Below are 134763 nucleotides of genomic sequence, written 5' to 3'. Positions count from 1 at the left end.
CACGAGGGAAAGTCCTAACTGGGATGTTAGGCAGTGGAAAAGTCCTGGTGAGTGAAGCCAGGCAGTGGGAAAGTCCTAACTGGGATGTTAGGCAGTTGGAAAGTCCTGGTGAGTGAAGCCAGGCAGTGAGAAAGTCCTAACTGGGATGTTAGGCAGTTGGAAAGTCCTGGTGAGTGAAGCCAGGCAGTGAGAAAGTCCTAACTGGGATGTTAGGCAGTGTGGAAATCCTGGTGAGTGAAGCCAGGTGAAAGTCCTAACTGGGATGTTAGGCAGTGTGGAAATCCTGGTGAGTGAAGCCAGGTGAAAGTCCTGGTGAGTGAAGCCAGGCAAGGGAAAATCCAGATGGATCAGGGATGATCGGACATCTGGTGTAGAGGAAAGTCCAAGTGGGTCAAAGGGATTGACCGGACACTTGGTGGAGAGTCTTAGCAGGTCAAGGGACTGACCGGATGCTAAGCATGATGTACCAACAGGTCAAGGTTGACCGGATGTTGGTTTAGGAGACTTGGGACTTGGTTTGGGCAAAAACCAAGCTCTGGATCGGTCTGCAGATCGATCCAGCGATACGTTTGTGTATCTGATCGATCTGGTGACCGATCAGATAACAAACAGAAGGGTTCTGTAAGACATCTGATCGGTGCGAGACCGATCAAGAGTTGAGACAGACCCACCTCTCGTAAGAGAGGTGGGATCGGTCCGAGGACCGATCAGACCTGATCGGTCCCACGACCGATCAGCAGAAGCCTGATCGGTCCACGGACCGATCAGGGACGCAGAGTTGGGCAATCGCTGCTCTTCGATGAAACCGCACTCAATAGAGCCTGATCGGTCCCCACGACCGATCAGGGTGATGCCTGATCGGTCCACACACTAGCCGTTGCGACACAACGGCTAGATTCTGTGTCTTCTGTGTCTTCTTCGCAGGTGCAGGTATAAGACCTCTACAGGAGACGAAGAAGATAACAACTCTCTTCCTCACGACACTGCGATTTGAGCGTTGCTGAGCTCCTCTTTGCTGAAGCTTCGCGTGAGCTTCGTGCTGGTTTTCTAGCTGCTGGCATCCGTGAAGCTGCTGCTTTATCAACGGACTCCAGACGAGAAGGCAAGCTTGTTTGTTTTACATTCAGATTGTTCTTGCTCTTCTTTGTATCTCCTGTATTGCTTTTACAAAAGATTGTGGCGAGGTTTCTCCACCCATAAGGAGTTCTTGTTAGCCGGTTTTCTGGGGACTCATCCACCGACGGATTGATAGGCTTCGTCCACCTTACGGACACGCCGAGGAGTAGGAGCCCTAATCTCCGAACCTCGTTACATCGCTGTGTTAAGGTTTGATATTCTTCCTTTCGTTTCTAGTTTATTTTTCCGCTGCGCTAACGAATTGTAGGAAGAAACGAGTGATTTGGGGCGGCTATTCACACCCCCCCTCTCTAGCCGAGTACGAACGATCCTAACAAGTGGTATCAGAGCAAAGGTTTGCTCTTCATCGGATTAACACCCGGGGAGCATGAGCTAGAGGATGGACCTACTCGGAGAAGATGTCACCATTCCACCCTTCTACGAATGCGGTGACTTCGCGTTTTGGAAGGTAAGGATGAAGTACTTTCTTATGACTAACATAATGAATTGGTTTTGTGTACAAGAAGGTTTTATTTCTCCGATGGATGAGGAAGGAAAATCTATCAAGAAGGAGAAGTGGACGAAAGAACAAATCCAACAATCCACAATCAACGACGAGGTAACGAAAATCCTTGAATTTTCATTACCTAGTGATATCTTGTGTAAGATAGGAGGATACAACAACGCCAAGGAGTTGTGGAACAACTTGGCCAAGTTTCATGAGGAGAGCTCCACTTCAAGTCATGAAGAGGAGTCAAGTGAGCCAAGTAGCTCACATCATGGAGGGAGCGAATTAGAAATTGAGAGTCACTCAACGTCTAAGGAAGAAGAGGAGGAGGTCTCTTCTTCAAGATCGGAGCAAGAAGAAGCATCTATCTCCGGAAGGGATGAGGAAGAAAGCTCATCTCCACCCTCAACCCTAGGTAACTCAAGCAATTTAAGTTCAATTAAATTACACATTATGTGCTTTGAGTGTAGGGAACATGGACATTACAAGAGTAAGTGTCCGAAGAGGGTAAGAAAGACTCCACCGGCACCAAAGGTCAAGGAAGCCGGAGTCCCAACACGCAAGGGCAAGGAGCACGTGGTGTGCTTCCAATGCAAGCGAAGGGGACATTATCGGAGCCAATGTCCGAGAGGGAGGCAATCTCACAAGGACAAGAGATCGAGCACATGTATAGGGGGAGCTAGGACAAACCCTAAGGTAATCTCTAAGGCACATTCTTGCAATTCTAGTAGGATGCATGCTAGTAGCCTTATTGCTATTGTCAAGAATGATAAACATGTTAATTATAGAAATCGATACACATGCTTAGGTGCCAAACATGTGAGCCTAGATAAGGATAACACTAGGAAAGCCAACCCTAGAATTAACTCATCTAAGGCTAAGGAAAATCTAGGTAGAAATCTCAAATCATCTAGACATATGCCTAGGAATACCTCAAAGAAAAATGACAAATTAACACTTGAGGTATTAGAGAGGGAAAATCAAGTCTTGAGGTCAAGACTTGATAATTTAGAAAAGGCTCTTAAAAACATGGAGAAGTCATCTCTAGGGTTTAAGAGTCAAAAACCCAAGTCCAAGGACAAGAAAGGTTTGGGTCACAAACCTAAGTCCCAAGTGGTCAAGCCCACTTATCATAGTGTTCCATTCGATTATGGAACAAAACCTAGGGCTAGGAAGACCATTACCAAGGTCACAAGGGAAGTCACCCCTATAGTTGACCTTGATGAGACCCAAATGACCAAGGCTTTAAAGCCTAAGAGGGTCATTAGGAGGGTTGCTAGGGAAGTTATCCCTAGTGAATATTTAGTGAACCCAATGAGCTCTAATAGGTATTGGGTTCCTAGGAGCATCTTCTCTACCCCATAAATGGGTTAGAGAGTGTCAACTCCAATAAGAAGGGTAGTTAACCCAACTTTGAGGAATTGACACTCAAGGAGCATTTTCAAGGTTTTGTGAACCTTTGAAAATGAAATGGAATTATCATTTACTCCTTGGAAGAGTAAAATGTGCCATTATGGAAAAGAATGATTTTAATTGGCACAATTTGGGAAAATCTAGAGAACTCTCGAGGAAAAATGAAACATGCCAAGTTTTGAGGATAAATTTGATCTTTAAGTGGCATGAATTAATCTAGAGTTCAAGAAGTGTCAAAATTAGGATTTTGGCATTTTAGGGCAATCAAGGGTTAAATTCTAGGTTAGCAAAGTGGTTAAGGATACTTAGATAGGTAATCTAGGTATATTTATTTATGCTAAATCTTGCCATAATTGTTTGCCCTCACATGTCATGACATCATGTTTAGTTTTATTATCATTTGAAATGTCATGATAATACTTAGGCTAGTTTATATGTCATGTTTATTTAAGTTTTAAACTTTATGCCATGACATCATGACATTGGCACATATTTTCATTTATGATACCATTTTATGCCATGTCATCATCTCTTGCATTAATGATCAATGAAATTGATTTAAGGATGAAAACACATTTTGATATTGAGATCAAATTTGTGTTTAGAAAATGCATGAGAACTTAGCCTAAGTTGACCTTAATCCATATCTCACATCAAATTGACTTGAATGTGGTTTGATACACCTTAGATGTGTGTGAGATATTAGGATCATGAGTTAGGATCAAGGTGCATAGTCCTTGTACCTAGATGACCCTAATTCAAGAAATTGAGGATCATAGGGAAAGCTTGTGTACAAGTCATGTACATCTAGCCCTAAGATTATGGTCCCAAATTCAAATGGTTTTAAAAGCATTTTAAAATTGATTTGAAAAACCTAGATGAAGTTTTCCTAGTGATAGCATTCATCATTGAACATTGTGATACAAAGTTGAGTTAAACTTGAACTATTTCAAAGTTTTTGAACTTTGTATCAAGATTGAAAAATGGAAGTTATTTTCATAGAAAACTATTTTTCCATGATAGTATATGTTATGAGGAATGTATCCTCAAAATTTCACAATTTTTCGAATTTTCTGGAATTTTCTAGGAGTTTCTGAATTTCGGGAAGGAAATTTCAGAAATCTGCCTATCAGAGTCTGGACCGATCCAGTGAAGCATGGATCGGTCTGCAGACCGATCCAGTGAGATCCAGAAAGCATGGATCGGTCTGGGGACCGATCAGTGCGTGCCAGTTTCTGATTTTTAGCTGTTGGTCTGAAATTTCAGCTGGAAGTTGGGTTTTGTGGATTTCTAAAGTTTTGAAACTCTCCAAGACATTGTTGGTGCAATGGTCAAGGGGGAGTTTTACCTAATTGTCAAGGGGGAGTTGACTTTTAGGGGGAGTTTTTACTCCAAAATACTTTTGAGGATTAGTGATATGGGATTATCACTAAGTTGATTGTTGAGTTTAGTATCAAGGGGGAAATTAAGAGTTTCAATGAAAGGTATGGGACTTTCATTAGGAAGAAACTCTTGACCTTGATACCCTCCTTTTTCTTTTTGATGTGTGTCAAAAAGGGGAGAGCGTTCATTGGAGAATTATTGGAGAACCCAAGTTAGGTTATTGGGTTAACCTAAGCTAGGGGAAGAATGTCAAGGAATGTTCAAGGAAGAACATTGGAATTCTTTTTGATGTGTGTCAAAAAGGGGGAGAATTATTGGAGAACCCAAGTTAGGTTATCGAGTTAACCTAAGGGGAGAATGTCCAGAGAATGTTCAAGGAAAGAACATTGGACATTGGAAGATGGTTGAAAAACCTAAGTTAGGTTATCGGGTTAACCTAACTTGATTTTGGATTTTGTCAAACATCAAAAAGGGGGAGATTGTTGGTGCAACCTTAGGTCAAGGTTGACTTGGTTGACCTGACTCGAGTTGGTCAAGGGTGACCTGACTCGAGTTGTATTTTGATGTTTGACAATGTTTGACGAGAGTAGAAAAGTTGTATTCTGATGTGTTGACAAGAATACAAACTTGGGAGATTGTTGGTGCAACCGTAGGTCAAGGTTGATCTGGTTGACCTGAAAAGTCCAAGCAGGGAGCTTGGCACCGGAAAAGTCCAAGTATGGAGACTTGGCACTGGAAAAGTCCAAGCAGGGAGCTTGGCACGCAAGTATGGAGACTTGGCACGGGAAAGTCCAAGTATGGAGACTTGGCACTGGAAAAGTCCAAGCAGGGAGCCTGGCACGAGGGAAAGTCCTAACTGGGATGTTAGGCAGTGGAAAAGTCCTGGTGAGTGAAGCCAGGCAGTGGGAAAGTCCTAACTGGGATGTTAGGCAGTGTGGAAAAGTCCTGGTGAGTGAAGCCAGGCAGTGGGAAAGTCCTAACTGGGATGTTAGGCAGTTGGAAAGTCCTGGTGAGTGAAGCCAGGCAGTGAGAAAGTCCTAACTGGGATGTTAGGCAGTGGGAAAGTCCTGGTGAGTGAAGCCAGGCAGTGAGAAAGTCCTAACTGGGATGTTAGGCAGTGTGGAAATCCTGGTGAGTGAAGCCAGGTGAAAGTCCTGGTGAGTGAAGCCAGGCAAGGGAAAATCCAGATGGATCAGGGATGATCGGACATCTGGTGTAGAGAAAAGTCCAAGTGGGTCAAAGGGATTGACCGGACACTTGGTGGAGAGTCTTAGCAGGTCAAGGGACTGACCGGATGCTAAGCATGATGTACCAACAGGTCAAGGTTGACCGGATGTTGGTTTGGGAGACTTGGGACTTGGTTTGGGCAAAAACCAAGCTCTGGATCGGTCTGCAGATCGATCCAGCGATACGTTTGTGTATCTGATCGATCTGGTGACCGATCAGATAACAAACAGAAGGGTTCTGTAAGACATCTGACCGGTCTGGAGACCGATCAGAAGAGTTGAGCAGGGACACAGCCACCTCTCGTACAGAGAGGAGGGATCGGTCCGGGGACCGATCAAACTGGGGCTTGATCGGTCCCCATGACCGATCAGCAGGAAGCCTGATCGGTCCACGGGACCGATCAGGGTACGCACAGAGAGTTGGGCAACTCTGTGCTCTATTCTGATCGGTCTGGGGACCGATCAGCATAGAGCCTGATCGGTCCCCACGACCGATCAGACCAGCCCCAGACCGATCAGGGTGATGCCTGATCGGTCCACACACTAGCCGTTGCGACACAACGGCTAGATTCTGTGTCTTCTGTGTCTTCTTCGCAGGTGCAGGTATAAGACCTCTACAGGAGACGAAGAAGATAACAACTCTCTTCCTCACGACACTGCGATTTGAGCGTTGCTGAGCTCCTCTTTGCTGAAGCTTCGCGTGAGCTTCGTGCTGGTTTTCTAGCTGCTGGCATCCGTGAAGCTGCTGCTTTATCAACGGGCTCCAGACGAGAAGGCAAGCTTGTTTGTTTTACATTCATATTGTTCTTGCTCTTCTTTGTATCTCCTGTATTGCTTTTGCAAAAGATTGTGGCGAGGTTTCTCCACCCATAAGGAGTTCTTGTTAGCCGATTTTCCGGGGACTCATCAACCGACGGATTGATAGGCTTCGTCCACCTTACGGACACGCCGAGGATTAGGAGCCCTAATCTCCGAACCTCGTTACATCGCTGTGTTAAGGTTTGATATTCTTCCTTTCGTTTCTAGTTTATTTTTCCGCTGCGCTAACGAATTGTAGGAAGAAACGAGTGATTTGGGGCGGCTATTCACACCCCCCCTCTCTAGCCGAGTACGAACGATCCTAACACTCAAAACTTTAAATTTTGAGTTTCCTAAAGTTTTAGGAACTCCAAGTCATTGTTGGCGCAATAACATAAGTTTGGAGTATGTTTTGAGGGGGAGCTACTCCTTAAAGATATGAAAATAATTTTTGAAACCACTAAAAGTTGTAAAACCTTCGTTATAGTAAATGTTCAAGGTTGAGTATTGAAAAACAATGGAATAGTAAATATCTTCATTGTTTGAGTGTTAATGCTCAAGGATGAGCATTGGAGACAGTGAAGGGTATGAGACCTTCATTGTAGTGTTGTGAACAACAAATGAGGTTATGCATAACATGAAGATAACTCTTCAGGAGGAGAGTTTTTGATATGTGCCAAAGGGGAAGAATGTAGGGTTTAAGTTACACCGTCATTACCCTAAGGGAGAGTTTGCACTCTAAGAAGGGAGAGAATGAAGGGAAACTCTCATTCATACTTTGGCATGAAGAAGAGATTGAGATTATCGGACTAGCCTAACTTAAATGTATTGTCAAACATAAAAAATGGGGATATTGTTGGTGCAATTTCCCTAGGTCAAGGTTAACCAACTTGACTAAGCTTGAATTAGCTCAAACTTGAGTCGTAATGAGTGAGTTTTGATGTTTGACAATATATGAAGATTATCTTGACAATGTATAGAGATTGTAGGAGCAATTGTCCATTTGGAGAGATTGGTCAAGGTTGACCAATTTAATGTAAAAAAGAGTTAAGTAGGTCAAGATTGACTGGATACTTGACTGGGAAGTCCACCGGGAAGGTTGGTAGAAGATGAAAATCCAAGTGGACCAGTATTTGACTGGACACTTGGTGGGAAAGTCTTGGTGAGTAAAGCTAAGCAGAAAGTGAAAGTCCTAATGAGTGAAGCAAGGCAGAAGGGAAATCCTGGTGAGTGAAGCCAAGTGAAAGACCTAGTGAGTGAAGATAGGCAGATGGAAAATCCTGGTGAGTGAAGCCAGGTGAAAGACCTAGTGAGTGAAGCTTGGCAGATGGAAAATCCTAGCGAGTGAAGCCAGGTGAAAGCCCTAGTGAGTGAAGCTAGGCAAACAGGAATCCTGATGAGTGAAGCTAGGTGAAATTCCTAGTGAATGAAGCTAGGCAGTAAGGAAGTCCTAGTGAGTGAAGCCAGGCACGTGAAAATCTAGATGGATATAGGGTGACCGGACACCTGGTGTTTGGATGTCCAAGTAGGTTATGATTTATCTCACATCTCTTCACGCCAGTTCTTGGAGGCTCTTGGGGACAAGTGTTGCTGCACTTCCAGGGTTTAAGAGGCAATATACATCAACAAGATCAAGCAAGAAGAAGGTTTTATTTGTATTCTTGTAATTTTCTTCTTGCATGTGTTGTATCTTGTTGTGAAAGTCTTGTACGAGGTTTCACCTCTGGTTGTATCCAAGAAGGAGTTTATTTTTTAGTGGAGAGTGCTCGTGTGTGTGGATATTTGGATTAGTCACTTCTTCTTGAGGCCAACTTATTAGCATTAGAGAGCTTCGCTTCGAGTTTATTCTGCTGCACATCATCATCTATATGAAGCAAGCGAACAAGCGTAACGAGCTATTCCCCCCCCCCCCCCCCCTCTAGCTCCGAAGTGTCCCAACAGATACATGATGTTGGATGCAGCAAGATGAAAGCCGAGGGACCTGAGATCAACTTTGGCCCCAAAGACTTAGAGAGAGTGGAGATTCCTCACGACGATGCCTTAATCATCCGGGCAGTAATACCTAACTATACTATTCGCCAAACTTTTGTTGATACAAATAGCTCGGTTAATATAATATTTAAGAAGACGTTCAACCATCTGCAAATCAACTAGAGTGATATGTAGCCCATTACAATGCCGCTCTATAGGTTCACAAGCAATGAGCTATTGCCAATCGCCCAAGATCGGTTGGTCATATCGCACGGAGAGGAACCTCTTAAGAGAACCAGGACAACAAATTTCATTGTGGTGGATGTGTCGTCCGCCTATAATGTCATATTAGGCCAATCGGCCCTGAATGGGTATCAAGCGGTGGTGTCTACCTTCTGCCAGAAGATGAAGTTTCTGGTAGACAACGAGGTGGGTGAAGTTAAAGGCGATCAGTTGGCCGCTCGGTAGTGCTACATCGAGATAGTCAAATCTGAAGCAAGGGTCGTGCGGAAGATCCCGTGCTTGGAAGTGAACACCATCATGAAAGAACCTTCTGCATTGATCTATGAGAAAAAGGAGGAGGTTTAGATCCATCCCAGCACGGGATAAGGTCGTTGTTCGGCTCGTGGCGTACAGACAGCGCATGAAGCATAGCTACAATTGGAGGGTAATCCCACGGTCATTCCAGGTCGACGACTTGGTATGGAAAAAAATGAAGTCAGCCGGCGACATCACCAAGCTAGAAGTCCCATGGGGATGACCCAACATAGTCATTCAGAAGCTTTGCTCGGGAGCCTACTATTTGCAAGATGAATATGGGAGAAGGCTAGAGCGACCTTGGAGCGCAATCCATTTGTTGGACCGGGTAGGCCTGCTGGAGAGGGTTGAGTTGCCTGAAATAGAAAAACTAAACACCTTCTCGATCTTTCAACTCAGGTTTGTAGCAATAGAAAATAAAATTAAACAATAAGAAACTAAAGAAAGAGGCACCAGAATTTACTTGGTTACAACCTAGGTGATTGTTAATCCAAGACAAATGAAAGCTCTTGAAAAGTCTCCTTCGGTGAAGGCAGAGAAACCTCTTACACTCGTTAATAGCTCAGACTATTGCTAGAAAATGAATACAAAAGTTGTTCTATCTTTCCTATGTCCAGGGGTCTTTTTATAGCCCCTGGAAAAACTTATCCTCAGGTTGAAGGCGCCTTCCATAGGATTGGAAGGTGCCTCCAGCGAGGTAAAGGATAAAACTTTATTCTTTTTCGCAACGGCCAAATTATCTGGTTGAAGGCACCTTCCATGGCTGGTTGAAGGCGCCTTCTGCCTGAAGGTCGTGGAGACGCCTTCAAATCCTGTTGAAGGTGACTCTAGCAGCTCCATAGCTCCACTCTATCTCTTCCGCTGCTCCGATCGCCTGGGTGATTTCGGCCTATCGAAATAAGGCTCACCCGAACCCAATTTCGACCTTTTCCTTAAGTAGGCTTCCGCTCTGGCTTCTCGTCCATTGGTGTACTCTTCAGTAGCATCTCGTTCCTCGGACGCACCGAGCCCGTTGGCTCTCTCCTGTGCCATCCTTCTCGCTAGCCGCGTCTTCCGCTCGACTTCCTGTGCTCCTAAGCTCCTGCACACTTAGACACAGGGATCAGAACATAACATGACCTAACCTAACTTGGTTGATCATACCAAAAATAACCTTGGGTTTTCAACAATCTTCCCCTTTTTTGATGTGAGCAACCCAAGTTAAGTTAGGGTAAACAAATATAAGGTTTGAAGCAATAAAATTACAAGTATGCAATAAAGTATAAAAAGATTTTTAAAATTTAAGAATTTTTTAAAATTTGAATTGAACTGTCTCCCCCTAGACTTAATCTTCCCTTCTCCTCCTTTGATCACATAAAAAAATGGGGTAAAAAAAATCTAAGGGTAATTTAAATAAGAGAGTTTTTTTAAAAAAAATACTGATTTTCCAATAATTTTAAACAAGCTTATCAAGTGTTTTGAAAATTGTAAAAAAAAAACTTTTTTTAAAAAAATGATATCACTTAGAAAAATTTGCAAAAAGAATTTCCAAAAAAAATTCTAAGGAAAAAATTTGAAAAATGCTGACAACTATGTAAAGCATTATCTAATCGTTATTCAATGCTTTATCAGTTATACAATTAAACATTTTATTTCGTTAATTGGCTTCCAGGCTATGGCGAGGTACTAGACCTTCTTGGTTATTGAATCATCAACCACTTTTAGACAAAGTCTCATAATGAAATCAAATATTTAATGTACTCTCTGAAAACCCTAAGTCTAATTAAACTTTTAATTTAGACAAGTCTTTGGAACCCAATATATTTCTGAAAAAAAAAATTCTAACTTGTCCTTTATGGTAATAAAAATACCAATTTAGACCATTAAATTTTCTACTACTTGTATTAGATGAGCATGCATGATTTTTCAAGTTCTTTATTTCTTTTTACAAAATATCATTTCCGATTTTATTTTGTCAAATTCTTCTAATGGACAAGATTTGGCTAGAATTAATTTCAACTCTGTATTTTCTTTTTTCAAGGTTACAACAGTCTTTAGTTAATAATTTAACATATTTAAACAACTTATCGGGTGGAAGAGATCATACCTAACTTACCTTGTCGATCTCGTTGTCCGTAGCTCCCCCTGAACTGCTACTTTCTTATGATGTAGCTCCCCCTTAATCGATGCTCTCAATGCTCATTTCGAACGAGCTTTCTTTGTGTTCGTCTTCTTGATGACTTACCATCAATGCAAGTCCGGAAAAGACTTCGACCTCTGATTCGAACGACGTTTTATCCCACGTCGCCTTTAGGGCCTTGTGTTTGTTCATTTGGATGGGCTTCTTGTCTTTGCCTTTGTCCTTTTTCTTCAATTTAGGGTAGTTGTCTTTTACATGTCCTTCTTCATTGCATTGGTAGTATCTGATTGTACTTTTCTTTTTACCCTACAGATGGTTAGATTTTCTAGTTTTAAATAACTTCGCAAACTATCTTACCATCATTACCGTTTCGTTGTTGTCAAGAGAGAATTCTGAGTCTTGTTCATCCATCTTTGCCTTAAGGGCAATATTGTGCTTCAGCTCCTTCGGATCTGCACATCTTGTTTTGTGGACTTCAAAGGTAGAAAATAATTCTTCTAACGTAGTTGAATCTAAATCCTTAGATATGTAATAAGTATCTACTAATGATGCATATTCAGTACTTCTAAGGAATGCGTTAAGCGCGTACCTTAGCGAATCTCGGTTACTTACCTTTTTTCTGAGATTCGTGAGTTTGATCAGTGAATGAAGGTGTGCAATTGTTTCGCCTTGTTCCAATTTGATGTTGTTGATATGGTTTCTGAGTAGATCCAGTCTTGCGAATTTCTCCTCCAAGGTTCCTTCGTGTAGTTCCAGGAACTTCTCCTAGAGCTCCTTTGTAGACTCGTACGCTCCTATCCGATTGACTTCTTGTAGCGGTAGAACGCTTAGCAGATGGAACTCTTCTTTACCGTTTGCCACAAAATCAGTTTGCTCCTTTTTGGTCCAGTGGTATTTATCTTTACCGTCGAGTGCTACTAAACCAAACTGTTGGTGCGGTTAGCACTAACGATTTAACCCAGGTTTTGATGAATGACAAATAGGTTAAGTTAGTTTTGTTGTTGTCTGACACTTTGATCGAGTGTGCAGGAGAAGTCCAGACAGGTTGACGGGCTGACCGGATGTTTGGCACGAAGTCCAGCTAGGTCGACGGGCTGACCGGATAGCTAGCGAGAAGTCCAAGCGGGTCGACGAGCTGACCGGACGCTTGGCGAGAAGTCCAGCTAGGTCGACGGGCTGACCGGATAGCTGGCGAGAAGTCCAAGCGGGTCGACGGGCTAACCGGACGCTTGGCGAGAAGTCCAGACGGGTCGATGGGCTGACCGGACGTCTGGCAGGTAAGTAAGGTAAGTCACTGGAGGGGAGTGACTGCGAGGACGCGTTCCCGGAAAGGGAACATTAGGCGTCGATCCGGTTTAGATCCATTTCGGATATCTAAGTCGAGATCGTGACTAGATTCCGGTCTCGGAAAGACGGAATCTAAGTCATACTTTGCTTATCTATAAAACTGTGCTAACAATCTTTGCTGCAGGGTACATTTGCCTCGGACTAACCTTTTCTTACAGGAGAAGGACTTTCTGGAGAAGAGGGGTCCGGGCGCCCGGGAGGCAAGTTTTATCCCGATTGCGCGTCGCCACGTGGAGCTCACTGGTTGGACCTGCCACGTCCCACCAGGGCGCCTGGAAGGGATCCGGGGCGCCCTGAGCTTCATATAAAAGAAGGGGCAAGGGTGGAGTTTCAATAAGAACTCAGAATCCAAGATTTGCTGCTCTGTGCTCTTGCGACGCCACGAAAAGCTCTCCGACTCAGTGCTGATTTTGTTTTAATTCTATTGTCGGTATTTTCTTTATCTGTCAATTCTTGTACTTAACTTTGTAATATTCGAATTGATAGTGATTGCCCAACGAAAGTACTCACGGAGTACGGGCCTTCGAGTAGGAGTCGTCACAGGCTCCGAACGAAGTAAAAACATCTGTGTCTATTTTATTTTTCCGCTGCGTTTATACTCATCTTTTTCGAATCGATATCGAATCTAACGGTCCTACAAGTGGTATCAGAGCAGGTACCGCTCTGATTTGGTGCAACCACCAATCAGGCAAAGGGGGGACTTTTTTTAAAGAAAAATTAGATATCGTTTGTCTTTCAAACGAATCTAACGCCTTTCGTTTTTTCCCTCCAAAACGGTTTTTGAAAAATACATCGCCATCTTTTCACCATTGTTTAGTATTTAAAAAATATTACATTTTCAAAATTTTGAAATAATATTTTTTTTTCAAATATTTTATTAATATTTTAATAATATTTTATTATTTTTTCCGAAAATAGTGAAATATTATTTTTTCCAGCACTGCTAATCCAAGACCAAGTCTTGGGATTTTTTTTCTGTTTCTCTGTGTGCAAGAATAATGACTCTTCAAGAAGGATGGAACCCCCACGAACCACCACCATACGATCAAGATTTCAACTATTGGAAGCGATTAATGGAATGCTTCTTAGGAAGTGTAAACTTTGATTATTGGCTGATATTGAGAAAACCTTCTCAGAACTCAGAACTAAACACAAATGTAAGTAAAATCATTTGTAATGTTTTACCTAACAATGTTTTATACAGACTAGAAAAGTACAAAGATGCACATGAGCTTTAGACCCAATTGATCAAACTTCACGAGGAGCCGATGGAGCTCGAGGATCAAGTAAAAATCGAATCCGAACTCGGGTTAGATTCAATCGAAAAGCCTACTGAATTAGGGGTTGCGCTCAAGGTTAGTGATATTTACCAAAATACCCCTGCTAATAGTAGTTTAAAAAATATGAGCATTGATCTGGTTATTTCTGAAAATATATGTGAAAATAATGTAGTTGACAATAATTATAAAAATACCCCTAGGATATTATCTAATAAAACAAATCCAATTAATTTAAAAAATTCAAACTTAAACCTAAACAAATCTGAAAACTCAAATGATAGAGATGACAAGGTCAATATTGATCTAGATAAAATTAATAAATTATTTAATAATCTAGACAATATTAATCTAGAAAATCCTATCCAAACCCAAGATAATTTAATTAATAAAAAATTAAGTTTTAACGATAAGAATAATCTAATAAATTCCACTAATTATATCAACTTAAAAAATAAAGAAAATATAAGAATAAAATCAAACACTTTGATAAAATCAAAACTAAATTTAACAAAATTAAAATTAAATGTTAAAAATAACATATTAAATAAAGATAATCCGAAAAATTCAAAATTAACAATTAATAAAAGGTTAAAAGATAAACCTTTAAGGAAACATAATTCAAACAATTTAATTAATTCAAAGTTAAAAATGAATAAAAACTTAAACTTTAAAAATAAGCTATTAAAGAAAGATAATTCAATTAACCTAATAAAAGTGAAATTGAAAGAAAATTTAAATATTAAATACATTCTCTTAAAGAAAGATAATTTGACTAATTTAATTAATTCAAAATTAAAAACTTGAATCTAAATTACAAATTAAACATTAGATTTTAACCAAAACTTAACTATAATAAACCCAGAACTAAAAACTAAATTAATGGCCAATAATTCAGGGGGAGGTTCCAGAATAGCTGGCACCTCCAAAACTAACCTACCCGACAGGGTAACCCTAACCAACCTACCCGAAAAGGGTAACCCCAACCAACCTACCCGTTAGGGTAATTAGGATTAGTTAAAAAGAGACCAAGTTTAACTTGAATCATGGTACTGGTGAAGTTTTTGGATGATAGTACGTTAGGGAAACTTGGGCATCGCATGTCTAGAAAGATATGGTTTCGATCTGGTGCATTTGGCCAAGTGGAACTGACCGAAGCTACCCTTAAATGAATCCTAACCAGTTAGACCAAGATTTATTACTAAGCTCCGTGGATAGGATTATTCGGAAAGCCTCGAAAGGTTGGTTACTACTAATGATGTCCATGTGACTCACCAAGCTTAGAAGTTTATCCGAAGAATGCCTATTTGTGGAGACCAAAGCTAAATCTGAATCTAACAAAAGTTAAACCAAACTCTGTAATAAAATCTAATTCATCTCACAAAATTATAGGATTCCCTGATTGATAATCTAGATCGAGTGAGATGAATAAGGATTAAATTAATTTTCAAGCTAAATTAAAATTAATTAAAATTCAAATTCAAATTTCAAATTAAATTAAAATTAATTAAAATTAAATTTTGAATTTTAAATTAAAATTAAATTTCAAATTTCAAATTAAATTATAATTAATTAAAATTAAATTAAATTAAAATTAAATTTTTTTTAACTTAAAATTTTATTTTAAAAATTAAACTTAATTTTTTTTAACTTAAAAATTTATTTTAACCTAAAAATTATTTTAACATAAAAATTTATAATTTTAACTAAAAAATTTATTTTAACCTAAAAATTATTTTAACCTAAAAATTCTTTAAAAAAATTATTTAAAAAAAAAAAAAACCTTTTACAAAATCATTTTAAAACAATTCTTTTAAAAATTCTTTTAAAAACTTTTTAAAAATTCTTTAAAAATTCATTAAAAACTATTTTTTAAATTCTTTAAAAACTATTTTAAAAATTATTTAAAAACAATTTTAAAAATTATTTAAAAACTATTTTAAAAATTATTTAAAAACTATTTTAAAAATTCTTTAAAAACTATTTTTTTTCTTTAAAAACTATTTTAAAAATTCTTTAAAAACTATTTTAAAAATTCTTTAAAAACTATTTTTTAAAATTTTTTAAAAACTATTTTAAACATTCTTTAAAAATTATTTTAAAAATTCTTTAAAAACTATTTTAAAAACTATTTTAAAAATTCTTTAAAAATTATTTTAAAAATAATTTAAAAACTATTTTAAAAACTATTTTAAAAAATTCTTTAAAAATTCTTTAAAAACTCTTTAAAAACTATTTTAAAATTTCTTTAAAAATTATTTTAAAAACTCTTTAAAAAAAACTATTTTAAAAATTCTTTAAAAATTATTTTAAATACTCTTTAAAAACTTTTTAAAAATTCTTTAAAAATTAATTAAAAATTATTTTAAAAATTCATTAAAAACTATTTTTTAAAATTCTTTAAAAACTATTTTAAAAATTATTTAAAAAAAAAATTTAAAAATTATTTAAAAAATATTTTAAAAATTCTTTAAAAACTATTTTTTCAAATTCTTTAAAAACAATTTTAAAAATTATTTAAAAACTATTTTAAAAACTATTTAAAAACTATTTTAAAAATTCTTTAAAAGCTATTTTTTAAAATTCTTTAAAAACAATTTTAAAAATTATTTAAAAACTATTTTAAAAATTATTTAAAAACTATTTTAAAAATTCTTTAAAAACTATTTTTTTTCTTTAAAAACTATTTTAAAAATTCTTTAAAAACTATTTTTTAAAAACTATTTTAAAAATTCTTTAAAAATTATTTTAAAAATTCTTTAAAAACTATTTTAAAAATTCTTTAAAAATTATTTTAAAAATTCTTTAAAAACTATTTTAAAATTTCTTTAAAAATTATTTTAAAAACTATTTAAAAATTATTTTAAAAACTCTTTAAAAAACTATTTTAAAAATTCTTTAAAAATTATTTTAAAAACTCTTTAAAAACTATTTTAAAAATTCTTTAAAAATAATTTTAAAAACTCTTTAAAAAACTATTTTAAAAATTCTTTAAAAATTATTTTTAAAACAATTTTAAAAATTCTTTAAAAATTATTTTAAAAATTCTTTAAAAACTATTTTAAAAATTCTTTAAAAATTATTTTAAAAATTCCTTAAAAACTATTTTAAAAACTATTTAAAAAAATTATTTAAAAAATCTTTAAAAAATCTTTAAAAACTATTTTAAAAATTCTTTAAAAATTATTTTAAAAACTCTTTAAAAAACTATTTTAAAAATTCTTTAAAAATTATTTTAAAAACTCTTTAAAAACTATTTTAAAAATTCTTTTAAAAATTCTTTAAAAACTATTTTAAAAACTATTTTAAAAATTATTTTAAAAATTCTTTAAAAACTCTTTAAAAACTATTTTAAAAATTCTTTAAAAATTATTTTAAATTCTTTAAAAACTATTTTAAAAATTCTTTAAAAAATAAAACTCTTTTAAAAATCATTTTAAAAACTTTAAAAAATTCCTTTAAAATATTTTTAAAAATCATTTTAAAAACTTTAAGAATTCTTTTAAAAATTATTTTAAAACATTTTAAAAATTATTTTAAAACATTTTAAAAATTATTTTAGAAAAACTCTTTTAAAAATCTTTTAAAAACTATTTAAAACGTCTTTTAAAAACCATTTTAAATTAAAAAAAAAACTATTCTTAAACTTTAAAAAGTATTTTAATTTGTTTTTCCTTAAACATTATTTTTCTTAAAATTATTTTTCAACTTAATTTAACCTAACTGAATATTAAAACTTAAATTAAAACTTAATATTGAAATTACAATTAAAATTTAAAAAAAAAATTAAACTTAAAACTTAAACCTAAATTAATCACTAATATTAATTTAAATCCAAAATCAAAACTGAATTGAACGTATGTTAATTAAATAATTATAGAAATCATTTTAAAATCCTTTTAAACACTAATTTATAAATCCTGTTAGAAATTCCTTAAAAATAATAATAATAATAATTCTTTTAAATCCATTTAAAACTTAGACACCTAACTTAAAAACTTAAATTCCGTTAACTTTAAACTTAATTATCTAATTAAGAAGTAGAACTTAACTGTTTAAGGTTAACTTCATTTGAGAACTAAAATTGACTTGAATTAAACCTTATTTAACTGTGTCTAATAATTTTAACTTCATGTTAACTTCAAATCCCACTTAAAAGGAAGTAAATAAAAAAAATATATAATTATAACTAACACTTTCATTGACAACTCAATCAATTAATATGAAATTTAAATTATTTTATTAAGCATTAACTTATTAAATCAAGTAAAAATTAATCAATAAATTATTGATAATGGTTAACTGTTATTGAATTAATAAAATCTTATCTTATTAAACCTTAAATTAAAGTTAAGCGCCTGAATCTAAAATTAATTAATAATTGATTAATCAAATTCAAATAAACAGTTATACCAAGGATACAGATATAAGTGTTAGTAAATTAGACAAATGTGTTAGGGCTTTGAAATTTAACACAACCAAACCTTAGTATTAACTTAAGGGGGAGATTCAATTTTTTCTTTCTATATCCCCTAGAAAAATTAATAAATTAAAGGAGAGTAATAAATTAAAGGAGTATCAAATTCAGGGGGAGGTTTTTTTTCTCCTCAAGTGTTATTTTTTTTTCTTTAAAATCTCTCTAGAAAATTCTACCTCAATTTAAAAAAAAAAATTCTACTTTGAGTATTTTTAGCAAATATTTTCAAAATTTAATGTCAGGTTCAGGGGGAGAAATAAAACTAATTCAGTTTTTCAAATTGAATTTTAAACTTAATTTTGAAAATCAAAGTTTAAAAATCAATCGTCAAAATCAACTTGTTTAAAATTGTGAAATTTTTTAAAAATCAACTCAAAAATTGTCTGTTTTAAAATCACAAACTTTTTATCCTTTTTACTTAGTCTGTGAAAACTAACTCTTATAAAACTAAGTTGTTTTTAAGAATTGAGTTTTACTTTTTATTGAAAATTGAATCTTTTACAAACTTAGTGTTGAAAATTTTCAAAATTTTCAAACTTAATTTTGGAATTTTGATTTTGAAAACTTATGTTTGAAAAGCGTTTCAAAGTTGAAACCTGTTTTGAAAATTTAAAACTTGATCTTGAAATTTAGAACTTATACACTTATGCTTGAAAATTTGACTATTTTTTTAACTTGCTGTTAAAAATTATACTTTTATCAGTATCTTTGAATTTTTGAACTAAACTTGTTATTACTCTACACTATGCTTGTTTACCCCTGCTTATTTTTTGATGAATGCCAAAGGGGGAGGGTTAGGTGGTTAAGTTAGCTAAACCAATTTGAAAATACAAACTAACGTTAAAACCACATAAATGCATGTTGTTTCTTGCATATGTTTTCACTAACTTAACCAGGTTGTCATTCTATCAAAAAGGGGGAGATTGTTGGTGCGGTTAGCACTAACGATTTAACCCAGGTTTTGATGAATGACAAATAGGTTAAGTTAGTTTTGTTGTTGTCTGACACTTTGATCGAGTGTGCAGGAGAAGTCCAGACTGGTCGACGGGCTGACCGGATGTTTGGCACGAAGTCCAGCTAGGTCGACGGGCTGACCAGATAGCTGGCGAGAAGTCCAAGCGGGTCGACGGGCTGACCGGACTCTTGGCGAGAAGTCCAGCTAGGTCGACGGGCTGACCGGATAGCTGGCGAGAAGTCCAAGCGGGTCGACGGGCTGACCGGACGCTTGGCGAGAAGTCCAGACGGGTTGACGGGCTGACCGGACGTCTGGCAGGTAAGTAAGGAAAGTCACTGGAGGGGAGTGACTGCGAGGACGCGTTCTCGGAAAGGGAACATTAGGCGTCGATCCGGCTTAGATCCATTTCGGATATCTAAGTCGAGATTGTGACTAGATTCCGGTCTCGGAAAGACGGAATCTAAGTCATACTTTGCTTATCTATAAAACTGTGCTAACAATCTTTGCTGCAGGGTACATTTGCCTCGGACTAACCTTTTCTTGCAGGAGAAGGACTTTCTGGAGAAGAGGGGTCCGGGCGCCCGGAGGTCCGAGCGCCCGGAAGGGATCCGGGCGCCCGGGAGGCAAGTTTTATCCCGATTGCGCGTCGCCACGTGGAGCTCACTGGTTGGACCTGCCACGTCCCACCAGGGCGCCTGGAAGGGATCCAGGGCGCCCTGAGCTTCATATAAAAGAAGGGGCAAGGGTGGAGCTTCAATAAGAACTCAGAATCCAAGATCTGCTGCTCTGTGCTCTTGCGACGCCACGAAAAGCTCTCCGACTCAGTGCTGATTTTGTTTTAATTCTATTGTCGGTATTTTCTTTATCTGTCAATTCTTGTACTTAACTTTGTAATATTCGAATTGATAGTGATTGCCCAGCGAAAGTACTCACGGAGTACGGGCCTTCGAGTAGGAGTCGTCACAGGCTCCGAACGAAGTAAAAACATCTGTGTCTATTTTATTTTTCCGCTGCGTTTATACTCATCTTTTTCGAATCGATATTCACCCCCCCCTCTATCGAATCTAACGGTCCTACACAAACTCCATTATTAAAAATAAATCGAAATCAGTCTTGAGAAATACCTCCATCTTCTTTTTCCAATTAGCGAAGTCCTGCTCGTAATTTGGTGGTGGATGCTTGAATCGGTGATCTCGTGTGCTTCGTTTGGCGATTAGTCCTCCTGAAGCTGTTAGGCTCTGATACCACTTATTGGACCAGGTAGGCCGGCTGGAGAGAGTTGAGTTGCCTGAAATAGAAAAAATAAACACCTTCTCGATCTTTCAACTCAGATTAGCAGCAATAGCAAATAAAATTAAACAATAAGAAACTAAAAAAAGAGGCACCATAATTTACTTGGTTACAACCTAGGTGGTTGTTAATCCAAGCCAAATGAAAGATCTTAAAAAGTCTCCTTCGGTGAAGGCGGAGAAGCCTTTTACACTCGTTAATAGCTCAGACTATTACTAGAAAATGAATACAAAAGTTGTTCTATCTTTCCTAGGTCCAGGGGTCTTTTTATAGCCCCTGGAAAAACTTATCCTCAGGCTGAAGGCGCCTTCCATAGGGCTGGAAGCCGCCTTCAGCAAGGCAAAGAATAAAACTTTATTCTTTTCCGCAACGGCCAAATTGCCTGATCGAAGGCGCCTTCTATGGCTGGTTGAAGGCGCCTTCAGCCATTGAAGGTGCCTTCTGCCTGAAGGTCGCGGAGCTGCCTTCAACTCCTGTTGAAGGCGCCTCTAGCAGCTCCATAACTCCACTCTAGCTCTTCCGCTACTCCAGTCGTCTGGGTGATTTCGGCCAACTGAAATAAGGCTCACCCGAACCCAATTTCGACCTTTTCCTCGATCAAGCTTCTGCTCCAGCTTCTCATCCCTTGAACGTCGCGCACGTCCTTCTAGTCCACTGGTATACTCTTTCGCAGCATCTCGTCCCTCGAACGCACCGAGCCCGTCGACTCTATCCTGTGCCATCCTTCTCACTAGTCGGGTCTTCTGCTTGACTGATCCTGTGCTCCCAAGCTTCTGCACACTTAGATACAGGGATCAGAACATAACAAGACCTAACCTAACTTGGTTGATTACACCAAAAATAACCTTGGGGTTCCAACACCATCTTCAGCCTTATAGGGCTGAGTGAGAGGTGCATAGTTAAATTTGGATAAGATTGTATAAGCATATATCTTGTAAATGCAGGTGAACAATGAATAAATTCACAAGTTTCCCATAATCTTGTTCTGATCGGCCACGTTAAAAGTCGAGGGACGACTATAAACTCTTGTCAACGTCAACAGTCGAGCGGAGATTATAAACCTTTGTCTACGTCAACAGTCAAGCGATGACTATAAATCCTGGTCTACGTCAATAGTCGAGTGGAAACTATAAACCTTTATCTACGCTAACAGTTGAGCAATAACTATATACCCCTATCTACACCTTCAACAGTCGGACGGTGGCTATAAACCCCTATTTACGCCTGCAACAATCGAGCAGCGACTATAAACCCCTGTCTACGCCTTCAATAGTCAAGCAACGACTATAAACCCCTGTCTACACCATCAACAGCCGAGCGATGACTATAAACCTGAGGCTATGACATCAATAGTCGATTAGCAACTATAAAACCCAAGCCTACAACAAATAAAATCGATCAACGGCTATACATGCCAAGAATAAAGCTGACTAGAAGTCAAGCTGCAGCTAGAAGCAGCAATTTTTTGCTAAAATATGGTCATTTGACCATGCTGAAGTGATCACTTGGACATCTCAGCGACCAGTTACATCGACGATCGAGATAGCGGGGAACTATACTTAGAAAATTTTCATAAACGCTATGTGGTACACAACCCCACTTGAGCCAAACGACGATGCATTCATTAACACTTACAAAATCTGACAGAAAGAAGAAGGGTCGGACGGACGTTTATTCATTAATACTTAGAAAATTTTACACATAACATCTAGAAGGAATACAAAAGGAGGCCTGCAAAGCAGAGAGGGGAGGTCACTTGAGATAATCCAGCATGTCGTCTAGTAGCGACTTGGTCAGCTTCTCCCGATTGATGATCTTGTTAGTCACTGTGGTAGGGAGATAGCCGTCGTCTTTTAACTGGTTGAGGGTCCCATCTATGCCTAAATTGAACAGACGGAGCTCCTGATTAGTGAGTCAGTCGTTGATGGGGTCCGAACAGAGATAGTCACGCTTGAAGACTTCAAACTGACTAGACTTTGCATCTTGATAAATTTGGAAGGCTAATCAAGATGCCTCTAACTCGGTCCTTAGAGAGGCCAGCTCAGCATCCTTAGTGGCGACCTGGACCCCCATCGCGGCTTGCTCAGCCGATCAGCTCTCTCGCTCGGCACTCAGGGCCGCCTCAGCTTCCTTCAGACTTTGAGCCAAGACCCGAGCTACTTTGTTCTTAATATCCGAGTCCTCAATGGTTCGGAGCTCCCTTCCGTTGGCGGAATTGATCTTCGCCTCAAAGGAGCCGACCTACTTATTGAGTCGTTCCAACTGTAATGCCTGCTCAGCACTCTTGTTCCTCTCTGTTTGCAGCCGTTCAGAACTCCTCTCTATATCGACCTTCAACTGGGCGACCTCGCTAGTCAACTGCCCCAGACGCACTCGGGAAGCCTCTGATTGGCTGCTCGGGGCTCGCAGTTGCTGGACTTTATATTCTAGGAAGGCCAGCTTCTGGCATATGGCCAGACTTTCGACCCAAAACTACAATAGAGTGGGTTAGTCATGGTCGATCGGTAGATAAACAAGTGAAAAATGAGGACAGTATACTTACCCCAGTGGCCTTTTGGGTATGGTCGTTCGCGAGCTCCCCAGGGGAGATGGTCATCGCACGGGCCCTAGCATTGACCTAGACCTATGCCAGTGATCCTTGTATCCTTATCTGGTGATCGGGGGAGAGGGGCTCGGTGGCATCCGGATGGCGCCATGTTGGTCCTCTAGCTGTCGAAAAAAGGGGGGGGGGGGGGGGGGGGGGGAATTGCCCTACAAAAATAAAAACACCTTTATCAAAACTTACAGCTTGATTAACATAATCACTTGTACAAGAAGAAATAATATGCAAATTAAATAAAAGATAGAGGCACCGAAAGTTACTTGGTTTGCAATCAGAGGATTACTAATCCAAGACGTTTGAAAGCTCACTAATGTCTCTTTCAGGCGAAGAAGCCTCTTACAGCAGTCAAACCTCACAACTACAAAGCTAAACTTAATTAGAATCAATTACAAGTGTTGTTGTTTAGCTTTTGGGATTAGGGATGTATTTATAGCCCTGATCGGGGAGCCTGGAAGGGTTCTAGGGACTTGGACATGGATAAAATTTAATTTGCGTCGCATCAGATCACGACAATGCACGTTTCAATAAACTTTCAATTCTGGGCGCCCGGACTGGGTCGACACAGCCCCCCGGGCGAGGCGTCCAAGTGATCCGAACTCTCGGACTAGGTCTGGGTGCCCGAACCCAAAAGTCAACACCCAATTGACTATTTGATCCAAGTCTTCCTCTCTGGTTCTGATCGCTTGGCTCCAATTCTTCCGGTCCGGCTCCTCTCGCTCCGATGATTTCAGTCATCCAGAATAGAGCTCACTCAAACCCATTTTCCAGCCTTTGAGTAGTCTTCTGCTCTAGGTTCTTGTCCCTCAGAAATGTCGTGCGTCTCCTTCTCATCCGCCAGCATAATCTTCCGCAACATCGCTTTCTCAGATGCACCGAACCCATCGACTCTCTCTTATGTCATCTTTCTCGAATAGAGCTCACTCGAACCCATTTTCTAGCCTTTGAGTAGTCTTCTGCTCTAGGTTCTTGTCCCTCAGAAATGTCGTGCGTCTCCTTCTCATCCGCCAGCATAATCTTCCGCAACACCGCTTTCTCAGATGCACCGAACCCATCGACTCTCTCTTATGTCATCTTTCTCACTAGCTGCGTCTTTCGCTCGACTTCTTGTGCTCCTAAGTTTTTGCACACTTAGACATAGGGAATCAAAATATAACAAGACCTAACCTGACTTAGTTGGTCACATCAAAACTACCACGAGATACTTACACGCCACTCATCCATGGGTAAGTGAAGGATGACCTTTATATGCCTTCGGCCGCTCGGACCTGAAGGATCGGAGGTTGCTGGGTCGGTGGACCCTGGTAAAGGAGAGGATCAGATGGTGGAATTTGTGTAGTCGGCGAGGAGTGAGGTGGCATATACGCAATGGGTGGTGCACAAATACTCCTCGACGGTAGCTTGGATAGCGAGGTGTCCGGTCAAATGACACAGATGTATGGAGCATGGCGACTCCTTGCTCGGGAAAGGCGAGCAATGGAGCCTCACCCCATTCGAAGGGAGGGCGAGAGCCAGCACGAGTGGAGGTCACTGAGCAGGATAAACCTTCCCTACAATGCCTCTTGCGATGGACTACAGGCTCATCCGATATAGCTATAGCGGATTCAGACGGTACAGAGTTTGGAGCCATAAATGGCCATCTGTGAGGAAGGTCGGCTGTATTAGTAGTGGCATCGCTTGTCGTCGTATGGCCTCCTTCACTGGGCAGCTGTGTTTTCTCTAATCTCGCCGAGTGGATCGTTGGAGCGGGTGATAGGCTCTAGGCTGCAACTCTCCAGCTCAGCCATGCCCGCAGCGTTAATTTTCGCGTACACAAGTCTACACTTACCGTCCAGACGTGCCCTTAGTATGATTTGGGTTGTAAAAGAGTAAGAAAAATTAGTTAGATTCAAAGATAAGGAGAAGAAAGACCATACCTAGGCTGGACGACAACTGTGTTCGGATCAGGCTCAGTCCGTACATGCATAAGACGCTCTCCAATAGCAGCCGGTGGATGTGATACTTCTGACAAGCCAAACTAGATGCTGCTTGGAGATAGTCTGATCAGTTTCGATATCGACTGAGCGACGGTGGCTTCATCACTTCTATCTTCCAGCTGGTCAAAGAGTCGAGCCGATCGGGAAATCGAGCGTAAAAGTAATGCTCCTTACAGTGCTTATTGGAGGTTGACATCTTATCAAAGAAGACGGAGTTGACTCAGGCTTGAAACAAAAAGGTCCATGGATCAGACAACTTGGGATAATAAAAATAATAGAATACCCGAGGTGTTAAGGGAATGTCGTGTAGAAGAAACAACACAACTACCCCGCATAGTAACCTAAAGGAGTTCGGCACCAGTTAGTGCAGGGAAATATGAAAGTATTTACACACAACTGAGAAAAATGATGAACAGGGAATCGGAGGCCAACATAAAATTGGTCCTTAAAAAAGGGCAAGGGGGTCATGGGGTAGGTCATAGGTGGAAGGGATGATGATTTGATAATCAGGGGGAAACGATAGGTAAGTTTTATTTGATCGATTTCGTCGCCATTAAATTTGAACCCAGTGGAAGTGTACCAGAGCCCGGGAATGGACGAAGGGGGTTGAGGGGAGATAGCCATAAGAATTTGAGAAAGAAATGAAGTGAAAAGAACGGAGAAGCTTACTGAGAAAGATCATCGACGAAGATGAGGAAGAGAAGAAGCTTCACAGAACATGCTCGGAACTGAAAATGCGAGAAGGAATGAAGAAGATGGCGAGTGAGTAACGGATTATAAAGCCTAGCTGTTGGTGCAGGTTGCACCAGAATCAAACCTAAGTTTTGATGTTGTCAAAGGTTCAAGTTAAGTCTTGTTGTAATCTAACAAGTTGACTAAGTGTGCAGGTTATTTTCTCAACCAAAAAAGACCTAACTGGAGGATAGGTAGGAGAAGTCTTAGCAGATCATGGAATCCGGGTGAAAGTCCAAGTGGGTCGAGAGGACCCGGCGCTTGGCAGTGTAATCGAGAGGTCTTGAGGACCGAAGATCGAAAGAAAAGTCTTGGCGAGCCGATCAAGGCTAAGTGAAAAGTCCAAACAAAATCTGGAGGATCAATGTTTGGTAGATAGGTTGAGGTAAATAACTGGAGGAACGACAGTGAGGTCGGGTTCCTGAAGGGAACAACCTAAGGTCGCTGATCCAACTGAAGAAACCGGGAAGGTTTCCAAGTTGAGATCAAGACACTTGAACTATTTATTATTACTAGTCATGTATTTTATATAACTGTGCTAACATCTGTTTACAGGATTATATTGTCTAACACTGTTTTGCAGGTCATGTCCTGATTGGTCGACCGAACCAGGTTGACTCGGCACAGATCAATTCAATCAGCAACGATCAGAAGCAGAAGGAAACTGCACTGATCGGTTGACCAAACTAGAGGATCGATCGACCAAATGATCTAACATTAAAGACACAGTAAATGCGAATCTCGGCAAATCTCGATGAATAGGGAAGGAGCCCGTTCGGTCGATCGAACAAAGGGATCAGTCGATCGAACCCTTAATGGTCATTAATTACCGAAAATTGAATCAGCATCGGATCTCAGCCAGGAAGGAAGGGAGCTGGTTTGGTCGACCGAACCCAGGGATCGGTCGACCGAACATCGACGATTCTTATAAAAGAGAGCTCGAGGTCCGAGGCTGTGTAACGGATTCTGATTGATTTGAAATTCATCTCTACACAAGCTACTCGTGCTACAAGTCTTTTGCACATCTTCAAGCAAGCAACTTCATCCGGCCACCGAGCTTCATCTTCTACTCTTGTCGGTATAATTATTTAAAACTTGCATTGTATTTGATTTAAAAGAAGATAGTAGTCTGTTACTATCTTCTATTTGCATTTGTACGATCTGCTTCTTTCCGAGGATTTTGGAGAGAAAGGTTTTAGTGGATTGTCCATCGGTGCAGTCAAGGATCGCTGGCCTTGGAGTAGGAGTCGACCTAGGCTTCGAACCAAGTAACCGAACTGTTCTTTATTTTTCCGTTGCACGACTTTATTTTTAACGAGTAAAAGAAAAGTTTTAAAAGCGCTATATTCACCCCCCCCCCTCTATCGTACTCATTCGATTTAACAATTGGTATCAGAGCTTCGTAGCTCTGAAATTACTTAACTATTTTTCAAAGCACTTTCAAAACTTTTACTTTTCACATATTTCTTTTCTTTTAGAATATTATTTATTTTTCTTATTTCTATTTTTTTAGCACTACTAATTCCAAGACGAAAGTCTTGGAAATTTGTATTTTCTTTTCTTTTATTTAAAGATGTCAAACTCCTACCAAGAAGGATACAGTACCGTCCGACCTCCTCTTTTCAAAGGGGAGAACTTCAGCTATTGGAAGAAAATAATGGAATGCTACCTTAAGTCCGACATCGAGCTTTGGTTCACAATACTGAAAGACTACACACCTCCTACAAAAGATGGGACGCCACTAGAACCTAAAGAGTGGACTCCTCCAATGATCAAGAAGGCACAACTAAACTACAAGGCGATCAACATCATTCAGTGCGGGCTCACAATGGAGGAGTTGAATCGAGTCGGCCCCTGCGACAACTCTAAGGAACTATGGGACTGCCTAGTAAAACTACACGAAGGGATTGATGAGTCTAAGGTAAATAAAAGGGACTTACTTTTAAACAATTTATTCAATATTAAAATGCTCCCCAGAGAGATAGCTTCGCAACTACATGCTCGACTAAAGGATATTCTCAACGACCTCCATCTGATCGGACACAACCTGGAGAACCGCAACATAATAAGGTACACACTAAATACTTTTTCACGGAATGCTTTGTGGGCATCAATTGTAAATGCTTATAAAGTTTCTAAGGATCTTTCAATTCTTGAGTGACTCGACTAACCAAGTTCAAGTCGAAACTTTAACTCAAGTTGCAAAACTTGAGGAAGAAAATTCCAACTTGAAAGGTCAAATCGAGCGACTCAAGAAAACATTGGAAAAGTTCGAACTGGTATCCAAGTGTCTAAATATGGTACTTGGATCGCAACGAACCGTGTACAACAAATCAGGACTTGGCTATAAACCAAATCAAACAAACAAACCATATTTGTCATTAATTAGTCAAAATGTTAGAAGTCAAGTCCAAGCATGGGTCCAAATAAAATATTTAACCAACCAATTAAACCAAATCTCTAATTGATAGACCATATCTAAGCTATGACGCAGGGGGAGCAAGTAGAAAAATGGTTCAACTTGATCAATCTACCTTCCATGATTAGGAGTAGGTTTAGTTTACTTAGCTTAGAATGGTTAGTTAAAAAGGTTTACCAAACCCTATAACATAGCACCGGAATGGATTGGGATGATAGTACGTCAAGGAAGCTTTGTCGAAGACATGTTTAGATTGAATCTCGTGTATTCTACCTAGTGCACTAGACTTAGTGAATCTGAGCGAAGCTACCCCAGTCAAACATGGACTAGTTAGACCAAAATTTAGTATTAAGTTTTTTGGGCAGGACTATTTTGAAAACTATTCAGCAAGTGGTCCACCGTTGATACACAAGAAGGCCATATGCCTCGACATTGAATTGAAAACTTATCCTTAGGAAGCCTACTTGCTTAACCCAAAGCTAATTTGAATTTAACATGAGTTCAATAACCTTTTCTGAAATTTAACAAAAATTAATTAAAAAACACTAAATTAAAAATTATTTTAAACTTAATTAAAAAGTATTTTAAACCTAATTAAAAACTAAAAAATTATTTTAAAATTAATTTAAAGCAAAATTAAAAATTATTTTAAACTTAATTTAAAACTTAATTAAAAATTATTTTAAACTTAATTAAAACTTATTTAAAACTTAATCATTTAAAAACTTAATTAAAAAAACTTAATCATTTTAAAACTTAATTAAAAATTATTTTGATTAAAAATTATTTCAAACTTAATAATTTCAAACTTAAATAAATTATTTTTCAAACTAAAATTATTTTAAAATTTAATTAAAATTATTTAAAACTTAATTAAAATTCTTTTAAAAAACTTAATTAAAAATTCTTTTAAAACTTAACTAATTTAATTTTAAAAACTTAATTAAAATTATTTTAAAAATTAAATGTTTAATTCTAAAACTTAATATTATTTTAAACACTAAATAATATTCAAACTTAATTAAACTAATGCAACACAAGTAGTATATTAATACAACTAAATCGACAATATATCTAAAATTCTAAAAATTTACCCGCTTAATTAAATTCATCCTTTAACCAAACTTTGGTTTAAATCCTACGTTTTGTGTAGGAATCCAAAGCTCTGGATAAATGGATCTTGGACAGCGGCTGCTCTAGACATATGACTGGATATCAACACAAATTTACCAATATCAAGTTCAAAAACCTATGATCAATTGCCTTTGGAAACAATGACAAACTAAAAGTAATTGGTACAGGTGAAATTCAATTACAATATAATATATCAATTAAAAAGGTTTTACTTGTTGAACACTTTCATTATAATTTGCTTAGTATAAATCAATTATGTGATTCAGGATTTAAAGTCAAATTTCTTTCTTCTGAATGTCTAATAAGTTACAATAATTCAACTAATATATTGCTAATAGGATTTAGAGATAAAAATATATACTCAATTAATCTACCTAAAACATTATCCAAGTGTTTGTTAACACATCATGAAGATACATGGTTGTAGCATAGGAGATTAGCTCACACCCATATTAGGAATTTACTAAAACTAAACAAAAATAGATTAGTTAAGGATCTACCAAAATTAGGAAATCCTGAAAATAAGTTTTGTAATTCTTGTCAACAAGGAAAATAAATTAAATCAACTCATAAATTAACTAATCAAAATAGAACTAATAAAATACTTGAACTCTTACATTTAGATTTATTTTACTCTCATGGTATAAAATCACTAAATGGAAGCCTTTACTGCTTAGTAATTATAGATGACTACTCGAAATACACTTAGGTTAAATTCTCATCTAATAAAATTGAAACTTTTGAGACATTTAGAAATTTCTGCAAACAAATAGAAAACGAAAAAGAAATTAAAATTAAGAAAATTAGAAGTGATAATGGAGGGGAATTCAAAAATCAATATTTTACTATGATCCGGCGGTAACGACGGGGGACCCCCTTTGAGGGAAGTCAACGCCACGTGGAGGTCAAAGGTCAAACAGCCGACCGGAGAAGGGGATGCCGACCGGACGAGCGGGATCCTAGCGGAATCAAAGACGACCCGGCGAGGACTCGGGGTTCCGACGCTCATGGGAACAGGGTCGCCTGGCCGAGCGGGCGACCCGCTCGGCCGAAGCGTAAAACATCCAGACTGTGGAAGCCGTCTTAGCTAAGCACCCGGTCGGACCTATACTTAGGCCCGGTCGGACGATTGTAGATGACCGAGCGCTTGGACGCTTGGCGTCAGGAAAAAGAAGACAAGGGCAAGGGGACATTAGGGAACATCATTTTCTGACAGCAGGTATGTTCGACGACCAGGCCATACATAGAATCGTACGACGGAAGGATTTGTTGTCCCATCAAAGAGGTGATCAGACTGTATAGTATGGTGTCAGGCATGTTCCTCTGACAAGCCCATGCTAAATTATGGTACCAGGACACGTGTACGTCTCGGTAGGTGTGCACGAGCCTCCCCATAGCTCTATATAAGAGCCTTCATACTTTGCCGGAGGTACGCATTCTTGCATCTCGGAGCCACTTCTTAGTTTCCTCTTGCCTGACTTGAGTGTCGGAGGGTCGTCGCCGGGAACCCCTTCCCGGCTCGACTTCTTTGTAGGTTCGCCAGAGATCCCTACTACCGGCCGGAGATCCACGTCATCAGTTCGGAGAGCGCCACGTGCCCAGCGTCCGTTGATTCAGCGTTCGGACAGGATCAAATTGGTGCCATCTGTGGGAACGCACCTGCATCCGAGCGGAAGCAATGGACGAAGCTAGACGACCGCATACGATGATGCTCTCCACGGAGGAGCTCGACTCTCTAATCGAGGCAAGAGCAGCTAAACTCGTGGAACAACAGAAGCAGAAATCGCAAGCCGAGCGGATGGAGCAGCAAGCGACGTCCGCGTCGGGAGGCCGAGCGGAAGTACCCCCCACCACAGTTCCATTTCATCGGGCCCTATTTTGGACGCCTCTCGAAGCCGCAGCAGTCAATCGTGACCGAGGATCTTCATCCGACGAGGCGCCTATGCGAGACAATAGAAAAGGCAAGGCCCCCCGAACGGACGCTTCCCCCGAGCGGATCAACCGACAATTTTCAGAGACCATCCTGTGGGACCCTCTGCCAAAGCATTATGTTCCCCCGATGATCGGGGAATACAATGGAACCACCGACCCGGACGATCATCTGGGTAAGTTCGACAACACAGCTACCTTACACCAATACACAGATGGAGTAAAGTGCCGGGTGTTCCTTACCACTCTCTCGGGATCGGCACAACGGTGGTTTCGAAGGCTGCCGGACGGATCCATCACAAGTTTCAAGGACTTCCGCACGGCCTTCCTCCACCATTTTGCAAGCAGTCGACGTTATCAGAAGACTAGCGTTAGCCTATTTGCCATCAAGCAAGAGCCCAGAGAGCCGCTCAGAGCTTATATCCAACGGTTCAACCGAGTGGCCATGGATATTCCAACGGCCACCTCAGAAACGATGATGAATGCGTTTACACAGGGTCTCGTGGACGGTGACTTCTTCCGTTCACTTATTCGAAAACCGCCCCGAGACTACGATCATATGTTACACCGAGCTAATGAATATATCAATGTGGAGGAAGCCCAGGCGGCCCGAAGGAAGGAAGCTCCAACCAAGCGTCCACCCCCTGCCAAGCAGAAGCCGCACACTGCACATCAGCCGCCCAGAGGACCGCGAGCTGAAGTAGCCCGCCCCCAGCAACATGCAAGATCCCACGCCATTCAAGAAGTATCTGCCGAGCGGCCCAAACCTAAAAAGAAGGTATGGACCCCGATGTTTTGCTCATTCCATCGGACAGACACGTATAATACAAGAGATTGTCGGAGCCTTCCCCTGATCGCCCACCCCATGCCCCGAGGTGGCCATCGTCGATCGCCATCGTCCGACAGGCGACAGCGACACCATGAAGCCGATTGACGCCAGTCTCCCGAGCGGTATCACCCTCAGAGGCACGAGAACAATCCCCGGGTGTCTAGGGAGCGGCCTAGGCCGTCTGCTAGGGAAGAAGAAAATAGAAGTAACACTTCCCGAGGCGAAATCAACATCATCGCTGGCGGGCCGACCGGAGGCGACTCCAACAGAGCAAGGAAGGCGAGCGTCAGGCAGCTTCAGATCCATGTGGTCGGCTGCAGCCAAGAACGGGCGAGCGGTCCCGAAATCAGTTTCGGGCCCAGGGACTTGGAAGGAGTCGAAGTGCCACATGACGATGCTCTCCTCATCAAAGCGGTAATAGCCAACTATACTATTCACCGCGTTTTCATCGATACAGGAAGCTCGGTCAATATTATATTCAAAAAGGCCTTCGACCAACTACAAATTGATCGAGCCGAGCTGCTGCCCATGACAACCCCCCTCTACGGGTTTACGGGCAATGAAGTCCTGCCGGTCGGACAGGTCCGACTGGCTATTTCGCTGGGAGAAGAGCCGCTCAGAAGGACGAGGACTGCCAACTTCGTCATGGTCGACTCTCCTTCAGCATACAATGTTATCTTGGGGCGGCCGGCGCTCAGCGAGTTCCGAGCGGCCGTCTCCACCTTCCACCAGAAAATCAAGTTCCCGATGGAGGATAAAGTAGGAGAAGTACGAGGAGACCAGCTGGCGGCTCGGCGATGCTACGTCGAGATGGTCCGAGCAGAAGCTAACTCTGCTCGGAAAATGCCATGGATCGAGGTGAACGCCATAACCGAAAAACCACCCTCTTTGGTTTATGAAGAAAAAAAGGAAGTGCAGATTCACCCGACCCGACCGGAAGCAACCACCTTCATCGCGGCCGATCTGGAGGCAAGCCAGAAAAAGGAAGTGATCAAATGTCTCCAGAAAAACTGCGATGTCTTGGTTTGGTCGACGCATGAGCTACCCAGAATTTCGCCAAGTATAGCGCAGCACGAGCTCCACGTCCGACCGGACGCTCTGCCGGTGAAGCAAAGGAAGAGGGACTTCAGCACTGAACAAATTGCCATCATCCGAGCGGAGGTTGAGAAGCTCCTGGAGGCCGGCCACATACACGAGGTCCAGTTCCCAAGCTGGCTAGCGAACGTGGTGCTAGCTCCAAGCCGGGCAACAAGTGGAGAGTTTGCATCGATTTCCGGGATCTCAATAAAGCATGCCCAAAGGATTTTTATCCTCTACCCCGGATCGATCAACTGGTGGACTCCACAGCCGGCTGCGAGTTGATATGCATGCTCGATGCCTATCAGGGCTACCATCAAGTGTCGCTCGCCCGAGAAGATCAAGAAAAGGTCAGCTTCGTTACAGCCGACGACACTTACTGCTACAATGTGATGTCTTTCGGACTGAAGAACGCTGGAGCAACTTACCAACGCTTGATGAACAAAGTGTTCAAGGAGCAGATCGGACGAAATTTGGAAGTGTACATGGATGATATTCTCATCAAATCCGTCCTAGCGGCCGATCTCTTTAAAGACATGGAGGAGACTTTTCGAACGCTGAGGAAGTATGGAGTTAAGCTGAACCCTGAGAAGTGTCTGTTCAGGGCAAAAGGCGGGCGTTTCTTGGGCTATATAGTGACCGAGCAGGGCATCGAGGCCAATCCCAGCAAAGTGAAAGCATTACAAGACATGCCGCCCCCAAGAAATCTAAGGGAAGTACAGCGCTTGACCGGTCGGATAACAGCATTGTCCAGATTCATCTCGAAGACGGCCGATCGGAGTCTCCCTTTTTTCAAAATCTTGCGCAAAGCTACTAAGTTTCAGTGGGATGAAGAATGTGATCGGGCGTTTGAAGAACTGAAGACATATTTGAACTCTTTGCCCGTGCTAGCCAAGCCAACTGTGGGTGAGCCGCTCTGTATTTACTTATCTTCAACCGAGCAGGCAATAGGCTCGGCATTAGTGAGGACGAGCGGAGAAGAGCAACCCGTGTACTTCTTGAGCCATATTTTAAAAGACGTTGAATCTCGCTACACTGGGTTCGAGAAGCTGGCTTTTGCTTTGGTCCTCGTCGCTCGGTGACTTCGTCCTTATTTCCTAGCACATACCATCATAGTCCGAACGAATAGCCCATTGGGAAGAGTGTTGCTGAACCCAGAAGCGTCCGGCCGGCTCATCAAATGGACAACAGAGTTGAGTGAATTTGACGTCCAGTTTCAACCCCGCTCGGCAATAAAGGCGCAGTCCTTGGTAGATTTTATCACCGAAGTACAGAGGCCAGAGCCTGAAGCTGTGTGGAAAATATTTGTGGATGGAACGTCCACTCGGCTCGGGAGCGGGATTGGTGTGCTATTACTCTCTCCCCAAGAAGAAAGGATGCACCTATCCGTCCGGCTGGATTACAGAGCCACAAATAACGAAGCGGAGTATGAAGCCCTTATAGCCGGCTTGCAAGCAGCCCGCCATGTAGGAGCCGGTCGGGTGACAATCCATTCGGACTCCCAGTTGGCAGCTCAGCAACTCTCGGGCACTTTTGAGATTAACAACGCTCGGCTCAAGCTTTACGCTGAAGCCTTCGAAAAGCTCAAGGCCAACTTCAGAGAGGTCATTATCCAGAAGATACCCCGAGCGGAGAATCAGGCTGCAGATGAGTTAGCCAAACTTGTAAGTTCAATATCACCGGTCGTCATACAACAGCCAATTGAGCAAGTATCCCTGGTGGCACATATCGATCGGATGGAGGGCCTCGAGTTTCCGAGCGATTGGAAGATAGCTATCATGGAGTTTCTTCGCTCGGGTGCGACACCGTCCGATCGGGAGGCAACCCAGCTATTGAGGAGGAGAGTCGGCCGGTTCACACTTGTTGGAGATCAACTCTACAAGAAGCCTTTCTCCCGTCCACTTTTGAAGTGTGTGAGCTCGGAAGACGCAGAGTACATCCTCCAGGAAGTGCACCAAGGATCGTGCGGAGGACATCTGGGCGGACGATCGCTGGCCAAGAAGATCTTGCTGGCCGGATATTTCTGGCCAACCCTGCAAGCAGATGCCGCTCGGACCGTCGCGACGTGCCTTTCCTGCCAGAAGTACCACAACGTCTCCCACCGACCGGCGGAGGAAATGAAGGCATCTACAGTTTCCTGTCCGTTCGATCAGTGGGGAATGGATATCGTGGGTCCGTTCCCTATGGCGACCGGTCAGCGGAAGTTTTTACTGGTGGCGGTCGACTACTTTTCCAAATGGGTGGAGGCCAAGCCGCTGGCGAAGATCACAGAGCAAATGGTCAAAAAGTTTATCTGGCAGCATATAATCTGTCGGTTCGGCATTCCTCGTCAGCTTGTATCTGGTAACGGGTGGCAGTTCGTCGGGAAGCAGCTCGAAGAATGGTGCAAAAGTTATGGCATTGAGCAACACTTCACTTCCGTGGCGTATCCCCAGAGTAACGGCCAAGCGGAAGTAACCAACAGAGAAATACTCAGAATTCTTCGAGCCCGATTGGACCACATAGGAGGAAGTTGGGTGGACAAGCTGCCGGGTGTCTTATGGGTTATCCGCACGACCCCAAAGGAGAGAATGGGCGTCACGCCGTTCCATTTAGTATATGAAGGCGAAGTAGTGGTCCCAATTGAAGGCGGCGTCGAGTCCGTCCGGATCCAGAACTATGATGATGATAACGCCGAGCGGAGGAACATGGAATTGGACTTGATCGATGAAGAGCGAGTCAAAGCGTCCGTCCGGCTGATGGCTTACCGGCAGAGGATGAAGCAGAATTATAACCGACGCGTGATCCCCAGAGCTTTCCAGGTTGGCGACTTAGTATGGAAGAAAGTGAAGCCGGTCGGGGACGTTGGCAAGCTGGAGGCTCCTTGGGCGGGTCCCTTCAAAGTCATCGAAAAGCTCCGCTCGGGTGCTTATTATCTGGAGGATGAAGACGGATGACAACTGGATCGACCATGGAGCGCAAATCATCTCCAGTCGTACTGAGCTGGGTGAGAGGTGCGGTGATGTAATTCATTTTGTGTCTCTTGGTTGCCTGTGTTCTTTTAATACAGGAAGCAAAATGATAAAAAACGCATTTGTCAATCTTCGCCGAACGGCCATGTTGAAATTAGCCTTAAAGGCCGTCGAGCTCCAACGTTAAAAATCGAGAGTCGCGCCGGCGACTATAAACCCTCCGAGCGGAAGACCGTCGAGCTCCGACGTTAAAAATCGAGAGTCGCGCCGGCGACTATAAACCCTCCGAGTGGAAGACCGTCGAGCTCCGACGTTAAAAATCGAGAGTCGCGCCAGCGACTATAAACCCTCCGAGTGGAAGACCGTCGAGCTCCGACGTTAAAAATCGAGAGTCGCGCCGGCGAGTATAAACCCTCCGAGCGGAAGACCATCGAGCTCTGACGTTAAAAATCGAGAGTCGCGCCGGCGACTATAAACCCTCCGAGCGGAAGACCGTCGAGCTCCGACGTTAAAAATCGAGAGTCGCGCCGGTGACTATAAACCCTCTGAGCGGAAGACCATCGAGCTCCGACGTTAAAAATCGAGAGTCGCGCCGGCGACTATCAACCCTCCGGCCGAAAGACCGTCGAGCTCCGACGTTAAAAATCCTGAGTCGCTGATAGTGGCCCAATTTTGTCGCGAATTGGGCATCAAATGATGAAGTACCAAACCCCTCCTAAGCTAATGTAGCATAGGAATGACTCGGGTCGTCCGCCAACGAAAGTAACGATATGATAGTAAACTTAGGATTGTATGTTATTTCTGTTTTTTGGGATTTTTAATATGAAATTGGGGTTTGGGTTTTTGATTCTAAATCTAAGAAATGAAAAGCATAACAAGAAAGAAACTACTCTAATGCGGAATGAAATTTAACTAGGTGTCAATAATTAATCCACAACGCATTGTCACTCTACGCTATGGGTTAATCACCAACACGATTAATCTAGGGAATGAAATAGCAAAGCATCAAATGAAACCTAATCTAGTAAATGAAAGACAATGCAAATAAAGAAACTATATCTATCCTAACTAACCATTGAAGATTTTCCTACATCGCATTGTCACACTACGATACAAGATTATCTATCAATGGACATAACATGAAGTAAAGCATTAACGAAACTAAGAATGTAATGAAACCTAAAACATGTAACAAAACCTAAAACATTAAAGAAACCCTAAGCTAATCTATCCTAATTGCATTCAATCAAAACTAGAACTTAACTAAATTGAAAGAACAAGACAAAATAAGAATTAAACAAACTAAAATGCATCAAATTAAACCTAACTCTTGGTTGAAGCAATTCATCGAACACATGGTAAGCGTGAAACTAATTAAGCATAATTAATGCAATTTAAACATGAAAGATCAAATTAACTACAAACATTCAATGAAATAACTTCAACACAAGCAAATTTAAACAATGAACAGAATTAAACTAAGTTATTAACATGAAATAATCTAAGAATTCCAACTACAATCCACACAACTTCTTCCGATACCAACGACTATCTCCACCGTCACACGGAGACCCGGCTCGGAACCCCCAAAGCCGGTGGACAACGCACAATCTGCTGGTTGCTGCTAGCTTCTACGACGATGATGGGATGAACGAATCTTCCACCAAGGAACCCCCTCGAATGGAAGTGGCTGGAAATGAAGGTGCTGTGAATAGGCTGCCGGTGCTGCCTTTTTCTTGCTGCCAACTGAACCCCAGGTGGTGAAGAACTGAAGGAAGAACGCCAGAAGGTGGAGGTCTCACCGGAGAACCCCTCCGGTGAGGTGGAATCGTCGTCGTGGCTTGCAACCGCCTGGAAGAGTGCCGCTGCCATCGCCGATTGGGATCTAGAAGATGAGGTGATGGGCTGTGGATGGCCGGCCGGCGGCAAGGGAAGACAAGAGAGCCGCCGGCCGGAGAAAGAAGAAGGGAGTGAAGAGAGTGGGGAGAGGAGAGCGCCGCTGTGCCCTAGCCCGCTGGAAGAAACGCGAACCGGATTCAGCCTTGCTACTGTCCGTGTGAAGAGAAGAAGGGAATGGGTTCTTAATGGTTTAATGGGTTTCGGGTTTGGTAAGGAAAGATTTGAGTGAATTCCGATCCGGATCCGGATCCGGATCCAATAAGAAGATGAAATTGGGCTTCTATAATTGGGCTTGAAGAATGGGTTGTGTTTGGATTTGGTTCTTCTTGATTCAACTTGGAATATCATGAGCCCTTGGATTATTTGATCCTGATGAACGGCCCAGATCGCTTTAAATCTTGATGGAGGGCTGGATGACTAGATCTGAGTGAAGGAGCAGGATCTCTCTAGATCAGGATCAACGGTCCATATTAATTCAGCTTGATCTCCTCCGTTTGACCTCCAAATCAAGTCAAATTCGATCCGCCTCAACCCTAATCAATGGCTCTTTATATTTCCTACAAAAACACATAAAAACATGAGATTGAATTCCATAATTGTAGGAAATTTACATTTAAATCCAAAATGAATTCCTACTCACAAAATATAATATAAACACCAAATTAAGCATGTGAGAAGGTAAAAATGCTAAGTCTAAGAGCCAAAATAACCAATAAAAATGCTCATTATCAGTCGCACCGGCTACAATAAACCCTCCAGCCGGAAGAAGACCCGAGTGGACCAGATATGCAAAACACTTGTAAAAATCCCTTTCGAATACAAGAAAGGTGGGAAAAGAGGCAAATAACCAGGAGAATTAAGGGAATATGAACAATAGTAATTGGCAATCCAAGCGGCCAGCACTCATATTGATTAGCAAAAGAAAAAACAAGAAAGGATAGCATTAAAGAAATTACGGCCGAGCGGCCGAATTACAAAAATGCATAAGTTTCTAGCCGAGCGGCCAAGTTACATAAAAATTTCTACTCTAGATAATCGTAAAGGTCCTTCGGGATGTTGTTGAGCAGCGCCGCTTGGTCCTGGGCTGGGATGAGGACAGAGTTGGAAAGATGACCCTTGGACTTCGGGTAATCTGTGGTAGCTGTCATAGCAAGATCAAAAGCAGTGTACATTCATTCGCAAACCTTCTCTAAAAATTCGGCCGAACGGATGTAATTCTGCCGAAGGGCGGCGACCCGACCAGGCTCAGCCTCCTGGTATTCTTTGAAGGCCGCTCGGGAGGTATCGACGGCGGCCTGGTGTTCTTGCAAGGCAGCCTCAAGTTTCTTAACTTCATCCGATCAGGCCACCTTCTCGCTGGCCAGCAGGTCCATCAGCTCTTTAACTTTTTACTCCAGGCCCCGAGCCTCTACGTTCTTCTTCTCCAGATCAGAGATAGCCGTTTTCTTCCGCTCGGTGGCCAGGCTTATCTTGCGATCCAGTGATTTGTTCAGGCGATCAAGTTCGGCCAGATTGTGAGCCTGATCGGCCGTCTTCTTCTGCTCGGCTGCCAGCAAGTCTTGGGCCTTTTTGAGCTCTTTCTGTAGCTCGTCATAAGAAGGGCCTTGGGAGCCGGGCGGGCCGCCCGGAGCTTTCAGCCTTCTCAATTCTTCATCTACCATCGCTAGACGATTGGAGACAGCAATCTCCTCTACCCATCTCTGCAATTAACAAATTCATTAATAGCCGATCGGAAAGAATGCATAAAAAACTTCGGGAGAAAATGCACTTACCCCGGTGGCCTGCTGCATGTGGCTATTGGCCAGGTTCCTCAGCGGAATCATAGCGACGCGGGCCCGAGCGTCGGCCCACATTTCGACTAGGGGCCCCTTTAAGGTGATCGTGTGCTCGGGCGCGGTTGGTCGATCGGCCTCGGGCATCAGTTCTTCGGTTGGGAGGTGAAGAGAGACTCGGACGGTGCGGCGTCGACCGGGGGTCGTCTGGGCGGAAGCCGGAGAAGGATCGGAAGCCGGCGCAGAAAACTGGGACAGGATTGTCGAACGTTGGACTCGGCGAGGAGCGGGCGGAAGAGCGCTGACCGGAATGGCCTCAAGAGGGTCTGCAGATGCACCCAGTTGGGATGGGGTCCGATCGGACGAAATCACCTCGACCTCTGGAGCTTTGCCGCGAGCAGCTGCGGTGGCCCGTTCGGACGGCTAGACCGCGGACGTGGCCGATCGAAGGGGAGTCTCCACTCGGCGCCTCTTTTGTCAGAGAGGCCGCTCTTCTTCCTGAGCGGAGCCTTCCTCCCGAACGGAAGGCTCTTGGCTAACAGTTGCTCCCACCGCTGGCTCCGGGAGAGAGGGTTGAGAAGCCGACTCCTGTTGAGTCCCGCTTTCCCCTTCATGTGAGCCGACCGACTCAATGCCAAGCGTCTCCATCTCTTTGGCAGCCGCGGCCTCGAGCGCCGCCGCCTTCCTTTTCAAAATGCCAGCCATCACCGACTCCATGACAATGTCCGCTGTAAAGGAAAAAGAAGAAAATCAGTTAGCAATCAAGGTAAATGTACAAGTAAGATTCTTACCGAAGCCGCTCGAGAGGGGGGTCCTGATCGGACTCAGGCCGAATATGTACATCACCCCTTCTGGTAAGAACTTGTTGATGTCGACCCTCAGACCGGCCAGCATGTTGGCAGCATGAAGGTAGTCCGGTCTGGTCTTGAACCTTTTGAGCTCAGGGGAGACTGGCGGTCCGGTCTGCCATTGGGTTCGGAAGGGAGCCCGTTCGGGAAGGCGAATATAAAAGTAGAATTCTTTCCAATGCTTATTGGAAGAAGGTAGTTTATTGAAGAAAACTAAACCGGGCTGAGCCTGGAACATGTAAGTGCCCGGCTCAGACTGTTTAGGGTAGTAGAAATAGAAGAAAACCTCCGGTCGGAGGGGAATGTTATGGATTTTGAATAGGACGACAACGCCACATAGAAGGCGGAAAGTGTTGGGAACTAGGCTTCCAAGCGGAATGCCGAAGAAATTGTAAACGTCAATTATAAAGGGATGAATTGGAAGTCGCAGACCGGCAGTGAATTGGTCGCCGAAAACACAAAAGGCTCCGCGGGCGGTTTGTGTGGCCGAGCGGAGGGTGTGGGTAAAATAATTTCAAGGTCGGAAGGGATGTCAAAATTATTAATCAGAGTATCGGCGTTGCGCCGATCGAAGCGCGACTCCATGGTGGTATACCATGGGCCGAGGGTTTGGTCTTGTGGCTGGGAGGAGCTAGCCATTGTCCGAACGGACGAAATCAAAAAAGGCAAAGAAAGGTAGAGGATAGGAGAAAGAAGACAGCAAACGAAACGATGCCCCGAGGATCGAAACTCGGGAAAGAAATGCAAAGAAAACACAAGAACCAAAGAGAGAAAGAAGGAGAACCTTACAACGAAAAGGAGGATCGAGGGAAGCGCACCGGAGATCGCCGAAAACAGAAGAGCAAGATCACCGGAAATTTGGAACGCGAGAAGCAGCGGTAAGCACGCGACAGCAGAAGTGAGGCGAAGGAAAGAAGAGAAGCCTTTATAGGGTGGAACCCGAGCGTCCTTCACCGTTGGATCCAGGTCGCGAGAATCAGAGCACGCATCGCACCGTCCATTTCGAACCGCCTCGGTCTCGTCACCCGCGGTGCTGCCGCCGTACGATGACGTTAGCAAGGCCACATGGCATTCCATCACGGGGGAGCATTTAAGGAGCTCCTTAACGAGGCATAGAGCACGTGCTCGACCTTAATGATGAAGATTGGCGAAAACTTCGAAAAGATACCGAGGAGGGTTGGCGTTGACTGGCGTTTTAGCTGCTCCCGTGGGGGCCGAGCGGAGGATAGTTGCTTATGTACGTCGCCCGACGAAACTGATGGTCCAGTCAGTCGGACTAATCGCCTCCTTCGACTAGACTTGAAGGGGAGACAAGTGATCCGGCGGTAACGACGGGGGACCCCCTTTGAGGGAAGTCAACCCCACGTGGAGGTCAAAGGTCAAACAGTCGACCGGAGAAGGGGATGCCGACCGGACGAGCGAGATCCTAGCGGAATCAAAGACGACCTGGCCAGGACTCGGGGTTCCGACGCTCATGGGAATAGGGTCGCCTGGCCGAGCGGGCGACCCGCTCGGCCGAAGCGTAAAACATCTAGACTGTGTAAGCCGTCTTAGCCAAGCACCCGGTCGGACCTATACTTAGGCCCGGTCGGAAGATTGTAGATGACCGAGCGCTTGGACGCTTGGCGTCAGGAAAAAGAAGACAAGGGCAAGGGGACATTAGGGAACATCATTTTCTGACAGTAGGTATGTTCGACGACCAGGCCATACATAGAATCGTACGACGGAAGGATCTGCTGTCCCATCAAAGAGGTGATCAGACTGTATAGTATGGTGTCAAGCATGTTCCTCTGACAAGCCCATGCTAAGGTATGGTACCAGGACATGTGTACGCCTCGGTAGGTGTGCACGAGCCTCCCCATAGCTCTATATAAGAGCCTTCATACTTCGCCGGAGGTACGCATTCTCGCATCTTCGAAGCCACTTCTTAGTTTCCTCTTGCCTGACTTGAGCGTCGGAGGGTCGTCGGAGGGAACCCCTTCCCGGCTCGACTTCTTTACAGGTTCGCCGGAGATCCCTACTACCGGCCGGAGATCCACGTCATCAGTTCGGAGAGCGCCACGTGCCCAGCGTCCGTTGATTCAGTGTTCGGACAAGATCATACTAATTTTTACTTATAAAATGGTTATCACCATGAATTTTCATGCCCAAAAACTCCCAACAAAATGGCCTAGTAGAATGCAAAAATAGAACTTTACAGGAAGTTACAAGAACAATGTTAAATGAATATAATTTACCTAAATTTTACAGCTTGTTATGTCCAAAATAGAATTATAATTAACAAAAGTTAAAATAAAACATCTTATGAAATTTATTTTAATAAAATTCCTAACATAAAATATTTTAAAGTATTTGGATGTAATGTGCATATTTTAAACCTTAAAGATTACTTAGGAAAATTAACTTCAAGGACTCAACAAGGAATTTTTTTTAGTTATTCATCTACAAGCAGAACCTATATGGTTTATAACAAGACCACTTTGAAAATTGAAGAAACCACCAATGTAACTTTTGATGAAAATAATATCATAACTATTACTCAACAAAGTTCAACTAATCAAGAGGAAGAGGAACAATTAACACAAATCAAATAGCCTGAAAATTCTAATCCACGTATATTAAAATCAAACCCTAATCATTCGATTGACCAAATCATAAGTAATCATGAATTAAGGGTTCAAACAAGATCCACCTTTAGGAACTTAAGTCAAATAGCACTAATATCCTAAATTGAACCTAAAACCAGTAATGATGCATTGTCAGCGCCCGATTGGGTAATTGTGATGCAAGAAGAGTTAGGTCAATTTGAAAGAAATTAAGTTTGGGATCTAGTCCCTCCACCAAAAGGAAAGACAGTCATTGACATCAAATTGGTGTTTCAAAATAAATTAGATGATCAAGGAGAAATCATAAGGAATAAAGTCTGACTAGTTGCCAAAGGATTTAGTCAAGTCGAAGGACTAGATTACGACGAGACTTATGTCTCAGTAGCTAGACTTGAATCAATTAGAATGTTGCTAGCCTACGCAGCATATAAAGGATTCAAATTATACCAAATGAATGTTAAATCCGCATTCTTAAATGGGCAAATTAAAAAAGTTTATGTAAGTCAACCGCCTGATTTTGAAGATCTCGAAAACTCAAACTATGTTTTTAAACTAAAAAAGGCATTATATGGTTTGAAACAAGCACCTAGGGCTTGGTATGAAAGATTGTCTAGCTTTCTAAATTCGAAAGGGTTTAAAGAAGGTCAAATTGACCTTACACTTTTCATTAAAACCCTTAATTATGATATTTTCATAGCTCAGGTCTATGTAGATGATATAGTATTTGGTTCAACAAATTCAAAATTCTTAAAAGACTTTATAACCTTAATGGAAAATGAATTTGAAATGAGTTTAGTTGGAGAATTAAATTATTTTTTGGGCCTTCAAATAAACAAACTAAAGATGGTAACTATGTATATCAAATTAAATACACAAAGGACCTACTTAGGAAATTTGGTATGGAAAACTCAAAAGAAATTAGAACACCTATGGCAAGTAACATTAATTTAGATAGTGATGAAAATGGTAAATCAGTTGAATTAAAATATTATCGAAGCATAATAGGTAGCCTACTCTACTTGACTGCAAGCAGACCTGACATTTTATTTGTAGTAAGTATGTGTGCTCGCTATCAAACTTGTGCAAAAGAGTCTCATTTATCTTTGGTTAAAAGAATTATTAAATATTTAAAAGGAACCATTAATGTAGGAATGTGGTATCCTAGAATGTCACAATTTGATTTAGTTGGCTATTCTGATTCGGATTATGCCAGATGTAAGTTAGACCGAAAAAGTATTAGTGGAGGATGTCAATTGCTAGGATCATCTTTAGTTAGTTGGTTTAGTCGTAAGCAACATTGTGTTACCTTATCTACCACTGAAGCCGAATACATAGCAATGGGCAAATGCGTAGCTCAATTGCTATGGATGTCCCATACCTTAAAAGACTTTAATCTTGAATATAAGAATGTGAAAACTTACATTGATAATATAAGTTCTATAAATCTAACTAAAAATCCAGTACATCACTCTAGAATTAAACATATAGAAGTTAAACATCATTTCACAAGGGATCATGTCTCCAAAGGGAATATTGTACTTAACTATATTGAATCAAAATCAAACTTAGCTGATATTTTTACTAAACCATTACCTGAAGTTGAATTTAATAACTTAAGAAGACAATTAAGGATGTGTTTTATAGAGTAGACTTCTTAACATGTTTTTGAAAATATTACTTAGTAGTTTTTCAAAATTAATTTTGTAAACTTTCCCCTTTCAAAATTTTGTTTTCCAAAATTCTTTCAAATTATTTTATCTTTCTAGAGTAGCCTAGATTCTACCATAGAACTACATGATCCTATAGTTTTAGGAGCCAACATCTCACAAGCACAATAGGATCCCTTGCTTGTACAACTTAGAATGGGTGGGATGCTTAGGAATTAGCCTAAGATTTCAGATACTTAAGTCAGTGCATCGCTATAAATCTGGGCTTTTAAACTATAAACATTGATCAGTTTGAGTTTACTAGCTAGTAACAACCTAGTTAATTCTAAATGCTCGAATTGACCAACCTGAGTTAATAGCTACTATCTTGTGATAGTTAGCATTGTACTAAGATTGGACATTTCATCATAAGGACATTTTTTTTAGTTTTTCAACCATCCTTGGACTTTTAGGAATTATCAATTTTAGGAGGAGCTTATGAATTCAGAAAAGTTTTTATTCTTCTATTTATTCCAATTTATTTCCTTAGTAATTTTTCAAATTTTATCTTTGCTAAAATTTTCTAAAAATTTTATTCTAGCTAAAGATTTATTAAAATTTTACTTTACCAAATTTTCAAAATTTTAACTTTGTTAAAATTTTAAATTTAAACTTTGCACTCAAATGTTCAAATTATTTTCTTTAGAATAACGATAACTTTGCTATATTTTAAGAAAATTTATACTCTTCAAAATCTTTCACACTTTTACTTTACGTTTTTTTTTTCAAAAATTTGGCTTCACTTTTCAAATTCAATGCCTTAAACTTTTTAAACCTTACAGAGTGTTCAAAATTCTCATTTTACTCTTAGATATTTTTTAACCTATAACTTCTCAAAATTTTATATTTCCCTCTATTTTTTTCTAAAGATAATTAGCTTATGCTTTCCTTTTTGAAGCTATTTGTAAGCTTTCCCTATTTTTGATGTGTGTCAAAGGAAGAGAGATAGTTATTTCAGGGGAAGTTGTTTAACTCAAGGGGAGAGTTAAAATTAAAAATGCTTGTTTATTTAATTTGTGCATATTTTAACTTAACTTTGAACCTTAGTTGCTAAACATTAAAAATGGAGAGATTGTTGATGCAGGTTGCACCAGAATCAACCCTGAGTTTTGATGTTGTCAAAGGTTCAAGTTAAGTCTTGTTATGATCTAACAAGTTGACTAAGTGTGCAGGTTATTTTCTCAACCGAAAAAGACCTAGCTGGAGGCTAGGCAGGAGAAGTCTTAGCAGATCATGGAACTCGGGTAAAAGTCCAAGTGGGTCGAGAGGACCTGACGCTTGGCAGTGTGATCGAGAGGTCTGGAGGATCGAAGATCGAAAGAAAAGTCCTGGTGAGCCGATCAAGGCTAAGTGAAAAGTCCAAATAAGAACTGGAGGATCAATGTTTGGTAGGTAGGTTGAGGTAAATAACTAGAGGAGCGACAGTGAGGTCGGGTTCCTCAAGGGAACAACCTAAGTTCACTGATCCAACTGAAGAAATCGGGAAGGTTTTCAAGTTGAGATCAAGACAGTAAAACTGTCTATTATTACTATTCATGTATTTTATATAACTATGCTAACATTTATTTTGCAGGATTATATTATCTAACACTATTTTGCAAGTTATGTCCTGATTGATCGACCGAATGCAGGGATCGATCGACCGAACCAGGTTGACTTAACACAGATCAATTCAATCAGCAACGATCAGAAGTAGAAGGAAACTATACTGATCGGTCGGCCGAACGATCAAACATTAAAGACACAGTAAATGCGAATCTTGGTAAATCTCGACGAACAGGGAAGGAGCCCGTTCGGTCAACCGGACAAAGGGATTGGTCGATCGAACCCTTAATGGTCATTAATTGCCGAAGATCGAATCAACATCGGATCTCAGCCAGGAAGGAAGGGAGCTGGTTTGGTCGACCGAACCCAAGGATTGGTCGACAGAACATCGACGATTCTTATAAAAGAGAGCTAGAGGTCCGAGGCTGTGTAACGAATTCTGATTGATTTGAAGTTCATCTCTGCACAAGCTACTTGTGCTACAAGTCTTCTGCACATCTTCAAGCAAGCAACTTCATCCGGCCGACCGAGCTTCATCTTCTACTCTTGTCGGTATAATTATTTAAAGCTTGCATTGTATTTGATTTAAAAGAAGATAGTAGTCTGTTACTATCTTTTATTTGCATTTGTATGATCTGCTTCTTTCTGAGGATTTCAGAAAGAAGGGTTTTAGTGGAGTGCCCATCGGTGCAGTCAAGGATCGCGGACCTTGGAGTAGGAGTCGACCTAGGCTTCGAACCAAGTAACCGAACTGTTCTTTATTTTTTCGCTGCACGACTTTGTTTTTAATGAGTAAAGGAAAAGTTTTAAAAGTGCGATATTCACCCCCCCCCCCTCTATCGCACTTATTCGATCCAACACTAGCGAGCGATCTCTTCGAGCCGTCCGATCAAGGGTTACAAAAAACAAGGACGAGATCTGGCCGTGGAATTTGAAAAGGCGTCTGCCACATCATCAGCAGATATCCACCTGTCATGTTAAACGTGTGGTGGAAGAAGGTGGCACACGTGATAGTCGGCTAGCGGAAGACATTAATGGGACTTAATTAAAAGGCAAGGTCGCATGCTCGGCATAATGATCAGAGATTTGCACAGTCTTCCAGAAAGTTAGATGACGTCAGCCACTAGAAAGGGCACTCATCCGAGAAAGCACAGAGAAATAGAAATGACACAGATATCTGACTATGTGAAAGCCGATCGACGGATCCACCCCTAGAATTATGAAGTAGGATCCGAGCGGTAGCTACACATCCAGGTTAGCAAAATGAAAAGTATTTTGTCATCTGATCTGAAGCTCGAGAATAAAGAAGGTTCGAACGGACGTGAAAGTCACCAAAGATGCTACTCGTGTAGTCTATCGGACTTGGAACCTCCTTTGACTAGACTTGAGGGGAATGCTTGTGATGTGGTGATAAAGGGGGACCCATCAAGTGAAGGTCAAAGGACGGAGATAACAGCTAACGTGGAGGTCAAAGTCAAGAAGGTCAACACTAGAGAACCAACGGGCTCACCAAAGGGGGCCTGAGCAGAGCTCTACTATAGTGGCCTATCGGGCGGGCAGCGCCAGACCGACAAATGACTGGTCAAAGCAGAATGCCCGTATATCCAAGATCATCAGGTGCTCATCACGGAGCAGAGGAACATTAGGACGACCGGAGCGTTAGTCTGATCGGGTGTAAACAATCTACCGAACTGAGTCATTGCAGGGAAACAGCAGAGGTCGACCGGACAGTGATCCCAAATAGTGGGACCCCTCTCATATCCTTTGATAGCCCTTTGGGAGATAATGCCGCTGACAACGAGGTATGATCAATAGGCAGATCGTCCAATGGAAGCTTCTACTATTTTGTCAAGGATTTGCATGTCCTGTTAAGGTATGGTGTCAGAAATATTTTCCTGACAAGTCCTTTCATAGGACAAATTGCAGAACGTGCCCATGCCTCAAGGGGCATGCATGTCACCCGCGGGGGCGCTATATAAAAAGGGGTCCATGCACCGGTGAAGGTACATGTTATTCACTATTCACGCATGTGCTTACTGTTGCTCCACTTCCTTCCATCTTTCCGGTGATTGACTTGAGCATCGGAAGGCCAATGCTGGGGACCCCTTCCCTGGCTCGGCACTGATGTTTCTTGTGTTACAGAGTGGAGCGAGGTTTATATCCAGTCAATAAAGAAGTCACATCTCCAACCAGCCATCTCCACGATTTTCGAATATATATATATATAATGACGAGAGGTTCCACCAAGGAGAGGTCAAAGTAGGAAGACCGGCTAACATGAAAGATAAAGTCAAGCAAGGTATCCAAACCCGCTGATCAGACTAGGTATGACCAAGCAGAATGGGTACTGTCGAGCAAATAGTACTAGCTTAGGAGATAAGTAAGTCGAGCTCTCCCCGATCTGATAAAATTGTCCTTCAACAACAAAGAAAGCTAAACAATAGTTGGTCCACTAACCGGGCTCTGCGTCTGATCAAAGCGGGATAATCGACGACGGTTAGGAAGCAAGGAAAGAGATGAGCCAACAGACCCTGAGAACACTGCCGACCGAGGGGGGTAGCCCAGCAGAGTGGACTCCCATCAGTTGCGCATGCCCCCACCAAATATCTTATAATATCCTTTTGGGAGTTTGTACCGCTGACAGCAGGACATGTCCAGCAGGTAAATCGTACTTTAGAAGCTTCCAGGTAGTTACATTAGAGGATTGCACGGTTGCTTAAGGAATGATATCAAGAACACTTTTTTGACTTATCTTTTCCTATGACACCTAAGAAAACGTGTATACACTTGGAGATGCGTGCAAAAACTCTACATTGATATTATAAAAGAGAGTTCCCACCTATGAGGGGAGATATGTGCAACTTCATTTTCTACATCTCTTAGCTATAGTTCTCCATTTCTTGAGATTGTCAGAGACTGACTTGAGCATCGAAGGGTCAATGCCGGGAATCCCTTCCCAACTCGGCACTGACGCTTTTGTATTGCGCAGGACTATGTGAAGTCTTTGTCGCGTCAACATATCCCCAATTTGTCATCTTTACCGTTTTGGACATATATATTAATCGAATATTTGGATCAGATATGAGTAGGATTGCACTAGTCTCACCTCCATACCTAATTATCCAAATTCACATACTTGATTATATGATTATTTAATCCTCCATCGGTTCAGAAGAGTCCCGCCTCCTATTCTCCTTCATTCTGATTGGATATCAAATCCTCTATTAAGTTTAGAAGAAATTGTCATTTCTAGTCATTATTCAATTCTTTGAATGCAATTAATAAGTAAAATAAAAAAAAAACAATGTAAACAGTTGGATATAAGAATAAAGATTCAATTCTTTGAATATAATTAATGAGCAAAATTTTTTTAAAAAAACTAATGAATATGAGTATATTAATAAAAATAAATGTTAATGTTAAGATGAGTATGGATATATATCTAATATAATGGGCATAGGTGTTCTATGCTTTTTGAAGGTGTGACGTAGAATTCAAAACAATGCAATGACCTTAGTCCTTATAATTAATTGAGCATCAATAAGACTCGTATGAAAATATTTGTTCGAATAAATTAGAAGAAATTAGTGGTCAGTGGTCTAATTTAACTTCAAATTACAATATAATGACAAAATGCTTAACAAAGACTTAGTGCTAATAAATTAGAACTAATTAAAGTTAAGCATCATTTCTGGCCATATTGCGGCCACCTCTTGCATTGCATATTGTTATACCTCAAAATCCTACATACAACGTCCTTAAACCTCAGCAAACTGTTGGTAGACCTATATAAGTGACCAAATGTAAAAATTTAGTTGATCAAATTTGCTTTGGGAGAAACGTTTTGACCAATATAGATATATATATTATTCAAATAATAATTCAACTTGGCCTATGTTATAATATGATTCTATCGACCTACATTGTAGTAAGGTTGAACATTCGGTTAAAATTAAATTAAATTATTTTATTTTTTTTGGATAAATCGAACTAGCCAAAGTTTGTCATTAATATTAAATAATCAAATTATCCACCGTCAATCGACGGTTGAATTTACTATGATCGATTTATGGGCAGTCAATCTACTGTGTCATTCGACTGCTTAATTTAGCGTTTGATTTATCAGTCCAATAATAGATAGACTTATCTTAATATATTCATCTATGATCCTAATGAGTCACGACTTTGTGATTACATGGATTTGAGATTTTTTAGAGAATTTTTTTTATTGCAAACCTAGACCAATAGCCATCCTATTGATATGTTAAACCAAAATTTTACAATCAAGACCAAATCAATGAATTGAAATAATCAATTTAAAAATAAAATAAAATTAACCGAACCTAATTTTAAAATTAAATTGATTTAGTTTTTATTTTAGTTTAATTTTATTCACCCCTACAATATCCCAAACAAGCGATATATAAATTTATTATAGCACTCTAATTTTCACCATTTAAGCAAACCCACTAATCTATCTAGTTGGGGTAGGTATCGATACTCTAACAAATTTGCATAGCAAGTTATCAACTACCATGTAAGAATGTGGCAATTCTAATGCACGAATCATAAAATTGAAATATATAAACTATAGAAATGTACCGCGATCTCTTAAAGATCAAGAACAAATTTCATGCTTGCTTTGTCAAAAAAGTGATCACAGAATCAGAAAGCCCTTCACAAATTCACGAACTAAATTCCGTAGCTTTTTGAACGTTCTTTTGTCTCTCTACCTTTTCTTTTGCTCCCTTTAATATTATGTTGACGCATATTTATAATAGGAATCTCTTTTATAAGTGGGTAACATGCGCATCATGAGCATTTTCATATTTGCACATTTCCATTACCCATTATCAACAAAGAAAGCATTTAGAAAGGACTAAATACATTATTGAATATGAGCAATCACACCAAACTAGCTAGCTAGGGTGACTCAAATCCATAAAACTATAAGGCAACACTCACAGGGTAACTATCAAAAACATCTATGCGTTCACCATCTTAGAGTATTCATACATTGAAAGTAATACTCGCATTAAAAATAAGTACACCCTTATGTTTGCAGTTCGGATCTTCTGGACCAAACATCCTTGGATCATCTCTGGACCACAAAAATCCATATAAAAGATTATCACGTGCAAGGCACGTGCACGTGGAAACACAACTCACGCAGAAACGCAAGAGGAGGCAGCAAGCCCTAGCCTCCATCGTCCCCGCGTCCATGACAGCGTGAGGTTTCCCAGCCCAAACGAAGAGGAGGAGGAGCCCTAACCTCACGCCGGCGACGGAAGCCCCTCTCGCCCCCAAATTTCCCTGCGGCGGAAAACCCTCACGCCCACATATTTCCCAGCCCTAACCCCTCGTGTCCCCGACGGCCTCCAGCGGCCCCGACTCACGCAGAAATCCAACTCCGGCGACTTATTACAGCGTGAGGTTTCCTTTAATTGCCCCGACTCACGCAAAAATCCAACTCCGGCGACCTATTACAACGTGAGCTTTCCTTTAATTGCTTCCTATTTAAAAGTTTGAGTTCCAGATTTGATGTTGAGTTTTGTTGATTAAACTCCTACATGATACAGCAAGAAAAAATTACTCTTAAAAAAAATAAAATGTAACCCTCATTGTTTGAAATATCGACAAACTGCAGTCTAACCTTTTGGTCAATGCAACATAAACATCACCAAACATTTACATTAAGTTCCTGGAAATTATTTTAGAAATTCATTGACTTAATATGGCATTCTTTGCCATGGTGATCAGATCAGAATTCTTTTCCTTGATTATAAAGATTGAATCATAGACAGAAATCTCAATCAAATGTCATGGATAGCTTAAAGATGATTTAGTCATGAGATGATTTCATTTCAAACTCATCCGATTATTTTTCTTGGTAGAGGATGATTCAAATAAAAATAATTTAGTTATGAGATAACTTAAAGCAATAAGTTTATGTTTTACTTATTACTTATTATCAAAATGAGATAAGTTATATGGTACTTATTGCTGATTTATACAATAACGCAAAATAGCATATTTCCTTTTTTTGAATTTATTTAGCATATAATCTATGAACATTAAAAAATATTTGAATCTAAGTAATTTTTGTTTGCTGAATAGGTTGGTATTTCATGGCATCAGCAAGTTACAACTCCATCGACAATACGAAATTTGAACATGTACCATGCATGGACTGCGATCGAAGAACATTGGTATGTGTTTCTAGATCAACCAAAAATCTCGGAAGAAGGTATTATTGATGTGGGAAACATGACTGGCAAAAGTGGGTGGTAGCCGATACTTTGTCTGATGAAGACAACAGTGAAATAAGTCGTGGAAGGTTAGGAAAAATAGAGTCAAGGTTAGGTAGTGAACGCATTGCTTCTCGTGGACATAATCTAGGAAATTCAAATGTATCATCAGTGGTCTGAATATTAGTTATAGTGAATCTGACTCTTTTGACCGTTTACCTTATTACTTTGTTAGTTCGGTCTTGTTAATTAGTGTTAAGTAATGTTGTTGTTGTAATATAACAGATTAACTGTTTGTAAGAACCAGCTGAAGGTTGTAATGTGGTTTATTAGTTCAGATGGTTAATTAGTGTTAACTAATGTTGGTGTTGTAATGTTATAGGATAATTAGTTTTTTTGTTAAGATGAACGTTGTGGAACATGTTATATAATGGTTTGAAAATGTTGTAATGATTTATTCTGTGTTGTTTTTCTTTTGGGACTTGTTGATGATACTCTCTTGTCGATGTCCAAGTTCCTTTATTCTCCCTATAGCCTCTCAATTGCATGAAAATATTGATTTCTGTACATTTCTATTGACATACTTTATGGAGTCTTTACATCTACTCAATTGTTAGCCATAGCTAAACTTGTTACTGAAAGCCAAGATAACTAGTTATTCTTAACAGTCACATAGAGACTTCTCATATTCCTAGAGCCTCCAATAGCAATCTGTTGAGCTCGAATGAGCAACTCTTTCTGTTATTATCTTGCTGTGATTGAGACTAAGAATTGCAGTTCTGATAGAATTTGTGATTCATCATGCATCTTGACTGTTATTTATATGAATAGTTTTGTGTTGTTGTGATTTGCATTGTAATCTTTTGTGTTCAAATGTTGTATATATGTTATTCATCTTGATTTAGTAAACAATGGGGATCATGTCATGAGGCCATGTGTATCACAGAAGGTCTTCCAATATGAGATCCATATAACCGATACCAAATAGTTGGGGCTTAGAAAGTTCGATGACGATGTTTCTTCTTATTAAGAGTTTAAGTTCATTTTTCTGCTTGTTGTACTATTTTTTTGGTCCCTCGCATGACTAGGAATATATCGTGGTAAAATCTAAATTTTGACTATCATTACGATGGTTATTTATTTTTTACCTCATTCATCTATTGTAAGCTATATTAATCACAAGGAGACTTATGATTAATTTTGATTTTGATTTTTTAATGAATAATACATCTGAATTGTTCATTTTGATAATGGTTTGATCTATGAATTAAAATTCTGTACAAATTACAAAAGTCCTTAGAAGTTTCATATATCACAGTTTTATCATTAAATATTCAAGATGATGTTTTAGTTGAATTTCTATTACATACATATTTGTTGTACACCTGAGCAACAATCATGATCTTCAAGCTATGTTTGTCCCAACTATCTGAGTAGGTTACATGGATCTTATTCCAAATAAGCATAGTAGTATATAGTCAAGGTAGTAGTGATATGGTATAAAGATTTTTTTTATTATATAAATGAATAAATAAATAACCAAGATGTAATTGAGAGCTAAAATCCATTAGATCTTATTTGATCAGAGCTTTCAAAGTTTTTTTTTCACTATGCTATATCATCCTTTGTTCCAGATTCAACGGAGGAATATGAAGTTTGTGCAACATATGGTTTTCGAACTTTCCTTCTTCCCTTTGTAACTCTCGCACTTTAGTTTGGTCAGATGGATAAACATATGTGTTTTGTATGCTTGTATTTGTTTTCCTATTGTCGAATTATCTGTATTTAATGTAATCTGTATTCCACTTAAGCGATTTTTCCTATATGAAACCTGTACCATTATGAATTGAATACAATATTATCTTCTATTTTCTGCAAGAATTTCCAATATGCTCAAGTTATAATAATCTGCTTGGTGTGGGAAATCTCGGTTTAATTTCTCTAGAACTCATAGTTATTATAAGTATGGTTCTGCCCATTGAATTTTCTTATGCCTAATGTCTCTGTGTTTCTAATTGTCTCAGACTCTTAGTAAAGATTGACTATATTCACTACTGCTGTCACATATCACATTAATAATTGTTTAGCAGAAGGGCATTATATCACAATTGAATACGATGAGAAAAATAAAAATGTCCATGAACTGGCAGAGCTTGAGCTTAGCAGAAGGGCGTTATATCACAATCTGACACGCATAAAATTTTAAATAGGAAGGAATTAAAGGAAAGCTCAATCTTGAACATGTACCAACAGTTGAAATCGGCCCTAACGGCGGCAGAGCTTGGGCTGTCGCCAGTCGCGGGCAGGGCTGGGCCTCGGAGGAGTCAGGGAATTGGGTCGTCGTCGTCGAATCGCGATGGGTTTCTGCGTGAGTCGCGGACGCCGCGGGCCGTCGAGGATGCTGAAGGCTGTTGAGAAGGGGTTAGGGCTCTGAAATTTGTGGGTGAGATGGTTTTGGAGCCCTGCCGGGGGATCGCGGTGGAGTTTTCGTCCCGGGGCTAGGGCTCGCTGCCTCCTCTTGCGTTTCTGCGTGAGTTGTGTTTCCATGTGCATGTGCCTTGCACGTACGTGATAATTTTTTTATATGGATTTTTGTTGTCCAAGGATGACCCAAGGATGTTTGATCTAGAGGATCCGAACTGCTATGTTTGTGCTTTGTGTCATTTGATACGAACCAAAACTAATTTATAACCTAAAATTTACATTCTTTATATATTTTTTAATTATTTTCTTCTCTCTTGTATTATTATTATTTTTCTCTATCTCCTTATGTAATATTTACTTTTATTACTCAATCTATTCCTTTTATTTTTTTTTTCTCTCAAATTAAATAATATTTTAGTATTTGGAAAATAAATTTTATTCATTAAATTTAAAAAATTAAATATTATTCATAAAATTTAAATTTAAAAAATGGATAGAATAAGTGATGTAAAAATTTATTTTGCATAAAATATAAATTTAAGATAAATTCTGGATGAGTGACTTAATCCATCACTCAATCAATTAAATTAATTCTGTGCTTGCAATCCCTCCACTCGGCTCAATCGATCTATCTCACATTAAGCGTCTAGTTTTAAAATGTCAACATTTGTGTGAGCGCAGTGAAATATTTGACTTTGAAAATTCACAAATTATATATACAAATAATTCGTCGGCGAGGGCACGTGACACGGACAAAGCGTTACGGACGACGAAACCACGATCACGCTGTCAAACGAAACCCCAAATCGGCATCATAACCGCTATCGTCGAATCCAAGGCGAGAATGGGTCCCAGTCGGAATCCGGGACGACGACTTACTGCCACGCGTTGGACTCTCATTGGCCCTCGTCCATTCGTCGGGATCCGTGGCTGGTGGCCCGAAGAGACACACACACAATCACAAATAAGAAGCTTCAGCCCACTCTGACTCCGCACCTCTCCAAAATCTCCTCCAGTTCTCCGCTTTTCTTCACCGCAATGTCAGATTTCGTGTGCCAATTCGCTGCCGGGATCTGACTCCGGCGCCTTTCTCTTCCCCTTTTCGCCGAGGATAGCAGGCGGCGATGCTCGGGGCATTGGACGGCGGGTGCCACCCCAGCTGCGGAGAGAGCGGCGAGGAAGAGTTGGCGATCCTGCCGAGGCACACTAAGGTGGTGGTGACCGGCAATAATCGTACCAAGTCGGTTCTCGTCGGCCTGCATGGCGTTGTCAAGAAGGCCGTCGGCCTCGGCGGCTGGCATTGGCTGGTAAATTGTCTTCCTTTCTTAGACTAAAGTAAGTTTGTGCCCTTTTCTTTTTGGCTATCTCGAGCTGATTCTGCTTTTTAGGGTTTCGGTGGGAAGTCATTTCTGTTTTGATTACTGACTTTCAAAATGGTTTGTTGGCATTTCTTTAGATTTGACTGTTTCTTTCTCTGTTTTTCAATTGAAAGCGTGATAAGTCAGGTTTTAACTCGCTTAAAAGGTTTAATTTGGAGAATAAACCTTGCATCTTTCTTTTTACATGAAGATTTCTCTTGGTGAATTATTTATTGACTCATTTTCTTCCGGATTCTTTAGTCTTCGTAATAGATCTTCTCAAAATGCTAACAGCATTTTGCTCAAAGATCAGACCTCGGTGAAAAGATTATAATATTCCCAAAAGCTAGTTGATTAAGGTTCAGTGTTCTTGTGAGTTGATTGAAAGGCTGCATCCGTTAAATTCAAAAGGGAAAACATAACATGTAATTCAAAATCAAAGAGACATCATTTGCATCTGCATCATGGAATTCTGACTGCACCTGGCGCATGTACATTTGTGTGATATGGTACCAAAGGCCAATTGGGTAGATCCAACATCTAATGCCCTTGAAAATCCCCAATAAGAAATTACAAACATGTGATGCGAGACTAAGAGAATATGAAAAGCTATTGGTTATTTCTCTTCATTTGAAATGTTGGGTGTTCCCACCAAATTTTCCGACATCTATATCACTGCAATTCCCTTGATTTGATACTTTTGCAACGCCCAGTTTTCTGTGGGAAAAAATTACTTAACAAATAACTTAGTTGAAGATGCACTTTCTTTTATCTAAGAATGCGCTCATCTGTATCTTTTGGTGAATCTGTTTTGATGCTTTTCAGAATTTGAACTTGTTAACTGCATCTCTCTTTGCAGCTTGTGCATGTTACTTAAATAATATAAATCAAGAACTAGAAAATTCTAATCTCTTTCTGTTTGTGTATCTGGTCCTGTTGTGTAGGTTGGTTCTTGTTTAGTTGTACTGTAATCATTACTTTGGTTTTGTGATTTGCAGCAGTGTTTGAGCATTTCATAATTTGTAAACATTCTATCCTCTTTCAGTTCTGGTTAAACAATTTTTGCAGATCTATGAGCAATTTTTTCAGATTACTTTTGTTTAACTAGATCATATTAGACAAATAATTTGTAAAATTTCAGGTTCTAACTAACGGTATAGAGGTGAAATTGCAAAGAAATGCCCTTTGTGTTATTGAACCCCCGACTGGTCATGAGGAAGATAGTGAGATTGAATGTGGTAACATGCAGTGGAATAGTTCAGGTATGGATAAGCTTGCTGTTGTTGTGTTCTTTATGAATTATTGATTCGTTTTGTTTCCTACTAGTTTAAAATGGTATGGTGGATCAATCATTGCTTATGTTGAAACAAATAGCTGGTTTGTTTAATTTGTTTTATCCTTTAGCAGGAATTGGTTTCTACGATACAGATGACGCGGTGCCTTCCTTGGATATTTTTCTGATTAAACATAGTTTTGATAGATTCCTTTGAAATAAATTCAGACTATGATTGTTTGACTGGTCATTATGACTTTATATACCGTTTTTCTTTGATTACATTGGCATAATGGTTAAGTTGGTTATCAATTCATCTTTTACTTTGTTTCTGAATTCTTTGATGATGGGAAAAATCTTTCAATTTAGATAATTCATTTGTGTTTGCTGGTGAGTATGTTCCATTTCTTTCGTATAGGCACTAGTTTGTGTCCTGCTGTTACCCATGGAACATATTTGTCGCCAAGTTTCCTTTCTTTAGGTTGGAGTGGAGTTATATTGGCCCTCCCCAAATGCTGCAATGTCAGGAGCCTCTCCATAATGCGCCCGTGCTGTTAAAAACATCATATTCTTCTTTAACTGGGGCGCTCAGTGTTGTTTCACGATAGTTTTTCTCCATTGGATGCATTATACAACTTTGAAACATTCATTTCAGTGTCTGATGATGTACAAGCTCAAAAGCCACACATATCGAGGGTCAGGCACTGCAAAGGATCATCTTACAAATCACTAAGCAGGTCTCAGTCATGTGATTCACATTCCAAGGGATCCATTTTGTCATCCAGATGTAAGATGGTAAGCTTAGGCCACCTCCATGAGATGTATTCTGAACAAGTTTCTCCAGGTTTTCTATAATGAACCTATCGATTTTATATAACTGGTTAGAAAGTTGACTTGAGCAAGCTGGAAACAAGAGCATTGTGGCGATATTGGCGGCATTTTAATCTTGTATGCTCTAAATCCATGAATAGCTAATTTTTATATAACTTCATTGTTAGCATTCTGCGCGATCATCTTATTCATATGTTTTGGTCTTCACAAGGTGGATGCCAGTCCTAACCCCTCTAAAGAGCAGCTAATTGATGTAGTCCAAAAGCATTTCATGTCACAGGTAACCCTGACTCAGTCTGTGCCTTGTAACAAGCTTTGTCGAAAATCAAATCTAGGGAAGTTTGACGACTGTGCAAACCCAATTGCATCTCCTGAAGCAATTGGATGAGTTGCAGGTTATCATTGGATTTGTGCAGGCTGCAAAAAGACTGAAAACAATCTGCAATTGAAAAAGAGAAGTTTCTGCACACCTTGCTAACTGGTAGGACTTTCTGTAGCACATTATGTAACATACATTAACTGGATTTGGATGTTGGCACAGCTGGAACAACCTTTCTCAGCTAGGGTTCTTGCAAAATGCTAGAATTTCTTGGAGTTTTACCCTGGCTTTTGAAATGCTGCATAAGTTTTCATCTCTGTCAATGCTGTTTTCTATTAGTTTTATAAATGTTAATTAATTATCTGATCAAGATATATAGAGTGTTTTGGTTAGATTTTTTGGTGTTCTAGGTTAAGTTTAAATTTTATTTTGTAATATATTTCATCAAAAAAAAAACGATCACACATCTTTAGCATGTTTTGAACTTTATTATATATGTTTTTCTGACACTGAGCATAAGTACTATCTATATCTAAATTATTATTACTAAAAATTTCATCAATGTTAGCAGTTCTTTTAGAAGGCCTAATCTGAAAAAGTATGCTATTATTTTTATTTTAAATATAGACATAAAATTGAATTAGAATATTATTTTATAATATAGTTCATAGAAAGTAATTACTTGTATTATAACTTCTAAAATAGATGATAAGTTTGATAGATTTTATAAAAAAATTTGAATCTGAACTTGACTTAAGCTTGAATACAATTTTAAATTTTAAATTTTAAATTTGAACTTGGATAATTCAAATAAATTGATTAAAAATATTTTATTTTGATTATATATATATATATATATATATAATTTTTAAAATAAAATTTTATTGAGTTATATAAAAATCAATTAAATCCTAAATGTAAGTCAATTTAAATCCAATCCTAACATAATAAAAAACATTTCAATTATATCTCCAATTCAAATCCAATATTTATCAGATCAACTAAGGTTGGATTTATTTTTAACATCCTAAATCAAGTCCTAAACAAAGGAATATAAATTTTAGATGAGATCAAAGAGTTTGATCACTTTAAAACACTAGCAATATGTCGTAACCTATTATATCTTCTAACATAAAATCTAGTAGAAAAAGTAGTAGATTATTAGATAACAATTATATTAGTTGATAAATTTGAATTAATCAAGATAAGTTAAAGGTTCATAAAACTAAATCAAATAATTCTTTGAACTTCCTCCTTCAAATCTACACCACCATAAGAAATCAATACAAAGGCGGATAAACTACCATCGAAGATAGCATCTTTCATCGATAAAATCAATTATCTATATCATTGCATCATCTAACGAACACATGAGAGCCCTTTGAACATCCAAAACCTTCCTTTCATAGTTTCTCTTCCTCTCTCAGCATATACATTTACAACTATAGAACATCCACCGACGGCATAAAGGCCAAGATGAAAAGCACGCCGAGCAGCCCCACCGGCAGCAACAACAACATGGATGGCGGCGGAGGCAAAGGTGGAAGCACCAACGGAAGTATCAACAACGACACTGCCAGAAGCAACAGCAACAAACAAGATTCCGCACCAAAGTAGGCCGGAGAAGAAGATGAAGGATTACTATTATTATCCACCGACCGCCGTCTGCTACCATAGGCGGCCATCGACAACCGATCCCTATCCCTATCCCCCTTTGCATTACCACTGCCTTCCATGAAAAACAAATCACAAGCTAAGTTGGCAAATGGCATGGGCTCTTTATAAGAGAAGAATGCTCTGTATCCTTCCACAAACCGGAGGCCATGCAAAAAAATACCACTGAAACTAGGTAAAACGAACATTGGCACTGCTGTTTCAGGTTCTCCTCCCCTGGCCATGCCCTCAACTCCAGTCAAAGAGCTCTTTGTCTCGTCTCTTTCTCTTTCTCTGAAGCCGTGCGGTAGAACGAAACCCTGACAAATTAGTTTTGAGATGGTGACAGAAACGATACGTGCGTGTCTGCGAAGTCTCCTCCCACACAATTTGCATCGTCCTCGCTCGCAGATTTTGATTGCAGATGAGTTCGCAGTCCCAGAATGTCATCCGAGGATGAATTATCCAAATCGGCAAGTGTTTGCTTTTTTGAAGGCTCTTGACTGTGGCGAAGAGAAAGAAAGACGGCGCCAGAATCGTAGAAAATTGTTCAGGTGCACTTAAGGCAAGGAAAGCTGGCTTTTGAATCTGTAGAGAATTATTTTATATGAATAAAATAAATAAGAAATATATGAAAAAGGAAAGAAAAAAATAGTTTTCTTTCACTTCAAGCATTAATTAATGACTCGTGAAGCTGGAAAATCGAAGACATGGTAGTTCCGTTGATTGGATGAAGACCTCGTTTCTATGTGTAAAATAAATTAAACTAGGGAAGGGGTCCTTGATATTGACCCTCCAACGTTCAAGTTAGAAACAGAAGTAAAAAGCAGAATCGAAGATGATAGGGACGGGATTAATCTTGCCTTTCTTCATACCTAGCATATTCTTTTATTTATTTTTTAGTGACTTTCCATCTTCCCTTGTTTAATGACATTAATTATCGACAGAAAACATCTTTATCTTGACTTCTTCACATTCAATGATAGATGGAGTGTTCTCTTTTATTTTCTCTTCCCCTTATTAAAGATCTTTTCCTCTTTTATTATTTTATCGATTTATTACTAATATGTACGATGTCAATGTCATACCCCGAGCCGGGCAGGTGGTCCGCTCGGCCCACTCTCCTGCCGACCGGGATGATCAGACACTGGTTCATCCAAACGGCCGACCGGACAGTGCTTCCTCCAATCGACCGATGTAGTCACTTCCCGCTCAGGTTATGCGGACGAGCCTTACTTACGCCCTAGTGTTGACCGCCTTAACTTTGACCTACACAATGACAATTGACCCTTGCCAGGTGGGCTCCTTCATATCGCCGTATCACAAGCCTTCCCCCCAAGTCTAGTCAAAAGAGGTTGCAAGTCCGACTGACTGGACAGGTGGTACTTTAGGTGATTTCCTCGTTCGATCGGACGACGTCTGATCAGACTATGCTCGGTCCTTTATTGTTGATCGACCCATGAGCGAACGCCACTCGACCTCATTTTTCCGTTGTCGGGTTCAACCTTGCGACCCGTTCTTTGCGCCAATCGGGGAGAGAAGCAGCAACACTTGGCAATTTTTCTTCCTTTCCCTGTGCTTCCCTGGGTGAGCACGGTCTCGACTGACATCATCCAAATTTCTCGAAGACCGTATAAATCCCTGATAATTGTGGCCGAACATACGACCATACCTTTTTCATTAAGTTCATTAAATGTTGCCTGATGACTGAAGGACATGTGTCCCACACTACCGCCGCACGCTTGATGTGACAGGCGGATATCCGTTTCGACGCGATGTGCGCCTTTTCAAATTCAACGATTGGATCTGCTTCTAGGTTTTTGTAACGCTAGATCGGATGGCTCAGGTCGATCGACCGCGAGGTTTATAAACCTCGTGCATGTCGCCTTCTTCCTTACTTCGCGCATCTTCGCCTTCGAGCTCTCCGACGACGTCTCATTTCTTTTGCTCCTCCGACGATCTTTCTAGTAAGCTTCCGTTCCCCTTCAATCGAATCTTTTCGTTGTTCTTAGCATCCTCTCTTTCAATCGAACTTCTTCGTTGTATCTCGTCGACCTTTGTTTCCAATGGCAAGCTCCTCACAACCTCCCGTCTCCGTTCCTGGGCTCTGGTATACATTCATCGAGTCTAGGTTTGACGGAGGCGATGTTGAGAGTTTGAGAGCCGCTTTTGAAATTCCATCTGATTATCAAATCGGCCTTCCTTCGGCTTTCGACCGTCCGAACAAGCCGCCTTCGAGTTTTGTATGCTTCTTTAGGGACTAATTTACCGCCGATCTGCGGTCCCCTGTCCACACCTTCTTCTCCGCAGTCTATAAATATTTTCATATTTCTTTAGGCTGCTGTGCGGGGTCATCGTCCTTTTCCACCTGCACGACATTTCTTTGACCTCTCGGCTCTTCCACTATTTCTACTATCCTAAATTGTCCGAGCCGAGGACTTTCCTATTCCAAGCTTGAGTGGGCTTGGTCTTCTTTGATAAGATGTCGTCCTCCAATAAGCATTGGAAGGGCTAGTATTTTTTTGTTAAATTCCTCGAGCGATCGGACTTTCCGACCAGCTGGCAGTTAGAAATGTCAAATCCTCCGGAGCTCAAGAAATACAAGAGCCGATCGGACAACCTCCATGCGGCTTCACACTTGGTCGATTAGAAGTACCATATCCACAAGTTGTTGCATGAGGGGGTCCTCTACGTGTTCGGCTTGAGCCTGATCCGTATGAAGTTCCAGTCCAGCCTAGGTGCGCTCTCCTTCTCCGTCGTTGAATCTAACTGATTTTTCTTCCTTTTGTGCAGCTCGAATCATGTTACGAGCGCGTCTGGCCAGCAAGTGTAAGATTGCAGACGTAGGCATCAACGTTACGGTCATAGCCGAGCTGGAGAGCCGCGGTTTGCAGCCGGTCGGCTCCAACGAAGATCCGCTCAGCGAGGAGGAGGGAACTCAAGTGCTGGGGAGCTGCGCTGGGGGAAGCCGGACAATCACGAGCGATGCAGCAGTTGCAACAATGGATCTCCCGCCCATTCGGTCGTCCATGATCCCTATATCGATTGCCTCTGGGTTACCACTTCCAGCGAGCCCCTTCGGCAACGCAAAAGACGTCGAGCGGAGGGTTCCTCCCGAACTGCCACTTCAACCCTACAGACCCCCACCACGGTCAGCTCTCGACCCCCATTCGAGCGGTGTGAGACCTCTCTACCACCTCTTGAGTAGGGAATTGGGGAACTCGCTGCGTCCCTATCCTCCGACCGGACACCCTCACTGTCCGGGCTACCTCAAGGGACGATCTGCGTCGTTGATCGCCTTCATGCCCCTGCCTCTACCGACGACGCAGGTGTCCCACGTCCGACCAGTCTCCTCATAGCCCACCGATCGGGCGACTTCTGAACCTTTTGGCCCCAGCGGCCAGAGATCAATAACGACAATCCTCCACTTGCCGACTGACGAGTACCGCCAGCCGGATGACCCAGCATCTCTCACCCCCGAGCATCAAATAAGAATACAAGAGACGCTCGCACAGATATGGGCTGATGCCCGAGCCCGTGCGGCTATTATAGCTCCGGGGGAACTAGCTAATAGCCACACTCAAATGTCCACTAGGGTAAGTATACCTTTCTTCCTTTTTTTCTCTTGTCCGCTTGGCTTGTATAATGCTAGCATTTTTGCAGTACTGGATGGAAAGTCTGGCCATGTGCCACAAGCTTACTTACCTGGAGCATGAAATCCAGTAGCTTCGTGCTCCGAGCGGCTAACCATCTGCTTCTCAAGCCCAACTGGTGCAGCTGAACGTCGAGATGGCTCAGTTAAGAGCTGATCTGAATAAGAACTCCGAGCAGCTCGAAGCGGAGAAAGGCAAGAGCGTCGAGCAAGCGGTACAGCTAGCCCGACTTAATAAACAGACCGCCTCCTTCGAGTCTAAAATCCACTCGACCAACACCAGGAAGCTCCGGGCGATCGAAGACCTGGAAATAAAAAACAAGGAGTTTCGGGTGTTGGCTCAGAAGTTGAAGGATACGGAGGCGTCTCTAGACGTCGAACGAGAGGGCAGGTTGGTCGATCGGTCTGCAACGAACGCTCAACTTGACGCTAAGGACAAGGAGCAGGTGCAGTTGAAGGCAGACTTAGAAGCCTCCCGAGTAATGCTACAACTTTACCAAGACGCCGAACCCACGCGGTTCAAGGAACAGAAAAAGGCTTACCTCGGCTCGGACGCCTTCAACGATAAGGTCACCGATCGAGCGCTCCGTCTGTTCAACCTTGCGATCGACAGGATGCTCGCTCAACTGAAGGACGATGGCTACATTCCAACCGCTCTGACAAGCAAGGTCATCAACCAGGATAAGATGACTGAGTCGATGCCCGACGACGTTCTGGATTACCTTGAATGAGCCTGCTCCCGCACGCCTTCTTTTTTGTACTACCTTTTTTGGACTTGTAAAAATTATGCAAGTATTAATGAATAGTCGTCCGTTCGGAGAACCTTTTTTTATTTATTGTCACTCCTTCGTTCTACATCGTTCGACTCTTCTTTTTCATATTTTCCACTATGCGAACCGCTAACGTAACCTCCCGATCGGCAACAAACTACCCGTTTTCATAATTGCTTGATCGTTTAATGGCGTAGACGTGGGTTTAAGGTCACTGCTCGACCGTCGATAAAGATCGGGATTTAACGTCGCTGCTCGACGATTGACGAGGACGGAGGTTTAATTGTTGGTTGATACTCGAAATATCGTACTGATTTTCCTGTACAAAAATTTTGTACAAGTCCTGAACCATTTCTAACAACATATTGTGTTCTTTAGAAATTAAATTATGAATCACAAACGGAACTTAACATTATTGATTCCAAATTTAACTTATATGTTCTTATAAGTTTAGACTTGGATCGCAAACGATACTTAACATTATTGATCCAAATCCACCCATGTTACAAATTCAATTAAATATTAATTTCAGATATCGGCTTGCAGGTTAAACATGGCGAGGCACTAGGCCTTCTTGGATGTGGGAGCATCCACCACTTCCTAGACAAAGCCTTTCAACAAAATTTAATATTTAATTTCCTTATAGTAACCCTAGGTTTAACCAAAAGGAACAATCGAATCACAAGATCGAAAAAAAAAAGAACACAAACTCGAATTACAAATTCGAAACCTATAATCATATGTCTCTTGTGTTTGGTATTTCAAAATCTATACAAAGAAAACTAGTATGATGCCGAATTGAATTACTAGTTATACCTTTCTTTGTAAGCAACAACCTCTTGATCTTCTATCGTATTCCTCTTCTTATCTCGGACGTCGTGTGGGCGACAATCTACCAAGACGAGAACCACCCAAGCTTCCTTCTTCTCCAAGCAAGTTTCGACCACCACAAGAACTCCAAGAGAAGATGAGGTTCAACCACCACCAAGCTCCAAGAGATGCTAAGAAACAAGACCTCCTATCTCTCCTTCTTCCTTTAACAAGATCTGGCCACCAACCAAGCTCCTTGAGATGAAGATGTCGTCGGCCAAGGAAGAAGAATAGGAGAGGGAGAGGGAGAGGAAGAGAGGGGTCGACCACAACCAATGAAGAGAGGAATAATAGAAGAGATATTGTTATGAGGTGAGGCACCTCTACCCTCTCTTTTATATTCCTTGGTATTGATAAATAAGGAAAGTTTTATTAAAACTTCCTTATTCTCTTTGTCAATGAAAGGAAAGTTTAATAAAATTTCCCTTTCAAACTATATATGACCGGCCACCTTAATCCCTCCAAATAAAGAAAGTTTTAAACATAAAATTAAAACATCCTAATTTATTTCCGGAAATAAAAAATTCTCTTTTGAAAATTCCCTTCATGGTTGGTCATAAAAGGAAACTTTTATAAATTAAAATATTTCTATTAAAACATGTGGATGATTTACAAAAAGGAAAGTTTTCTCTAAAATTAAAATCTTCCTTTCAATATACAAATAAGGAAAGTATCAAATCTTTTCTTAATCTTTTGTAGAAACTATAAAAGGAAAGATTTAATTTTAAAATTCTTTTTTAAAATCATGAGGATGGTTACAAAAAAAGGAAAGTTTTATCAAAAATTAAAATCTCCTTTTCAACTACAAATAAGGAAAGATATCAAACTTTTCTCTTAATCTTTTGTAGAAAACTATAAAAAGAAATATTTAATTTTAAAACTCTCTTTTAAAATCATGAGGATGGTTACAAAAAAAAAGAAAGTTTTATCAAAAATTAAAATCTTCCTTTTAACTACAAATAAGGAAAGATATCAAACCTTTTTCTTAATCTTTTGTAGAAAACTATAAAAGGAAATATTTAAATTTTAAACTCTCTTTTAAAATCATGGCTTCCACGTAAGAAATATTTTAAAAAATAAAAACCTTTTAATTTATTGTGGTCGGCCACACAAAGCTTGGGTTCAAGCTAGGGTCGGCCACCTAATGAAACCAACTCACCTTGGTTTGGCCGGCCCTAGCTTGGGCTCCAAGCTAGGCTTGGTCGACCACCTTAAGGTGGGTATGGGTGGGTATAATACTTTATAAATAAGAGGCTACGATAGGGACCAAGAGGAGGAATTGGTTTTGATCTCCTGATGAAATTAACCTTCCCGTGTTCGCCCCGAACACCCAACTTAATTTCATCAATAATAATTCATACCACTAAATAATTATTATTGAACTACCGCACTAATCCTAAATTACATTTTGGGCTCCTTCTTATCATGAGTGTTAGTCTCCTTGTGTTTAAGATATAGAATGTCCACTAATTAAATGAGTTACTGACAACTCACTTAATTAATATCTAGCTCCAAGAGTAGTACCACTCAACCTTATCGTCATGCCGGACTAAATCCACCTGCAAGGTTTACATGACAATCCTTATGAGTTCCTCTTGGGGACATCATCAATCTAGATTACTAGGACACAGTTTCCTTCTATAATCAACAACACACACTATAAATAATATCGTTTCCCAACTTATCGGGTCTATTGATTTATTGAACTAAATCGCACCCTTTGATAAATCAAAGAAATAAATATTAGATATATGTGCTTGTTATTATATCAGGATTAAGAGCACACACTTCCATAATAACAAAGGTCTTGTTCTTTTATGCAGTCAGTATAAAAAGAACTTACCTTAAATGGTTCTGCTCAATACACTTAGAGTGTACTAGTGTTATTTTATAGTTAAGATAAACTAATACCAAATTACACTACGACTATTCCAATGGTTTGTTCCTTTCCATCTTAGTCATGAGCTACTGTTTATAATTTATAAGGAATTGATAACATAATCTTCTGTGTGTGACACCACACACCATGTTATCTACAATATAAATTAATTGAACAACTACACTTAGCATATAAATGTAGATATTTGACCAATGTGATTCTTTATTTCAAAAATAAATGTTTACAAAAAATTAGACTTTTAGTATACACTCTAACATTAACATCGTCGCTTGACGGTTGACGAGGACCCAGGTTTAAGGTCGTCGCTCGACCGTTGACGAAGACCGGGATTTAAGGTCACCACTCGACCGTTGGTAAGACTGGGATTTAAGGTCGTCGCTTGACCGTTGGTGAAGACTGGGGTTTAAGGTCGTCGCTCGACCGTTGGTGAAGACTGGAGTTTAAGTTCGTCGTTCGACCGTTAGTGCCGACAAGGATTTATAGTTGTCCCTCGACTTCTAACTTGGTCGATCGGCTCAAAAGTGTGGAAAACTTTCGTTGTTTACTCATGTCTGTCCTGCATCCAGAAGGTATATACACAAGTACATTTATATTTGCTTACGCACCTCTCATCCGACCCTGTAGGGTTGGAGATGATTTGCGCTCCATAGCCGCTCAACCTATCTTCTGTCTTCGTCCTCCAAATAGTAGGCCCCCGAACGGAGTTTCTACACGATTTTTTAGATCCTCCCCATAGTGCCTCGAGCTTGGTGATATCGCACACCGGCTTGATTTTCTTCCACACTAGATCTCCAATCTAAAAAGACCTCGGGATCACCCTTCGGTTGTAATTCTGCCTCATCCGCTGTCGGTATGTCATTAGTCGGACGACGGCTTTATCCCGCGATTCATCCACCAAGTCGAGCTCCATTAAACTTCACCCGGCATTTCCCTTGTCGTAGAGTTGCACCTGATCGGACTCTACTCCAACCTCCACGAGAACCACCGCTTCTCCTCCATACACCAGCTGGAATGGTATTACGCCAGTCGCCTCTTTTGGAGTCGTGCGAAGTGCCCATAAGACACTCGGAAGCTCGTCGACCCAGCTGCCCCGGCGTGGTCGAGCCGAGGTCGTAAGCCTCTAAAGATCTCCCGGTTTGTGACTTCCACCTAGTAGTTGATCTGGGGGTAGGCCACTGAGGTGAAGGTCTGTTGGATGTCATAGCCTTTGCACCACTCCTTGAACCTCCAACCCATGAACTGCCTCTCGTTATCCGAGATGAGCTGGTGGGGGATGTCAAACCGACACAAGATGTTCTGCCATATGAATTTGATGATCATCTGCTCACTTATCCTTGCTAGTGGCTCGACCTTCACCCACTTTGAGAAGTAGTCCAACGCGATGAGCAGAAACCTCCACTGACCAGTCGCCATGGGAAACGGTCCCACAATGTTCATGCCCCATTGGTTGAATGGGCAAGACACCATGGATGCCTTCATCTCCTCGGTTGGTCGGTACGGGATGTTGTGATATCTTTGGAAGGACAAGCATATGACTACTATCCGAGCGGCATCCTCTTGGAGAGTTGGCCAAAAATACCCGATCAGGAGGATCTTTCGAGCCAATGAATGGTCGCCCAGATGACTTCCACAGGAGCCAAGATATACTTCTTGGAGTATATACTTCATGTCCTCCAAGCCCACACATTTGAACAACGACCATGAGAAAGATCTCTTATAAAATTGGTCTCCGATTAGGGTAAATCGTCTGGCCCTCTTCTTTAATAGTTGCACTACCTCCTGGTCGGTCGAAGTGCTACCCGATCAAAGGAATTCAATCAGTGGCGTTCTCCAGTCGCTCAAGAAGATCACTCCCTCCATCTGGTCGATGTGCGCCACCAATGAAACCTGTTCGATCGGCTGACTGATCACGACTAGCGATAATAAACTAGCTAATTTAGCCAGTTCGTCCACTGCTTGATTGTCCGACCGGGGGATCTTCTGTAGTGACCTCTTGAAAATTTGTCTTCAACTTCTCGAAAGCTTCTGCATATAACTTGAGTCGGGAGCTGCTAATCTCGAACGCCCCTAATAGTTATTGGGCGACCAACTGAGAGTCCGAGTGAATGAGGACTTTTGTGGTCCCGATATGTCGTGCTGTTTGTAAGCCGGCTATTAAGGCTTCATACTCGGCTTTGTTGTTAGTGGTCCTATAATCCAGCCGAACGGAAAGTTGCATCCGGTCTTTCCGTGGTGAAATGAATAGAATGTCGATCCCGCTGCCTTATCCGATGGACGAAATGTCAACATATATTCTCCGAGTTGCTTTTGGGTCGGTGTTCTGGACTTCCGTGACGAATCAGCCGAGGTTTGAGCTTTGATCGTCGTTCGGGGTTGATATTTAATATCAAACTCGCTTAGTTCAGTTGTTCATTTGATCAGTCGTCCGAACGCCTCTGGGTTGAAGACTATTCCCAGGGCATTGTTGGTCATCACGATGATAGGGTGAGCCAGGAAGTACGGGTGAAGTCTCCGAGTAACTAACACCAGCGCATAAGCCAACTTTTCATGACAAGTGTAGAGGGACTCTGCATCTTTTAATATATGGCTCAGAAAATACACGAGCTACTGTTCAGGGTCGTTCTTCTTTACTAATGCTGAACCAACCACATACTCGGTGGTCGACAAATAGATCTAGAGTGGCTCTCCAGCGCTCGGCTTAGCTAATACAGGCAATGAGTTTAGGTACTCCTTGAGTTCTTCTAACGCACGATAGCACTCCGCGTCCCATTGAAACTTTATAGTTCGACGCAGAACCTTGAAGAATGGATGACTTCGGTCGGATGACTTAGAGATGAACCTGGACAGTGCAGTGATACATCCGGTCAACCGTTGGACCTCCTTCAAGTTGCAGGGTGGGGGCATGTCTTGTAGCGCCTTCAGCTTACTCGGATTCACCTCGATACCCCATTCGGTGATGATATATTCGAGGAAGCGTCCGCTCTTAGCGTCGAACAGACACTTGCTCGGGTTCAGCTTCATCCCGTATGTCCTCAATGTTCGGCATATTTCTTCGATATCTACACACAGATCAGCAGCTCAGGCTAACTTTATTAATATGTCGTCGACGTAAACATCCAAGTTGCGGTCGATCTGCTTCCGAAATACCTTGTTCATGAGCCTCTGGTAGGTGGCGTCAGCGTTCTTCAGTCTGAATGGCATGACGTTGTAGCAGAACGTTCCGTCGGTTGTGATAAAGCTAACCTTTTCCTGATCTTCTTTGGCGAGCGACACTTAATGGTAGCCTTGATATGCGTCGAGCATGCAGATAAACTCGTAACCCACCGTAGAGTCCACCATCTAATCTATCCAGGGCAACGGATAGAAATCATTCGAGCAGACCTTATTCAAGTCGCGGAAGTCGATGTACACTCGTCATTTGTTGCCCAACTTGGAAACCAACATGACATTAGCGAGCCAACTCGGGAACTGGACTTCCCGAATGTGGTCGGCCTTCAGTAATTTCTCTATTTCAACCCGGATGATCAGGTTCTGCTCCGCGCTGAAGTCTCTTTTCCGTTGCTTCACGAGTCGAGCGTCTGGTCAGATATGAAGCTCGTGATGGGCGACGTTTGGTGAGATTCCGGGGAGCTCGTGGGTCGACCAGGCGAACACGTCATAATTCTGCCTAAGACAGGCAAACAGCTCTGCCTTTCTCTCACTCTCCAGATCGGTGGCAATGAAGGTGGTTGCTTCCGACCGGCTCAGGTGAATCAGGACCTCTTCCTTTTCTTCATAAACTATCGTAAGGGGCTTCTCAATGATGGTGTTCACCTCCAGGCGCGGATTTTTTCGAGTGATCCTCGGTTCTGATCTGACCATCTTGACGTAGCATCGTCGAGCGGCCAACTGATCTCCTTTAACTTCCCCTACCTTATCGTCCACCGAGAATTTGATCTTCTGACAGTAAGTGGACACCATCGCTCAAAACTCATTGAGCGTCGGTCGGCCCAAGATGACGTTATAGGCCGAAGGCGCGTCCACCACAATGAAATTTGTGGTCCTTGTCCTCTTCAGGGGCTCTTCTCCAAGCGAGATTGACAGCTTGGTCTATCCAATCGGCAACACTTCATTGCCCGTGAAACCATAGAGCGCGGTCCTCATTGGCAGCAGCACACCCTAATCAATTTGTAGCTGATCGAACGTCTTTCTGAATATGATGTTCACCGAGCTCTTTGTATCAACAAAAGTTCGATAGATTGTATAATTGACGATTACCGCTCGGATAATCAGTGCATCGTCATGAGGAGTTTCCACTCCCTTTAAATCTCTTAGGCCGAAATTGATTTTAGGTCCTTCAGCAATCTCCTTGCTGTAGCCAACAGCATGGATCTCAAGTCGCCAAGCATGCGACTTCCTTGTTCGATTAGAGTCTCCACTAGTCGGCCCGCCAGCGATCATTCCTATTTCTCCCCGAGCGGCGTACTTTGGTTCTCTTCCTCCCGTGCAAACAGTTTGTTCCGCTCGGCAGAGACTCGGTCGGGACTTCGATTGCTCTCACGCTGAGGCCGATGGTGGCGTGGTTTAATTGTTGTCATTTCTTCCCTTCGGACGGTTGATCGGCGCCTTTGTCGCCGATCAGGTGATGGGGATCGACGATGATATCCCCACAAGGCCGATCTACTAGCTGTCAGGTCGTAGCAGTCCCGGGTATTGTGTGTCATCGACTGGTAGAAGGAGCAGAACATCGACGTCCACATCTTACCTTTTGCATCCTTTGGACGAACGGCAACCACATGTTACACGGCATGTGCCCTTGGCTCGTCTGGTGGGGCTCCTCTTGACCGAGGCCCCTTAGTGGGTTGATGACTGCTCGACTGCCGCCGTTCAGACACTCCTGCAGGCTCGGCGGGCGTCTCCTTCTTCCTCCACGTTGATGTATTCATTGGCCTTCTTTTGTAGTTGGTCAAAGTCCCTCGGTGGCCTCCGAATAAGCGACCGGAAGAACTCTCCTTCAGTGAGCCCTTGGGTGAATGCGTTCACCAACACGTCCGAGAAGACTACCGAGATGTCCATTGCCACCTGATTGAAGTGCTGAATATAGGCCCTTAATGCCTCTCGAGGCGTCTGCTTCAGTGAGAATAGATTCACACTCGTCTTCTGGTGGCGGCGACTGCTAGCAAAGTGATGCAGGAATGCCACTCGGAAGTCTTTGAAACTATAGATCGAGTTGCTCGGCAACCGGTTGAACCAATGTTGCGCCGATCCGATAACATGGTGAGGAAAATCCGGTATTTCACCCCATCTGTGTACTGGTGAAGTGTGGTCGCGTTATCAAACTTGGCCAAGTGGTCATCAAGGTCAGTCGCTCTATTATATTCCTCGATCGTCAGTGGAGTGTAATACTTCGGCAGAGGGTCATTTAGAATCCCCTCCGAAAACTGTTGATTGATCTGCTCGGGCGAATCATCCTCTCTGGGTGCCTTCCTTTTTCTTGTGTCTCGAGCGGGTGCCTCATCCAAGGAAGATCCCCGGTCTCTGTCCGCTCGGGCCCTTTCTTCTACCGGAGTCCATGACGGTGCTTGGTGGAATGGGACCGTCGCATGAGAGGCTTCCCCATAGGTGTCGATCGGCCTCTTGTTGGGTTCCCGAATGTCTCGGTCCCCTCGCTCAGCCTTGCAACTGGCCGCGGAGGCTGCAGGCTCCTGCGCTTGACGTTCGGACAGTGCCTATTAGCGCTCGACCAGCACTTGTTGTTGCTGTTGTTCCACTATCTTCGCAGCTCGGGCTTGTATCAACGTGTCGAGCTCCTCTTGCGTCAGCGTCACCATTGTGAATCGTCCAGTGTCTTCCATCTTCTCATTCGGATGCAAGTTATCTTCCCACAAACGACGCCAAAATAATCTTGTCCGAAAGCGTGAAGCTGGAAAGCCGGGGATATGGTAGTTCCGCTGACTGGATGAAGACCTCGCTCTTAGCTACAAAACAAACCAAACCAGGGAAAGGGTCTCTGGCATTGGCCCTCCGACACTCAAGTTAGAAATAGAAGTAAGAAGAGGAATCGAAGATGATAGGGACAGAGATGAATCTTGTCTTTCTTCATACCTAGTATACTTTTTTATACCTTTTTTTAGTGACCTTCCATCTTCCCCTTTTTAATGACATTAATTACCGACAGAAGACATCTTTGTCTTGGCTTCTTTGCATTCAATGATAGATGAAGTGTTCTCTTTTATTTTCTCTTCCCCTTATTAAATATCTCAGTCTTTTCCTTTTTTTTTATTATTTTATCGGTTTATTACTAATATGTACGATTCCAATGTCATACCCTGAGCCGGACGGGTGGTCCGATCGGCCCACTCTCCTGCCGACCGGGATGATCAGACACTGGTTCATCCAAACAGCCGACCGGACAGTGCTTCGTTCAATCGGCCGATGTAGCCACTTCTCGCTCGGGTTTTGCGTACGAGCCTTGCTTACGCCCTAGTATTGACCGCCTTGACTTTGACCTACACCGTGGCAATTGACCCGTGCAAGATGGGCTCCTCCTTATCGCCGTATCAATTAGCTTACTCGGTAGTATTTGCTCAACTGAAACTAACTGACTTGATCAGGCTAATCAACTTGACTGGCTTGCCTGGACCGCCTACTTGTTCGGCTTGATTGGCTCGATTGACCTGGTTAGACGGATTGGACTGACCAACCTTGTTTTGTAAGGAATAATTATTTTCATGATACAATAAGGAAAAACTGTTAAGTGGCAAGAGATTGAGGTTCTTTCAGACGGCTAAATATAAAGAAACAATAATTTGAATTATTCTCTTTTTACCTATGGTTCTTTGCTGCTTCATTCCAAAATTGACGAAACCTTGCAGCCTGAAAATACACCACTGAACTCATAATACTGATAGCTGATTCGGAGGCCAATCAAAAAGTGAAAAATAAAAGACAAATACTTCTAGACAGTGAGAAAGAACAATCAATATCTTGATTTGCTCATCTGCTTGCTGGAAAGAAAACGTAATACGTCCAAAAAATTCATGTTGTAATTGCATACTGACAAAAGCAGTATCAAAATAGTGAGCAGTAGAATCTCAATATCTAGAATTTAGTTCACTAGGAGTGTTTTAGAGAATATAATAATTGAATAGAATATAAATCGGAGTCAGTTCACAAAATTTTGGGCATTTCCTTGGCTAAATTTTATTTTTCCTTGTGCGTTACATTCTGAATAACAAAGATACAGTGATAATGAAAAATAACCACTATAATAACAAGCAACTCTCTTTGACAGGGAGAACCAAGAAAACAATGGAGCAAGCCATTGTCATTCACAATACCAACTCTGTACCATCTTAGGAAATTGGAAAAGATGAATTTTTTCCCTCTAAAGAAAAACGTATCGTACTGCCCTAAGTTAATAAGTTATAGATTATAACACATCTACAAAATAAGGAAAATAGTTTATCAAATCTCCTAATAACAGAGACAACCAAAACGTATATATCAAGAGAATCAGGGAATAACAAGCCTATGTTCTCAAAGATATCCTCAGAAATTAATTAGCAGCTGTAACTATACAAGAAAGCAAGAATAATACTCTTCAATATACTACAACATGCATATCACATCTTTGCTATTGACATTATTACTCCTTCAGAGAGAATATAATTAATATGTCATGCAACAGTACACATATTCTTGCTCCACTTGTTGAGCTAGACCTAAATATCGAATTGAGGACTGTAGGAAAAATACCTCTCAATCAGGGATAAGGAAGAGACAGAGGCTGAAATCTGGGGTTGACATAGCCATAAGCGCCTGCTGTAGGAGGGGGCAAAGATAATACACATTCCATGAAACAACAGGAAGTCTAATCAATTTTAATTTCAAAAGCTTTAATTTCTTTCACTCTACAACACATAGCTTGATCAAAATTCTAACTATATGTTTGAGATGAAACCAGTAAGCAAGTGAGCAAAAAGATTAACATAAATCGGAGAAATGGATGTGCAAAACAAGCTCAGAAAATAAAATAAAACACGCAGGATTTCAATTCACACTATTTCTCGAAGGAGGGTTCATTCAAGTCTTGCTATACCTCTCCTCCCAAAACCTTCCGATGTAGATGTTAGGAACCAGGACAAAGCTCCAAACAAGTCATGGTGGTAGAAGCATTCACAGGCTGACTTCTTCTGTTAAAACACATGGCGATCGCAGGCAATGTAGCTCTCGGTGTCGAATTACCTGCTCGTTAACATAGTTTTCGAGTTCGGTAAGGGTATCGGGGTTGTAATGGTGATACGAGCTGCTCCACCGTGAAGGAGACCTGAGGCGGCGGCTCTCTTCCCGTCACGCGTTGCAGACCTAGCGGTGTGAGGAAGGAGAAGCGAGTCCAGGATCCTAGATCTATTTTTAGTCGTAAATTATTTGATTTTCTGTTTTTCTTCATTTTATAATTTATGAATGTTCTGATTTCGATGATAAAAAATATAATTTATTTTTTTCTTTTATTCGGTGTTAAAAAAGCTAATTTAATTTTCCATAAATAATAATATAATAATAGTTGATTTCATCTTATTCCAATTAGATTGTATTAAATTTTGCTGTTACTTGTGTTTTTTTATTTATTTACTTTTTTGCTTCACATATGACGATTAGGGATGGTAATTTTATTCGAATATGATGGTTAATTAGACATCCAAAATGAAAGGGGATATGAAAAAAAATTTTATACTTGATTATAGTAAATGAATATTCGACTATGGATATTCGGATATGAATATTCGAGTATGGGTATTTCGGATATGGATATGGAGATGGATTTGGTAAAATTTTATCCATACCCTATCCGATACCCGAAATATATATATATAGCCTCAATTTTTTATTGAGAAAGAAAAAACTTTAGCTCGATTTTCGTCTTAGAAAAAAAGACTTAGTTTGTCTTTTTATCCGGTCATCAACACATATTTTATCTTCTTTTCTACGGAAAATGTTCACCCGATCGAAGGAGCACGAGACAAGAAAGAGCTGACAAGTACATTGAAATATTTTTTTAAAAAAATGAGAATGATAGGGAGTAATAGGATGATAGGTAGGATTTGGATAACCGATGGATATGAGTATGGATATAGATATAATAAATATAGATGGGTACAAAAAATATGAAATTCTATCCAAATTTTATCCATTACCATTCTTAATGATGATGAGTTAAAGACTAAGAGTATGATTCTTTCTATTATTGTCTCATTTCATATTCTTATTTCTCTAATTTTATTCATGTTGTTATTTTCTTCTTTCATTTGAGTAATTAAATATACTTTTATTTTTCTTCATTTTTAAACAATTTTGAATACATTTATTTTTACTAAATGAATTGTCTACTTATTATCTCCTTAAATTATATTATTATATCAAATAATAATACACCATTTAATACTATAAATCTTATACTTATCCAAATACTTATATTTCATAAAACATGTAACATATTGCAATTTCTTTGTGTCCGTAATTTATAGAGCATTTATGCACTTGTTACCTTATAAAAGTTGATAATCCTTCCTTAGTATAAGTTAGTAATCCATCACTTGAAAATAAATTATTATTGACATTTTAAAAGTCAAAAAACTAAATTTTATATAAAAATTTATTTTTTTAAAATTATTATTTTTATTTATTTATTTATTTAAAAAAATTCACCGTTGTCAGTCTTAAGTCTAAATGAAAATGAGTAAGAGAATTTTTTTAAAAAAAAATAATATCAAAGGCCTATATTTTTTTCCCGCCTACGACCACAAATAAACTTGAGTTGGCCCTGGGGATCACCATTCTTTTGCCTGTTTAAATATATATATACATACATCATAATTTACAGAATCGTGATTATACATAGGTTGAAGGAACTCTTAGTAGTATGTCCTTTTCCTAGAGTGAGAAGCTCCAACTTCTCTTTAGGATTTTCGGTCATCTTCCACACGATGAGGTGAGTGATTCTTAGGCTCTTTCTCTAACGACTTTGGAAGGTTCTTCCTTGATTTCCACTTCTTCTTGGTGGCAGTCGTCCACTCATGGTGGGCGGCCTCTCTCTGGTGGTTCTTGGATGGATTTCCAACTTCTCCTCTATACTATCTCCTGGAGGAAGGTCTTTGATCAGTCAATTTCCCATGCTTCACACAATGTCGGAGGTTTGTCGAGGATTTAAAATTTTGGTGCGATTTTCGACCGACGCATTACATAGAAGAAATTTCTTGGTTTAATTATTCAGCATTAATGGACATTAATTTCAAAGAATATTTGATTTTCATTAGAGTGTTGCTTAATTGGAAGTCTTTGGTGGCATTTTTGATTTAGTTTCAGCAGGGACCACTTGTTTTGCTTGGATCGTACTTTCAAATTGATGGTTGCATATTGCTCTTTCATTTGAATTGAGATTGACTTTTCCATCTTTGAGTTACACATGGACACTCATAATAATGGGGAAAAAAAGGAAAAAGAGTTGAAATACTCTCCTTTAAGTCAAACAAAAGATTCATTTGAAGAATGCAGATTTGCTAACATGGAAGATGTAGTGGCTAACTTGACAACAAATGTGTTTAACGAAGGATGTAACAAGGACAAGTGTGATGGAGGGGTTTCGATTGATGATGTGGACTTTTAAGTTGCTGCTACGTGTGAAGTTGTGACTAGTGGTTTGGTGGCACATGACGTGGCTACGAAGACACCTGAACCTCCTCGCCAAGGTGTGGATGTTTATACTGCACCTTCATCACTAAGGTGGACGGCACCATGCAAAAGATAGTACAGCTGGGGGAGAAAGCTAATCCATTAGAAGGAAATGACACTGAAGTGTCACACTCACCACCGGTGGTGATGGAGGAGACATTGCCAGCGGACAACAACCTCTGGCGGGAACGGACCAACCGGAGATAGGCAAAGGGGCTACTGAGAATGGACAAGATAAGCAACCACAACAAAAGAAATCTTGGGTCAATCTTTTCAAGGATAATAGAAAGACAAAGCTCGCAATGTCGCTAGATCATTATGAAGCCAAGGGTGAAAGACTATCTTTGGAATACGATGACATTGATGCCATGGAAAACTCAATAGGATTTTGTCTAGTTGGTTGCTTCATGGGCCGACACTCAGGCAGGGATGGAGTTCAAGCTGTTGGATCGAAATGGAGGGTTCCCTACCATTTCTTCTTCCACAAAAGTGGATGGGTGGTCTATCAGTTTGACACGTCAAAAGATCATGACAAAGTATTGCAAGGAGGGCCATATTTTACTTTCGGTATTCCGATTATCCTGAAAATTATGCCAAGGTATTTTCTGTTTAATAAAAACAGTTGATTCGTTCTTGCTTGGATCCAAATTCATGGATTGCCACCAGATTATTGGACTCAAAAAGTAAGCATAATTGGGTCAGAGGTAAGGAAGTCATTGTACATTGATAACTTGACATGTACAAAGGATCGTTTGGAGTATACTCGACTCTTAGTGGAGATTCCGGTCATCGGAGAAAGAGTTCATGAAGTGTCCATCACATTGCTCACTGATGTTCAAGTTAGCCTATGAATTATTTATAAAATGGTGCTAGATTTTTGTGAAGTTTGTAAGAGAATGATGTTGGGACCGATGTGCCCGCTAGAGAGGGGGGGTAAATAGCGTCTCATCGCGCGCTTGTCGGTTGCGTCTTGATGATGATATGCAGCGGAAATAAAATACAAGACTCACACAACGCTAACAAGTAGATTTACTTGGTATCCACCTCAAGAAGAGGTGACTAATACAAGGATCTACACACGACACGCTCCTCCACTATAAAAACCCTCCTTCTCGGTCGTAGCCGAAGGCGGAGAAGCCTTGTACAAATTCTCACACATACAAAACAACTCACACAAGAAGAAGAAATACAAATATAAGTAAAAACATTCTCTTCTTGCTTACTTGTTGCTTGTTATTGTCTCTTGAACCTTGAGAGAACACTCTCAAGAGCTTTCAAGAACTGGCGGTGAAAGTCAGAGAAGCTCGTTGACGATCGCAGAAAAATCGTAGGAAGAAATCGCAAAGATCTGGCGAAGAAAACGCTCCACCCAAGCTATATACAGTGCCTCCAATCGATTGAAATCAACCTCAATCTATCGTCACGTCAGCACCGCTCCATCGTACTCATCCATCACTTGCATCCTGCGCAACGGTCGAATCCCAATCGATCGGCCAATCGATTGGGACAGTCTGAATCTATCCACCGATCGATTCAGATGCTTTCTGTGTTCTCGCGATCGCGCGAGGATTCCCAGCTCCAATCGATCGACCGATGGATTGGAGATTCCAAATCGATTGCCCAATCGATTGGGAAGGCCTCTGTGCTCGCGACTCATGCTCCCAATCGATCGACCAATCGATTGGGTGATTTCTTCCTTCGCAGCACACTCCAATCGATCGGTTGATCGATTGGACCCTGGTTCAATTGATTGCCCAATCGATTGCCCAATCGATTGACCATCCTGGACTTGACTCAATCTCAAGTCTAAAGTCTCCAACCCAACTCCCGGTCAACCGTGACCTGTTGGGTCTCCATGCCTAGCATTTAGCCACACCCAACCAACCTCGAACTAGCCTTCTAGCCTCCTCCATCAGCCTCGCGTCCCTCGGATATCTCCCCATCCTTCATGCCTTGCCTTTAGGAGCTTCCTTCGGCCTCATCCTAGTTGTCGGGTTCTCCTTGCCAAGTTACACTAGGACTTATCTTGCCAAGACCACATGCTTGGACTTACACCCTTTCCCAAGACCATACTTGGACTTTCCAATTGCCTGGCTCTTCACCAGGACTTTCTCCTTTGCCAAGATCACACTTGGACTTTCCAACTGCCTGACTCCTCACCAGGACTTTCCAATTGCCTGACTTCTCACCAGGACTTTCTCCTGCCTAGCTCCTCACTAGGACTTTCCCGTTGTCTGGCTTCTCTCTAGGACTTTCTCCTGCCTAGCTCCTCATTAGGACTTTCCCGTTGCCTGGCTCCTCACCAGGACTTTCTCCCGCCTAGCTCCTCACTAGGACTTTCCAAATGTCTAACATCTAGTTAGGACTTTCCGTCAAGTCTCCTGTCAACCTTGACCTACTTGACTTATATTCTCATCAACCTGGTCAACCCTTTGACCATCTCCATAATCGGACGATTGCTCTAGCAATCTCCTTATATTGCCAAACATCAAAACTCAAATCCTGACTCAACTCAAGTTTAGTCAAACTGGTCAACCTTGACCTAGGGAAATTGCCCGAACAATCTCCCCTTTTTGATGTTTGACAATACCTCTAAGTTAGGCTAAATCCTATAGTTTTAACATCTTCTTTATACCAAGGCTAATTCTCATAGCCTTAACTCCATGATAAAGCATGAATGAAGGTTTCCTTCATTCTCTCCCTTTCCTAGAGGATAAACTCCCCCTTCTTGAGATAAAGGTCTAACTTAACCTTCCATTCTCCCCCTTTGTCACACATCAAAATCAGGAAACAAACTCTTCTCCATAAGAGTTAACTCTACATTGTTTACAACCTCATGTGTTGGTAACAACCCCACAATGAAGATCTCATATTCTTCATTGCCGCCAAAGCTCCCCCTTGAGCTCTATTTCACTTCACAATGCTTATCCTAGAGCATGCATCAATTTCCCAATAAAACTACCATTCATTGTATTCAATGATCCCCCTTGAGCAGTAATCTTCTTCTCAATGCTCATCCAAGAGCATTTTTCACTTTACCAATAAAAGTCTGATCCCCTTCATTAATCCAATGCTCCCCCTTGAGTAGTAACCTACTCCACAATACTCATCCGAGAGCATTTATCATCCTAGCAATGAGGATAACCAATCTTCCATTGTTCCCCAATACTCGACCCTGAGTATTGTCCATCACGAAGGTTTAAACCCCTTCAAAGGTCCTGGAAAGTTAATTTTCATGCATTCAAGGAGTAACTCCCCCTAAAAACATGGTAAAACTTCTGTCATTGCACCAACAAATGAAACATGGCTTAGACACTTGTCGTGGAGGTGCTACCCTGACTGGACAACAGGCAAACTGACCAGAAAATAATGCTCAAATTAATACCAATGAGCAAGGACATGGGAGACCAAGGTCTCAACCATCCATGGGTTGAGGAAGGACAAGAACAAGATATAGATATCGATCAAGGCAGCAATGACGACCAGCACAACAAAGGCCGAATGTAGAAGTGTCGGAGATGCAGAATGACTTGGCAATTATCTTGGTGAATAGACCAACTCCGATGATTGTTGTGCACCCTAATGCACATGATGGTGATGGCCATGAAGCTGGTGAGACTTCCCCTCAACTGGTACCACAAGAAGAAGAGGAGCCAATTCCGAATGATCCTACACAACATGAAGAAATTCATCCACGGTAAGAAACAAATCTGCCGGCACAGTCTAGTTCGAGGAGTTCTTCTTTTTCAGAGTTACAAAGTGATGAGGTAGCAAGTGTAACAATTGGCTCTACATCTGAGAAATCAACTTCATCATCAATACCTTTGTTGCCTACAACCACAATATCGAATGCAAGTGTAGCAACGAAAGAAGACACACCGACACATAGAAGTGGACAACAACTATGGGTGCAAATAGCCCGCACAAGTGGTTAATGAAGATAGCCACTTGGAACATTAAAGGCTTCCACAAGTTCCTAAAGCATGAAAGAGTACAACACCTTCTCCAACAAAAAGATATTCAAATTATAACATTAATGGAGACAAAGCTCAATGAGATCTCCTTAAATCTAATATTACAAAGAAGGTTCTCAGGTATGGGTCATGCTCATAATTTTGACTTCTCTAATTATGACCACATGTTACTTCTTTGGGACTTGCAGAAAATTGATATGGATATTATTATTACCACCGATTAGTATATACATTACCATGCTTGATGTCGCATTTTTAGCAGGGGTTTCTTGATGACTTTTGTATATGGGTTACATTCAATTGTTATAAGGAGGTCATTATGGGAGGCACTCACAGATCTAGGAGACACCATTTCTGATGCATAGATGATTATAGGAGATTTCAATTCTTATTTATCTATCCATGAAAAATAAGGGGGATCTCTAGTTACAAATCATGAAATGAGGGACTTTCAAATTTTTGTACAAGCTTATGGATTAGTTGATCTTCGTTCTATTAGATGTCGCTTCACATGGTATAATGGTAATATTTCTAGTAAGTTAGATAGAGCTTTAGTAAACTTATTTTGGTTGATGGCAAATTTTGATACTTATGCGGAGTTTACACTGCCTAGATGTTTCTCAGATCATTTATGTATCATTGTGCACACTTTAACCAAGGACCGGTCACCAGATAGGACTTCTAAATTCCTCAATATGTGGTCATTGCATGAAGATTTCAAGAAGGTTGTAGAAGATTCTTGGGCAGCCCCAACAATGAGAAATACTCAATTTATTCTTAAACCAAAGTTGTTCCAATTGAAAGGGCATTTGAGGGAGCTAAACAAGAAGGACTTTGGGAACATTTTGGAGAAAGTAAGAAGAGCAAAGGAAAAGCTAGAAGAGGTGCAATGAGGCATTCTAGATGGTGGTCCAACCCTTATGGAGTATAGTCACATACAAAAGAAAGTCAATTTACTAGCAGAAGCTGAATGACAATTTTATCAACAAAGAGCAAAGAATGTTTACTTGAGAAGTGTCGATAAATATACTAAATTCTTCCATGACATGGTGAAAAGGAACAACAAAAAAAATACAATCATTACACTCAAGAAAAGGAATAGAGAGCAAACCACAAGCATAGGTGAAGTAGCGGAAGAGTTTGTTGATTATTTTCATGGTTTGCTTGGCCAAAAGGAGATGTGCAACATCTTGGGCAATAATGAGTTCACAGGAAGGAACCTAACCATGGGGCAATTTGAGAATCCATGTAAGCCAATTGAGTTAGAAGAAATAAAGGCTGCTTTACATGACATTGGATGTGGAAAAGCTCCGAGGACGGATGGTTATGGTGTTAGAATGTATACTAAAAGCCTAGCTTTTGGTATAAACATTTATCTAGAAATAAGAATCACATTGGTCAAATGTCTACATTTATGATAAATGTAGTTGTTCAATTAATATTGTAGATAACATGGTGTGTGGTGTCACACACAGAAGATCATGTTATCAGTACCTTATAAATTATAAACAGTAGCTCACGACCAAGATGGAAAGGAACAAACCATTGGAAGGTCGTAGTGTAATTAGGTATTAGTTTATCTTAACTATATAATTACACTAGTACACTTAGAGTGTATTGAGTAGGACCATTAGAGGTCGTTTCTTTTATACTGACTTTATAAAGGAACAAAGACCTCAGTTATTATGGAAGTGTGTGCTCTTAATCCCAATATAATAACAAGCATATATATTTGATATTTATTTCTTTAATTTATCAATGAGTGAGATTTAGTTCGATAAATCAATAAGCCCGATAAGTTGGGAAATGATATCACTTATAGTGTGTGTTGTTGATTATAGAAGGAAACTGTGTCCTAGTAATCTAGGTTGAGAATGCCCCCAAGAGGAGCTCATAAGGATTGTCATGTTAAACCCTGCAGGTGGACTTAGTCCGACATGACGATGAGGTTGAGTGGTACTACTCTTGGACTAAGATATTAATTAAATGAGTTGTCAGTAACTCACTTAATTAGTGGACATTCGACATCTTAAACACAGGGAGACTAACACACTCATAATAAGAAGGAGCCCAAAAATATAATTTGGGATTGGTGCGGTAGTTCAATAATAATTCTTTAGTGGAATGAATTATTATTGATGAAGTTAAGTTGTGTGTTCGGGGCGAACACGGGATGCTTAATTTCATTGGGAGACCAAAACCAATTCCTCCTCTCGGTCCCTATCGTAGCCTCTTGTATATAGAGATTTATACCCACCACATACCCACATTCTTACCCATCCTATTGGGGTCGGCCAAGCTAGCTTGGAGACCAAGCTAGGGCCGGCCGTGGTTTGGTTCATGGGTGAATTCATGTGGCCGACCCTAGCTTGAACTCAAGCTTAGGTGGCCAGCCCTATTAAAATAAAAAGGAATTTTAATTTTAAAATTTTTTTCTTATGTGGATAACATGATTTAAAAGAGAGTTTAAAAATTTAAATCTTTCCTTTTATAAGATTCTACAAAAGATTAAGAGAAGAGCTAAATCTCTTTCCTTATTTGTAGATTAAAAGGTTGATTTTAATTTTGGTAAAAACTTTCCTATTAATCATGTTTATTATTTAAAAGAAAGTTTAAAAATTAAAAATTCTCTTTTATTAGTTTCTACAAAAGATTAAGAAAATATTTAATATCTTTCCTTATTTGTAGATTAAAAGATATTTTAATTTTTAGAGATAACTTTCTTTTTATCCACATGTTAAAAGAAAGATTTTAATTTATAAAATTTCCTTTTTATTAACCAATCATGAAGGGAAAAATTATTGGAGAAATTTTTTATAAATTTCCGGAAGCAAATAAGGAAGTTTTAATTTGTGTTTAAAATTTTATTTGCTTGGAAATTTTATGGTGTGGCCGGCCATTGTAAATTGAAAAGAAAAATTATTTTTAATTAAATAAATTTTCCTTTTCAATGGAAAAAGAATTAAGGAAGTTTTTATTAAATTTTCCTTATTTGCCAAGACCAAGGATTATAAAAGAGGGGGTAGAGAAGGCTTCATGGCATATAACTCTATTCTATTTTCTCCCTCTTTTTCTTCCTTGGTGTGGCCGGCCATCCTCTCCTCCTCTTTTCTTTTTGATGGCCGAACCTCATCCTTCTTGTGGAGACTCATATGGTGGCCGGATCAAGTTTAGAGAAGAAGAAGAAGAAGGAGAGAAAGAAAGTTTTGTTTCTAGCATCCCTTGGAGCATGGTGGTGGTGGCCGAACCTCTTCATCCTAGGAGAAGTTTTGATGGCCGAAACTTGTAAGGAAGAAGAAGGTGCTTGGTGGTTCTCATCTCGGAAGATCGTTGCCCACACAACATCCGAGGTTAGAAGAGGAATACGGTAGAAGATCAAGAGGTCTTTCTAAAAGGTATAACTAGTATTTTTCCTTTCCGCATCATACTAGTTATTTTTGGAAATAATACCAAATACAAGAGGCATGCGATTCTAGTATTTCGAATTTGTTTTCGATGTTGTGTTCTTTTATTTTTTTTCTTTTCCTTGTGATTTGATTGTTCTTTTCGGTTGACCTAAAGTTATTTAAGGAAATTAAATATTAACTTTCCTTAAAAGGCTTTGTCTAGTCGGTGGTGGTTGTTCCCATATCCAAGAAGGCCATGTGCCTCGCCACGTCAGTACTGGAAGCCAATTTTGGAAATTAATATTTAATGAAATTAATAACCTAGGTGATTTGGATCGAACGTGTTAAGTTCCGCAGGAGATCCGAGTCTAAACCTAAAAGAACAAATAGATTAAACTTTGGATCAAACGTGTTAAGTTCCGCAGGCGATCCAAGTTTAATTTAAAAGAACACATAGTAAGTAGGAAAAGGTTCAAACCTTTGTACAAAATTTTTGTATAGTGGAACCATTAGGTTTTCCAAGTAGCAACCAACATATGGTTCAAAATTCTTTACCTACTCTTGGGATATTGTTGGTAATGACTTTATTGCAGCTGTGCAGGAATTTTTTTCAAAATGGTAAGCTACTCAAGAATGGAATCACTCTTTAATCTCACTTGTGCATAAAAGAGATCATGCTGTGGATGTTTCGGACTATACGCCAATTTCTTGTTGCAATGGGTTCTATAAACTTATTGCAAAGATACTTGCTGGCCAATTATTTGAAGTTTTGGATTTCTTATTGGATTCAACTCAAGTAGCATTCATCAAGGGGTGTTCCATAACAGACAACATATGTTTAATTCAAGAATTACTTCGAAAGTATGCACGTAAAATGATCTCCCCTAGATGTATGATCAAAATGGACATGAAGAAAACTTTTGATGATTGATTAAGACTTTTTTATGTCGACTCTCGTTGGTTTTGATTTTTCCCAACAATATTGTACTTAAATCAAGGAATGTGTCACTACGGTATCTTATTCAATTTCTTTAAATGGTGGCATATATGGTTTCTTTAGTAGCAAAAGAGGACTTAGGTAAGGGGATCCCCTCTCTCCCCTATTGTTTGACCTATGCATTGAAGTGTTATCAAGGAAGCTCAAGATCATCATCTCATTGTCATCTTTTCATTATCACCCAATGTGCAAGGAAGTAGGTATTACACATCTTGTTTATGCGGATAATTTAATGTTATTTTTTCTAGTGGATATATCATTTACATAACACATAGTGGACTGTTTTGACCACTTTGAAGGGATCTCGGGGTTGTGGGAAAATCCTAAAAGGACAGAAGTTTACATGGTTGGTGTGGATGCAAGTTTAAAGAGTCAAATTCTCGGTCCCATGGAGTTTCAAGAAGGTTCTTTTCCTTTCCAGTACTTGGGCATCCCATTGGCGGCGGAAAAACTAAGGATTGCAAGCTATAGGCCTCTCCTAGATGCTATCACAAGGAAGATAAATGTTTGACCCAAACATACCTTATCATATGTCGACAATTTGAAATTGGTGGGTACGATTCTCTAAGGTATGGAGTATTTTTGGCTCTCAATGCTTCCAATTCCTAGTGGGGTCATTGACAAGATTAAAGTCATTTGTCGCATGCTTGTTTGATTTTCAAAGCATCCGCCTATATTTTGGTCAAAGATTTATTTGTCAAAGCAAGATGGGGGATATGAACTTAGGGACCTTTTTTCATGAAATGAGGCTTTTGTTAAGCAAAATATTATGGGATATTAATGGCAAAACAGATTACTTATGGGTCAAGTGGGTGCATCAACACTATATGAAAGGGGCTGATTTTTGGGTATGAAAAATCAAAGTTTCGGACTCACCCTTGATCAAGAGACTTATAGAAATTCAAAACAAGATCTTAAGAGCATCTAATGAAGTTGGTAGAGCAAACATGACAATAATGGATTGGTTCGTTGGTGAAGCAAAAGGAGTTTCCAAAGCTTATCAATTCTTTATGCCAAGGGGTTCGGAGGTGCCTTGGAATTATATAGTGTGGAGGCCGAAAATCATGCTAAAGCATCGATGCATCTTATGGATGTTTGCAAATGGAAATCTAAGAACCAAGGATAGAATGGAATATGAACCAAACAAAGAATATATATTGTACCAGCACCAAGAAGAATCAAATCACCCACATGTTTTTTGAATGCTCTATGGCTTGGAGATTGTGGAACAAAGTGAAGCAATGGTTGGACATTAATCTGGTTTTCAACTCTTTTGATGAATCACAATAGGTCCTTAGGTGGAATTACAAAGATGGTAGCCGGAAAACAAAGGCTCAATACTTAGGCATCTCAAGCATGATATATTTCATATGAGAAGCTCCTAATAAAAGATGGTATCAAGGGATTGCTCCATATGTTGATTGGAACTTCCATAAAATTCAAATCCATGTCCACAGGTTTGTGGATCTCAATCCAACATAATTCTCTTATTTGGCTTTGCATGGTTTTGGATGTTGATAGCTACATCATGAGGTGTAAAGGTTGATTTGGGTTTGTGATTGTTGTCCGTGTTTTTGTAAGCACTGTTGTTCGTGTTTCGTAATGCTCTTGTTTGGCTTTGCATGGTTTGTAACCGTATAATATCAAATGTGGATGGGTAGTATTTGTGTCTCTTGCTTGCATTGATGGTTGTGGACATATCAATGGGTGACATGTGCCCATGTGATACATGATTGTAGGTAGGGATTGAGTGTTGATTGTGAAGTCTTTTAATGTGTAGAGGGTTAAGTTCCTGGACATTTTGTATGCTTTGATATGGTGCTTTGGAAGTTTTTATCTCCCAAAGCATATTTATATAACATTTACCTATTTCTGTGATTATATGTAAGATTGATTTGGAGTCAGGATCATATTATAAAATTGTATGATCCTATCAAAAACCTTTGAAAGTTTATGATACATAATTAATAATTAGAAAAAATCTTAAAAAGGTAATTTACATATAATAAGAATAATAATTTTACATATACATATAATCATCAATACTCAACATCATAGATGATATTATTACATTGTCAAATTTAAATTAAATACTCAATAGTATTCATATTTTTATATCACAAAATGAAAAGAGTATAAAATTTTTATTTACACAATAACAATAATCACATTCAACTTTAAAGATATTTCCTTGGTTCACAATATGGCTTAGTTTAAAAGTCAATAAAGTAGTTGGCATAGTGAAAGTTATTGAAACCTTTAATTCGAACACAAATACTTGAAATAATCTTTGAAAAACATGTTGATTTTGTAGAATATTAGGCAATTGACATCCAAAAATTTATTATTTTTTGGAAAAGAAATGATAAAATATTATTGATAAAAAATTAAGTCAAAAAATAATCTTAGAACTCTAACCCTAATTCTGTAAAAGACGAAAATAATTTAAATTATAAAATAGTCTGAAAGACGATATAAAAAAAATTAAAAATCTTTAGAGTTATTAAAAGGACTTTAAATGATATTTTTTGAATTTGAAATTGGACGATTATGAGATTCACTTAATAATTAATTGAAAATTTTTTAATTAAATTTTTTTTTAATATGTTTTAATTTTATATATTATAGGTTACATGGTTCAACTCGAGTCAAAAGTTATAATCTCTTAAAAACTTCGACCAACCATATCTATTCTACTACGATCTTACCAATCCTACTCCGATTCCACTATAAAAAAATATTCCAGCACGATCTAGGATTGATTCAATATTTCAAATTGTAGGATCGTGTGATCATAAGATCAAAAACATCACGATTTTGCAAACATGATGTAGACCATAGTTAACCTTTTGGCTACTCATGATTAATTATTGTTATTATTTAAAATATATTTAATCAGGAAAAAATTTAATCATCGATAAAATAAAATAAAATTTATTTAAAAATAAAAAATAACATGGTAGAGAATTATCCTAATAGCAAACAAAAGCATACAATAAAAAAATAACATTTTAAGTATATAATGGTGAGTTTTTATTGGTGAATTAAGTTCAAAATATTGAAGTGGAAATTAGCAAATTCAGTTGAAGCATACCAGAGGCTCGTTGAAACTCAAGTTAGAGATCAACAAAACACAAGTTCAATTAGGTAATAAGGTTGACTTTGTGGATGTTCCAAAAACATTGGTTTTTAATAACAAAAAATACGTGGTTGAAACAAAAATAAACACCACACTACTCGTATGATTGAATGTCTATGATCCAAGAACAATTAGAAAGGAAACAAAAAAGGATGTGACACCAAAACACTCAGTTATACCCCGTCCTATATGCAAAGTAAATTGTAAAACATAAATAACTATGTTGGCATCAACAATTGTAACATGGATGGGGAGTTGGTCCTTTCGGTCTCTCGGTCATCGATCGATCCAATCTTTGAACAGTAGCATCATATAAACAGGGCCACTCACTGCAGCAACAACCACAAGAAGCCGCAGTCGAAACAGCCGCTGAATGATTATCCTTAGTTTGGATTTGCCGAGACGTGATTTGGAAACATCTTCCAAATTCAATTCTGTGCTCATGTCCACGGAGACAGATGCCTCGGTCTCCATTGGCTGCTTCTTTGCTGACGGCCTGGAGATAACTGTACCACTGTCATATAAAAAGAATATGGTTAGATCATATAGTTTAATCAGAACGAAAACAGAGAAATCCATCCTAGCCAATCTACTTCAGTTATCTGGACAAGATTGCAGAAGAACCTTATTGACCAATTGAATTGGCCGATTGGGAATTCATGAGAATTATAACCTGAGATTTGAACATTACTATTTTAATTTAGTACGCATCTTCAATTGAAATTGTAAGACGGGTTGACTTGGAAGGGCTGATCAGTGATTAGTTTTCACATTTAAGGTTTGTCATGTTTACTTTTATCAAATGCATATTACCCAAGAAGATGACACATTGATTGGATCAATAATCCAGCAAATCAAACCTTCGCCTAAGCTGTTGTCTAGTCAGTGAGTCTAATAAAACATTCTAATGGAGAAAAAGTGTGTAAACAAGAAACTGGCTGGAATGATGTATCACTACTTTGCATGACAAATTTTTGTACACTGACCTGCCTGTAAACCTCGAGTCAGACCTCTGAATTGGAACCTTTGCAGCAGCCTTCTTGACTAGATGCATCGACCCTTCTGCATCCCAGATCATTTCGTATTCAGAGTTCTCTTCATCTTTTTCTTTAGTTGTGGTACTGAGATTAGTTTTTATTTCTCTGATATAGCTCATGAATTTATCAGAAAGGCCAAAACCATTTGCTGGCCAAGTAATGATCAGAATAAGAGTTGCAATAAACTGCATCAGATACCTGCCAGCAGCTACAAATTAGATAACTCATAAACAATGAGACTAGATAATAATGAATTATAAGAAACGAAAATGCAATACCAAAAATAGATATGGGCTTGCTTAGGAAGAAAACATAATTGCGTAGAAACTGCATCCTCTGAGTTGATTGAATTTGATGAAGATACTACAGACAACAGCATGAATGATGGATATAGGTTTCCTTGAAGCCAACTAACTGTTCCAACAGTGTGCTGAAGAATGCATAGTGTCACATGATATCTTGAACAATAACCAAGTAGAATAAGCAGGCCATACCTCCTTAACAGTGCCCACAGGTGTAGAATGGATCATGGTACATTGATCATGATCGTGACCAGATAGCACAAGTATCTGTTTCAAGTAAAAGACTGAATGACAGATTGTGATTTATGGAACATGTAAAAATTTGATGAATAATATCTTACAGGTCGGATGAGGTCAAGTAAACGGGATGAAGTTTCCTCGCTTAAATAATTCTGATACCTAGAATTGTTGTATATTAGTTTGTAAATAAAAAACATGCTACATTATATATTATAATACTGACAAACTCATTCCTCACAAGAATTAAATGGCTTAACAATGATAAACAAAGTTGGAGGTAGGTGTGAAGTTAGTCAAGTTAGCTTCTCAGTTAGTTTCAGAGGAGTGATTCACTTGTACTAAAGAAATATTAGTAAGTAAGAGTATCTTATTTGAGTCACTGGATAAACCAGAACTCTGCAACTTTAACAACAAGTTCATCCAGTGGTCCAGGAGACATACGGAAATTAAAGCTACTGAAAATGACCATTTTTCAGATAAGAGTTGATGGAATTTGCTCAGATTCTCCGGATCTACAAACAAATTCAAGTATTTGCTTTAGGTCTCTTAAACTTATATAAGGTCACTGCAAGAAATTCTGATATAAAATAAAAGTGAATTAAAGAACCAATTGGACCTATATCATAGAGGTAGTTATAAAATAGGGTAGAAATAAAATTATCAAGTGAGAACGAGGACAAATTTATTGCTATTCCCCTGAAAAGAAAATACTAAAGAATACTATCAATTTTTTTAACCTGGATTCCTGCCTGTCTTTGCTAGTCCTGTGGAACAAAAAAATGTCTGGCTATGATTTGGATCCATGCAGAGTTTGTCATACTGTAGTTTTTGTTGGTTTTGGATAATGAGAAAGAAAGATGGGATTCTTCATCCTCGAGCCTCTTTGTTCCATGTTGCATTGTTATGGTTAAGGAACAAAAGCCCAAGCCCACTTCAAAATTGAGGATGAGTCCCACAATGTCCTGAGCTACTCATATGGAAGTATAGAAGTACATGTCAACTCTCAAGCACTCCCTAGTTCCAAAGAGTGTGCGAATATCTGGCTCTAATAACATGTCAAGAAGCAAATGATTCGAGAGATAAATTCAAGAGTTGTTGATGATGATGATATCAAGAAGAAGAATGGATCAAGCCTAATTAAACATGAGTACTCATTTAGAGAGCAGTCCCCTTCTCTCAGCAAGCATAGCTGCATAGGATTGCATGAACTATCCAAATAGGATAGCAGACACTGTAACTGCATAGAGCCTACTGTTTATCTACTATCAAGAACAGTTACTTTAATTGGCACAGCCAATATGAGGTGTTCCTCAAATGTTCAGTTGAAGTTAGCTACATAGGTGGATGGAGCATAATATGGATGATCCTGACAACAGGTTTAAGGCAGCAGTGCAATTACCTTTCTGCAAACAAAGGATATTCCTCAAACTCAAGCCTGATCACCAAGATTAAGGATGAAAACTTAATATGGACAATAGTGTTCGTCATTACAACATTGAAGACTACATATTTCATAGTTTAAAACCAAAGTTACTGATGTGTTACATAACCGAAGTTACACATTTAACCAATAATAATCGGTGCCTAACAGTACCACTACCACAAAAAAGGCATTTTACTCAACTACTAAACGTAATCTAACCACATTTCTCTATTGAATTGTCAATCACCCACAACATGCATATAAATATAACAGACAACATAACTGTTATTACATATACTGCATTCAGTGATACAAATATAGTAATTCATCGTAAAGTAAAAGGACTGCTCCAGTGAGCCAATGAGAGGATAACAATAAGATGAAGAAACATAGGTTATAAAATGACCCCTTAAGCTTTAGATTTAGAAAGCTGAAAACTTAAAAATTAATGTTTTCTGGATCTTTACCAATAAATACTCCCCCATAGAACGATGTGATGTGAAACCACCACATCATATAAGGTAAAGGAACAAACCTTCGATAATACTGATAAGAGATTTCACTAAGTGAATCAACAGTATAGAAGTGTAGACTTACGATTTGCCAAAATCTGTTCCAGTGACTGAAATTTTCTGAAAGATCAAAAAATACAATAATTAGGTATCGATACTAGCAAATTACCTTAAGGCTACATAAGAGTTTAATACATGCTCATCTGGAATGCAATCTTTACTTATTTCTGGATTCATGTATAAAAATAATATGCTGCTATCATGCACATTAAAGAGAAGGCTCTAACCAAACAGAATAGCAAAGATACCTGGTTGATAACAGGGGAAGACCGGTGTGGACCACACAAAGTCTCATTAGGATGATGAAGAGGAATGTGAGTCAATAAAACTTTTGGATTTACTGTGGCATCTAAGAAATTTGCATAAATTAATGAATGGTGGTCTAGTTAAGCAAACTGAATGTAAAGTTTTCGGTTAGGAAACTCACAAACCATTAGATATATTACGCACAAAATCCCATGAGAAGGATGTTTCTTTTCCTAGTTCTGCATTGTCAAATTTTCCAATAAGAAATCCATAGTTTTGAATCCATTAAAAGAGAAAAGTTAATAAGGAGCATTCAATTAGCTTCTATCCATTCAGAATTATCAATCAACTCATCAGAAGAGTCATCTAGAAAAATCTGTTTGAATCCATGGAATGAAACAAAATGATGAACATCATTCAACTGGCTTCTATTGTTACATAAGCATGCATAAAAAAAGTCAGAAATAATAAAGGTATTTTTTAAAATATATCCACATTTCAATTTGCCTAAGTATTTTACACAATCTTTCAAAAAAATTATATCATGGTCTATATCGCTCTTAATTTAATGAACTGTGACATGACAAGTTGGCAAAGTTCATATTACCTGATATTGGTAGGATTATTACCATAAACCATACACAAATTAATCCCTACTTCAAATGGGCACATGAATATGTTTTGCTCCCATTGCCTACATGAAATATCATGTGGATCATTTAGTTGTTGCTCTGTTAATTTAAGTTGACAACAACACATGACCAGTTAATTGGATGCTTGGTCAGCATTTTTAAGCCAAATATTTTTCTATCCATGTTTTTCTTCCTTCTTATATCTCTTTCCTTTCTCCCCTATGCTTTCTATCTCCGTACTCTCTCCCTTGTTTCCTTCTCTCTGTATCAGATATTTGCACGCATGGTTTTCAAAGTTGTTTCTAGGCAGCCGGCTATCAATTCACTTCATATCGTGTAAATATGCAGGGCGTATGTGAGATTATCAGTTGTTGTCATTGAAAGTGGTTTATATATATATATAAACAGCAGCCTTTTGACCTTGGCTTTTATTTTTTCAAATCAATCGCAATATTCCCTAATCGTGATAAAATCTAGTACCTATTTTTTTATTTATTTGCTATTACGCACCTACAAGGCATTAACTCATTAAAGTGTATATTTGAATACTTATGTGATCAAAATATGGAATAAATTTTAATTTGTAATTTGTAATTGATTTGGGTAATTGTTTGCCAAAGTTTTTTCCTATATTTTCTAAAGTTTGATTAAAGGGCAGTCCGGTGCACGAAACTCCAACCAATACGGGGTCTTGGGGAATGGTGTATTATACACGGTCTTGCCCTGCTTCGCAAGAGGTTGTTTCTGAGACTCGAAGGCGAGACCTCTAGTTCACATGGCAGCAACTTTACGATTGCGCCAAGGCTCCCCTTCTTTCTAAAGTCTGATTAATTAAATTATTTTTATCTGTTTGAAATTTTTAGTTCTCTTTCCATGTGAAATAGTTATAGTTCGTCATATGGTTCGATTTGGTGTTACATCAATTAGAATTTGGTTATTGTTCTAAATCATTAACACGGATGCTATTTAAAGGATCAACTCTATTATCTATTTTTTGTCTCCTTTTACACACTTGTGACTCATCCCCATCTCCTACTAGAGCTTTATCAAAGATCAAACAATTTTCTTTTTGGCTTTTTGTGGGATTTTTTTCATATGCCCAAAATCTAGGACTGGATTGCTTTGGTTATCTCTGTTCTCAATCCAAGTCAGCCAATCTGGATCAGAATGAGTCAAATCGGAAAACTATGATTTTCATCTGCTATTTTAACTCTAAAATTTCCATGACAAAGGGTGTAGGAGTAAAAAACAGAGATGGTTTACCTGTCATATGATTGGAAGCCATAGAATCAAATATCAAAAGAACTCTCTTAGCCATGAAGTACAGTTACTTTGTAAGCAAAAAAGCAGGCTGCTATGTTTGAATTATTTCCTGCTGGCATGCTTAAAAGTTTGTACAGTTTGTCTAATTGGGCGTCACTCAGAAATACCTCCAGAGACTCAACAAGAGCACTGGTTTCCTCAATTTTCTCCTCCACTGATGCCTCATAAACTTGTGGTTTGTGATCTATAATGATAATCCTATAGTGAACCCATTATAAAGGGGAAACATTTGAACATCATAGAAGACACATCCTTAGATGATTACAGAATTGCCTTCCCAAGTCATCGCCATGCTACTTCAAGTGAAGTGAAAAAGTGGATAGGATAACATGGAGCAAGGCTGTTATAACATAAAACTAGTTTATGAAGAATGGTTTTCTTTTCATAATCATTACAAGGGAATTATAACATATATAGCCATCAAAGGTATCATCTATTTTAAAACAATTGAAATATCTTGTAGTTTCTAAAATGATAGAAACTATCTACTACAAACCAATATCTCCTAAATAGAATGTTTTGGAATATCTTCCTCCAATAGAATCATTTGAAATACGTTACCAAATCAAACCAAAAAAGTGAGGATTACTACAATTTTCAAAATTTGGGGGTCACTTGATTCTAGAAAGTTACTCCTGCTTACATTCAGCTTAGTACAAGTCACGGTCTGAAACTCTCTCCCATTATTTTTACTCATATTCCATCTTCTACTTTATTTTTTTAAAGTATTATTAAGCCAAAAATCAAGTAAATAAATATCAATTCCATGAACTTCATTCGTTAAGATTCATATAAATGACAGTAAAGTTCATACTAACAGAGGTACAAATTCCTCGAACCATAATCAACTAAGATTTTGAAAAGCATAAATAAGAAATATAAGATATCAAGCTAAAATAGAAAGCAACACAAAATTAAACATCTTGAAACATGGTAGGGATTTTTAAGGAATAACATACTACCATCAAGAATTTGTGCATCAACAACAATAAAGTCAACATTGCCAACAGAAAACTGATAGTTCCTTTCACCGAACTGATCCTCATAACGCTTGATTACCTATAAAGAAGAGAAAAAAGAGTAGATTCATGTAAAAGAAAAAAGTGAAAGAAAACATACATGATCCAACAATTGATCAAAATCATTTATGTAACTAGAAATTTAGTAAACCGGATAAACTTTTACCTAATAGAGGATTAGCATTCAGGATCATGCATTCAGACATCTACCAACTAGAGAATTAGCATTGTTCTAAAACTGATGCCTACTCAATTTGGCCAGGGGAATTGCTTCTCTTACCCATTCTGCAATCCCCTTTAGGCCCTTTCAAGAAAGTGACCCGAGTTGTCCGACTAGGAGGGCTAGGAATCTAAGTGGGGTAACTAGGTGGTCTAGGCAGAGCAACTTGGTAGTCTAGGCAGGTTTAAATGAAAAACATGTTCATTTGTTAAACCAGTTCACTTTGAATAATAAAACAAGTAATGAAGGGTGATGATGAGGAATTTAATGAGTTTTTTTATAATTTTTCTCCTCCTAGAAAAGACTAGACTACTATTGTGATTAATTGATTGATTATAATCTAAACTATATTTTTGAATTTTGATATTATAGCATGAATGAACTTAATTGTATATTGTTATTGTTTTCTTGCAACATGCCATTACGGATTCATGATTTCTATGTGGTAATTTATAACTTGTTTAATTGGATATATATTGTTACACACTTGCATGTTTTGTTGTGTTATATGTTTTTTGGGAAGCTGCAGTGTAAAATTAAAATATAATAATTTATTGTTGCGTTTACTTACAAATCACCCCTTATTTACTTGCAAAAATAAATTACGCAGACAATATCAAAGAGAATTTTCATTAATTGAACAACAATCAAATACATTAATAAATCACCAATTTTATAAATTCAATGCTAAATAAGATAGAAATTAAATGCCACTTATTAAAAAAATAAAAATAATCCTGATATACTCTTACCAAAGTAAAAAAGTACTTATTAAACTACTACTACATATAAAAGATACTCTAATCATATTTAAACATACCAAACTACATGATACCTAAAATAAAATAATTACCAACCAAATGAAAATTTAGAATTCAAATCAATGTGTTTTTTCTTATTTTACATCATTCTTCCCTACTGAAAACTCGACTCAAAGCAAGTTATAGGCATCATTTCTTAGATCATCATTTCCAGGCATACGGAACAGTTACTTCAGTAACTTTATTTAACAACGTTTCTTCATTATCTTTTACCTTTGAACATAACTTACAATGAGTAAGAAATGAGTGCACTTTATCTCTCCTACATTTTCACTCTTTCCTTTTGGTCACCTTTTCCAATGAATAAGAAATTATCTCATTTACCATATGACATGGATAATGTTCATGTCTACATGGCATTCACGAGGCACGAATATGGAAATGTTGAGGATGAATGAGTAGAAGTATAATCTGTTATAAAATCAGCATACAAAGGTAAAGGTTTGAATTTCTCCAAAAAAAATATTAAATTAGTGGTTAAATTGTAAGTTAAATAACCAAGCAGAATAGCCCATTTTCTTTACAATATGGCTAAATAAAACGTATATAAAAGACATGAATGCTCCAAATATAAATGACATGAGATAATCTTAATTTATAAGTGCAAGATAAAACCTTGTCACACTACTAGGTAATTTATAATATCATTAGTCGGCAAATTTAATTCCACTGTAAAATTTTCAATTTGGTGGATAAAAGTAAACAAGGAAACTATGTAGGTTAATGCACTTTTAAATCATGAATAACTTTGAATGACCATATTACCAATAAAGGTTTTACTTGATTTAATAATTATTTCAATATGCTAACAAGTTTACTTTTGGAAAACCATGCTCCTTTAACAAAGATTATGTTATATTACTCAAAATATTTTTCAATATTATTTATGTAATCTAGAAATGTATTGCCCATCAAAACTAAAGGTGTCACCCTTAGACCTTTACAAATTGAAGGTTGTACGTCAAAACAATAAAGGTATCAACCTTAATATGCCTAGTACCAATACTAATTTTAGAAAAATATAATTTGATTATTCTCTATCCACATAATAATGTGATTATGAATGAGTGTGTGTTATTCCTTAACTTAGAAGTGTATGATGAATAATATCCATTAAAATAATTAGAGTGGTTCGTTTTAGATCCCATTAATTGAATCTTGTTGTTTACATGAGTAGAGTTAGGTTTATGTCTCTCATGTATCTTAAGGTAATTATGGTGTTTTATTTCATCATGTGGATCTTAAGATATTGTCAAGTAACAAGCATTATAAAGAAAAGTAATACCATAGCTAATGACAAATGCATGGTGAATGAAAGGATAAAAACTAACATGCAAGTGAAGTTATGTCTATGATGATATTTTTTATAAATCACATTCAAATTAAATAAAAAACTAATGGTATGATTACATTTTTGTGCTTTTATTGAATATATATTATGATAAATAGAAATTTACAAGAAAAGCTAATTAAATGACAAAAAAATAGCAACTAGATAAATAAAAGCAATCTTGAAAAAGAAGATGTGTGATGAGATGATGCAAAAGCCTAATCAGATATTTAATTACCACAGCTAATGTCTTGGTCAATTGGGAAAGCAATGAAATTTATCCTCTTGCAATATGCCTTGCACTAGCTAGGACAAAAACACCTTGTATCAGGTCCAATTTTTTCTTGTAAGCTTCTTTGTTGTAAATGTGGATTAGATCCAAGGTATTGTAAAAGATCTGAATAAAGTGTGGAGCCCACTGTTTAATGATTCTACTTCTCTTTCCAATGAATAAGGGAAATTTAAGGTTGGGTTCACCTATTAATAACTCCTATTCACTTCCACCTGCTTATAGTTTTCTCCAAGCGGGAGCCACTAGAGATTGACCAAAACAGAATTGGGTTCCTCTTTCTTATGAACAGAACCAAAGAGTCTTCTTCTCTGTTCTGCTGCTTGAAAGAGGGAGGAGGTCATGGACTCACTGGATCTTGTTAGAAAATAAGGCACAGTCTGCAGTCTTTGGACAGCCACACATTCTGTAAGAGTCAAAGAATGGTGTAACAACAACACAGATTCATAGAACAATGACTAGCAGATCTGGAAGAGGAAACATCTGTTTCCATAGAAGACAAAGCGGATAGCGGTGGAGCTTCACTTTTCACTAGCCAGTCATTGGACTGATAGGAAATTAGATGAGTTTGTGATGAAAATGGAGAAGACACCGCTCCTGACTATAGCAGATAACGATGGTGGGACAGCAACAAGAGGAGGTTACGATAGTACACATAAGGTGCAAAACAGGAGGTCACCATCCCGGTGTCAGAGCAAATGGTGGAGGTTTCACTGAAGAGGTAATGTAGCAGGGATGTCACAGGCAGTGGAGAGATGGCCGTACAGGCACAAGGAGCAGTAAAGAACGGAGGCAACCCACTGGAAAATGTTGATGCTAATTGATTGGGATGGGTTGATTTGGAAAACAATAATGGGATGCAGGGGTGGCTGAAAAGGCATTGCCAAGTAAAGGGGATTTATGGGATGGTGGATATCAAAGGAAAAAATAGCGATTCAGTGATGAGTAATGGATGAAGGTGAAAGCATAAAGATGATGGACAGGTGGATGCATAAGGGATGGAAAATATTGAGCAGAAGTAAGAATTCAGTTTTAATACCAAGTAAATGTAATACAAGAAAGCCTATACTAAAGATGTAGCACGACGAATGCTCTGGTACTAAATCAATGCAACACCAAAATTGAACACTCAAATCCCACAAAAATATAGATGAAATCGATGAAGCATGGGATCTCACATACAAAATAAAAGAGGATTTTGTTAGCTGAACCATAACCAAATACATTGACAAGACACCACTTCTAGAGAATTGACCATAAACAAAAAAGGCAAGTCTGGTGCAACAAAGCTCCTGCCAATGCGGAGTCTTGGGAAAGGGTCTATTGTACGCAATCTTAATCTGCATTGCAAGAGATTGTTTCCATGACTCGAACCCGTGACCTCTAGGTCATACAACAATACTTTATTGTTGCGCCAAGGCACCCGTTCAATTAACCATAAACAAACTAAGAAATAAATATCACTAATTGGAAAAGACAATAATTCCAATATATCCTTAATTAAAAGACCCCATAACAAACTAAAAGTTACCCATTCACAAACCTACTAAACTAAAAGATACACTGACAGTATTTAAGCGCACAATTGCCAACCAAATTAAAATTCAAAATTCAAATCAATGTGTGTGTTTTGGCATCAATATGTTAGTCATTTTCAGAGCTAATTTCAACCTGTTTTATTTTAATATTATTATGACATCTAGTGCCTAGCCTCCATCTACTGCCAATGTAAAACTATGCAGTGGATCAATTGTCTACCACCTGAAACCAAATATTAAAATCTTGAGAATTAGATAAAGCAGTGAATTCTTAGATTATGTTGATTCATTGAAATAAATTATGTAGTGGAACACTTCAACAGAATTGGCATATCTAAGGAGCACATGATATGAGACCAACAACAAACAGTAGACAAGGACAACACTCAAACATAAAGAAGATAACATGGAACACCATTTATTTGTCACTCCACCAAATCAAACAAGTGTAACAAGGTCATTACCTTTGGGTACTGTGAATGGAAACTTGCAAATCCAATATCACGATTTCCAGGGACGTAATAAATTGGGATTTGGAAACCATCTTTTTCACTCAAAGTGAATATATGTTCAAAACGGTTCAATGATTCTTTCCATCTGTTTTAACAAAGACTATCAACAAAACAAATAAATAACAACCCAACTATCAAAATGATTAGAACAGATAGAAACAACTAGATCATACATCTTTTTGAATTAGACAGTAATTTTTTTTTTTGAAAATCATGTTTGAAAATGTAGTCTTTAATCTTAATAGAGTTTTATTTAGTTTTAAATTCTAATGCTTGATTAATTTATTAAATGCTTGACCTTTTCAAATTGAAAAAATATTAGATGTTTACACTAAATCTCTATAAAAATGTATTTCTATGAAATAATTCACTATGGTGCTTCCTCATTTTGTTGAATTTCTATATTCCAAAATTAGTTTTAAGCATGGTATAAAGTGTCGTGCCAAGCCGGGCGAAACTTCTCGTTCCGCCCGGCGACCGGCACAACCCGACACTAGGCCCTACAACAGCTGAGAGGCGTAGTGAGACCCCGCAACAGCAATGGAAGTGTCGCATAACCCCTCCGGCCTCTGCGGCCGCCGCTAAGGTGTCGCGCGACCCCGTGGCCGCCGCGAAGGCATCGAGCGACCTCGTGGCCATTGCGGAGGCATTGGGCAACCCTGTGGCCGCCACGGAGGGGTCGGTGAACACGCAACCGCCGCGAAGGGTTCGTGTGACCACCGAGGTCGCGACGAAGGAGTCACGCAACCCCCGCAACCGCTGCTGAGGGTTGCGCAACCCTATGGCAGTACTAGAGTCGCGCGACGGTCAGGAGTGATGTCAGATTTTAGATTTTTTTTAATTAAAACTTAGGTTAATTATTTTAATCAACTCCTAGCTATGATGGAGATAATCCAAAGAGGCTTTATTAAACTCTAATAAAATTATCTAATTAATTTTATATGTCATTGATTTTAATTTAAAAATTATAATAAAATTTTTATTTATTTATCTATTTTCATATCTTTTCCTTTTTTTAAAGATTATTTTTTATATTGTTTATTTTTTAAATATTTATGTTAAATATTTTATTTTTTAATTAATATATTTTATATTTAAAAAATACCGAAACTATATCGGCATTACACGATACGGTACTGAAACCGTATCGTTCTAGTCCAAGACTGAATTTTAAACCTTTGTTTTAAGATAATGTTTAGGGATAATTGCCAAATCTAGCATGAGCTGTTGAGGTTTTGAAAGATCTAACACAAATTTTAAGTTTTAATAAAGTTATACATGTTCTCAATTTTATAGCAGATTTTAGCTCATATAAATTTTTGTTATCCCTAATGATGAAAATGTCAAAAACAAATGTTTTGATCCACTTGTCAAAAAGGTACAATATAATGATCTAAGTCGAGATTGGGCTAAATTTATTGCAAATTGAAAATACATTGATAAATGTATTGAAATAATAAAAACGCAGTTACTTCCATTGAACATCAAAACTTCATGTTAGACTAAGTAACTATTGTTATTATTTTTCCCCCCACTGACTAAGGGTCTTTAATAAACCAGATTCATAGAATCAATGCATGAATATTTATCGAATGAAGCAGGAACAGTATAGCATGCAATTTTGACAATGTATGTAGGTTAAATGAATATATTGTTCTTTCGAACATTTACGATGCCAACTTTTATTAATTATTTATTATTTATTATGCCACTAAATGGGGTTGGTTATATGGATCCTCCTACCACATTTGACTCGATCCCCTACTATATCATCATCTATAGTTAATTGAATTTTATCTAGTTTTATTATTAACAATAAGTCTTCTTTGGCCTCCCTCTTTCTCGATTAATGTGTATATTTGTTACAGTTTTACATTGCCTAACTGGGACATTTATTTGGTTCAATATTGATTCAGAATAAAACTGTTTAGGAAGAATACGACTTAATTGGATCCACTTTAGTCACAAAAGCAAATGCTGGAATTTGAAAATGCAGAACATGTTTTTAATGAAAGAGACAACATGAGATGATAGAGTAATAAGGACCTACAGATAGAATATAAAAGGTTAAGAGTATATTTTAAATATCAGGATATAGATGATCTTTATCATGGAATTCAATGAATAGCCTATCTAGCAAAGAAATAGGGGTTACCCAGGAATTTTTATTTTTATTTCCTCATCATTCAATATGGTATCAAAGGAAGGGAAGCCTTGACACAATGGTAAAGTTGATGCGGTGTGATCTAGAGGTCACGGGTTCAAGTCGCAAAAATAACTTCTTGCAATGTAGGAAAATGCTGCGTACAATAAACCCAATATAGTTCAACTCTTCCCCGGAACCCCGCATTGGTAGGAGCTTCGTACACTTGGATGCCCCATTCAATATGGTATCAAAGTTCTTGTGGTTGCCACTATCTGCATCATAACTTTGATAATTTGCATCTTTTTCTATTCAATCCACAACGTAGCATCATTGTCAATCCTCATCTGCAAGAAGCTCAAAGTTGGCATGTTTTGTGCCTCCCTATCACTTGCTAGATCAACATTGTGTAAGCTCTCATTCCATAGCCTCATCTTCGCTTCCGCTAAATTCCTTGTCGTTGATTGGTTCTTGTTGTGGATCTTCTTCGACCCAACCCACCTGAGAGGCATTGTGAGATGTACCTAGATTTTTTTTATACTCTTGCAGTGATCTGATCTTAGTTTAGATCTTCTTCAATCCCTCTCTTGCTTCATAGACTCCTTCAGCTAAGACGCATCCCAACTCCTCAATTTTCTCTAGATTTACTCATCTTGTCTCAGATGCATCTCTAGATGTAGATCTGGACCGACCTTAGTTGATCATAGTAAGCCTTAGGATTGCCTTCAAATCCAAAGAATTGTTCAATCTAAGCATAGTTTTCAGGATGAGAAGAAATCCTTCTAGTACTAGACCTACTATCAGTGTACCAATTAAGGAGTATCTATGCTTGCTTCAGTTCCATGCTTCTCCAAGTGCACTGTTCTAATCCATGGCATCCTTAGTTTGTGGAGTCACTAAACTATCTATGTGGGTCAAGTGCTTGGATTTGGCACGCCTCTAGGTCAAATTGTTTAGATTCTAGATTCAAAGGCTTCTAAACATAGTCAGACATTTTATTTTTATATTTTACACTAAATCTTATCCTAAAATGTCCCTCTAGGCAATGCTCACTCTCCTCGACAAAGGGTATTAGTTTGGTTACTCTCCCTCTATCTTTTCCACCCTTTGTTATCCATATATCCTTGAGTTTCCTTCAAGTTTATCATATGTGAACAAACTTACTAAGTGATTGAATTAGTTTGAAATGTTCATTACGACTATATTTCTATATAAAATTCATAGATTGAAGAGGTCATTGTTACAAGGCATGAATCTCAACCACTCATGTTGTATTGAAAGTCATCCCATTATTTTATAATGAAAACTAAGATGATGTTTTGGTTCGGGGATTGCATTTTGTAAAATCAAAAGTGTTCCACGAAGAGATATTGGAATCAATTTAGTATGCTACTAAACAGCTAAAAGAATATAGACTCCTATTTCTATAATATTCTTATTAGAAGCTTAATTTAATACTTGTCTAACATAATTCTTATTCTTTCTTCTAAAGGTATCAAAGCAATGCATTTAGGACTTAGGAGCAGATAATATTTCAGTGTTACAATGAAAAGCAGACAATTGTCTTAAATGAAAGGGATGAAAGCGAATTTTGAAGTGTTCTTGTCTTACTCTTCATCTGACAAGGAAGACCCACCATCGAACAGATCACCAAGAAATATAACAAAATCTGGTCTGAATGGCAAAATGGACAAATGGAAAGATCTTCTCATGTACAAGTCGGTGTAAAATTGAGCAGCTTCTAATGCAAGAGATTTTGGAGGAAGGCCATAAGAAGTCCAGTCCACAAGCTGTTATGCAGAGAAACTTAGAATAAAAACATTTGTTGAACCATAATGATTTTGAAAGATGGGAAGACTTAGTTGAAAGGATGTTATGCAGAACATAGCAAAAAAATGATGTAATAACCTAGATCATGGAAACCATGTCTAGTAGTCTTAAAATGGAATGGTATCAGATGACCAAATGAACCAATATAACTCCAAAACAAGTCTGATACAGGTTTTCCAAGGTTATATTTGATGTTTAGTCTTATCACTCAAAACTGAGCAGTATGGCTCAGTATATCGTTTAGTATACTAGTGGATTACCAGTTTGCAAATAGGGAGATAGGAGGTGGTATCGAGACCTTGGCCTAGATAGGCCATTTAACAGACTAAGGTAAAGTGAATGTGTGCAGTCAAAGAAAAGGCATAGGCAAATGGCAAAATAGATTAACCATCAAATACAAGAGAAAATCGGAATATACTTTAGAAAATAAGCTATTTCTTCTAAAAGTCTGATGGCAAATGCTGATAATTGAAATTTTGGTCTTCAATATCTTTCAAAAATCTCCATCTTTAGTTAGATAATACATAATAAATATACTGATATAGGAACTTCTGGTGATAAAGAGTTCTTTGCCCCTTTGTTTGTGAAATAAATGATTTCCTTGTAACTTTGTAAATGCAAAAAATTTATTAGCTACGGAATCAATCTTTCTAGTTTCTCAACTTCAGGAAAATTCCATAATTCTAGTGGTCACAAAATGGGCATATTGGTTCAATAAGTCTCCTATCTTGAATATACTGACTATTAGAAGCTTCTGATCAAATATTGACAAATAGTAGCATCTAGTCTCCCAAGTTTCTAAAATAGTAAAAAAAGAAAAGGCATAAAAAATATCAGCAATCACTTTGTATTTACCTAACTTAAGTAATCAACATCACAATTTAGGCTATCCTATTCAATTTAGGCTATCCTATTCAATTTAGGCTATCCTATTCAAAGGAGATCACTCGCAAAGTTTAATAATGCTAATGCAATAAGAGAGAAGAGTTCAAATGAGATATCAAGTTACCTGTGGGTCTGCTAGGACAGCAACTTTAACAAAATTATGACCATTCTGCAAAGAGAACAAAAACGTGTATCATCCATAATCAATTGTCAAGCAGACACGGAATATTAGATGGATCAATTCTTAATACAAGGCATATAAAGAACAAGGAAAGAGCAATGACCAAAGAGAACCATTCAACTGTTAAGTTATGATTGTGTTCAGTTATTAACTTATGACTGTGTAGTGACCCCAAATATTTACATATCAGTGATGACTTCAGTATCTTTCTTCTTTCTTTTTACCTTCAATAACCTATAATTACAATACTACAAGAAGTAGCATCCTTCATGATGACATTATCATAAAACATAATAACCAATGCAAGGTTGACACACGTTTGATTAAAGGAAGAATAGAGTAGCAAGCTTTTATACCCATAATGAATGAAGCAACAACAATTCCACTCTCTGAGGCTTCTAGAAAGGACATGAAGGCCACAATCAAAGGGACTTTTCTAGATCCTACCCACTTACGCTTTTCTCTGATTCTAATTGTATTCTTAAGGGAATAACATGACAAGATTCAATTGAGGTGGATGGAACCATTGAAGGATAGAATGGAATAGCTTGGAACAAACTACAAGTACCCCATCTTGAAGAGGCGCACTGTATATAATAAAACCGCCTCAGCTTAGAGGGGGGCACCTAAAACAAACCGGAAGCACTTCATTCAAACTACTCCAAACACTAGCAGACAACCACAGGCACTTCAGATGGAGAACCTTTCCCTCTTCTTTCCTTCGGCATGAATCCACAGAGAGTCTCGCCTTCAATTTTTTTTTTTAGAAAGTCCACTATCTGATTGAAATATGACCATATCGCTACTTGTTAATTCCAGTGGTTTCCTAGCCTAACAGTCATGCCAGTTGTCTCCTTTGTTTGTTTTACATTACCTAAGAGAATTTTCGATATGATTATAGCATGCCAGCAGATATCACAAATCAGCATAGGCTGGGATTAGTACTGAAGTGAAAATTCCGCATTTCGTCGTCGTTGCTAAAGCCTACACCACTTGAACGAGTTCCAATACTGCAAACTGAAGCCAGATCGAGAATCGAAGAACTACCAAAGAAATATTCAAAATCAAAAGCAGATCCAAGAATTCAACAAATAATCCACGCGATCGCGCGCTCATTTTCTCGCCCAACAAGCATATTCTACTAACGAACGATCAATGATGAAATCAGTAGGAACAAAGAGAGATCTACCGAGAATCATACCGAAGAGGGGGAAGAGGGGCGGAGATGAGGCCAGGAGCAGGTCCAGTTGGGGATCCAATAGGCGACCATCTCGCCGTAGAGGAGAGTAACGATCCACAAGCAACAGAGGAAGATAGTCAAGCGCGTAAGGCTCTGCATCGCGTCACCCCCGGCGAAGGATGAGAGGAAAATCGAGGCGCAGCTTCGGCCGGCCGAGGGCCAAGCTCGCCCGACGGATCGGATGGAGGGAGCCGGTTGGTGACGGTGAGCTGAGGACTTCGGAAATCAGAGTCGCTGAAACGGGTGTGGATTCGATGCCCCCTCAGGGGGGCTGATTTGAATCTGACCGAGCTATAGTCAAACCTAAACGTGCATTTATTTATTTATTTTAAAATCAAGTTTTTGTCCGACTAATCATAAAAATAATAAAAATACATGGCCTTTTTGAACAAATTTAAAATATAAGAAGTTTGATCTAATATGTGCCAAAAATGAACACCATCAAAAAATATCTTATTCAGATTGTAAGTTTTCGAATTTAGATTGGATTTAGATTGTGACATATTAGGTTGTGTTAGGTTGGATCAAATTTAGGTTGATTAAGATTGTAATTTAGTAGGTTTTTAGATTAAATTAAATTAAATTTTATTTTAAAAATTAAGATATTTTTTATATATCTTAGTAGAATAATAAAGAAATGTTGGGATAAAAATGAAGAACTATAAGAAAAATAAAAAAAAATAATCGGATTACTTAGGTTAGTTATATATATATATATATATCTTCGGTAAATGAGAAATCATTGTACCTCTTGATATACGAAAATCATTGTGCCTCTTATAAAATGTAGAATCATCATATCAATGACTCACTTAGAGTCAGTATTACGGATATAAAAGAAAATCATTATGCCTCTTACAGTTAGATCAATTATTTATTTGATCCATAACTTAAGCACAACAAAACAACCATATACACGGATAATTTTAATTGTAAATGAATCAAACAAAATTTATTTATATTCGAATAACAGTAAAAATATATATATATTAAAAAAAATCAAATTTAATTATTTAATTATATTAAATTTAATTATTTATATTAAAATATAAAAAAAATATCAATTTATAAATAGTCTTAAATCATTCATAAAATAATGAAATTAAAGAAAAATAATATAAAATTCATAGTAAATAAATATTTAATCTAATTCAAAACGATAACAATATTATTACTTGAGTTGAGTTCAATTTTAGCTTAACAAAAACTTTAATAAATAAATCTGATCAAACTTAATAAATAATAAATAAATTTAGACACAATTAAATTAGATTTGACTCAACTAATTTACACCTCTCTGTGAATAACTTATCAAGATCAGATCCAAAATTAGAGGTGAGCTAGACTTTGAAACGTAAAAAGCAAAAATGAATGAATTTTAATAGACTAAATAAAAAATTATGTAAATGATTATATTTGGATAATTTAATAACTAATTTTAGTACATTTTAAAATTATATTATATTAGTAATTCTATCGGCTTGTTTTATGTAAAAGACGGTGTACTACTATTGTTCTCTTTAATCTCACATTTTAGAATTGATAATACCATGAGACGATATTAGAAAACATACTTTTCTTATTTTTTTTTTGACTAAGATCAAATGTAATATTAAATTAATTTTTTTATGAAGGAGAGTTTATTACAGTAGCTTGCTGCTGGGTAAGGGTATAATTGAGTCGAGTCGAGCTGAACTCTTGAATGTAATTGAGCCGAGCCGAGTCGAACTCTGGAATGACCCGAGTTGAGCCGAACTCGAGCTTTATTTGACGAATATATTCATAGTTCGCGAATTTATTCGAACTTTTATCGAGCCTAAACAAGTTTAATAAATATAAATTATAATTTTAAATATTATAAAAATTAAATTATATATTTAAAGAAAATTATAATATTCTTATTAAAATTATAATTTTATTCTAATAAATAAATTTAATATATTTATCTATATTTTTCAAAGGCATAGTGTAAAATCTATAAATTCAATATCAAAACTATTATTATTTTTATTTAAAAGTTGATTCATAAGCTTATTAACGAACATGTTCACGAGCTAACGAGTTGAGTATTGTGAAGCTTGAACTTGATTTGTTATCTTAACGAGTCTCATTAAATAAATTCAAACGAGCTTTTATCAAATCGAGCTTCGAATAGTTCAGGAACGGCTTGGTTCATTACATCCTTATTATTGGGGTTTTCGAATATCACCCTTGTATTATACTATTGTATGAACTTAACACACTTTTACCAAATTTAATTTATGGACTTAGGTCCTGATATATACTTACTAAGTCTAATTTATCGACTGAGACATGATGTATCGTTATCAAGTCCCATGTATAAGTTGGGGTACTCATTTACGTACATTTTTACATATATTATATATGTTAACACGTGCGCTATGTCTAATTATACTATTAAAGAAATATAATTGAGTATGTTAATTAAGACTGGACGAGTAGAGTACAAGACAACCTTCCCAAACCCTACTTATTAATAAAGATCTTATTTTTATAAATTATTTTCCAAGGGACAGATGGCCAAGTGTCCAACGGACCATCTCCAACGCAGCTTTGTGGTCCTAAACGCCATAACTTCCGCTGCAAAGACTTGAAGCCCAGGCCCAATCACGTTGCGTCGAGGCATTAATACACGAAGCCAACATCAACGTTGTCACAACCAGCAAGCCATAACTCCGTCGTCGTCTTCTTCCTCCACTCGCTGATCTGAACGTGTTCGTTTAATGCGTTTGCTTTTGGTAGGTGCTCTAGATCTGTCTGCGTGCTTGAGCACAACGATATATCAAGCCCCTTTAATTTGCATTCTGCCGACACTGTTTGCGCTTCAGTTTTGAGTGCTTAATTAGGCGTGACACAGCTCATACAGGTTTCTTATAATTAACCTGATTTCTTCAGTCAATTATGATTTAGATGCTTTTAATAAAATACAAGGGTCTACTTTTTACATTTTGATAAGATATTAATTCTATAATGTTCCGATGTTTAAAAAGTATACGGAAGTGATAAAAAATTGACAATAATAAGATGCGATAATGCTCATGGATATTATTCTACTTGTTTAATTAATAAAATAAATAAATACAAGATCATTCTCCACTCAAATGATAGTTCATATATATTTGTTAATATGTTAGAAAATTTAATTTATTAATCAACCCTTTGAAGAACGATAGCGTCTGAGGTTGTACTTTGACGTTGGAATTATTATAAAATGGTAGGTGTCCGAAGCAAGAAAGTTGCAGGAGAACCGACGTACATTTGGCAAATGCGCTAAAATCAACGCGGGCGGCTCACCAACAGGAGAATTGGATGTTGGACTTGCCTAAAGTCAATCAAGCACTATCATATGAATAAGAATTTATTATTTTTTTATAAAATATCTTTCACAAATATCTGAAGAGAGAGCACATATATATATAGATTGAAATAATAGAATGAATCAAAATGAGATATTCTTTACTTTGATTCGGATATATATATAAAATTATCCAGTGAATTAAATCAGTCCAGACTAACAAAATATGTAAAAAAAATTTCACTAGATCTTGATTTAAGGAGATATGGCACTAGATTGAGCCTTAGTAAGGAAACTCAATGGAAGCTCTTATAATGAATAAAGTTGATTAAGTTTTGTCGATAGTTAGAATCTGTCTATCAAAATTATTGAAAAAATGTTCTTAAATATCTAATAAATATGTATACACACTGACATATTAAATCAAATAATTAAGTACACGACTTGAATCCATTAAATTATATGAAATTTAGAATTAAAGTTATCGTGGATCTAGTCCAATGAAAATCAAAAGAAGAATTGAATATTCAATTTAATTATTAAATTATTCATTACAGAGTTTGATAGATCTTCTAACGAGAATAAAGGGAGAGTCTTATTCTAATAATGAAATGATAGTAAAAAAAAAAATCCGTCGACTTTCGAAATTGTGAGTCTCTCTATCCTCAATAAAAAGATAATTTTACTTTCTAAATATTTATCCTTTTTATTTCCTTCATGCACTATTCAATTCAAACAAAATTTACTAATCATCAACTTTATTAATTTTTTTATTTTCTTTATCAATTTATTTAAAATTATTCAAATTTAAGTAAACTCATTTTAAACTTAATTAAAAACACCAAACACCTTATAATAATCATAAATCATAATAATATTTAAATGATTTTAATTATATTATAATAATTTTCCTTAATGATAAAAAGTAGCTTAATATAATTTTTATTAAGTTAAAAGTAATTTTTTTTCTTTATTAAGAAGAGGCGATTTTGAGAATAAAAAGGATCGCATTTTGATTCTGTTGGTAATTCGACTAATTCTAAAAATAGATAACTTTCTTTTAAAAAACATAATTTATATACATTGTAAAATTTTAAAATATTTATCCTATTTAAAATTCGAATATGTTTCTCTTATTATTCCTCTCGCGACGATTCCACGACGTACACAGTTGCGTGCAATATCTCTCTTCTCTGCTCTGCTTTCTCCGCCGTTTGTGCTGTCGTTGGCTGCGTCGCCATGGTCGTTTTGGGTTGTCGTGGAGTGGGTTAAAGGCGAAGGGGGAAGGGGGCGGCAATAAATAGCGGTGGGGGAGGTTCAACAACCTTTTCCAGTTTCCACCTCCGCGACGATTCCTCCGATGGAAGTGGAGCCACGCTTCCTGCCTTCCCTTCGCCCCCAATTCCTTACTCTCTTCTTTGTTAATCGCCGCCGAGTGCATGCCGCCGTGAGGAGGCTCTCCGCCGTGTTGATCTCGGGGAAGCTACCATGTCAGATTTGGTTCTTCCATTGAGGCGTGCAAGGTATGAAGCTGAAAAAGCGATGATCCACCTTTTCCTTCTTATCTGGATCTTGACCACTCCGTGGGGGAGTGAAAGAACGGACTTTCTTGCGATTTCACCTAGAAGAAGAAGAGGGAAAAAAAGCACATATTTGTTACTGCATCAAGCTATTTTGTCTCATATAGTTCGGTCACATGCCTCTGATTTCTGGGAGTTGATGCAATTATTTGCTCTTGATCCTTTACCCGACATGGTCATTCATTAAAAACAATTCTTTTTTCAGAATTTTTTTTTTTGTCAGTTTTTGCACCTCTTGTTTTGCACTGAAAGGCCTGCCCAATCTCTCATCCTGTTCTGTTTGTTTTTCAGATCCTTATTCCTTGTTTCCTCGACAGTCTCTGGGATCTGAAAGAAACAGGAGTTAGACTATGGGCAAAAGACCTCATACACGACAGCTAAAGGGCAATGTTGGATGTGTTTCGGGTTTGATCAGCTTGTTGGATTTCCGTCGAGGCCATCCAATTCAGAAGTTACTTTCAGATACAAAGCATGAAAGTACTAGCCATATTGGTAAGAATTTGAGTTTTAGTGTGAACTATAGCTATTGATTATGGGGTTACTAAGAACTCTCTCTCTCATATACACTTCATTGAAGTAACAACAATAGGCTTGGCAATTAAAATATGTATAGTTGCAAAGTTTTTAGTCGGTATTAAGGCCTTCATTTAGATTTAGATTTAGCTATTTGTATGCCTTGTTAACTAGAAGCTCATAACTATTTCTTTATGTTATTCAGGTTCTGGCTACTCGAGAATTGAGCTCGATGCACTAAGAAATCCAGAAAACAAGCATGAAGGTGCCACTGTAAGTCTACACAATTTTTTCATCAGTAGTTAAAGATATCAGTTGTCTATAGACGGCCATACTTTTTGAGAATGTCTTAGTTGTGTAATTCTCGCTGTTTTAGTATATCCTGAGTATTCTAGTGGCATAGTTTTGCATAGACCCAAATAGCCAACCTCCAATACTTGGGACGAACACCGCTTGTTGATGTGCGAAGAAACAAACTTGCGATATTGATGAAACATTATGGCAATAATGTTTCATCAATATCGCAAGTTGATGAAACATAGACATTTATCTTGTAGGTGGAAATAGTACATATTAGACTGATATTAGCATCAATCCCTCAAACCTTTCTTTTTGATTCATATGCTGCTAATCCAATTTGCAGACGCAGAGATGATTCATCATCCATGTTTGAAGTAAATATGAATAAAATTTAGGCTCCCATTTAATTCTTTTTGTTTATGACCAAGTGAGTCATTTTCGTTGGTTAGTGAGCAACTCTACAGCATGTGTAGTAGTCGAAGAGGAACTAAATGATATAGTTTACTATATTCAAGCTAGTTATTTTATTTGTATTCCTATTGCCTAGTTTTGTGTTAGCCCGCCCCTAACATCTCTGCTGCTAGTAAACAATCCCTTAATTTTCTCAGCTTCTTGATGAAATTAGAGACGATAAGGTTAGTGTGGGTTCAACAAGTATAAAAGCACTGATGGAAGGAGAGATGTCTCAAACTGAAAGATCTCTTAACTTTGACATGGCAGCATTTTTGGTAGAATTCTACAGTTATACTCGCCAACAAGCTAGCCGAGATGCTGACAATAAGTTTGATTTGCTTCATTCCTTGGAAAGTATTAGTTTGGGGACTCACTACCATCTTCATGAACTTGATGGTCATCTTGATCAAAAGATCTCTTTTTTAAAAAAGACACTTTCTGATTTTGCTGAGCTGATAAGTCAGAAATCCATTGTCAAGGAACAAAATGATGGAGGATTAATTTTCCGGTCGGAAAAGTTAAGGGATGCAATAGCTGCTATAGATTCAGATAGGAAGTTATTTATCAAGCTCCTCCAAGATCCAGATTCAGTTCTGTTTAAACATATTCAAAGTCTTCATGGTGATCAGGTAAAGAAAACATCCAAACTGGGATCAGATAGATATACAGAAAATGCCCCGCTGTTGGTGGAGAAGAATGATAATTCAGGGAAATGCAACGAGTCTGACCGCAACCAATTACCTCAGAAACAAAACAGATATAACTTTTTCTGGAGAAAGGACAAGTCCAAGGGGACGAAGCCTACAGCAGAAAATCCAACTTCCAAATCTTTGAATAGAATTGTCATTTTGAAGCCAAACCCAACGAGAACTACTGGAAGTTCTGTGCCGCAATTCCGTCATGTCCCTAAACAAAGCGACAGTGATGAAAGGATTGTATCCCATTTTTCCCTAAGAGAAATTAGGAGGAGACTCCGGCATATAATTGGTGAGAGCAGAGAAGCACGACATGCTATTTCCATGGATGGTCTTCTACACAGAATTCCAGTTAGGCCTAGTGAGTCTCGTGACTCATCTGAAAATTTATCTTGTGACAATAAGCAACCCAAATTAGTATACCTTGATAATAGGAAAAGTAAGAACATTAGTTCCGAAGAATTTGAAGTTAACAGCAACAGTCATATTTCTCCGTCGACATCAAGATCTGAGTCTTCAATATATGAGGAAGCCAAGAAGCATCTCGCTGAGATGCTAAACACAAGAGGCGATAGTTTGCCAAGAGTTGAAGTTTCAGAATCATTGGGAACAATGCTTTCTATCTTAAGATACACCGAGTTATCTCCTACATCCAGTCCTCAAAGAGATGAGGAACTTGCTGTGCCGCCTAAAGAGATAGAAGATCCATCATTACAACAGTTAAGGCATGAAGGTGGGATCAATAACCTTAGAAACAAAATATTTAGAAGTTCCATTTTGCTTGTCCATTCAAGTGATGAAAGTAAAATGTTGGTCATGGCTGCAGAACTGGTTGGAACCGCTATATCAGAGCTATTACTTGTCCGTAGCAAAGACTTGAACAGCCAAGGTAGCCTTTATAAATTTAAATAACATTTTTGTTGTTTCTTTTGTTACTTCATTATGAAGCCTATCAAAGCTTTTATCATAAAATGCAGAGATCGTCGAAGAAGTTGGTGCTAAAAGAACTATAGAATCTAACCAATTGGATGAACCTACATTATGTGGCTTGGTAACCTTTTTTCCAATTAGTTGCCTCGATGTAACAATAATTTCCTGTCTTACAACTACACCACTGTTCTGCTAGGACATATTTGAAGAGAAGTCAACAGCAGTGGTGCAGCCGAAGCCCCGACCAAGCAGCTTAGTCAAGCAAAACTTATTGGCTCCTGAAAGCATCAATGAAAAACTAGAGCAACCAAGTCCAGTATCTGTTCTAGAAAAGTTCATATCAGATGATATTAGCAGCCCTGACTCTACTGGGATAGAGAATTGTATGATCTGGCAATTGAAAAGAATCAATTCTTTAGTCGAAACAGATTCGTTTGCTTTTTGGCATACCCCTAAATTCGATCCCTTTTTGCAGATAATATTCAAGTACAAGATCAACAAGCTGTTCAAGAAGGCAACAATTCTGGAAGACTTATAGCATCACCCGTTGTAAATGACGATTGTCAAGCTAGGTTTGATTACATCGAAGCAGTCTTGGAAGCTTCAGGACTTGGGGATGAATTCCCAATGAAATGGGATACAGAAGACCAGTTACTTGAACCATCTTTGTACGAGGAAATAGGAATCTTTTTTTGCTTCCCACAAGATGATCCTAAGCTTCTATTCGACTGCATCAATGAAGTCCTTTTAGATATACACGAGAGCTTCTTGAAAAGCATCTCGTGCCTATCCTACGTCAAGCGAAATATCCAACCTGGCCCTCAAGGTGAAGGCTTAATCCAAGAGGTAAGCAAGAGCCTCGAATGGCATCTTCAAGTACCATCGCCCAACACATTAGATACGGTTGTCAAAAAGGACTTGAATGGTCGACCTTGGATGGACCTTCGACTTGAAGTTCTCAATATTACCAGTGAGACAACATCTGATATCATCTTGGGTATAATCGAAGAGATTGTTTTCGACTGTTGGTGCTGAAATTAGAGTGATTTCAAATTTGTCTCTTCCAACTTGGCAAGATCATGCAGGACTAGAATCTCATGATCAATTAGCAAACAAGACTGGAATTGTCTTTTTATTCACAATGAGACGCACATATACTTGTATTTTCTGCTAATCGGTGGATTTCCCTTGCTGTAAATTGTTACGAAGATGAGGGAAGTTGAAGTGAATGCAAATAATCTTGTATCGTCGGAAGTACATTATGTAAATGAGGCTACTATTCGAGATGAGGACGGATGACAATAAACATTTGTTCTTGAAACCCCCATAATTGAAAGGGAGCCCCAAAGCATAATAAGATACGCATGTTACTTTGAATGCATTACAGTAGTGACAGAAGCAACATCGAAGCCAGTTTCAGATTCCCTAGGATGCATTGCTGATGTAGTTTCTGTCAATACAACTCAAGGAGAAGACTGACTTTGACTTACCAAGAAGATTCAAGATACAACCTGTGTCAAAACTAAATTTGAGGAAGAGAATTCCACCTTGAACAATCAAATTGAGTTGAAATCAATGTTGAGCAAGTTCATGTTAGGAGACTACCTCAAGAATACATTCAAACTTTATAAATACTAAAATTCTATAACCATCTTCTAGTATTGACCCAATTACCACTTTAAATTAATCATATTAGGTTAACATGCATTGTCAGTTAAAATATCAAAACTGAGATTTTAGGTGGCTCTGGCTATCCGAAACAACACCCTTGAACAAGTTTAAGTAAGCATATGACTATTCCTACTGCCAGTGTGTATATATTTATGTATGAGCACTGATGAGCTTACGTTGCACTAGACGTGTGCAATTTTGAGATACAAGATCATGCACTGTAGCCATGGATAAAGGGACTCCACTTAGCTGAGTTGTAGCTTCCACAAACATTACCACAAGCTTCTTCCATCGCATCCTTCGAGACACCCTCGTTACATATGTTTGCGAAAGCTCGCATATACTTCATGCCATATTGAGTGAGCGATCCACAATGCGACTCGAATGCTTGGACCTAAGGTTTTTTGTTACCACATGGTCATGTTTAATAAAATAGATTGTGAAGATGAATACGCTAGAGCACAATATTTACCATTGTTTTCAAGCAAACCCAATCATCAACCAGAGCCTGACCAGATGGCCTCAGGGTTTTGAGGACTGAAGGTGCAACATCCGATCCAAAAATTAGATTGCCGATGAGTTCGATGCTACTGTCAAGGTGTGCTCTGTGCATCATCATCTCAGTGATCTCCGAGAAAATTTCCTTCTTTTTGTTTGACCCTTCCTCTAATCTTTCATACTGAAAGCAAACACTAGGTTGTTAAGATATAAGAACAATGCAAGGGGTTAAAAAAGGTGCTCCAAAACAGAATCTGCAGTTTTGAAAGATGGGAACTGCATGCAAGGGGTTAAAAAGGTGCTCCAAAACAGAATCTGCAGTTTTGAAAGATGGAAACTGCATGAAAAGATCGACAAATGGGTCTAAATCAGTTGAAAGACAATACTGATAGTTAAAACCAATTGAAACTGCCATGTTTCCTACTTACATATGAAATCCGTGTATATAGTTTTTCTCTCCACTGCTCCAAGTTCACGGGTTAAATATAACATTATCGATCAATATGCTAGAAATCAAGGTCACTCACACATCCCTTGGTACTAGGCCCTTAGAATGGTACCAAAGATACAATGTTCTTATTAAATCATTCAGTCTCCAAGTTAAATCATTGCCACGAATGGAAATAGCATAAAAATAATAAGGGAAAACGAAGTGTTCTTCACTCACCATGTGCCATAAGAATAGGAGGTCAGCATCTCTCTGATTGATGACTCCCATCTGCTTGCTGAGGCGAAGTGCATTCTCAGTTAAATTGGCATTGGCAGGGTCAAAGCCCTGGTAAAGGTACAACTTCTCAGGTTTTACATTCTTATCACCATACTCCATCACATGAGACCCTGCACTGTATGTGTTCTGGTTTGATGTCCTCATCTTCACCTGAACACATTATCAGAGAAACCCTTCAAAAAAACAAGAAGAGGACTATAATAGAGATTAACAGGTACTTACTGACTCATACTGTTTCCCAACCGTTTCCTCCTTTAGATTGTGATTCTCACTGCCATAAATATAATTAGAAGGTTAGCAATGCCATCATATTGAAAAGGCTCCCTATGTTTGGAGGATTTCTACCCTTAAAAGCAGGAATACCATTACAAATGGAAGTTCTGGCTCCTTTTTATCTTTTAAATGAGTTAGCACACCAGGCTGTGTGTCAAAATTAAGAACCAAGATATGACTTTTGCAGCAGTAAAAGTTACAATCTGTTATTGTGACAACAGTCACCACACACTAATTTCTTGACAAAGTTTTTCAAGAAAGACCAAGTTATGGCTTTGAGAAGAGTAAAAGGTAAAAAGCATTTAATGTCCGAAGCAAAATTTTCTTGGGGATATTTTAAACAAACAAAGCTATGTCATTAGCAAGACTAAAAAGTGTAGCTATTCTGTAATGCACTAACATCTTGTAATTAAAACTAAGTTACTAATCAGAAAATTCAACAATTGAACTTGGATTCGATGCTCTAATCCAATTTGTTGTACTTCAGTGCCTCTTTGTTGTTTCATCTCCGAAGAAACAAAATCACTGAAGAAGGAAATACATTTAAAAAAAATAATTCCTTAGCGGAACCAAATAATCTAATGTCAACCCATTAACATGAGAAAAAATAAATCAAATGCAATAAAATGTTTAGACCTTTTGAACTTGACAACAGATATGACTTGTTTAGGTATAAAACTCAAACCTGTCTTCCATCCATGCAACGCTGTACAAGTCACCAAGGCAAGTCATATATTCCGGTGGTGGTGGAGGATCCATCCCAGGACAGTAGGTTCCCCAGCTGCTTTCAACAGCATTGGATGCTGTTGTCACATATACATTAAGGTCTTCTGGCATTAAACCTTCAAAGATACTGCCACTCTCACACGCTTCCACATAAATAATCTGTTCAAACGAACACCAACAAAGATCAGCAATTCTATTTATAGTATAGCATAACCATAGGGCTAAATTGCTATGTAGTACAATTGTCTGACCATTTCTTTGTAACTCTTGGATGCATGCTTCTTCTTCAATACTTCAATGAACTCAGCAGCATAAAGATATGGCAAATTGGGCATTCCTGTATTTGAATAAATTTCAGCATAATTAACCAGCATAAAAGTTGGCAATCAGAATGACACAGAAAGTTGGAACCTACCAAGGACCCCAGGTCCTCCATGATCGGAGAAGTAGATAAAGATCCTATCATTGGATTTACTTTCTATGACCTTTCCACTTCCACCTTCTACAGCGCTTTTATCACCCAAAATCACTGCATACAGGTTCCTGGTATTGACTTGCTCCTTGGTGTAGTCCTAAGATAAGCAGTGTTAAACACTAGAATCGAGCCTTTAATGTCAAAAGATGGTTGACAATGTTAGCACATACACAATAAACATAGTGGGTTCTGTCAAGAAAAGAAAACAAGAACATGGTAGACAAAATCAAGAGAAGATCAAGTAAGCAATTAGATAGGAACAGATAAGATAGAATTATTATTATAAAATTATATATCAAAACAGCTCTTGTATACAAGTTTCAAATAATGAAAATAAATTCAAGAGCGAAGAACCAATTAGAAGGAAAGACGGCAAAAAGGCTGGCAAACCTTGGGAATTCTGATCACCACTCTTTAGGATTACCAAAAATGTGCCTCTTACCTCAAAACCAGAGAGGAAGTTTCAGAAGGGCGATGACCCAAATGCATTTTGTTGTGTCCTTGCATCTTTCAATAATCACAATTCACCAGCCTCAAAAATCATCTCAGTTAAATAGGTTTGGTACAATGTGAGACACTTATGTGAGACACCTCTACCAAACAGACACCTCTACAACAGCACAATGCCAAAATTGGAACATGAGCAAGACAAAATAAACACTAGAGATGACCTTTATTAGGCCTGGTTTCTCTCTCAGTGATTCATCTTCCCACTGCAAAAGTCATATGGCTTCAAATGATAAAACCACCACATCTAGGTACTACACAAACACGATAACATAGCACGAGAACCTAAGTGTCATATAGTATAAAAGATGTGCCTTCTCTAATACAATGTTAGCAATCTTGACCCACTAAACCACAAAATGTGGGAGGAGCAACACATTACAAAATAACAATACTAACTTAGGATATAAGATAAGAGGGTGACACGTGTCCAACTAGTAGAGGTTGTGATGACATCCTGTACGCCTATGCTCCCTATCAACCAGGGGATACTCCTCTAAATGGATGTGTTCCGGCGGTCCAAAATAAAATGTTATAGCTCTCCCTGCTCAGAAGCACCTCGAAGCCATTTTATGACAAACTTTGTTAACTACCTATTCTCCCTTCTGTAATGATTCAACCTACTGTGGCTTAGATACCAATTGCAAACCCATCTCTAATCCGTTTGAGAAAGCTACATTTTAGTCGGTGTACCATGCCCATAACAATATCCAAATCCTTTGTATCACTCCCTTAGAGCATAAGAAACTAAATCAGCTTTCACATTCTTTCACAAGCCAAACCTACTCCTATTGATCCTCTTTGGTTGCAGCTATTCACCAATGAAGCTACTAATTTCAAAGATTTTTTTTTTGTACATTGCATCTAATCTGAGGTTGGAGGCTCTGGATCTTTAGGCATTTCTCCAAATCTTATCCAAGGTTTTTTTATTTGCTTTCATCAAAAGACTTCCCCTGTGTAGGTGTAAAAGACAACAAAGCTTTCCCCTTTTAATCAATTTCTTTCACTAGTTTTGCTACTCAACATTGTAAGGAGAATACAACAGATGTATAGTAGGGTAAGATTATTTGGTGATCCAGCAAAAGGGTAAGTAATTCACCTAAAGACAATGTTCTCTTGTTTTAATTTTTTGTCAAGTTGTTTTTAATTAGATTGCTTCATCAAGACTATCACTAGCTAGAACAACTAACGCCTAAATGATGCAGTATGGACACTTTGTTACTCTTCAGGTTACTAACAAAAGAGATTGAATTCCTAGCAGGACCTATCATCTTAGTTCAATTCTTCATTCCATGGCATGGAAAAGAAAACCAGGACACTCACTTCATCTCTAAACAGAAGAGGATTGTATGCAGGTTCACCAACGACTAAATGAGCACACAAGACATATCAGTGAAAATAGGAAGCAAGGACCCCTTCTACCTTGGGGACGCCAGCATAAACATCTTGGCCCTGGGGGTGATTGATGATGACTCCCTTCCTGGGGTTGAGCGGGTTGTCAGCGATGTCGTCGTGCATCATCACCACTATGTTCTCCTCCTTCAGCCCGCCTTTCCGCAGCAGCTGGTACGCGTGGCACACGTCCGCCTGCATTTCCACAAGCCGAACCGACGTCTTCAATCTGCCCTCTATCGCCGGTCATGTGTTCGTCGAAATAACGCAGTCACGGGCGGCGCGTACCTGGTGCCGATAGTTTCCGTAGCCCGAAGAGCCAGCCACGAGAAGAGCCCAAGTGGTTCCCGTCTCGTCCTCCACCGAGGTATCAGGGATGGGCCGATCAGACGGCAACAGTATGGTCGGATCGACATCAGGGACGAGGGATGGCGAAATCGCCAGCAGCATTGAAGCGAAGCAGAGGAGGGCAAGGCAGGCGGCGGCGCGGAAGGAGGTCGTCCCCATGCTGCGGGATGCGATTGAGGGCTGCGTGGGGAGTATTGGGCCGAGGAGGGGTTAAAAAGAAGGGTAGGGGAGGGGATGGAGGAGGAGGTGGCGCCGCCTGACGCAAGTCCTCTCTCCTCTCTGCCCTTGCGCAGCCGCATGCAGCGCGAGGGGGAGACACGTGGGAGGCGCATTGTTGACAACTACAGGCAGCGAGGCGCGAAACGAACGCGATCGCCTCCCTTGTCGCCACCTGCAAGACGCTTCCGTCATGCTCTGCTCGTGCCGCTCTCCCTCTCCCTCTCCCTCTCCCTCCGTCCGTTTTCGCCGCAGCAGGCGTTTTCCTGCATCGGGCGGAGCGGAGGAACGGGGAAGCAGGGGCGGTGGCAAGAATCGCCTTATGGTCATTATCCGAAAGAAACCCCTATCTTTGAGATTTCTCAAAAACACCCCTGTTAACTACTTGTCAAATTGTCATGATATGAAAAAATATATTCATCGCTAATTTACCTCCTCCTAGATGACCTAGGAGGCCGCTGGGCGGCGAGACCCGCCTTTTACACAATGATATGAAAAAACATTCTCCACGGTCCGGTGGCTAGCACCCACCGTAAAATCTGGGTTCGAATCTCAATAAAAACCGAAGGCAAAGGGCTTCTCCTGGTTATCATTCGCCAAAACCCTAGTCCATCTGTCGATCTGGTCGTCCCTTCCCCTAGAGCTTCTAATTCGTCTCCGAATACCCCGGTCAGCTACCTCCTCTACTCTCCCTTCCGTTTCCCTACTCCTTTCCCAGCTCCGACAACCCTAGTTCATTCGGTTTCTAATCCAGGTTTTCCTGTGTTGTTGATTGCGCAAGTCCGGAACTTTCTTGGCAGAAAAAATCTTCATTCTAAATTAGTTTCTGAACTAAATATGTGTTGACTTTGAATGCAGTAGGAATCTTAATATTTTATTGTAATCCTTCCTATGTCTAAGCTCAATCTTCGTACTCTTTGTTGGAATTAAAAATCTGAACTCCATTTCATTTTTTTCCTTTTGGGATCTGATGCGGAATTCATGTCCATCTTCTTTCATGTTGAAAAGAACAACTTTTTACAAATGAGGTGCATGGGCTTGGTTATGCTATTCGATATCTAATGTTACTGATGGCGTACAAGATGTCTAGACCTGAGCTAAGAACCTCAACAATGCATTTTAATCAAGTTAGTATTCATGGGATTGCTGCCTTGACACCTGCAAAGGACATAAAGCTGTTGGTATCATGAAAGCCGGGCAGACATTTACAATATAACCAATGATCAATGCAGGTAATTGTTTTGAGTTGATCAGCATTTCTGTGTTTATTGTCATCATTTTGTTTATATTGTTGGAGCGTTATTATCTTCATGAGTCTGGCGTGATCTGTTATGGCAGATGGATGGACTGCAGTTACTGCAGATGGTAAACGAAGTGCTCAATTTGAGCACACTCTTTTGTTGAGTAGTGAGCCTTTATATTGTTGATGTTGGAAATGTGAATGGAATAAAGAGATGGAGACGAAGAGACTATTGTGCATGAGTTTAGTCCCACATTAGAAGTCTCTTGGCTTTATTGTTGGTTTATATTATGACACATGCATTGACGTTGTAAACATATGCATGGGGAGAGCTCTCTCACGCGTGAGTGCGCAAGGGTGGGTGCAAATCCAGGGCCCGGATTGTATCGAACCAAGGTTGACTCGTGCGCGAGCACGACTTGTGCATGTCGAATGTCGGACCGGTTGAGGTAAAATTTACCCAAAAGAATGAACCAACATATAGCCACTTAAATCTTGCTCAAGGATGTAATGGAAGCATTAATGTGAAATTAATGCTGATTCCGTAACGTCTCGATATTAATGGCGGCATTAAACTCATTAATAGTGATTTCGTAACGTCTCAGTATTAATGACGACATTAATCTCATTAATAATGATTCCGTAACGTCTCGACATTAATGGCGGCATTAAACTCATTAATGGTGATTTCGTAACGTCTCAGTATTAATGACGACATTAATCTCATTAATAATGATTCATTAACGTCTCGACATTAATGAAGACATTAAACCCATTAATGACGAAATTAAACTCATCATTAAATGATCATAATTTGATCATTTATTGCAGGCAAGATGAGAGCTCCTATATAAGGAGGCTGGATCTTGAGCAAAGCGGAAAAAAAAAAGAACGAAAGCAAAGCGAAAGCAAGAGAATTCCTCCACCTTCGTTCCCTGATTCTTTTCTCTCGGTCGTGCATCCGCTCGGCTAAACTATTTGTGATAGCACTCAGGTGCATTCTCGATTCGCCACGAACAACCAATGCTTGGTTGTGTTCGTGGTTTCCTGGGAAACAGACGATCCGAGAAAACCTCGAAGCACGGTGGAGGTGGGGACGAATCTGCTTTGAAACTGCGTCGATCGCAGCCCTCGATGCCGCGCCTGTTTGTCCGCTCGGTTGGACTCTTCATTTCATTGGTCGGCCACTCGCCCTTCCGATCCGCCTGACCGGGTCTCCCGCCTCACTGCTCTATCCTTCACCGCTCGGACGATCCGATTGCTCGACTGAGGTCGAAAAACCGCCGGCACTCGAGATTATCTCGCCAGTCATCTTAAGCTGTGAGTTGAATTTAATTCGAGTATTTAGATTCACTAATTATAAATCTCCGGCTACAGATTATTTGGTGTCCAACAATCTTGAAACAGACTCGATTCGCTGAGATGACCCGAACGAAATGTCGAGGTGCAGCAGACTAACATGTTCAGCCCTCCGCCCGATCGAACTCGCTAATCACCATGGGAAAGGCGGAGAAGTTCTGGATCGAACTTCAAGAGGTGGCGCAGAAGATGCTCTTCACCGACCACACTCAACTGGCTCGGTTCTTGACCGAGGACCCTCCCAAACGCATCGAGGATGCTGATGCGCATAGTGGAGGCATGGACTCATTCCGAGTTCCTTTGCCGAAACTACATCCTTAACTGCCTTGCCGACTCGCTGTATGATTTGTATAGCATGAAGAGTACGGCTAAGGAACTGTGGGAGTCCCTAGACAAGAAATACAAGACGGAGGACTCAGGGGCAAAGAAGTTCATCGTGGGCAGATTCCTGGACTACAAGATGATTGACTCCAAGACGGTGATCAGTCAAGTCCAGGAGCTTCAGGTGATCTTGCACGAGATCCACTCAGAAGGAATGGTTTTGAGTGAAACCTTCCAAGTGGCTGCTATCATCGAGAAGCTGCCTCCCGGCTGGAAGGATTTCAAGAACTACTTGAAGCACAAGCGGAAGGAGATGAATGTGGAGGAACTCATCGTTCGACTTCACATCGAATAAGACAACAAGAGTTCAGAGAGAAAATTGTTCTCTCAGGCTACTATGAAAGACAACGTGGTCGAGCACGGTCGAAGCTCGAAACGGAAGAACCCCGAGTCTTCCAAGATGAGACCCAGGGGAGGCATCAACAAGAAGAAGTTCTCCGAAAAGTGCTTCAACTGTGACAAAGTATGTCACAAATCTTCGGAGTGCAAGAAGCCGAAGAAGAAGTAGAAGGCCAACCTGAACGAGGGACCAGAAATGGATGATCTCTGCGCAATGGTCTCAGAACTGAACCTAGTCGGTTCAAACCCGCGACAATGGTAGATTGATACTGGAGCCACCAGACATGTGTGCTGCAATAAGGAGCTGCTTCACAGCTTCGAAGAAGTCACTAGAGACAAACTGTTCATGGAAACTCAACAACCTTAGACATCATGGGCCAAGTAAAGATGACGTTGAAAATGACCTTGGGCAAGGACCTTACTCTAAACAATGTGTTGGATGTTATAGAGATTCGAAAGAATCTAGTGTCTGGATCACTATTAAGCAAGCATGACTTTCACATTGTTTTGGAGTCGGACGGAGTTGTATTATCCAAGAATGGAATGTTTGTAGGAAAGGGTTATGTATATGATGTGCTATTCATGCTCAATATAATGACCATTAGACCCAAGATAAATAAAAAAGAAAGTTCTTACACTTATATGCTTGAGTCTTAGTGTTTGTGACATGGTAGACTAGAACATATTAACTACAATGTGTTGTGTAGATTAATAAATATGCAAATCATACCTACATTCCACCTTGACTCAAAACACAAGTGTTAGATTTGTGTTGAAGTAAAATTGATAAGGTCATCTTTTCAACATATTAAAAGAATTAACGAACCATTCGTACTAATCCACGACGACGTGTGCGACCTCAAAGGTACACCAACACGTGATGGAAATAAGTACTTCATCACTTTTGTAGATGATAACACAAAATACTGTTATGTGTATCTTCTCAAAAGTAAGGATGAAGCTATAGAGAAATTTGCTCTCTATAAGAACGAGGTTGAAAACCAGCTTAATAGAAAGATTAAGGTGGTTCGAAGTGACCGAGGCGGTGAATATGTGTCACCGTTCGTTGAGTTGTGTGCTGAACATGGGATCAGACATGAAACAACAGCTCCTTATACTCCTCAGCAAAACGGGGTTGCTGAGCGAAAGAATCGAACTCTTAAGGAGATGATGAATGCTCTTCTATTAAGCTCTGGATTGCCAGAGTTCATGTGGGGGGAAGCTGTGTTAACAGCTAATTACCTTTTAAATAAGGTGCCTCGGAAGAAAATAGATAAGAGCCCTTATGAGTTGTGGAATGGAAGACAACCGTCCTACAAATATTTACGAATGTGGGGGTGTCTTGCCAAAGTGTTGGTGCCTGATCCAAAAAGGATTAAGATAGGACCAAAGACTGTTGATTGCATATTTATTGGATATGCACATAACAGCAGTGCTTATCGATTTTGTGTGTATGAGTCACACATACCGGAGATACATAAGAACTCGATAATCGAATCGAGAAATGCCTCTTTCTTCGAGCATGTGTTTCCATATAAGACCCGTGAGGATGCTAGCTCCTCAAAACGGGCGAATGAAACACAAGGTGAAGAAGAAAATGATGACAATGAGGAACCAGTGGAGGTTGAGCCTAGACGGAGCAAAAGAGCTAGGGTAGAAAAATCCTATGGATCGGATTTTATCACTTTCATGTTGGAGAGTGAGCCCCGTAGTTACTCAGAAGCTGTAGGCTCTTCTGATGGACCTCACTGGAAAGAGGCAATTGCATCTGAGATAGAATCTATCTTGCAAAATCACACTTGGGAACTTGTGGATCTTCCTCCGGGAAGTAAACCACTAGGTTGCAAGTGGATTTTCAAGAAGAAAATGAAGTCAGATGGCACGATCGATAAATACAAGGCCAGATTGGTAATCAAAGGATACCGACAACGAGAAGGCCTTGATTACTTCGATACATACTCTCCGGTATCGAGAATAACTTCCATTAGAGTATTGTTGGCTATTGCCGCTCTATGGAATCTCAAAATACATCAAATGAATGTAAAGACAGCTTTTCTAAACGGGGATTTAGAAGAGGAAATCTACATGGACCAACCAGGGGTTTTCTGTGCCAGGACAGAAAAACAAGGTATGTAGATTGGTGAAGTCATTATATGGCTTGAAACAAGCGCCAAAGCAGTGGCATGAGAAATTCGATAATGCCATGAAGGAATGTGGATTCAAGATCAATGAATGTGATAAATGTGTCTACATGAGAGTCACAGAGAGTGACTATGTCATATTGTGCCTCTATGTAGATGACATACTTATCATTGGGAGTAATGATAAGATAATCAAATCCACAAAAGATATGTTGAACTCAAGATTTGACATGAAAGACATGGGCCTAGCTGATGTGATTCTGGGAATCAAAATTCTTAGAACGACAGAAGGACTTGTTCTTACTCAGTCCCATTACGTGGACAAAATTCTTGAAAAATTCACCAAGGGTGATACTGCTTTGGCACGAACACCGATAGATACGAGTCAACATCTATCGAAAAATCGAGGTGAAAGTATCTCGCAGATAGAGTACTCTCGAGTGATTGGAAGTCTGATGTACTTGATGAATTGTACTCGACCAGACTTAGCGTACGCAGTAAGCAAACCGAGTAGATACACGAGTAATCCCGGTGTTGAGCAATGGAAAGGGATAACAAGAGTACTGAGGTACTTGAGGTATACTCGTGAATATGGACTGCACTATACAGCGATGCAAGTTGGATATCCGATATAAAAGACTTTAAGTCTACGAGTGGGTATGTCTTCACTCTAGCAGGTGCAGCCATTTCCTGGAAATCTTCTAAGCAAACCGTAATAACCAGATCCACGATGGAATCTGAGTTTGTAGCTCTTGACAAGTGCGGTGAAGAGGCTGAGTGGCTACGGCAATTCATAGAAGATATTCCACGATGGGCGAAACCGGTGCCGGCGATATGCATACATTGCGATAGTCAATCAGCAATCGGTCGGGCACAGAGCCATCTGTATAATGGTAAGTCTAGACATATACGTCGTAGACACAATACCATTAGACAACTACTCTCAACTGGAGTTATCACTGTTGACTATGTGAAGTCAAAGGATAACCTAGCGGATCCGCTAACCAAAGGGTTAAATCGAGAGTTAGTTGCAAGCTCATCACAGGGAATGAGCTTGATGCCGTTGTCAGCGATCAGTGCAGAGGACACCCAACCTATGCTGACTGGAGATCCCAAGAACTAATCTGCGCTGACAAGACACACTGTGGGGTTAGCCCAATGAAACAGTGACTAGACGAGGGTAAGCCGATGTTTTTAATGATCAAAAAGAGTAGTTGGAACTCTTGAGGGATCACCTATGTGAGAAAGAAGTGGGGCCGCTTCGAAGAGAATTGGAGGCATAATTCTTAGAGCTTCTCACAGAACCAGGCGTGTTCATGGCCAAGAACGAACATACTCATGAGAACTGAGTTGTATCAGGGAGAGTCTTGGGTGAGATTTGTCACTGCTTACACAGACGGTAGTATAGTTCAAAGATATCATGTCTACTATCAGCCAGTAAGCAACCAGATCTTCATAAGGGAGGGTTCAAAGGGTAAAACCTACCTATCCTATACTTGACTCAACTGTTGAATGTTATCACATACCCTGTTTTCCATTCATGTGGGGGATTGTTGGAAATGTGAATGGAATAAAGAGATGGAGACGAAGAGACTATTGTGCATGAGTTTAGTCCCACATTAGAAGTCTCTTGGCTTTATTGTTGGTTTATATTATGACACATGCATTGACGTTGTAAACATATGCATGGGGAGAGCTCTCTCACGCGTGAGTGTGCAAGGGTGGGTGCAAATCCAGGGCCCGGATTGTACCGAACCAAGGTTGACTCGTGCGCGAGCACGACTTGTGCATGTCGAATGTCGGACCGGTTGAGGTAAAATTTACCCAAAAGAATGAACCAACATATAGCCACTTGAATCTTGCTCAAGGATGTAATGGAAGCATTAATGTGAAATTAATGTTGATTCCGTAACGTCTCGACATTAATGGCGGCATTAAACTCATTAATAGTGATTTCGTAACGTCTCAGTATTAATGACGACATTAATCTCATTAATAATGATTCCGTAACGTCTCGACATTAATGGCGGCATTAAACTCATTAATGGTGATTTCGTAACGTCTCAGTATTAATTACGACATTAATCTCATTAATAATGATTCTGTAACGTCTCGACATTAATGAAGACATTAAACTCATTAATGACGAAATTAAACTCATCATTAAATGATCATAATTTGATCATTTATTGCAGGCAAGATGAGAGCTCCTATATAAGGAGGCTGGATCTTGAGCAAAGCGGAAAAAAAAAAGAACGAAAGCAAAGCGAAAGCAAGAGAATTCCTCCACCTTCGTTCCCTGATTCTTTTCTCTCAGTCGTGCATCCGCTCGGCTAAACTATTTGTGATAGCACTCAGGTGCATTCTCAGTTCGCCACGAACAACCAGTGCTTGGTTGCGTTCGTGGTCTTGCCGTTGTATCCTGGGAAACAGACGATCCGAGAAAACCTCGAAACACAGCCGGAGGTGGGACGAATCTGTTTCAAGGAAACTGCGTCGATCGCAGGCCTCGGTCTGGCGCTCTGTTTGTCCGCTCGGTTGGACTCTTCATTTGCTGGGTCGGCCACTCGCCCTTCTGATCTGCCCGACTGGTCTCCCGCTCTGCCTGTCTATCCTTCAGTCTGCTCGGACGATCTGATTGCTCAGACTCTGAGGTAAGAAAAACCAGCCCCTGCTGGCAGCCTGAGATTATCTGCTCAGGGCATCTTAACTGTGAGTTGAATTTAATTCGAGTATTTAGATTCAGCTAATTTCCTGTAAATCTCCGGCTACAGATTGTTTGGTGTCCAACAGTTGACTGTTTTATATGGTGGTCAGTTTCTGTTGGAGTTTACTCTTCCAGAAAGTTTGATTGCCTTCCGACTTATAACTATAACATTCTACTTCAGTTATTGTTACAATTCCTAAACATAGTCTTTGACTGTTAGTTGGAATCATTTTTCTCCAAATTTCACAGCTTAGATGCATGGTTACATCTTAAGCAGATCCACTAACAGAATAGTTTTGTGGTCAGGAATGGAAGAGGTGCTCTTAGAGAAATCAGGGTATGTGTAGTTTCACATGCCAATTATTTGCTCAACTGCCCTGTTATTGTATGATTTTCCTACTTGAATATCAAGCCTTGAGTGAGCAATTCTGCTATGCTCAGAGTGATTATTGATCCAAATTTAAGTCAGCAAGAGGTTGTTGAGCTGATCTTAATTTATAATTGTAAAATAAAACGAACAAGATAAAAGAATAAGCTACTGCTCTTGAAAGCATGAATTAAATTACTTCCTAAAGGTCTAAACTTTTCAAATTGATCTTTTAGTTTGGTTATGGTTGCATATCGGTCATTCTTTAACTTTAAAAAGATTTTTGGTGGGAGTTGGTATTTGATAATAAGCCTCTGCAAGCAAACTGCTTGCTCAGTGGCTAATAATCTTAACCTGTTGTTTGAGTGCACATACCAATGTTTTTTTTGGGTGTGTAACTGTCTTTTTCAAAACTTTAGCAGGTAAGGGACTAACTATATATTTACACCCTTGATACTTCCCCTTCATGTGTGAGTGGATCTACTTCATTTGAGGGACATAAACCCAACACTTGAATTGCCGAGATTATATATATTTTTGACACGGACAAGATTACCTTGACTCTTCTACTCATACTATGCCTGGGACTATGTTAAAGTTGATGGGCTCCATCACTTATCTCAAATGGTAGTCTATTACTATGTTAAAGTTGATGGACTAAACACTTATTTCAAAAGCTATTATGATGATCAGTGACCAATTATATACTATACCCTTAATATTATATAACAACAAAACTCATGTCGGAGAATAATTTTTAGTTCAAAAATCAAATTTTCAACTACTACTAGATCGTCCAGAGCACCAACATGACTAGAGTCTTCAGCTACAGGTTTATTAGAGCATTCAGGTTACTTTATCTAAGAAGTTAATGCAATTTCAAGACATCACAAATTTCACAGCCTCAGTCTTCATCTTCATTCACAGCAGCACAATTTTCCAGATCTGAAACCATTAAAAATTAGGTTTTACTTGGATTTAGACCGGTTTTATTAACGCCGTTGATAAAACCAGATTGGCAGATTGTTCCCCCCTTCATAGGGTAATATTAGCTTCCATGTGTCTCTTCAGCCATGTATAGTTTAACTTTTCAGGGATCTGATCTCTTCAATGTCTGCTAACTGAGGTTAGTTACTTCTGGCAATAGCAATTATGGAATTAGGCTCCATTCATGATATTTTCACTGGAGGATACTGCACATCATCTCAAGTCTCTACTAAATTTGTTTTTTTTTAAAGCTTGTGTCATTGCAAGAACATGCCAATGGTGCCTAATTAGCTGTTTATAAATAAAGTTAACTGAATAAGTGCATTGCAGCTAATTGAAATTACCTGGAACTACTTTATTTCACTCCAGTTGTTGCATCCATAATCATCATAGCATGCTGTTCGCTTGCTCGGTTTTTGTTTGTATAATATAGTTCTTTCTATAACTCACAATGCTGATTAATGGACAAACACTTTTAACTTGCAAGGGTTCTATTTGTTATAAATGATTTTTTGTCTGGCAAAGTAAAAATGCCTCTTGAAACTAGAAATTTCTGAGACAGCAAGTCTGCAACAAATTCACCACTTCCCGAAAGTGTCATTTTGTCGCATGTGGGTAACAAAACTTTTACATAAATCATCGTGAAAAGCCCTCTCCCTTTTCCAGTTGACATAGTAACGCAAGGCGAAAAATTGCTATACTACCGCAGTATTCTCTCCTATGCCAACTTGTGCCAGTCAGGTTGATGATAAACCGGAGGTTCATAGGCACATTCCTTCCTGAAATGATGATTTGCATCTTGGCTAATTTTTCTCCATCCTCTCTTTGAAACAACACTCATACATGCACTAGCATCCCCTGTAATGTGATTTGTGTTTCTTTGACTTGATCTTTCAATTTGTTTTATGCTGTTTGGGAATCATCTTGTGTTAACTATCGTGCGCAGGCAATGGCGTTTAGGTTCGAACTGCAAGGTCGTCATCGTAGCCAGTGTCTTTACGTGGTTAAACTCCTAACCTTGTTTTTCAATTTGTAACCAACTTTTTGAGCAAGCTTTGTCATTCATTCAATTTGGCGATTCGTGCTCAGTTATTGGAGTAAGAGATGATGTCGCTTACCTCAAGCAATTAAGTATCATTGGTTTCATGACTAAATATAAATAGATAAATTATGAGAGATATTTTATGGTATCACAGTGTTGTGATATGCCCATTTATACATCTGCAGACAATGACCATCACATATTGTTATGTAAAAAAAGTGTAAACCAAATTAATTTAATTTAAAATTAAATCCCATGAACAATTAAATTATAATAGTGCAACTAACACAATCCAATAAACGCCCCTCGTAAATTTTTACGATAAGTGAGGAATATTATCCAAATAGTTATTGATAGGACTCTCCATCTTCCAAGCATTTGGTCGAGCGGAAAGAAAAAAAAAGGTAAAAAAAAAAAGAAAAAAAAGGAAAGGAATCAAGAAAAATCTTTATTTGCTTGTAAGAATAGATAAGGAGAAGGGAAAGGAGGAAGCACGTGTTTAATCCTTAGGATTGCTTCGGTTTAAAGTTTAAAGTTGGGCGAAAGTAACTGGACTGTGCCTTTTTTCTTAAATGACCTAATTACCCCGGACTTTATCAATTATTACAATGCATGCCCGCATCTTTATTATTATTTTTTAAAAAACGTAATATGAGAAAACCTATCCGTCTACTTTTTCATGGTAGTAAAAGGTAGTTTGTTAGATCTCTATATCTCTGTCAGTTTTTTTTAAATAATACGGAAAGGATAAATTATTATGAATGATATTTTTTTCGAAAGCAATGATAAGTTTAGGATATCGCTAGAAGTTTAATGAGAAGAAGATTTTACGTGGTCTTTATTATAAAAGCGTCACTGTTGGGTTGGAACTTGGAAAGGGGTTTTTGATATTGGTCTTTTAATACTCAAGTTAATTTTCGACGAGGTAAAGAATAGTAAAAATACTATAATAAAAAATGTATAGAATAATAAAGTTATGTATATCTCCGTCTATAGATGAGAATCTCTTTTTATAATATCATGTAGTGGTTATGCACGTATCTCAAAACTTATCCACATTTTTTTAAGAATCTTATGAAAAGACAAATTAAAAAATGTCCATGATACATTTCCTTAAACGAGCATGCATATATATGAGGCGATAGGTTGGAAACTTTTAAAATACAATTTATCTGTGGAACATGTTCTGTTGTAAGTGACACAAACCTCCAAAAGAGTTTAAGATACGCAGGTGGAATTTCCTTAAACGAGCATGCATATATTTGAGGCGATAAGCTGGAAACTTCTAAAGTACAATTTACCTGTGGGACATGCTCTGTTGTAAGTGACACAAACCTCCAAAAGAGTTTAAGATACGTAGGTGGATCCCGTTATAGCTTAGTCGAAACACTCTCGCTCGGTCATGCTTAATAACACCATCTTCCTTCACTTTTTTTTTTTTTTTTTTTTTTTTTTTTTTTGTAGTCGGAGGGCTACCTCTCTCTTGAACGAACACATCGCCCGCTCAAATGGAACGGTGAGCGGGAGTTGTACTGTCCGTTTATCTCTTAATTTTATGTTGATCCACTTAATCATAACTCATCTACTTGGGTATGCCATCCGTTCGACCATAATTGGTCCGTTCAGTCATTCTACGACCAATGTCTTTTTGTTGTTTTTGACTTAGACGTTCATGTCAACTAATTTTCTTTATTTTAACCTATCCAAACCCCTTTTCTATCATCAGATCATATGGCTATTAATCTTGGATAATTAAATAATATATGAAAAAGGATAAACATTTGGTTATTTGTTAGAATTTACTCTTAAACTGATGTCGATTGACTTTCTCAGATAAATAAGAGATCGTCAACT

The 134763-nt window shown here is 39.1% G+C and overlaps 4 protein-coding genes and 2 long non-coding RNA genes across 12 annotated transcripts; 3 read left to right on the top strand and 3 right to left on the bottom strand.

Annotated features, from left to right (window-relative positions):
• The first annotated feature begins 56086 nt into the window (after nucleotides 1-56086).
• LOC122022353 lies at nucleotides 56087-59266 on the top strand. 2 transcript variants are annotated; one of them, XM_042580317.1, is made up of 6 exons: nucleotides 56087-56418; nucleotides 57611-57731; nucleotides 58398-58537; nucleotides 58628-58690; nucleotides 58785-58853; nucleotides 58951-59266. In XM_042580317.1, the coding sequence occupies exons 1-6, from the start codon at nucleotides 56236-56238 to the stop codon at nucleotides 59020-59022; spliced, it is 648 nt and encodes a 215-aa protein (XP_042436251.1). In that variant the 5' UTR covers nucleotides 56087-56235; the 3' UTR covers nucleotides 59023-59266. The 2 variants fall into 2 exon arrangements, 1 of the variants encoding a protein (XP_042436251.1); XR_006122960.1 differs by having other exon boundaries at nucleotides 56099-56418; nucleotides 58161-58537.
• A 14658-nt stretch (nucleotides 59267-73924) lies between these two features.
• On the bottom strand, nucleotides 73925-76133 carry LOC122025453. Of its 2 annotated transcripts, XR_006123716.1 has the most exons (4): nucleotides 75818-76133; nucleotides 75475-75540; nucleotides 74546-74592; nucleotides 74328-74420 (listed from the first exon to the last, which is right to left on the bottom strand). It is a non-coding gene; the product is annotated as an uncharacterized LOC122025453 (long non-coding RNA). The 2 variants fall into 2 exon arrangements; XR_006123715.1 differs by having other exon boundaries at nucleotides 73925-74592.
• A 13881-nt stretch (nucleotides 76134-90014) lies between these two features.
• On the bottom strand, nucleotides 90015-108013 carry LOC122022777 (uncharacterized protein C630.12-like). Of its 3 annotated transcripts, none has more exons than XM_042580895.1 (13): nucleotides 107688-108013; nucleotides 106430-106474; nucleotides 105202-105380; nucleotides 101400-101532; nucleotides 96681-96777; nucleotides 93949-94002; nucleotides 93766-93857; nucleotides 93543-93577; nucleotides 91624-91681; nucleotides 91475-91549; nucleotides 91259-91410; nucleotides 90930-91178; nucleotides 90015-90457 (listed from the first exon to the last, which is right to left on the bottom strand). In XM_042580895.1, the coding sequence occupies exons 1-13, from the start codon at nucleotides 107823-107825 to the stop codon at nucleotides 90220-90222; spliced, it is 1545 nt and encodes a 514-aa protein (XP_042436829.1). In that variant the 5' UTR covers nucleotides 107826-108013; the 3' UTR covers nucleotides 90015-90219. The 3 variants fall into 3 exon arrangements, with proteins under 3 accessions (XP_042436829.1, XP_042436828.1, XP_042436830.1); XM_042580894.1 differs by having other exon boundaries at nucleotides 93766-93866; nucleotides 107688-108011; XM_042580896.1 differs by having other exon boundaries at nucleotides 93766-93866; nucleotides 107676-107789.
• Nucleotides 108014-112205: 4192 nt separating this feature from the next.
• On the top strand, nucleotides 112206-116872 carry LOC122024638. Of its 2 annotated transcripts, none has more exons than XM_042583293.1 (8): nucleotides 112206-112565; nucleotides 112940-113114; nucleotides 113341-113408; nucleotides 114044-115316; nucleotides 115410-115472; nucleotides 115561-115634; nucleotides 115710-115896; nucleotides 115989-116872. In XM_042583293.1, exons 2-8 carry the CDS (start codon nucleotides 112973-112975, stop codon nucleotides 116546-116548), a joined length of 2367 nt encoding a protein of 788 aa, XP_042439227.1. In that variant the 5' UTR covers nucleotides 112206-112565; nucleotides 112940-112972; the 3' UTR covers nucleotides 116549-116872. The 2 variants fall into 2 exon arrangements, with proteins under 2 accessions (XP_042439227.1, XP_042439226.1); XM_042583292.1 differs by having other exon boundaries at nucleotides 112914-113114.
• A 285-nt stretch (nucleotides 116873-117157) lies between these two features.
• Nucleotides 117158-122639, bottom strand: LOC122024639 (vacuolar-processing enzyme-like). 2 transcript variants are annotated; one of them, XM_042583295.1, is made up of 9 exons: nucleotides 122071-122636; nucleotides 121813-121977; nucleotides 119824-119980; nucleotides 119660-119745; nucleotides 119368-119567; nucleotides 118632-118680; nucleotides 118350-118559; nucleotides 117657-117863; nucleotides 117158-117578 (listed from the first exon to the last, which is right to left on the bottom strand). In XM_042583295.1, exons 1-9 carry the CDS (start codon nucleotides 122287-122289, stop codon nucleotides 117396-117398), a joined length of 1476 nt encoding a protein of 491 aa, XP_042439229.1. In that variant the 5' UTR covers nucleotides 122290-122636; the 3' UTR covers nucleotides 117158-117395. The 2 variants fall into 2 exon arrangements, 1 of the variants encoding a protein (XP_042439229.1); XR_006123486.1 differs by having other exon boundaries at nucleotides 117422-117578; nucleotides 117657-117958; nucleotides 118111-118559; nucleotides 122071-122639.
• A 140-nt stretch (nucleotides 122640-122779) lies between these two features.
• Nucleotides 122780-123839, top strand: LOC122024640. Its single transcript, XR_006123487.1, has 2 exons — nucleotides 122780-123578; nucleotides 123685-123839. It is a non-coding gene; the product is annotated as an uncharacterized LOC122024640 (long non-coding RNA).
• The last annotated feature ends 10924 nt before the right edge of the window (nucleotides 123840-134763 follow it).

The sequence above is a fragment of the Zingiber officinale genome, chromosome 9B, assembly GCF_018446385.1.
Source record: "Zingiber officinale cultivar Zhangliang chromosome 9B, Zo_v1.1, whole genome shotgun sequence".
Lineage (NCBI taxonomy): Eukaryota > Viridiplantae > Streptophyta > Magnoliopsida > Zingiberales > Zingiberaceae > Zingiber > Zingiber officinale.
The sequence above is the reverse complement of the archived record's forward strand: the minus strand, read 5'-3'. Positions and strand labels throughout refer to the sequence as shown.

What these genes read in the sequence shown, in the direction of transcription:
- LOC122022353 (XM_042580317.1), top strand. Translation starts at nt 56,236, where the DNA reads ATGCTCGGGGCATTGGACGGCGGGTGCCACCCCAGCTGCGGAGAGAGC. An exon ending in TCGGCGGCTGGCATTGGCTG is followed by an intron (nt 56,419 to 57,610) that starts GTAAATTGTCTT and finishes GTAAAATTTCAG; the next exon opens with GTTCTAACTAACGGTATAGA. An exon ending in TGTCATCCAGATGTAAGATG is followed by an intron (nt 58,538 to 58,627) that starts GTAAGCTTAGGC and finishes ATAACTGGTTAG; the next exon opens with AAAGTTGACTTGAGCAAGCT.
- LOC122022777 (XM_042580894.1), bottom strand. Translation starts at nt 107,825, where the DNA reads ATGCAGAGCCTTACGCGCTTGACTATCTTCCTCTGTTGCTTGTGGATC. An exon ending in TACTTGACCTCATCCGACCT is followed by an intron (nt 91,550 to 91,623) that starts GTAAGATATTAT and finishes TACTTGAAACAG; the next exon opens with ATACTTGTGCTATCTGGTCA. An exon ending in CAAGCCCATATCTATTTTTG is followed by an intron (nt 91,179 to 91,258) that starts GTATTGCATTTT and finishes AGCTGCTGGCAG; the next exon opens with GTATCTGATGCAGTTTATTG.
- LOC122024638 (XM_042583293.1), top strand. Translation starts at nt 112,973, where the DNA reads ATGGGCAAAAGACCTCATACACGACAGCTAAAGGGCAATGTTGGATGT. An exon ending in ACAACAGTTAAGGCATGAAG is followed by an intron (nt 115,317 to 115,409) that starts GTGGGATCAATA and finishes TCATGGCTGCAG; the next exon opens with AACTGGTTGGAACCGCTATA. An exon ending in CAAAGACTTGAACAGCCAAG is followed by an intron (nt 115,473 to 115,560) that starts GTAGCCTTTATA and finishes CATAAAATGCAG; the next exon opens with AGATCGTCGAAGAAGTTGGT.
- LOC122024639 (XM_042583295.1), bottom strand. Translation starts at nt 122,289, where the DNA reads ATGGGGACGACCTCCTTCCGCGCCGCCGCCTGCCTTGCCCTCCTCTGC. An exon ending in TGGAGGACCTGGGGTCCTTG is followed by an intron (nt 119,746 to 119,823) that starts GTAGGTTCCAAC and finishes ATTCAAATACAG; the next exon opens with GAATGCCCAATTTGCCATAT. An exon ending in GGGTTTGCTTGAAAACAATG is followed by an intron (nt 117,579 to 117,656) that starts GTAAATATTGTG and finishes AAAAAACCTTAG; the next exon opens with GTCCAAGCATTCGAGTCGCA.